We start from the raw sequence: 144,179 nt of genomic DNA on the forward strand, positions 1-144,179 counted from the left end.
GGGAGTGTGTGTGAGATAGGGGACTGAGAGAGGCAGTGAAGCATTTGTATAGTTTTTTAATAATGGGTGCCTCCACTTAGAGAATCAGCACCCTCATTTGGCCTGATTGGAAGTTTTGGGAACCAAAAAGAATTGAGAATTTCTCGAAAGGTCAAAAGAGGCTTTACATAGAAATGTTGTATGTCATCTAATAATAGGTACTGATATTATATTTTGTCATTTTTTTTATCGCATATTCCACCGAACAGCAGTCTAAGCAACTTCACGAGGAAGGTTTAAAAGTAAGGAGACAAAATCATAATGATAAAAAACGTATCTATACTATATCGTTAAAAAAAAGATTAGTGTATCTACTACTGCACTAACCCGCAGCTTCTACATTACTGTTTTTGATATTAGGACATGCCTTCTTTCTGACTGTTAGACCTGTCCGCCTTGGAGTGGTCTTCCCCTAAGTACTTTCCTACTTACCTCCCTTTTATGTGCTAACATTTGTTTTTGTTTGCCTTAGCACTCTGCACTTTACCGCTGGAAACCAGTTCTATAGCGCTTCTGCTCACTTGCCTAAACATAGTTTGATTGGCTTACACCTGTTTGGCATATTTATTTTACTTGTAAGACCCTTGTAGCAGTGGCAGCTGGTGACATTTGAAAGTGGTGAGGCGTAAAATTATTGTCGTATTGCACTATGGCGCGCAAGCATAGCGTGCGTCCGAACAGCCTTCGGGGGGTTCGGGGTGGTTCTCCCCCCGAGAAAGTGGAGTGAAAAGAGAATGACAGACTGAATAAAGGGTTGCTGTAGAGAAAGAGGTAGCAACAGAGGAGGAAGGTAGTGAGAGGCAAGATAGGAGGAACCAACAAGGAGAAAGAAGGGAGGTGGAGAGTTGAGGCCGTGAATAAATGTTAGGCAAATTGAGAGGTTAGCTTGTGAGTGGGGTGGGGTACAAAGATGAGAGTGAGTGAAGTGAGGAAGAGAGATTAATGAGATGGAGGTGGTGAGTGAAAGCGTGGGGAATGAAGGGTGGTGAGAGGTGAGATAAAATGAGATGAAAAGAGGAGAGTTAAAGGAAAAGATGAGGGTGAGAGAGAGGTGAGGCAGTGAGATGGGAACAGTGCGCTGAGGTGCAAAGAAAATAGTGACACTGTGAGGTCATGATAGTGAGTAACAGAGAGGTCAGGTACATAGAAGTGTACCTGCGAGAGGTGAGGGTTGCTGTAGAGATGTGAGACAGACAGAGGTGAGCTAGAAGTGGGAACATCAAGATGTAGAGGGCGTGGGTTAGAATACATGAGGCAAAGTAAGGACAGAGGCGTGAGACAGAGATTGGTGAGGGCATTCCTTAAATAAGCCCCTAAGTCTCTATGGGCAAAAGTCAGTGAAATATCCCATGTGCATAAAACATATTTTGTGGATTTCTAGTGTTTGAAAATAACTCATATGATGGGCTAAATAAACCATGTTTTATGTATTTGAATGACTGCCCTTCTTGAAGCCCACTTACCTAAATTTATCCAATTCAGATTACTGTGCCCTTCATCAAGAGCTGTAAACATTTAACATTTTCAATTTAGTTACTGTGTATTCCAGATAAACAATGAAAAGCTTGAAATATCACAGGGCTTCACACGTGCAAAACTCGGGCTAATTTGAGCAAGCGCACACAGATGTGTTTCTTCATAAATTACAAAATAGTCCTCACATGGCATTTATAAAGGTGCGCCTGTCATCCTGTTATTGGACACCTGCTTATATCTTTTCCTTCTCTTGAAGGAAGCTATTGACCTCCAGTTTGAAAATTATTATTTTTCGGGCAATAGCATTTCTTGCTGGCAAGTTTACTCGAGTGTTTTGAGTAACTGAAAACAAAACAAAACGGCCTCTGCAAGTAAGGGGTCACACATCAGCATAGAGAATCTCTCCCCACCCCCATTGAGCTAAGGCTCTCTGTTTCTGGGGTAGCCAAGAGGTGAAATCGGGCTGACTAAAGAGAGTCCAGTTCCCGCCGCCATGTTATGCAGAACTGGGAATTCGCCCATTCACACCTACTCTTCAGTCACAGGTGGGAAATAGAAACGCTCACCTCACACTTCCAAAGGATGGGGTTCTTACATGGAGGATGGGGCACTGATAGGGCCGTTTCGTCTTAAAGAAGATAACTAACTAAGTTTACACCAGTGTAACAAACATTCACTCAGGTTTATTGCCAAGTCTGACAGCATCAATATACATGTTGATGAGCGCACAGTCCTGTGTTTAAAAAATAATTTCTAAAAATTAAACTCATAATCTGCTGGTTTTTGTGCCATAAATCATGTAATATCACCTCCACCGAGCTCTGATTTTTCCTGCCAATATCGGTAGATACACTTGCATATATTTGTTTTGCAAAAGGAGCTATCCGGCTTGGCACAGCAGGTCCCCGGGCTGGGGAGCAGGAAGCAGGAGCTTCGTGGCACGAAGGGGCGCGCTTTGATGCATGGCCTAAACAAGCCTTGGCTGCACCTTGGCAAAGGCGCGGTAGATGGCTGACAGTGGTGACGCTCTCAAGAGCACGCTCTGTTTGCTTTAAGGGAACATGAAGCAGGTTTGGGCTAATGAGCTGGCCACTGAGGGGGAGGGTTGCGCGGAGGTTATTCGAGCGAGGGGTACCGCGGGGGGGGGGGGGGTTTGAAAAAATGGAAAACTTACCTGATAGCCCTGCGCTGCCGGTTCCAGGCCGCCTCTGGTCCTGAGCAGTAAGAGGCATGCTCCCTCCCCTCCTGTAGCCAATCACAACGCTGCAATGGCAGCATTGTGATTGGTGCAGAGTCCAGGGCAGCGCCCAGCCGGGCACCATTAGGGACGCCATTTTCTCTATGTAGCGGTACAAAAGGGGGTGGTGATGGACGGAGCATCAGAACCAATCAAACACTCACACCCAGTCAACAGATCTGGGTTTGATCCATCACCGTTCTTTAGCCCACTCTGCCACCCCAGTTCAGACATGGCCATATGCAAATCAGTCTGACCCTGTGCCTCATGGGAACAGTCCAGCCCGAACTGCTAAGCCATGCCTTCCCTGGACCGGAAACAAGCTTCCTAGGACCGGTTTCTGGCATTTCAGCCGTCCTCAGCCAGGCTTGCTTGAATCCAGTGGCAAAGTGAGCAAGGGACTCACGTCTGAGCATACCCTGCCAACTTATGGCGAACAAAGCGGTACAAAAGGGGGTGGTGATGGACGGAGCATCAGAACCAATCAAACACTCACACCCAGTCAACAGATCTGGGTTTGATCCATCACCGTTCTTTAGCCCACTCTGCCACCCCAGTTCAGACATGGCCATATGCAAATCAGTCTGACCCTGTGCCTCATGGGAACAGTCCAGCCCAAACTGCTAAGCCATGCCTTCCCTGGACCGGAAACAAGCTTCCTAGGACCGGTTTCTGGCATTTCAGCCGTCCTCAGTCAGGCTTGCTTGAATCCAGTGGCAAAGTGAGCAAGGGACTCACGTCTGAGCATACCCTGCCAACTTATGGCGAACAAAGCGGTACAAAAGGGGGTGGTGATGGACGGAGCATCAGAACCAATCAAACACTCACACCCAGTCAACAGATCTGGGTTTGATCCATCACCGTTCTTTAGCCCACTCTGCCACCCCAGTTCAGACATGGCCATATGCAAATCAGTCTGACCCTGTGCCTCATGGGAACAGTCCAGCCCGAACTGCTAAGCCATGCCTTCCCTGGACCGGAAACAAGCTTCCTAGGACCGGTTTCTGGCATTTCAGCCGTCCTCAGCCAGGCTTGCTTGAATCCAGTGGCAAAGTGAGCAAGGGACTCACGTCTGAGCATACCCTGCCAACTTATGGCGAACAAAGCGGTACAAAAGGGGGTGGTGATGGGGAAGGCATGGCTTGGCAGTTCGGGCTGTACTGTTCCCATGAGGCACAGGGTCAGACTGATTTGCATATGGCCATGTCTGAACTGGGGTGGCAGAGTGGGCTAAAGAACGGTGATGGATCAAACCCAGATCTGTTGACTGGTTGTGAGTGTTTGATTGGTTCTGATGCTCCGTCCATCACCACCCCCCTTTTGTAACGCTTTGTTCGCCATAAGTTGGCAGGGTATGCTCAGACGTGAGTCCCTTGCTCACTTTGCCACTGGATACAAGCAAGCCTGGCTGAAGACGGCTGAAATGCCAGAAACCGGTCCTAGGAAGCTTGTTCCCGGTCCAGGGAAGGCATGGCTTGGCAGCTCGGGCTGGACTGTTCCCATGAGGCACAGGGTCAGACTGATTTGCATATGGCCATGTCTGAACTGGGGTGGCAGAGTTGGCTAAAGAACGGTGATGGATCAAACCCAGATCTGTTGACTGGGTGTGAGTGTTTGATTGGTTCTGATGCTCCGTCCATCACCACCCCCCTTTTGTACCGCTATTTTCTCTATGTAGGCTGCATGCAGCCTACATAGAGAAAATGTAGAATGGGCTTGACTGCTTTGGTCGGCCCCAGGGTCGACCAAGCAGTCTGGGCACTTAGAGTGGTGTAAGCCACTCCTACCTGACCCGCCCACCCACCCGCCCCCAACTAGGCAATCCCTCCCACCCGCCCCTAACCAGGCATACCCCTGATGTCTGCTTTCTCGCAGCGCGAGAAGCAGAAAAAAATGGTATTTAAAATACCATTTTATTTTCTGCTTCTTGCGCTGCACGAAAGCAGTGGGGCGGCGCTCCGACGCCCTAATGGGGGAGCCGCCGCTGCCTTGTAGAGTGGTATACCATATAAACAGGGTCTGTAAATTAAATGCTATCAGTGGGCCTGCAGCACTTATTGTGCCACCCACTTAAGTAGCACCTTAAAACATGTCTCAGGTCTACCACTGTAGCCTGAATGTAGTTTTAAACTGCAATGTCAACTTGGCATTAAAATCCCCTTGCCAAGCCTTACACTTCCCTTTTAGTACATTTAAGCCACCCTCAAGGTAGGCCCTAGGTAGCCTATTGAGCTTTTAAGTTTTATATGTCCTGGTAGTGAAAAACGCCTGCTTCGTTTTTCACTGCTGTGTGATCTACCTCTCCCATAGGATAGCATTGGAGATTTATTATTACATTTGATAAGCTGCATTTTCCAGTTGGGAGCAGGTAGCTATGTCATATTTCATATCTATAAAATCGTAATGATACCTTGACCTTAATGGGAAAGTTGAGTTTTTCATGACAATGTTCAAAATGCCAGTTTTAGAGATTTGGCATTATCCTGCCTTTGTGCCTGCAGCCTGTCTTGTGTTACATGACTGGACATAGCTCTCAGACTTTGTGAATACCTCACAGGCAGTGACACAATGGAGGGATTAGGTGTGCCTCATACTGTCATCTGATGACAGGATGAGGTGGTGGAGCTGAGAACATCCCCACTTGCAACTGAATAGAGTGTTCTCTGCCTTTCCACAAAAAGCATTATGACCCCACATTGTCACTGCAGCCAGCTTGTAGCCAGAGAAGGGGAGGCAGGAAATTCCATGCTCTATAAAGAACCTTTCGAAAAGCTTCTTTCACCTTCCAGAAGAAGGGCAGCAGGGTATGAAAATAGGACCTTTCAGACCCACTCTTCAGTTCACTCGTGATCATGGGGAGGGCTCTGAGGATTTCCTGCTGCTTTGACCAGCTATGCACTCTGCAAGACGGCATTGCTGTACCTGGAAGGACTGCTTTGCTGCCTGGAGCCTGCCTTCTTGGACCCGCAGAGGCCAAAGTTGCTGTTGAGCCCTGCATCTTCATCTGAACCCAAGACTACCAAATTCACTTCAAGGGCTAGTTTTCTGGCCTCCTGTTCAGAGCCACATGGACACAAAAGGCTTCTACCATCTTAAACCTGCCCTTGGACTCAGCATGAGTGCGCTCTAAACCTCCAAAAGGTGTTCCACTAGTCCTGGAGCCTTGGCTGTAGTGCTAAAGTCCCCTCGATGGGCAAATCTCCAAACTGAGGACTGCTATGAGAACCAAAAGGAGACCGGGACCAACCTGCTTGCCTATGTGCCCGAGGTGCATCGCCAGTCAAATTGACTTTGCAGCTCCCCCTGCTACTTTCCTCTCCACAGCAGCAAATCCTTTTCAGCAGTCCTTTGCCAATGAAGTATATGGCATCTTGGAATTGTCTTCGGCCACAACCCTCTGCCTCATCCAGCTGAAGATTTTTTACTTAAATCTCAGAGACTAAGTCCGAACCTAGAAATCTTTACTGCAGCTTTGACCCCAGGCTATCCGATGAGGACACTCCCTCCTTGGACACCCCCTGCAGCCTTGCCCCACTGAACTTTGCCTTCTCAGACATCTTTTTTCTTAGAATTTCTGCTAAGTCCGAAAGCAAGCGCTCACCAGGCCCAATCCTCTTCTTGTATCCAAACCCTGCTCCATCACGGTTGGACATATTTTTCGACTTTGACCCATTGTTGTGGTTGGCGCTTTGATCTTTTAGGTGCTGGTTTTTACTACAAAAAATCACAACTCCAGTTCTACTGGTTAGATGTATTTCATTTTGGTGTCAAATAATTTATTAAAAATTGCTCTATTTTTCTGAATTGGTTTGGGATTTTTCTTGTGTTATATTTTCACTTTATTACTGTTTGTGTGCTGCATTAAACCTTAGACATAGCCTCTAAGATAAGAATGACTGCTTTTTGAGTAAGCTACTCAAGGCTCAACAAAGGCTAATTTAGTGACTTTTTGTGGTTCACCCTGCAAGGGATTGTGGCTTTTGCTTCACCAGGATTCATACCCCATTCCAACCACCGACCCAATATTTCACACCATACCTTTTTTTTCATTTCTTCCAGACAGTGTTGGATTAGAACAGAAAACAGGCCAGGGCAACATAATAAAAGTGATCCCATTCAGGGAATCAGGTAGCTAAAAAGTGGCCCATATTTTTAAATAGGTGCATTTTTGCATTTGAAAAGAAACACTGTTTAAGTGTTTTGTAGGGTATGGCAATGTTTGTTTTAGTATCAGGGAAATCAAAAGTAAAAGCATGCCCAACAGACCATAAAACAGACAGACAAACAACCAGAAAAAATGGCTCTTACATCGACCTATCAGGCCAGCTCTTCAGGCACTGTCTGATCACCCTATAGGCGTGTTCAACCCTGCAAAAGAAGATCATCAACCCCAGCCAGAGAGGCCACAAATCAGGTGTGTTCAAAGGAACGCTTGCAAAATTAACTTTTTAACTCTCACCTGACACAATATTCTAAAGTCAAGTGCAGAACATATATCCGAATTCAACAAATAGCAGTTGGTAGCTGAAGTGACATTACAAACTCCCTTCATTAAAGTCACAAGTAGTATGTTTACTTTCTACTCCTGCCACTTTCTTCATGACCCTTGAGACTAGAGGTAGCAAAGGCAATGCTATGGCTACTAAACAGCGAGCTTAGAATAGCATAGGTTACCAGTGGTTACCCCTAAAAGAGAATACAAGATGGAGATCCCAGGTTTCATTAAGGACCATTTTCACCTTGGATCCTCAGTTTACCAGGCTGAAAAAGTGGACATTTACTGTGGACAGAACACATTCAGGAGCAGCCAACATATGCTACAGTAGACTAGAAATGTGAAAAATGCTGCCCAAACAAAAACTATTCTCTTAAAGCTTGACAATGTGGAATACATTGTCAACTATCATATATATATGTAATATTCCTGACGTGGTCAAGGATTGCTGCTCAAGAAGAAATCCTAGAGCTTTTCCAGTGTTCTATGGACTTGCAATCATAATCAAGGATCAAAGACTGGCCAGAGAAATCAATTGGACCAACTCAACCTTATCCACAGTCTTCTGGATGTGACAAAGTGATGAGTTAAATGACGAGCTAGCAAGGGTGACCAGACTCCCAACTCTTCAAGAACTTATCTAGTTGGTCCTCGAGATTGATCGTAGCCTTCATGAAAGACATAAAGAAAGAAGAATTAAATCTCCAAAGACCTCTTTTAGAACACGTTTCAAACCATCACCCAAGGTCACTGATGCAGAAGTAGAACCTATACAGGTTGGGGTTAAAAATGTCCTTTCATTGGAGGAAGAGAAGGCAAGAAGATGAAAATGTTTTTTGTGCATGTATTGTGGTCAGGAGGGGCACCTTCTTATCTCCTGTCCTGTAAGACCAGCCTGTACATAACAGAAATCAGCTAACTAAAAAGCTCATCCCTAGTGCAGAGGATAGGGCGAGTGAGGAACAACAAACCCTGACTTCATCATTTTTTGCACAGTTTTGTGCTGCTTCAAGGCGAACTTACCATCCAGCCTGGTCCAATTACAGTTTCAAACCTTATTGATTGTAGGTTCTTGAATGTATATCTGGACATTCAATGGGCCTTTCATAATCAGATTTCATCCTTAAAAAGAAGCATCCAGTGGCAGCAAAAGCAGTTGATGGATCTCTGGTAGTTGAAGAAAGTCAGCCATTGCCCTTGAAGGTATCCGTTCATTATGAGCTTATTACCTTTGATCTAATTGCTTCTCCTCGCTGCCCAATAACACTGGGAATCAATTGGTTGGTACAACACAATCCATATATTAATTGGGTTTCCAAGATGCTCTTTTTTGGATCCGAGTTCTGTGTCCCCCATTGCCATTGCAGCAGAGACCATTCCATTCTACAAACACCTGAACTTCCTTCTGAAATTCCTCTTTCCTCCGTGGCTCATCTCGTGGAAATTCCAGATGTTTATTATGAGTTCTTGGATGTATTTCAAGAATCCACAACTAAAAAGTTACCACCTCATTGCCCCTTTGCCTGTGCCATTGAAAACTTACTGGATGCAATTGTTCCCTAGAGGAGGATTTTCGCTTTATCTCCCTCCAAAAGACAATCTTTAATGGATAACCTGACTAATGGTCTCATTCTTTGCAAATCACCAGCTGGAGCCTCCCTGTTCTTTGTATCTAAGAAAGAAACATCTGAACTCTGTCCCTGTATTGATTGTTGAGGTTTAAATAAATTAGCAGTAATGGATGTGTACCTTTTATCTTTAATATCAGATATCTTGGAGTCCGTTCAAGGATCCAAACTAGACTTAAGGGGCGCATATCATTTGATTTGGATACGTTCCTGATATGAGTAGAAAACTGCTTTCAGAACATCCTTCAGATATTCAGACTATCAAGTGATGCAATTTGGTCTATGCAATACTCCAGCTACTTTCCAACTCTTTATGAATGTGGTTTTCTCTGGTCTTATCCTTCAGACCATGGTTGTTCATCTGGAGGATATTTTAATTTTCTTCAAAAATCCAGCTAAACACATCAACCATGTAAATCATGGAGTAACAGCCGGACCTCCCTACTTTGGAGCTGGTATTTCATAAGCAATGGGGTGACCCTGTGTCCCTCAGAACCTGGGTATAAGTTATATGAAAAACAGTGGTTCTGTCGGGTGAGATCATACAATTACTTTGTTTGACAAATACTTTCAACAGAAAAAAACATATATAAATTTGACGAAAAAATAAATTACATTTGGACAGAACAAGTACTAAACAAACAAAACCGCATAAACTTGTGTGGAGTCAAATATAACAGGTGGTGAGATATTCTTTATATATAAATTACATCATTCATATTCACACCCATATATTTCTTTTTTAGCAAAAGAAGGTTGCCAAAGTTGTGAACATTATAGTGAATTCGTGAAAAAGTGACATAGTGACATATGTGATAAGGATAGTGCGTAATATATACAGTGATTAGAAACAGTATATATACATAATAAAACAGGCAAGTATAAGAATAGACAAATGACAGTGTTTCCTAGGATCAATTCAAGGCGTTGTAAAACAAAGTCTTAGCCTGGGCCTTAAGAATGTCGAAGTTTCAACCCTATAAAAGCGATCCTAGATCATCATGCGGGTCTTCATCAGGACTAATGATACACAATGGCAACCTAACGGGCAGTTTAGGTCAACTTTAGAGTGGTGCAGTGCGGGGGAAACCGCTCGTCCGATCCAATTCTTGAAGGTAAATGTCAAAGACTGGCTAAAAAGCTCAGTTAGAAGTGAAGTCAGCGTCAATCTGGAATTTATCGGGGACTCCTCTTGTGGACGTCTTGATTTATGGCCGCCATACATCGGCGTTAGGCTTAATCCAAATGTAATTTATTTTTTCGTCAAATTTATATATGTTTTTTTCTGTTGAAAGTATTTGTCAAACAAAGTAATTGTATGATCTCACCCGACAGAACCACTGTTTTTCATATACTTTGGAGCTGGGGCGCCAGATTTGATTCTCGGCGTTGGCTCAACATTCTGTGATTCTGAGCAACACACTTAGGTGCCGATCAGGATCCTGGAGAAACCGGGTACGAACCGTCGGTCGGAGCGTATTCTCCGTCCGACTCGTACCCGGTTGCAAAACTTTACAAACATGCAAGTACGATTCGCACGGAAACACTATTTCCGTACGATTCGTACAAAACACCAACCGAGGAGAATAAACATACAAATGACATCCGGAAAAGCGCCGACGTGGCGTCATCCCGCGCGGAGAATATTTTCCGGCAGCCAAAAACTGCCGGGAAATCAGGACGACGCGCACAAGGAGCTCCTGTACGCGACGGACAGACATGGACCCGAACCTACGTGTCATTCCGGCCCTCATAGCAGTCGACCTCCTCTACAGGTACCGACGCAGACGCCGCAGAACACCCAGGGGCAAAGGGGGGGGGCGGCAGGGGCAGGACACAAAACCCCCACCCAAGTCACACAGCACACATGCCCTGGACATACCTGACCTCCAGGCCCTGGTCACTTCGAGGGGGTGGGGGCGTGTCCAGCAACGCCAGCGTCCGCCACAACGGAAGTGAGCGACGACGCGAACCGGCAACACAACAATACCGGTACGTACCGTACCCACGCCTTAGGAGCGTGGGTATGAGTCGTACCATGCCCACACACACGTCACCCCAACAATGGCGGTACGGCCCATACCCATGTGCCAAAGGCCTGGGTACGGGCCGCACAAGCACTCCACAGCGTGGGCACGGGTACGTACGGACCGTACCCTCACCCGCGTATGTATGGAGCGTACCCCCACCCCAACAGTGTACATATGGAGCGTACCCCCACCCGTGTATGTACGGACCGTACCCCCACCCGCGTATGTATGGAGCGTACCCCCACCCCAACAGTGTATGCATGGACCGTACCCCCACTCGCGTATGTATGGAGCGTACCCCCACCCCAACAGTGTATGTACAGACCGTACCCCCACCCGCGTATGTATGGAGCGTACCCCCACCCCAACAGTGGATGTACGGACCGTACCCCCACCCGCGTATGTATGGAGTGTACCCCCACCCCAACAGTGGATGTACGGACCGTACCCCCACCCGCGTATGTATGGAGCGTACCCCCACCCCAACAGTGTACATATGGAGCGTACCCCCATCTGTGTATGTACGGACCGTACCCCCACCCGCATATGTATGGTGCGTACCCCCACCCCAACAGTGTATGTACGGAGCGTACCCCCACCTGTGTATGAATGGACCGTACCTTCACCCGCGTATGTATGGAGCGTACCCCCACCCCAACAGTGTATGTACGGACCGTACCCCCACCCGTGTATGAATGGACCGTACCTTCACCTGCGTATGTATGGAGCGTACCCCCACCCCAACAGTGTATGTACGGACCGTACCCCCACCCGCGTATGTATGGAGCGTACCCCCACCCCAACAGTGGATGTACGGACCCTACCCCCACCCGCATATGTATGGAGCGTACCCCCACCCCAACAGTGTATGTACGGACCGTACCCTCACCCGCGTATGTATGGAGCGTACCCCCACCCCAACAGTGGATGTACGGACCGTACCCTCACCCGCGTATGCATGGAGCGTACCCCCACCCCAACAGTGTATGTACGGACCGTACCCCCACCCGTGTATGAATGGATCGTACCCACACCCACGAATGTATGGAGCGTACCCCGACCCCAACAGTGTATGTACGGACCGTACCCACACCCGCGTATGGATGGAGCGTACCCCCATCCCAACAGTGTATGTACGGGCCGTACCCCCACCCGTGTATGAATGGACCGTACCCACACCCGCATATGTATGGAGCATACCCCCACCCCAACAGTGTATGCATGGAGCGTACATGCCCAGACACAGGAGGGGTGGGTGTAGAGTCCTCCCAGCAGTGCACAGACGCAGGAGGGGTGGGGGCCCATCACTCCCAGCAGTGCCCAGACGCAGGAGGGGTGGGTGTAGAGTCCTCCCAGCAGTGCCCAGACGCAGGAGGCGTGGGTGCCTATCACTCCCAGCAGTGCCCAGACATAGGAGGGGTGGGTGCCTATCACTCCCAGCAGTGCCCAGACACAGGAGGGGTGTGTGCAGAGTCCTCCCAGCAGTGCCCAGACGCAGGAGGTGTGGGTGTAGAGTCCTCCCAGCAGTGCCCAGACGCAGGAGGGGTGTGTGCAGAGTCCTCCCAGCAGTGCCCAGACACAGGAGGGGTGGGGCCCTATCACTCCCAGCAGTGCCCAGACGCAGGAGGGGTGGGTGTAGAGTCCTCCCAGCAGTGCCCAGACGCAGGAGGGGTGGGTGTAGAGTCCTCCCAGCAGTGCCCAGACGCAGGAGGGGTGGGTGTAGAGTCCTCCCAGCAGTGCCCAGACACAGGAGGGGTGGGGGCCTATCACTCCCAGCAGTGCCCAGACGCAGGAGGGGTGGGTGTAGAATCCTCCCAGCAGTGCCCAGACACAGGAGGGGTGGGTGCAGAGTCCTCCCAGCAGTGCCCAGACACAGGAGGGGTGGGTGTAGAGTCCTCCCAGCAGTGCCCAGACACAGGAGGGGTGTGTGCAGAGTCCTCCCAGCAGTGCCCAGACACAGGAGGGGTGGGGGCCTATCACTCCCAGCAGTGCCCAGACGCAGGAGGGGTGGGTGTAGAGTCCTCCGAGCAGTGCCCAGACGCAGGAGGGGTGGGGGCCTATCACTCCCAGCAGTGCCCAGCCACAGGAGGGGTGGGTGTAGAGTCCTCCCAGCAGTGCCCAGCCACAGGAGGGGTGGGTGTAGAGTCCTCCCAGCAGTGCCCATGGAACGCAAATGGTGGAGTACCCACAGATACAATGCCCACAAATGTCAGTCAGGTGCACAAAGACCCTGCAGTACATGTACCACATGTGTGCGAGGCTGGGAGTACACACATGCATAGCGCCTAAAAGAGAACATGTCCACATGAAGTCATGTCAACAGTCTACATACACAAGTACAGTGACCAGCAAGGATGCCACGAATGATGCAGGTGGAGACATCTCTCAGCATGCATGTGCAAAGTTGAAGGAGTCCGTCACACCCCCAGCTGATGTAGACACAGCTCAGCACCACATAGTGGAAACACCCTGCAGGGAAGATGTCAGGTTACACAGAGGAAGGAACACACCTTGGGACGATGTCACCATGCAGTATCTGTTCACATGAACAAAGTAATTTAGCCAACAGCTTGTGATGGCAAACAGATACCAGGGTCCACCCTATGACCAGCACAAGACTACGTTTCCCACACACCCAACACATTATCACCACCCAAAATCAGGGAGCAGGTCCACCAACAGCAATACCAGATGAACAGTAGTGTGCAAAGGAAAAAGAAAAGTGCTTTATTCAGCAGGATGTAAGTTATAAGCATCATAAATGTCAATATATACAAGCCCCATAGGGCAGTCCATGACTCCAATCCGGATGGGGGACACAGTGGGACGCGTGTGCCCTAGCTTGCCTGCACAGTCAGACTCCTTTGTCTTCCACAGGGGGGGGGCATCAAGGTGGGGGGAAGGACCAGGCACCGCAGGGACAGGAGGGGCAAGGGGAGGTGGTGTGGGTGCAGGGACGGACAACTCCAACACAGGGGGTGGGGCAGCACCAAAGGTGGATTCGAGCACGGCGCTGCACACTACTGCCAGGTCGCCCAGCATCTCCCCTGCACCTGAAGGAACCACAGGCCCCAAGGAGGGGGGGGTCACAGGGATGGGTCGCAGTGCTACCCGGGGAGGGTGTGGACGGGGGGGGACTCAACCACCCTGACCGGGGACTCCTTTGACCGCTTGCGGGGTGGTGTCACTGTGGGGCTCAGGGACAGAGCGGCCATGAAGGAGTCCTTGCTGGATTTGTAGCCAGGAGAGCTGAGGGGAGTGGATTTGGAGGGAGTGGACTTTGCAGAATGTGGACTCCCACTCTGGCTGCGTGTCTTACGTTTGCCCCCCGACCCAGTGGGTGTGCCTACTTCACCCTGTGTGTGCGTGCCAGGAGGTGTGCGCTTGTCCTTCCCTGCTGGTGTGGTGCCTGTGTCTGGTGGGGTGTGTGCATGCTGACGTCTGGATGTACGTGGGACAGACATGGGAGTGGGAAGTGTGGATGGGGCATGGGTTGGGGGTGGGACGAAGTGCTGCAGGAGACCCACTGCTGCAGTCAGTGTCGAGTCAATAGACCGCAGCAAGTTGCGTTTATGACTGCGATGCTGAAATGCCCTCCAAGTATGCCTCCATGTTGGTGAGCACTCGGCTGTGGCCATGGAGGACATTAAGCATCGCAGCCTGACCAACCTGCAACTGCCGCAGGATGTCCACAGACTCGGCATTGGCGGCAGCAGTGGAGACAGATGCAGGGGGTGCGGTGCCTGGCAGGAAGGAGACACGTGGTGACCTAGCACGCCAGGAAGGGACACGAGCAAGTGGGAGGCCGGCGATGGCAATGGAGGGGGCGGGGAGAGATGTTGTGCTGCTGTCAGCTGTTGGAGCAGCCCCCGCCCCTCGAAGTGCTCAGCCTCGGACCCGTCAGCTTCATAATCTGTGGTGGCAGTGGACAGGTCCTCCGGCTCACTCCCCTCGGCCTCTGTTCCACTCGATGTGCCAGCTAAGGTGTCACTGCTGGCACTGGTGCCCGGTCCCTCCGCACGGTCCGTGCCGGTGTCTCCATCCATGTCCCCCGACGATGCTGTGGGCAAGGTGAATAAACAGGAATTAATCAGACACCTGTATACATATGTCACATGAGTCAAATCTACATAGGTTACAGTGCATAGCCTGACAAGAAAGATGAGTAACATCTACAATACAAGGTACATATATAGGCCCTGCAACACACAGTTGGTTCACCCACCATGCCACTGAGAAACTATGGAGAGCATGACACATTTGCAAATGACATGATATGGATTTGGACAGAGGAGCCAGGCTCTGGGGACAATCCAGCACTGCATCTGCACAACACAGCGTTGCCGTAACTAGGGATGAGCAGGGACCATCTCCATGAACTTGAGGCACATGCTGCAAAGGTGAGACTTAAAGACATGCCCAACATGAATGGGACACTGCACCTTGAGTGTATGTCCAGACAAACATCACACACTGGTCAGACTGAGCAATGAGATTTCAGGTGTCGACATGTAGGCCTTGCCCGCACCAACCACCCCCTACATGAGACAATTTGATGAGACACAGGAAGCACTTGCATCTCTTAGTCTGGGAGAAATACACATAGGCTGCCAGAAACCCATATTGGAACCAAAATACCCCATGTGCGCCTGTACAACGATCTCATTTACAAATGGCCATCATCAGTAATTGTAACAAGACCCACAGGCACTGGCCACCGTGAGTATGAACGAGGAAAAATAGGTCAGGCTGTACAGTGGACACTTGTAGAACACGTTACGTAAATATACATGGTGCCAGGGGACAATGGCACAGAGCACATCCTATGCTGTAGACACTGAGAGTGTCCACATATTGTGATGACACACATGATACCTAGCAAAATATGCCCCAGGGGACAGTAGTGGCCACAATATTCCATGGTCCTGAATGGTAATGACTGCAACACAGGCCACCATCCCTGCACTCTGCGTATCGCACACTCATGCACATCATGTCACAGGCCACAACATAGGACCTGCTTGCTGTAAGGCATTACACTTCAGAGACATACTCCTATGTCTGGACTCAGCATCATTGCCAATTGACATGGACCCCACAAGTACTGAACTGGACAGGGCACAGGCAAGGTCACAAAACCTGTTACACACCACCCCCACACATGATGCTGCAAGCATTGGTCACGTGGATAAACTGCCAGTCCAGATGACCTTGTGAAAGAGTGACTACACACAGACCAGGGAACACATGGCAAGGAGGGGAAGTTAGGAAGGACAGCACCGCTATACTGTAGATGACAGTACCTGCACCGCACATTTAAACACTGGCAGTGTATCCATGCAACTGCGCACTTACAAATGCTGGTCACACACAACAAACACACATGTACCTACCCCCTTCCTGCTGCTGCTTCTCCCGTAAGCGCCTGTCCATGTCTGGAAAGACCACCGCCAGCACACGCTTGTGGATGTGGGTCAGACGGCGACGCCCATGGTTCTTAGGGCCCACAGGTGAGTCCCCCAGCAGGACCCGTGCGACCCTCCGCGTCCAGCACCGGATATCCTGCCAGTGTTTTCTCACCTGGGCCAGGCGCCGCTTGCGACCCTCCGTCCTCCTCACGGCACTGATGGCGTCCCTCCAGATCTGCTCCTTGGCAGCGGCGCCTACCTGTGGGGTTGAAAAAGTGAGACTACATCAATACACCTGCCACATGTCACGGAGACACACATTAGTACAATTTTGCTGGTTTCAACAAGGCATAGTATGCAGAAAAAGCATTGCACCTTTGTCATAGGGACATTTTTCTCTGTGTAATGGCAAATGCACCACATGCCATTGAAAGTACACAGGTGGCATGAGGGGTACGACACAATAGATGATCCAGACTCACACTGTGCATCAGAAGGTACACCAGGATTATGTGCAGCACCTCAAAGCAGTCACATGCCACAGGCCACTGACACTACCTCAGCAGAGTACACAGACACACACAGGCACAGGACATTCACCTGCCATTGCCAAATGCAGCTACAAACCTCACTCTGCACATGTGCCACTAGACTGGGGGGGGCTCACAGGTGTGGGGCTGGCTCTGCACGTCAGACACACAGCACTGCTCCCTGCTCGCATCAGATGGGCAGGGTATATCCATCCCTCATGCAGCTTGGGCGCTACACTCCACATATGCACCCACCCACATGACAGGGGACTTACACACACACCGATGTCCAGGGTACAAGCACATCATGTGGACACTCTCAGCACAGGTACACTGAACTAACACACATCTGTGGGTACAGTCACCTGTCACACTGGGCTGACCACATAATCACATGAGGACTGTAGAAGCAACATTCCCAGGAGGCTTAGACAGGCAGAATGTGGCATGCACCATGCAGTGATTGTCACAGTAAACACAATGCAAGTGAGGACGGCAGACATGCACCACAGCATGCTCTGGCTGGGAGACATCAGGCATTCCCCCCCCTGGGACCCACTCTACAGTACAATGCATGTGTGACACACCTGGACACAATGCCAGAAGTCACAGTCACAAAAAAGGGACACAGTCTGTGCTAGTGGACTCTGCACTCACCTGAAACCCTGGTCGCCCATACAGCATGGGGTACTGTGGGAGGATCACATCCAGCAATGCCAGATTCTCCTCCAGGGTGAATGGCTGGGCCATCTCCACAGACCTTGACATGGTGCCAGGGAATCACAAGCAGCAGCAGTGTAGTAGGATCAAGAGATGTGCAGGCAAGTGCTCTCTCATTGGACCTGGCTGCCTTATATCTGCCTTGCTGGCCTGTTTCATGCACAGGAGTACAGATTGATTGGTCACTCACATTTGCATCCTATGTTTCCTCCAATCCATTTAAACCTAGCACAGTCAGTGGCTTTGCAATTTTTTTTTCTTGAGCATGATGTAAACTCCACAACCACATTGCAACAAAGTAGATGCATTCAAACCAACTTTTGCTGTGCACCTGATGAAAAAAGTTCAAACTTTAAACTTGGTCTCCATGACAACCAGCATGCATGTAGGGCCCTATACTTGTCCCTCATGTGTCCCCTATGTAATTTGGAGATTCACACACGGGTACGGTGTGTTCCGGGGCCCTAGGGCACCCCAAATGCATGGCAACGGCCCGTACACGCGTGTGTACGGTCCGTATCACTATGGGTACGCATACGCGAGCACACCCATAGTGATATTGAGCGTACAGGCGTGTGTACGGTCCGTATCACTATGGGTACGCATACGCGAGCACACCCATAGTGATAGTGAGCGTACAGGCGTGTGTACGGTCCGTATCACTATGGGTGTGCTCGCGTATGCGTACCCATAGTGATACGGACCGTACACACGCCTGTACGCTCACTATCACTATGGGTGTGCTCGCGTATGCGTACCCATAGTGATACGGACCGTACACACGCCTGTACGCTCACTATCACTATGGGTGTGCTCGCGCATGCGTACCCATAGTGATACGGACCGTACACACGCCTGTACGCTCACTATCACTATGGGTGTGCTCGCGTATGCGTACCCATAGTGATACGGACCGTACACACGCCTGTATGCTCACTATCACTATGGGTAGGCCTACGGCAGCACTCCCATAGTGATAGGGAACGTACACACGCCCTCAGAGCGAATGTACGGTGCCTTACACACATAACAGTGGTGACAGGCACCACACAGAAAGCAATAGAGCTGACATACTTGTCCATGGATGGACATCAAGGCATTGTCTGTGTAGTACTACATGTGTGGGTGTGCTCGCGTATGCGTACCCATAGTGATACGGACCGTACACACGCCTGTACGCTCACTATCACTATGGGTGTGCTCGCGTATGCGTACCCATAGTGATACGGACCGTACACACGCTTGTACGTTCACTATCACTATGGGTGTGCTCGCGCATGCGTACCCATAGTGATACGGACCGTACACACGCCTGTACGCTCACTATCACTATGGGTGTGCTCGCGTATGCGTACCCATAGTGATACGGACCGCATAGTGAACAGCAGCACTTCCATAGTGATAGGGAACGTACACACGCCCTCAGAGCGAATGTACGGTGCCTTACACACATAACAGTGGTGACAGGCACCACACAGAAAGCAATAGAGCTGACATACTTGTCCATGGATGGACATCAAGGCATTGTCTGTGCAGTACTACATGTGTGGGGCACATGTGTGAAAGGCTGTGATGTGGCACATTACTCCTGAGTTGTGAAGGCAATAGATGTATGATGAGATGTGTACAGATGTTATGTGTGACGGTGTACTATGTGCCAGACATGCCCTTCACTCCTTTGACATGTGTGCATGTCATACAGCACACTTGAGATGAGCGTCACTGGCATGGCACAGTCAACAACACACGCAAGTGTCCCCTGATGCCCGCTACAGGGGTTGCCACAGCTGACATGTGACTACCCACGTTGCACGATGTGACTATGTCATGTATGTGTGGTGTGTTCACATTAGCTTGATGTTGGTGTTCCCTCACAAGCATCTGCTGTTGCTGCAACCAACATGTGTCTGTGTGTAGATGGCCATGGCACACTGTTACACACACCAGGCCACATGTGGTATCTGATGTAAGGTGTGTATGTATGCATGGGACACGGAGTAGCGTGACAAGGACCTGTCTGCATCCTCTCAATGTATGTGTGGTCAGTCATGACATGTACACCTTCATGGCAAGGTGTGTAGGCTGTCCTAGTGTAATGTCATGTGACCTGTGGCTCTAGTGTTCCGCTACCTGTCTCCGCAATCAACATCCAACTTCTGCTGATATGTTGATGTATGTCACTCCTGTATTGCGTCTGGCTGTTCACTTACACTGGGACACAGCTAGTCCCATGCCATGGGATGTGGATGTTCACAATCTCCGTGTGTAGCTGGGTCTTGGTAGGAGTGTCACCTGGCAGCCATACATGTCCTGGGCATGGAGCACATACCTGACTCCGTATGTAGCATATGTGTATTGACAGATTAACATGTGCTCAGTACATATAAATTGTTGTTGTAGTGCACCCACTCTTCCTTGTCACTTCCAAATTACTGCAGAGCGCCGCCTCTTCCCCGAGCAATTCCGGACTTGGCTGACATGCGGGAGAATGACTGTATACGCTGCTACCGCTTCCCCCAACCGTTGATTGAGGAGTTGACGGCAAGGCTGGCACCACACCTGCAACCGCTGCACAGGTATCCTACGGCACTGACACGCAAGCTGAAGGTAATGGCAGCCCTACATTTTCTTGCCACCGGTACCTTTCAATATACCATAGCTCATGTTGGTGGCATGTCCCAGAGCATGTTCAGCCGTGTGCTGCATGATTTTTTAGAGGCCATGTTGCTTCACCTGGATGAGTTCATCCATTTCCCAACTCCTGAACAGTTGACTGGTGTCAAGCGTGGATTCTATGCCCTGGGAGGGATGCCCCATGTCATTGGGTCCATAGATGGGACACATGTGGCTTTGGTACCACCACAGGCACAGGAGGTAGCGTACAGGAATCGCAAGCACTACCACTCCATCAATGCCCTTGTGGTGTGTCTGTCCAACATGGTGATTTCACATGTCTGTGCTCGTTTTCCAGGATCAGCACACGATGCCTACATCATGAGGCGTAGCAGGGTGCCTGAAATGATGACGCAGCTGCGCAACGAACGAGCATGTGTTGTTGGTGGGTACACTCTGTCTGTCCTGTATTTTGCGTAGACTTCCAGCCCGACCGCTCCTCCTGTCCCACTCATGTCCATGTGGTTTCCATGTAGGGGACGCTGGCTATCCCAACATGCCATGGCTGATCACACCTCTCCGCAACCCCAGCACGCCGGCCCAGCTCCGCTACAACACCGCCCATGGCCGGACACGACGAGTGATAGAGAGGACATTTGGCCTCCTGAAGAGCCGATTCAGGTGCCTACGCAAGACTGGCGGCGCCCTCCCATATGCCCCGGCGAAGGTCTGCAAAATCTTCATGGTCTGCTGCATGCTGCACAACATGGCAGTTGAGAAAGCTGTGCCACTCATCCTGGATCAAGATGATCAGGACCATCCACCCGTGAAGGACGAAGGGCTTGGCAATGGGGCTAGTGATGTGGAGGATGTGGTTCCGCAAGAGGACATCCGGAGTCGGCTCATACGCGACTTCTTTGCTTAGTGGTGAGTACCAGTGTCTGAGTGTGCACGCATTGGTCCCCGTGTGGCATGTGTTGCGATGTGTGTGTCCATCTGCATGTATGCCACGTGAGTCAGAGGTGTGTGTGGATGTGTCACTCGAGTGATGGTGCCAGTGATGAGTGTATTTCCACAGTCATAATTGTGACCTAGCATGTTGTCATCCTTACATGTGTCGAGTACATGCACATGCAAGTGGATGTGCTTTTTGTGGCTGACTTCTTGTGTGTCTCTCATCCCCAGGTACTTGCGCATGCCGTCTGCTGGTTGCATTGTTGTGGCACTGCTATTCCTCATGGACACGTCATCGTGTGCTGACTCAGCGTTACACGCACGGAAAAGTTTGGAAGTCTCCTTAGGGTAAGGGATGCATCAGGGGTGTATTGGGTGTGGCAGTTGTTTACGATGTGTGCACACTGCCCCTGTCGAAGTTTGGTTCCTCTGCAGACATGTCGCTGGATACACCTGAATAGATGGTCAGACTTGTTGACAGTCATCTGTAATGGGATAGTGGATTGTGATGATGGCCTCAATGTGTGTAACACTGCCCTCGGACACATACGGTTTGCATTGGCTTGACATGGTGTGGGACTTCCACATCAGAGGATCAATGGTGTATGGCAGGCTCTCCGTGAGCAGCAGGGGGTGTTTAGCTGTTACCCGACACTTGTGTGCCAGTTCCATGGATATCAAGCATTTGTGGTGCAGAAGGGGGGTGCCAGTGTTGGACCCACATGTCTCTCCACATGACCTGTGTATGTGTACTCCGAGTTGCCTCTGCATTCCGGAATACATGACTAATAAAGGTGTCCCTATGCCTCCAAGGTGCCTCTTCTCAGTCAATGCTGGTGTGTTGCCACGGTGCATACGGCATGTCTGGCATGGTTCTCAGTGATAGTGGCTATGTGTCTATGTGTAGAGTAGCAAGATGCAAGCTGTTTGTCTGGGATTAGACTCTGTATTGTGCACGATGTCCATGACTGTGTGGGTATTGTGACATGTGCCATCCCCATGCATCCAACGTTGGCCAGGCCACCATTCTCTGCATCCACCTGACTCAAGCTTGCAGGACATGGTTCTGCCACCTGTCTACACATACCTGGGTGCCCCCCAGGACACTCCACATGATCCCTGACCTCTGCGCATGACTGTTGCTGTACTCAATATGTCTGTCGGCACGGTTGTGCGGCCACCCCCTCAGCTGGTTGGGCCCATCACGGGTGTGTATGGTGCTCCATGTCTGTCTTGCCTTATACATTGTGACCCATGTGTGTCCTGTGCCAGACTCAGGCCCAAGGGTATGGATGGTTGAAGTCATATGAGAACTCAGGCATGGTTAGACTTTACAAAACACATGAAAGGTAATAATGCAAAATGTAGGCATCATCTCTTGATCGTGTAAGTTTTTATTTGTGTTGGGGTACGTGTTGGGGGGGGGTATGACAAGAGGGGCTTTCCGGGTGTGTGGAATCCAAAGTTCACTGGGGGAGTTGGTGTCCTTGCCAATGGAAATCATAAGAGTCCATGCCTCAGTCTTTGTCAACATTGGTCAGACAGTGACCAGCAAGTCCATGTGTAAGAGAATGTCATTTGCTGATGTGCTGCTGTTGGGCCAGTGGGCCAGGTGCCAGGCCAGGTGTCCTGGGAGATGGTGCTGTGGAGCCGACCCTCACGGTCTTTTCCGTGGACGACCCGCCCTCCTGCGGGAACCCTCAGAAGCAGGCCGTGACGATGTTTGGGATGCTCCGTCAGATGTCTCCTCCTCCTCCTGCTCCCTCCCTGTGGGTGGTGATGTTCTTCGCCTGGTGGCACAGGGAGGGTTGCCCATGTTCTCGGCTATCCGACGGAGTGAACGGTTAATTCCCGTGAGCACCGTCACGAGCTCAGCCTGTCTGTCCTCCATCCGTCCTTGGTGTCGCAGTTGACAGGCATGTTGATCCGCATGTTGCTGGGCCTGCTGGGTCTTGATCTCCTCGAGGGTCCCCTTCATCTCGTTGAGGGTGGACACAACCTGGCTCATGCTCGTGGTGTCCTGCCGGTATGTGTCCAGGTTGTTTCTTACATGGGAATATACAGGTTCCGCAGCCAACTGGTCAGGCTCGTGCCTCCGCCATCCTCCACTCCCACCACCCCTGCCCACTTGCACCTGGCCTGCCCTTGTGGGCACATCGGGTCTCCGGGACCCCTGAGGGGTGGCATTTGCGTTGTCGCCTGCCTCCTCCTGGGTGCCCGGTACACCGTGTTCCTCCTGGTCAGCCTGGCTGAGTTTTGTTGGTGGGGCAGGGATCCTGGGTGTCTCCTGGGATGTGACAGGAGTGGGGGTGGTGGTTGGCCCAGTTGTACCTGACGCAGGTGCTACAGGTGGTTGGACACCAGAGGGGCCAGGTTGGTCGGGGTCGTCCACAGAGTGGTGAGAGTCGCCGCTGCCGGTGGGATCATCCTCCCGCAGAGCCAGGTCCTGTGAGTCTTCCCCCCCAGTGTTGGGGGGGTGATCCACGACGTTGACCTGTGTGTGAGAGAGACAATGTTCTTTTTGTTCCATGCAACATCCATGTTTCATTAGTTTCAAAGTTGGCACATTTCCTCTGGGTATTTGGATATGTCTTGCATTCCACTCCCAGTGCACTTGTGCATGGGTATGTCCCTTGACCACAGATTTTGAGACTTTACCTATGTGTGACACAGTCTTACTTGCTGCGTCAATTGTGACTGCAGTCAGCAGTGGAGTGAGCAGGTGTGGCGAGCCATGCATTGGCGCCTTCCGTGTTGCACTGTACGTGGGCACATGGAGTTGTTCCACACACTTATATAATGCAGGTAGCTGGCGTTGTGCTCGTGCACAGGTTGAGACATGGCCCAGTGTTTTGCCATGGAGGAGAGAGGGGGATTCAGGCACTGGCCACCCTTGTCTACATGCACGCAGTCCACCTGCTGACGAGCAGACATTCCCACACCACCCAAGGCTGAATTGCTCTCCCTGTGTCTCCCTTTCTCACTCCCTCTCTGTCCCCCTCTCCCTCCCTCCCTGTATCAGCCTCCTCCCTCTGTGTCAAGATCTACAACAGAGGAATTCTTACCATGTACTTGCACAGGAACAGAGATGCTAGTTCCCAATGCCCCCTCCAGGATCCTCCAGAGACCGAATTAGATCACGTCTCTAAACAACCCCAAAGGGGGAAGGGGGAGTGGATAAAATAATAAAAGAACAAAGAGACTGGTTCAGGATTCTTCGGAGTTCTTCCGCAGCACCCTTCTTCTTGTCAGTTCGTTCTGTGGACCTTCTCTTGAACGATGCCTAATGGAACTAATAGAGCACAATACTTAGCACCCTAGTCTACTCTACTCTTGTCTACCAACTCTACTAATCTTTAATTGTACCTTTGGAAAGAACGTACCCCTTAATCCTCCTGAACTAGCCCCTCTTCGTGTGGTGGTAGTTGACTGTCTGGAATGTCTTTTCTCTCATTGGTTCTGTACAGTTCTACCTAAGATACATAAACATTTAATGGTTAATGCCTGTCCTTTAATCTAATTCTAATTATTATTTATTCTATTTATCTGCTCACCTACCAGTATCTTTTTAATGTAGCGTTCACTATTCTTCTCTGTATTATTGTGGTAGATTTCGTCGTCTTTTCCTTCACTAGGATTTATGTTCTGCGTAGTTGTTTTCTTGTTATTGCATTTATTCTGTTATTTTACCTTGTATTCATCCTTGCTTTTATCTTGATACTTTAGCAGGTATCTCTCTCTATATTTAGATAAGTTTTACTCTTCTTATACAGTTACAATGTCTTTTATATGTCTTTCTTTTCTTTTTACAAGCAATGCCTTTTTCGTAATACTCCTTCCACAATGAACAACATATAACTTAGCTTTCGAAGTCGGCTCCGTGTTCTTCTTCCTTCGAGCCGCTAGAGTTAACTCCTGTCAAGAGTTGCTGAGGTGAAGTGGTTACGTCAGGAAACGTTCCTCACTCGAGTCTTGGAATCTCCTGACTTGGGGAACACCTCGGGAAAGAACTAGATAACAGGGTCTTGGCTCTCCAAACCCTTACTGTAAACTGAAATTAACACTATTCTTGAAATTCTAAGATTTTCCTGATACGCGTAAGTTCAGCTCCGACCTCGGGCGACGCTTCAGTGAAGTGCGCTCTCGTGAGGGAGAGCGCGTTCCACCAAGGCTCCACACAGGTGTGAAGACAAAGACTAGACCGCTACCGCGATTGTACCGCGGCGGCCATCTTGGAATGTCTTCTTTGCAGCAAGACACTCCAAGCGCGATCTTTTGTGCTTTTTCCACTTCTCCTGTTCCCGCTTATTTTCGGATATGTGTTAATCGCATTAACTACTCGTGTCGAAGGACCAGTGGTTCTGACAGTACCCCCCAACAACGGAGGTTCTTCCACCCTTGGTTTCGTAGGAAATCTTAGATGAAAGGTTCTCACAAGTCTAGGAGCGTGAACATCAGATGCAAGTTCCCAGGACCGCTCCTCTGGCCCATAACCTCTCCAATCAACTAGATAGTACAGTCTTCCTTTAACCTTTTTTGAGTCCAGGATTTCTTTTACTTCAAACTCCATTCCCGACTCCAGTTGAATAGGTTTCGGGGGCAGTTCTTTCCTCAAGTTTGGAGAAGCTAGTTTTAATAAAGAGACGTGGAAGACTGGATGAATTTTAAGCTTGGGTGGCAATTTCAACTTGTAGGTTACGGGGTTCACCTTTTTCACAATTGGATAGGGACCAATAAACCTAGGTTGGAATTGTCGATTTCCTTTTAATCTGAGGTTCTTTGTATTCAACCAAACTTCATCTCCTTCTACTAAGGGAGGGCCCTCCCTTCTTTTCTTGTCTGCATAGATTTTATATTTTTCTTTGGCTTGTTCCAAATTCTTTGATGCTGTTTGGTGAACTTGACTAAGATGAGAGACTAAGTCTTTAACTGCTGGGACTGAGATTTCAACTTCTTGGACTGTGGAATTAGGATGCCTCCCATAATTTAGGTAAAACGGAGAATAACCAGTGGATACATTTTTTGCATTATTATGAGCAAACTCTGCTGCCCATAGGTAATCTGGCCAATCCTTGTCTTGTTTTAACAGGAAAAGTCTTAAGTATTGCTCTAACTCTTGGTTCACCCTCTCTGTCTGACCGTCTGTTTCTGGGTGATAGCTGGTTGAGAACCTAGTCTCAATTCCCAGACCTTCTACAAAAGCTCTCCAGAAATGAGACAGGAATTGTGAACCCCGATCCGAAATGATGACCCTCGGAATCCCATGTAGTTTCACTATTTGTGTGCTAAAATGAGTAGCTAACTGTTTTGCTGTAGGAAACCCTTTTAATGCTAGGAAATGAGTCATTTTTGAAAATGCATCTACCACCACTAAAACTGTATTAACCCCCTGCCAGGAAGGCAAGTCAGTTATTAAGTCTAGGGTGATTGTGTGCCATGGAAAAGGGGGGGTTGGCATAGGTTGCAATAAACCCTTTGGAGCCTGCCGTTCCGATTTTCCCTGAGCGCAAATCTCACATGTCTTGACATATTGTTCAATGTCTTTATTCATTTGAGGCCACCAGTATTTTCTCTTCACCAGGTCTGCAGTCTTGAGCTCTCCTTTGTGGCCTGCCAAGAGATCATCGTGGCATTCATACAGTGCTTGAGTTTGCAGTTCACGCGTAGGCAAGTATAGTGCTCCCTTATGGTAAGGTAAATGGTTTAGGACTTCTCTTCCTTCCTCTTGTTGGGCCCATTTCTGCATGTCTTCTGGTTTTAAGACCTGAGTGATCAGTTCCTTCAAATTAATTAGAGTGGTGGCACAAATTATTTTGGAATCTGGAATTATTGTTTGATTTTTGGGCACCCCTTTTTCTTCTTCAGTTCCAATTCGAGATAAGGCATCTGCTTTCCCATTTTGGGCTCCTGGTCTGTAGGTAATCACAAAGTCGTAGTCAGCAAAATACAAGGACCATCGAAGTTGTCGAGGCGTGAGGGTTCTGGCTGACTTCAAAAACTTCAAATTACGGTGGTCAGTGAAGACTGTTACCACATGGTTAGCTCCCATGAGATAATGTCTCCACTCCTTGAAGGCGTCTTTAATAGCTAACAGCTCTTTTTCGGTTATGGTGTAATTAGTTTCAGCAGATGTCAATTTTCGAGATCTATAAGCAACAGGATGCAGCTGACCCGTTTGCTTGTGCCTTTGGGATAGAACTCCTCCCACAGCCAGATCAGAGGCGTCAGTCTCTACATAAAATGGCTCAGTTGGGTCAGCGTGCAACAGGATGGGCGCCGAAGTGAAGTCTTTCTTTAAGGATTCAAAGGCTTCCTCAGCTTCATTCGACCACTCAAAATGTACTCCTTTCTTGAGCAGGCGTGTAAGTGGGAGTATTTTTCGTGAGAATTCACTGATAAATCTTCGATAAAAATTTGCGAACCCAATAAATCCCTGAACCTCCTTGACACTTGTTGGAGACTTCCAATCAATTACTGCTTGGATTTTTCGCTTATCCATGTTGATTCCAGATGGTGAAATCACAAAACCCAAAAATTCCACTTGTAACACGTTGAAGGCGCACTTCTCCAATTTCACAAACAGTCGATTCTCTCTGAGTTTTTGTAACACCTTTCTAACTTGGTCCCGATGCTGGCTCTGATCGACTGAATAAATCAAAATGTCGTCAATGTACACGATTACACATTGATCGATAAATTCGCTAAGAGCATCGTTGATAAAGTGCTGAAAGGCAGCTGGAGCGTTGCACAGTCCGTACGGCATAACTTGGTATTCGAATAATCCAAACCTTGTTCTGAATGCCGTCTTCCATTCATCGCCTTCTCTCACTCTGATTAGATGGTAGGCTCCCCTCAAATCTAACTTTGTATAGATCTGTGCCCCTTTCTCCATGACGGAAGTCCAGTTCTAAAACCAGGTCTATTAGGGCTGAGATCTCTGTGGGTCTATTTGGAATTTGCGCCAGAACGTCCTTTAATTCATCTCTTAAGCCTCGATAAAATATTGCTGCTCTTTTGCTTTCTGGCCAGTCTGTTTCCATTACTAATTTATTAAACTGAGCCAAATAAGCCACGAGGTCTCTATTCCCTTGACGTAATTCTAGCAGTTCATTATCTACAGCCTGAGAAATTCTTCGTCTATCAAAGATTCGAAGGAATTCTTGTTTGAATTGGTCATAATCTTGCAAAAGTGGGTCGTCTCGTGAAACCAAGGGCATGGACCACGACGCTGCATCACCACTTAAATATGACAAAACAAAAGCCACTCTAGATTGCGCATCAGGGAAAATTGAAGGGCGACACATAAAGTGTAGAGAACATTGAGTAATGAAAACCTGGGCCTTCTGGGGGTCTCCACTAACTCTTTCTGGGGGTGCCAAAGGAATGACAGGGGATAAAGAGTGTATGACTTGTGTGGTTACTTTATTAGGGTCTCCAATGGATGGGTTTATACTCTCTCTCCCTGGGCCTAATGGTTGTTTAACTCTCTGGGCCAGTTCTGCTGTCTCCTTCCTTGAATTTATGACTTCTTGTCGTAAACTCTGATTGTCCTCTCTAACTGCGACTAACTCCTTTTGTATAGCTTCTAAAACGGATCCCAAGGTTTGCAAGTTTATTCCTTCAGCCATTCTGTCCGGGTGAAAGTTTTAAAACGTGTGCACTTCACACTGTCAAGATCTACAACAGAGGAATTCTTACCATGTGCTTGCACAGGAACAGAGATGCTAGTTCCCAATGCCCCCTCCAGGATCCTCCAGAGACCGAATTAGATCACGTCTCTAAACAACCCCAAAGGGGGAAGGGGGAGTGGATAAAATAATAAAAGAACAAAGAGACTGGTTCAGGATTCTTCGGAGTTCCTCCGCAGCACCCTTCTTCTTGTCAGTTCGTTCTGTGGACCTTCTCTTGAACGATGCCTAAGGGAACTAATAGAGCACAATACTTAGCACCCTAGTCTACTCTACTCTTGTCTACCAACTCTACTAATCTTTAATTGTACCTTTGGAAAGAACGTACCCCTTAATCCTCCTGAACTAGCCCCTCTTCATGTGGTGGTAGTTGACTGTCTGGAATGTCTTTTCTCTCATTGGTTCTGTACAGTTCTACCTAAGATACATAAACATTTAATGGTTAATGCCTGTCCTTTAATCTAATTCTAATTATTATTTATTCTATTTATCTGCTCACCTACCAGTATCTTTTTAATGTAGCGTTCACTATTCTTCTCTGTATTATTGTGGTAGATTTCGTCGTCTTTTCCTTCACTAGGATTTATGTTCTGCGTAGTTGTTTTCTTGTTATTGCATTTATTCTGTTATTTTACCTTGTATTCATCCTTGCTTTTAGCTTGATACTTTAGCAGGTATCTCTCTCTATATTTAGATAAGTTTTACTCTTCTTATACAGTTACAATGTCTTTAATATTTCTTTCTTTTCTTTTTACAAGCAATGCCTTTTTCGTAATACTCCTTCCACAATGAACAACATATAACTTAGCTTTCGAAGTCGGCTCCGTGTTCTTCTTCCTTCGAGCCGCTAGAGTTAACTCCTGTCAAGAGTTGCTGAGGTGAAGTGGTTACGTCAGGAAACGTTCCTCACTCGAGTCTTGGAATCTCCTGACTTGGGGAACACCTCGGGAAAGAACTAGATAACAGGGTCTTGGCTCTCCAAACCCTTACTGTAAACTGAAATTAACACTATTCTTGAAATTCTAAGATTTTCCTGAGACGCGTAAGTTCAGCTCCGACCTCGGGCGACGCTTCAGTGAAGTGCGCTCTCGTGAGGGAGAGCGCGTTCCACCAAGGCTCCACACAGGTGTGAAGACAAAGACTAGACCGCTACCGCGATTGTACCACGGCGGCCATCTTGGAATGTCTTCTTTGCAGCAAGACACCCCAAGCGCGATCTTTTGTGCTTTTTCCACTTCTCCTGTTCCCGCTTATTTTCGGATATGTGTTAATCGCATTAACTACTCGTGTCGAAGGACCAGTGGTTCTGACACTCTGTCTATCTCCCTGTGTCTCCCTCCCTCTCTCTCCCCCTCTCCCTCCCTCTGTGTGTCACCCTCTGTCACCTCAGCCCAGCTTCCTAGGCACACACTTTTTGCAGATCTTTGAATGGCCCTTGGCTTGTTCATGTGAGTTTGTTTCTGATCTCCAGGCACCCATTGGGTGTAGTGTCTGTGTCTGCGCTGCTGCTGTGGTGGTGTGTGCTGCCACTCTTTCACAGTGTTGGCTGTTCATTGGCTGCTGTCATGTGCAAAAAGTGCCTTCACCCCCATTTCTTCATGCAAGGCGTCCGCCATTTGCAGGCAAGTCTTTCCTGTGTGGGGACACACTGTTTGTCTGGCTGTGACCTAGGCCATATGGGCAGAGGGCATTGTTGTCTGCTTCTGAGTTGCACTATGTGATTTTTGAGGCCCACACTCCCGCCATCCGGGTTACCGTGTCTTGTGTTGGTGTTTTCTGTGGCCTGTGACTTGGCATTGTCCAGCTGGGTGCATGGGGCATGGTGGTGCTAGTGGCATGTGCGTGTTTATGGAGTGTGGTTGAGTCATGCGATAGCTTTGGGGTGGTTGCGTGCATGATTGTGAGTTTGGTTGTGGATGACGTTCCCCCCATGTGAGGTGAGTTGTTTGTGTACTCACCAGGCTCTCGGAGTCCTTCTACTCCCTCCACTGACACCACCGGCAGTATGGCCATCACCTTCTCCTCCCAGGGATGGTATTGTACGCGTCTGCGTGCCGGCCCTCCTCCAGTGATGTTGGCCTGGTTGTGGTCGTCGGTCATTTTGCGGCAGACCGTCCTCCGCAGATCGTACCACCTGGCTTGGCATTCATGCCTGGTCCTTCTGGTGGACGCAACAGCATTCACAGCATCGACAATCGTCTGCCACATGGCTGTTTTTTCGGAAATGCTGGTCTGTCTGTCCAATGTTCCAAAGAGGTGTGGCTCGACTCTGAGGATTTCATCGACAAGGACCTCCAACTCTTGGCTAGTGAACTTTGGATTCTTGTTAGTGGGCATGGTGAGGGGTGTGGGTGTGGATGGTTGTGGGGGGTGTGGGTGTGGATGGTTGTGGGTGTGTGGGTGTGGTTGTGCAGGTGTGTGTGTGAATGTGATGAGGGGGTGTTTGTGAAGGTGGTTGTGTGAAGGTGTGCAGGTGTAAGGTGTAGTGGAGGTTGTAGTATGGTGCAGTTGTTTCTCTGTGTGGTCTGGCAGCAGTGGGTCTGTTGCAAAGGATCATGGTTTGTGTGTGTTGGGCCTTTTTATTGGTCCATTGGTGGGTGTGGCTGTGTTTGAACTTTGGGTGGGTGTGTTATAAGGAGTGGTTGTGTTTTGGGCCTCTGTTTGGGGGTTTGGCAGTTGCAGGTCAGGGAATAGGTTGTATTTGTGTGAACACAAGTTTGTCGCACACTGCTCGTCACACCAGCAAGTTGCCCCAAAGGACTGTGGTGAATGTAGTGGCGACGGCGGGTACACCTATGCCACGATGTGTAAAAAGAAAACAGTATGTGTTGCATTTAGCCATCCCTGGACACGTGTTTCGAGGTAGTTGCCTCTCGTCAGCAGGGAGCAGGACAATGTGAAGGGGTGCCGAGTGGACTGCCAAAATGTAATTAAAACAGGTCAAATACCTCTCATGGCGCGCAGATGCAGAACCAGGGCTCGTCAGCCCGTTAGCTCACAGGAGCCGTAATCATTTGAACACAAGTTGGTCGCACACTGCTCGTCACACCAGCAAGTTGCCCCAAAGGACTGTGGTGAATGTAGTGGCGACGGCGGGTACGCCTATGCCACGATGTGTAAAAAGAAAACAGTATGTGTTGCATTTAGCCATCCCTGGACACGTGTTTCGAGGTAGTTGCCTCTCGTCAGCAGGGAGCAGGACAATGTGAAGGGGTGCCGAGTGGACTGCCAAAATGTAATTAAAACAGGTCAAATACCTCTCATGGCGCGCAGGTGCAGAACCAGCGCTCGTCAGCCCGTTAGCTCACGGGAGCCGTAATCATTTGAACACAAGTTGGTCGCACACTGCTCGTCACACCAGCAAGTTGCCCCAAAGGACTGTGGTGAATGTAGTGGCGACGGCGGGTACGCCTATGCCACGATGTGTAAAAAGAAAACAGTATGTGTTGCATTTAGCCATCCCTGGACACGTGTTTCGAGGTAGTTGCCTCTCGTCAGCAGGGAGCAGGACAATGTGAAGGGGTGCCGAGTGGACTGCCAAAATGTAATTAAAACAGGTCAAATACCTCTCATGGCGCGCAGGTGCAGAACCAGGGCTCGTCAGCCCGTTAGCTCACGGGAGCCGTAATAATTTGAACACAAGTTGGTCGCAAACTGCTCGTCACACCAGCAAGTTGCCCCAAAGGACTGTGGTGAATGTAGTGGCGACGGCGGGTACGCCTATGCCACGATGTGTAAAAAGAAAACAGTATGTGTTGCATTTAGCCATCCCTGGACACGTGTTTCGAGGTAGTTGCCTCTCGTCAGCAGGGAGCAGGACAATGTGAAGGGGTGCCGAGTGGACTGCCAAAATGTAATTAAAACAGGTCAAATACCTCTCATGGCGCGCAGGTGCAGAACCAGGGCTCGTCAGCCCGTTAGCTCACGGGAGCCGTAATCATTTGAACACAAGTTGGTCGCACCTCTCATGGCGCGCAGGTGCAGAACCAGGGCTCGTCAGCCCGTTAGCTCAAGTGTCCAGGGATGGCTAAATGCAACACATACTGTTTTCTTTTTACACATCGTGGCATAGGCGTACCCGCCGTCACCACTACATTCACCACAATCCTTTGGGGCAACTTGCTGGTGTGACGAGCAGTGTGCGACCAACTTGTGTTCAAATGATTACGGCTCCCGTGAGCTAACGGGCTGACGAGCCCTGATTCTGCACCTGCGCGCCATGAGAGGTATTTGACCTGTTTTAATTACATTTTGGCAGTCCACTCGGCACCCCTTCAGATTGTCCTGCTCCCTGCTGACGAGAGGCAACTACCTCGAAACACGTGTCCAGGGATGGCTAAATGCAACACATACTGTTTTCTTTTTACACATCGTGGCATAGGCGTACCTGCCGTCGCCACTACATTCACCACAGTCCTTTGGGGCAACTTGCTGGTGTGACGAGCAGTGTGTGACCAACTTGTGTTCAAATGATTACGGCTCCCGTGAGCTAACGGGCTGACGAGCCCTGGTTCTGCACCTGCGCGCCATGAGAGGTATTTGACCTGTTTTAATTACATTTTGGCAGCCCACTCGGCACCCCTTCACATTGTCCTGCTCCCTGCTGACGAGAGGCAACTACCTCGAAACACGTGTCCAGGGATGGCTAAATGCAACACATACTGTTTTCTTTTTACACATCGTGGCATAGGCGTACCCGCCGTCGCCACTACATTCACCACAGTCCTTTGGGGCAACTTGCTGGTGTGACGAGCAGTGTGCGACCAACTTGTGTTCAAATGATTACGGCTCCCGTGAGCTAACGGACTGACGAGCCCTGGTTCTGAACCTGCGCGCCATGAGAGGTATTTGACCTGTTTTAATTACATTTTGGCAGTCCACTCGGCACCCCTTCACATTGTCCTGCTCCCTGCTGACGAAAGGCAACTACCTCGAAACACGTGTCCAGGGATGGCTAAATGCAACACATACTGTTTTCTTTTTACACATCGTGGCATAGGCGTACCTGCCGTCGCCACTACATTCACCACAGTCCTTTGGGGCAACTTGCTGGTGTGACGAGAAGTGTGCGACCAACTTGTATTCAAATGATTACGGCTCCCGTGAGCTAACGGGCTGACGAGCCCTGGTTCTGCACCTGCGCGCCATGAGAGGTATTTGACCTGTTTTAATTACATTTTGGCAGTCCACTCGGCACCCCTTCATATTGTCCTGCTCCCTGCTGACGAGAGGCAACTACCTCGAAACACGTGTCCAGGGATGGCTAAATGCAACACTTACTGTTTTCTTTTTACACATCGTGGCACAGGCGTACCCGCCGTCGCCACTACATTCACCACAGTCCTTTGGGGCAACTTGCTGGTGTGACGAGCAGTGTGCGACCAACTTGTGTTCAAAAGGTTGTATTTGTGCTTGTTGGACATGTTTTGTGGCTTTGTGCGATTCGAATGGAGTCTTCTTGTGTTGTTTTGCTTTGTCCTGGTTGTGTACGTGTGTTTTTAGCGTCTGTACGGTGTGTACATTGGCCATTTTGTTGTACAGTGCTGTCCTTGTCTCTGGCTTGGTACGACTCATACATGCGCAATGTTGGGTGAGGGTGCTGGTGTTGGGGCCTGGGGTGCGCTCCGTACTTAGACTGGTGGGGTGTGTGTTCGCTCCGTACATACACGGGTGGGGGTACGGTCCGTACATACACTGTTGGGGTGGGGGTACGCTCCATACATACGCGGGTGAAGGTACGGTCCATTCATACACGGGTGGGGGTACGGTCCGTACATACACTGTTGGGGTGGGGGTACGCTCCATACATACGCGGGTGTGGGTACGGTCCGTACATACACTGTTGGAGTGGGGGTACGCTCCATACATACGCGGGTGGGGGTAGGGGCCGTACGTACACGGGTGTATATACACGGGTGGGTGTATGGTCCGTACGTACGGGGGTGTACATGCACGGGTGGGGGTTGGGCACGTACATACGAGGGCTGGGGGGGTGGTTGGGCGCGTACATACGGGGGCTGGGGGGGTGGTTAGGTGCGTACATACGGGGGCTGGGGGGGTGGTTGGGTGCGTACATACGGGGGTTGGGGGGGTGGCTGGGCGCATACATACGGGGGCTAGGGGGTGGTTGGGCACGTACATACGGGGGCTGGGGGGAGTGTTGGGCGCGTATGCGGGCACATGTCTCCATGGTTGCTATGGAAGTTCGGTGCGGACGGTGTTTTTTCCATCCGGTTGTACCATCGAACGCACGGGATGGATCGGACTTCACTTTTCACATTTGTAGGGTAAATCATCCGGGGACATGTCGGACACATTTTCCGACCCGAGGACGTGTGGGGAATTATTCCCAATGCGATTCGTATGGACTTTTTCCCATGCGAATCGTACTTGGCAGTTTGTACGGCACTTGTACGATTCGTACGGTAAAAAGACCGGAAACGAGTCGTACGGGGAATTTTTTTCCAGGATCCTAATCGGCACCTAAGTATCAGAAAAGATCATCAATCCTCGAGCCTTTGTTTCCTCTGTGACTTCTACAATTCTCGAAACAATCTATTTGGAATCCAGACATTTAAATCTACAAAAGTTTAAAGAATTATATCCACATTATCAAATTAGAGAACTCAATAGGCTAATCTTTGTAACAGTAGCAACCAGTGTGTGGATACAGTGGTGGGGTGGTGGGGGGAGTGCGGATGGATGGGACACATAAAAACAAATAGTAAACCACCTGCATCACCGTATCACGCCCGTCTCTTCTGCAGGCACAGGCTCCCTGAGTGCACTGTGCCCAATCCTGACGCTGCTTTCATGCTGCTGAAAGTAACTTATGGATTTGGCCTGAGAGACAAGGATTTGTGCTCCCAGTTAGACTGGGAACCTGTGCCTGCTCTCTCAAATCTGACAATGCAGCTCGAGTTGGAGAGAGCTTCAGTATGCATGATGGTTTGGCTGGCCTGAGACAGCCAGCCAGACTGTCAAGTGCTCTGAATAGCGCTGCGAACACTCCTCCACAAGCCTGTCATCACCCTGGCCCCGTGCCCAAGCCTCAGCTCTGAGAGAAATAAATGGAACAATAATAAACAAGGGTTTATTATCATTTTATTTTTAATGTTTTTGTGACTGCTGGCAGATGAGGCGACACTCCTCCGCCATAGTGCAGGATCCGCAGCTGCTTTGTACATAAGAAATTTTTTATTCTTACAGAACAATAATACAGATTTATAATGCAATTCTGTCATGACACATTAATTTCTGGTTATAGTGGACAATGTGTGACAGAAGATCTCATTAGAAGGAAATTCTGGTGGCCTTCCCTGTATCAGCACTTTTGTTAAGACCTGCACAGTGCACACCCAGAACAAACCTGAAGCAAAAAAGAAAACAGGGTTATTATTAACTCTAGATATTTCTTTCAAACCTTGGGAAATGCTTTCTACTGATTTCATTGTAGATTTACCAGTCTCTGAGGGTTGAATAACCATCATTGTTATTATAGATTAATTTACTAAATTTACATAAACTTCTAATTGTTCTGCCCTCTTAAAGTAACACACACCTTTAGAAATTGCAAATGTCTTCTACTTAGATATATTTAGACTTCATGGGCTACCTTCAAAAATCATCTCTGATCAAGTTCCACAGTAAATCTCCCAATTTAGGGAGCCTTTATGCCAAACCTGCTGTATTAAAGGAACTGTGACCTCAGGATTTCACCTACAGCCCAAAGGACAAACTGAAAGATTCAATAAAATGAGTGCAGAATTTTAAAGATGTTGCATTTCCACCACTCAAGATAATTGGGAATCCTTTTTACCAGCACCAGAGTTTGCTTACAATTATTCTACTCATATCTCCACTGGCTTTATGCCTTGAATGTATATCAGCCTCAACCATTTCTAGAGTTCTTAGAAACCAAAGATTCTGTTCTACCAGTCCACTAGTCCTTGGATGCTTTAAGGAACGTAAGAGAAAAATTATTTCTTAATGTACAAAAGGCAAAAGACATACAAAGATTTCAGACAAATAAACATGGACAACCAGCCTCCGTGAACAAAATAGGTGACAAAGTTGTGTTGTCATCCACTAAGCTTCCACGTACCATTTGTTGGTCAAACCTTTCTCCAAGACATTTTGGGCCTTTTGAAATCTCCAAAAAAATGAATCCACTTAGAGTCCATTTGAAACTTACTCCTTCTTAGAGGGTTCATCCTGCAATGAGGCAGGCGTAAGGATTAGACGCAACGGCATCCTAGAAGTGGCACACTGAAATCTTATAGATTTTACTGCACCACTTCTACGAGGATTGGATGCAAGGGGAACACCCACCCGGTATGAATCACACCTGACGCAGGTATACTGTAGCGCAGGGGTTAACAAAGAGACCCAGCTGCCTAGATACGTCGCTTTGTAAATAGGGCGCAACATGGTGCATTTGTTACGCCACAGGTGCATCACAAAAAGTGATGCAGGGGCTCATAAATAAGCCCCCAGCTGGTAAACAACCTTTACAACGCAACTTTTACAACGCACTACCATTACAACGGAACTTTTACAACGCAAGTGGATTTACAACGCATGCTTTTACAACGCCTGCTTTTACAACGCAAGTACCTTTACAACGCAAATACATTTACAACGCAAGTATTATGTTATTATATATATTATTAAATTATATTTCAGATTTATTATATTTATTGTATTAAAAAATATTTTAATTTAGTGAAGTTGTTTTATTAACATATAAAATTATTAAATGGTAAAAATACTCCAGTATTGAGAAATAATACTTTAGTATTAATAATTTAAAAAATAGTATTAATATTGACAAGTAAATTGAAAGTGTTATTAATTGAAACAAATAGTATTAACAGTGAGCAAATATATAAAAAGTAACGTTTTAAAACTCAGGTATTAAATATAATTATATAGATTAAATTTGGGAATTAATATTTTAGTATTTTTAAAAAAAAATATACTGAGTAAATTTAATTTTAATGTGGGAATAACTATTTATTATATTTAAAGATAAAAAAAGTAGTGTAAAGGTAATATTTTTATACTTAGATATTAAAATTAATATATATAAAAAAAATACAATTGTAAAATAATTATTAAAATGTATTAAAAGAGAAATGTTAAATATATATATATTTTTCCAAAATTAACTAGTTGTAAAATTATTTTAAACTATTATTATAAAATAAGGTCCCAAACTTTTGCATTGTTTTCAATGGGAAAATTGTCCTTCATTTATTTCCATATATGAAGCTGTTTCTCCCGCGGAACTGAAAAGGAAGGTGTTAAAAAAGAAGAAAGGGGATCTTTTGAAAGGAAATGGAATAAGCATCCAGGTAAGGATAAAATTACGTTATTTTACAAGTAATAACATACAAATATGATGTATAGATAAAATAAATACATTAATAAAAATAAAGTTCACATACTTTCGTTAATTTTTTTTTTATTTCAAAAATATAGTAAAAAAGCTTTTTTTATTTTGATATTTTCACATATTTTCAAATTTATTTAAAAGTAATATATTTTTTAAGTAAATAAAAAAAGTAATTCTAAAAATAATATAAATAAATAGTCCGTTAACAATCTTTGCAGCTTCAGATGACGTAAGCACGTAAACGTGAACGGCCATTTTGAAGATCATCGATGGAGGAAGCAGCAGGAAGCTGATCTACGTCCAGGTAGGAAACAATTTAAACTTTATTTATACATGTTAAGTTAAAAAAGGATACATATATTGTAAAGAAAGGATAAGGAGAGGTTGCGGTTTAAGAATGTAATGTAAAACTGGTAAAAAAGCATGTCGCCGATCGTGTTATTAAAGTATGCCTATGTCGGGTCTCAAAGAGTTAAAGTGAAAAGTTATTTGTGTTTACAATTAGTTGCAAAAAAAAGAACAATAATTGTAATATAAATGTTTTATACAACGTATTTGTTTACAAAAAGCTGAATTTAAAAATGTATTTTAAAGAAATTATCATGCTGTTTTTGCTCTAAAAAAACAGTCTGAAATGTGGTTAATCTAGTATGGAAAAAAGCTTCTTTGATTTATTAGTGATATTTTGGATAGAAAAACTTTAAAGATAAAAATGTTAAATTGTTTGCGTTGTTTTGTAAAAGTATTATGGCAGACATAGTGAGAGTATGGTTTGGTAGGAGGTAGTAATTGTTTAATTTTGAATTGGTTGGTCAGAAGAAATACGAAATTATTTCTGGTGCAAAAAGGAAACTAGCAGAGGTTGACATAGGGAGAATATGCTTTCGTAGGAGGTAGATTTGGATCTATTTTTAAATAATGGAAGCACATTTCTGCATCAAATTGGTAAATAGCAAAGGTGACATAGTGAGAAAATGTTTTGCAAGGAGTTAGTACTTTATTTAGGATGCTATTATAGTACTGTCATATTTTTGCACTATGGGCCCGATTCACAGAACTAACTTAAGACAAAATCCTAAACTTACTACCATTTTGGTATTCACAGAAGGCACTTACTCATTTTGGTATTCACAGAAGACACTTACTCACTTCGGTATTCACAGAAGTTAGGAGTCCTAACTTTAGGACTCCTAAATGTCTTCTGTGAATACCGAAAGTCTTAAAATTAAGATTTTTCTCAGTTTAGTAGTAGTATAGTTAGGACTCCTAACTTTTAGAATACTTTGGATTGCTTGGGGTTTTTGGATGTTGCAAAAATTGGATTTATTATGGAGGAAAAAGGAGCAGAAAAAGAAAGAAGACAACAAAAGGTAGGCTGACCCAACGTATATTTTGGAAAAATGTTTTGGAAAAATGTTATTGCCAATTGTAATTAGTGTTTGATTAAATTTAGGGCAAAGCAGGAAAGTAAGGTGAAAAAGTTATTTAGAAGTTTAGAATGTTAGCAACATTTTCAAGGTAGTCTAGAGCCACACACAACGAAAACTGTTGCATAATACCCAATAGTCTCTCAGACATTTTCTTTGTTTTTTGTGTAACTCGTGGGTTTAGACTACCAGTTAATGTTTGTGAAAGTCTCATTTCCTGAAAACTTTGCTCCTTCTTCAAAGTTTCCAAAAAAGAGTAGAAATTAGGGTGTGGTTTGCCAATTGTATGGTTGAAGGAGTTATGCCATCCCTCAATGGCATTATTTGTTTTTGCTTCTCCCTCTAAACAGCTCGTGTAACAGTTCCACCACTCCACATGGAAACATGGCTTCCTCCTGCGACCCGATCTGCTTAGGTGCCCAATCCATGTGTCTTCAAAATAATTTAGGATGGGTGCCAATTTGTCTTCATTTACATTGTAATAATCTGATTCTGTAATACACCGGCGTACCTAGGGGGGTGCGGTGGGGGCGGTCCGCCCCAGGCGGCACTATTTTGGTGGCGGCAAGGCGGCGGCTGCGCTGCACACGTGTATGAACTGCAAGCGCGAATGCTTGCAAATGTTGCTGCACGCACGTTTCCAGGCCGGCCTGGTGTCTCCTGGAGAGTCGAGGCGAGTTGCTTCCAGCAGGCTTGGGGGTTGGGCGAAACTCGGAGTCGTACTTCTGATTGCGGCCACAAGCGCCCTTTACCGAATTGCCGCGCTCGCAAGCTTTAAATTGCAGCAAAAAGTAAGTAGAGCAGGGTATTCTCCGCTTTTGTTTTCAAAGTCATCATTTAAATAGGCAGCTGCCGGCCCGGTAACTGTTAGGATATAAATAAATAATTCTTGTTTATTGTCAGGGCACTGAGGGCAGGCTCTCACGGTGTGAATCCGATCACAGGGGGCGAAGCAGTGGAAGTTGTGAGAGGGTGGGTGTCCTGTTATGTGTGGTTCCTTCTCGCCAATGCCCCACCCACCGCCGGCGGCAGAAGCACACTCAGTATTCCTTCATTAATCTACTGCGCCCAGCAATAAGTTTCTTTTCTCCGCTGCTCACCGTCTGTTTCGTTTCACTGGTCCGTTGGAGGCTTGTTTATTTCTGTTCCTCTTGGACCTTCACCTATGAGGCTAGCAGGAGCAAGGCTAGTGCTAGAGGCAATAATGGTAAATCAGGGGCAGCAGCTGCTAGGCCCGGCTACCCTTCATTGACATAGATGAGTGTTGTATTATGGGTCCTATTTAGTTTCGCTTTAGTTAGCTCTAGGCCACATTATAAAAGAGTGCGGGTCTATTTTTCTGTGAATGAGCTGAGCACGTTCATGTTTTATTTGGCTTTCAGAAAAACTCAGCTGAATTGTAAATTCAGCTGCAAACCAAGTTCTCATGTAATAAAATAATGTTTCGCTAGCATCCCTGGGTCAGGATGTTCTGGTGTTGCAACATTGTATGGCAGTTTTGCTGAGCCTCCGTTAACAGTCAGTTATTTTCTTTTAAGAAACATATTTTATTTTGTCAATTAATACATACCATACGATGCTCCCCATCTCAGGAAACCTTCGATATATATCCGGCCACAATATATTGATATTGACATTTCGTTTACAATATTGGTAAATGAAACAAATATAAAAGCAATAACCGTTTCCCATTGTAACCTCCCCCTCCCCCCCCCCGTTGTGTGGCAACCGATTCATGCCCCAAATCTATTAAGCTACCCAACCACTACTTAAGAACCACATAGTGTCTCTTCACACCACACACTGTCCCGCATCATCCGGTATCTACGCTAATGCATCATTTCACCCTTGATCCCTTGGCTCCAAGCAGCTTCTTTCAATGCCCTCATGCATGCCTCCACAGCCTGGCTGGCTCTGTCAGTGGATGGCGCGTGACTAACTCCGGACAGGTATTTTTTACAAGTCCTGCCAGGGCCCCAGGAAGAAATTGCTGCGACCCTGGTAGGGCCTTGGCAAAAGAAAGTACTCCACTTGTTTCCCGTTACGTTATGGTGAGCGTTGTTTTTAAAAGACACCCACCGCGCACACTGCAGTTCAGTGCTGAGAGCATTTGCCCTTTCTGCCCCGGTCAGAGCACCGTGGTGTATGGACTGCCCAACAGACTCGAGCACAGCACTGTCTGTGAACAGCTGAGCAGAGCAGCTGTCAGCAGTGAGCTTGCCACTGCAGCTCAGACACTACAGCCCCAGGCAGGATTTTCCCATTGGTAAGTGGCCCTACGGCGCAAGCACTAGAATCAGTGCAGTGATGTTTGTGTTTAGGAAGAGAGCACGCAATAAGGTTCAGATTGCAATAAGAACACGAGTTGAGTTGCTGAACTAAGTGTGATAAGGTGTTCCGTAGCCAGACATGATCTGGCAATTTTAGACTGTCAAGTGCAATTTGTCTGTGGCTTTGCAAGAAGCAGTAATGATTACAAGTGTAAAATCATGTAAGATGTCAGTCGTTTGTGGGTATATCATCGTTTTACAGTAGGATCAGGTGTTTTGCAGCAGTTTCAAGTTCTTTTCATAACTTGCCCTTGCTCAAATGAGTGTAATTTCTTAATGTTTATCTGTTTCCATGTACTTAATTTGTTGATTTTGCTCGAAACATAGTGTCATGCATTTAGTACTTGAATGTCATTCATAGGTGTCCTGAAACCTTGAAAATGTCCCACATAAGCACTTTTGAAACGTGGCAGCTGTGCAGTCTGTGTTTCATGTCAGACAGTGACCTTCCATTTCTGGTGCTTTGCAATAGTTTTAAGATCTTTGTAGAGTTTTTCACTGCTGAAATGGCTGTAATTTCTGAATATATATGTTTCCCTCGTCTTCATTGCTTGATTTTTCCTGGAAAGAAAGTGTCACTCATAGTTGTTGAATGTCACTCATAATTAATTACATTGAAAATATGAAAATATCACACATAAGCAATCTGAAACCTTGGCAGCTATGAAGTCCGTGCTGGAGGTGGGACTGGAGCGCCGACTGTTGCTCCCTGTAACAGTCCGGTGAGAGACGAGCCGGGGCTGTCCGATCTGCAGGCGGATGGCAGCCCTGAGCCCTACCCGCGGCATCATGCAGTAGGGCATCGCTGACTTTTGAACCCTTAAGTAATATACAAACACACCCTGAGCTCTGCACCACCATTGGAGGGTGTTTCGCAGCAACCCATAGCAACCCCCTGGTCCGGGATCAATGTGTGAGGCTCCCGGGGAGGCCGGGGGTGAGAAATAGCGATACATCCTGAGACTCAGGGCCGTTTGTGACATTTGTGGCACCCTAACACATCCCTTTTTCCCCTTTCTATAGCGCACTGCGTCATTCATAAAGCACGCGGTGGAACTTTCAAGCCCACCACCACCCCATGTCTAAATTATTGCTAGAGCTCCTATTGCTTCCGCCCAACACCCATTTTGGTAGCCTTTAGGCAAACAACCTTTAACAAACGAGCCCCCGTCCGAGGTTAGAAAAGAGTAGTTCTCGCAGTTTTGACTGTTTAGTCACTGACCTCTGTTACTTCAGCAATACTGGAAGTTATATACTTCTTTTACCAGGAGTGCAGGCTTTTGGAAGGCATGTGGATGAGAGAGCATGAAACTGCCTGCGCCTTGGGCAAAAATAGGTACATTGTATTTTTTTTTACTCTTGAAAGTAAAGGGGGGTAATTTTGGGGAAAAATTGGCAAAGCAGGTTTTGTTTTTGGGTAAAATTATTCCTTCCTAAAATGGAATGCCTTGAAGCTGTGGACTTTCTTGCAGCTCCAGCACATGGGTGGGGACTAACCTAGTTAGTCAGTATGCAAGTGACATCATGGTGTGTGCCATCACAGTCAGTGATGTCACAATGCATGACATCACACATGGCATCACAGTAAGTGACAGCACAAGAAGTAACATCAGATATTATGATCTCACACATTTGTTTTTATTAGGTATATCATAAGTGCATTTAAGCACATTATGAGATTTAACAAATTAGATTTTGCTTTGGGGTTGTGCTAAAAAAAAGTGGTGCAATCCCGATGCAAAATCTGCATCTCAACTAATTTTACAAATTGTTTATAACCCTGCCACAAAGAAATTGGCAACAAGGAGAAGCATGTTAGTAGATCTTTTATAATTAATTTGCTTAAAAAAGTCTGCGTTTTCTAATATTTTTATAGGGTTAAGACATCTGCTGCAGAGGTGTATTTGGTGAGATAACCCTGGAGGTTAAAATATTTTGGGAGAGATTTCCGTTTGTGTAGTCCCAGATCTGACTCAAAGTAGTATAGAAGGTTAATGTGCCTGCAAAGCACATCATGTAATATGCAGATGGCAGAATGTATTTTTTTTTTGATGTAGCTAGGTAAGTGGGTTACTGCTTTCAACACAGATCCTTTTGTTACTTGCAGTTCCTAAATACTAACAGGCAAATGCATCAATGTAAAAACCGGTCGCAAACGGGCAGATTCTCAGAATCTGCCCCTTTGCGACCTGTATTTTTGCATTTGGGATGCATCATCCCAAATGCAAAAATCGCAATTTAAAGAATCTCTAAATTGCGATTCCTTAAATTGCGATTGCATTTAAGGAATCCCAAATTGAGATTCCTTAAATGCAATGCATGAAAGTGAAAAAATTAGCGATTTCGCTAATAGGGGGAGCAAATTAGCATGAAGTTGAACTTCATGGTAATTGCAAAAACTTTGAAAAATGCACTTTTGTGCATTTTTCAAAGTTTCATGTTGCGCACACACATGCCCTTAGAGCATGTGTGTGTGCAACATATGTTCACAGATCAATTTCAGGGGTGCAATAGGGTGTCATTTTGACACCCTTGCACCCTTGAAATTGCATGAGCAATTTGCGAGTACCTACTGGTACTCGCAAATTGCTCATGCAATCTCCAATTCATTCCTATGGGCCTCCAGGCCCATAGGAATGAATGGGACGGCATTCCTTAATTGCGAGTCGCAATTTGCGAGTCGCAATTAAGGAATTTGTAGGAATCGCTATTTTTATAGCGATTCCTACATGCATAGGCTTTTGCAATTCCTTAATTGCGATTCCTTAAAAATCGCAATTAAGGAATCGCAAAAGTCTTTGTTGATGCATGTGCCAGTAAGCCTTTTAATATAGCACAGTGAGGTATGTAGGATATGTGACTGCTACACCTTTTAAACCTCACTGACTCATGCAACACATCTTGTACACTGATTTACACGCTTCCGTGATTTATTGTCAATCTGTATGTTAAGTAAATCTCTCTGACATCCTGCATTGGGATGCGAGGTTAGTGTTGGGCACGCTGCACCTCCGCTCCGACCTTTGCTTTCACCTCCAGTGGAGTAGAGAGTGGCATAACTTAAACACTGTCAATCCACCCCCGCTGCTCCCGTCCTTTTTCCCCCCTAACCCCCCCCCCTTCCCGCTACCTGCCATGGGCGGCAATCTGGGGGATAGCCCCGGGCGCCAGAAGCTCTAGCTACGCCACTGCTGTAATGGCAGTGTAGTACTCGTCAACACTTACGGGAGGAACAAAACAAAGAACTGTTAATTTTTTTAACTCAAATTGTAGTTTGCTATCTGTTGAGTATTCTGCAACCAGGGATGTTTTCTGTAACTTACACCAGAATGCCTGGGAAAAGTGGAAAAAACAGCCCTGAATTTGGGTATCAGTGTACGTTTTACTGATCACATTGATCATGCTCAATTCAAAATCGACAATTATTTTCCTTGGACTTTTGGATGTTTTATTTTTAATGAAAGTTCAGTGTAGGTTGCAGAAGTCTTATCAGGCAGCAAACTATATACTAAGGGGATCACATTATGGTTAATTTTAGCGTGTATAGTGTAAATTTGAGTGAAAGGATGGGGTGTACTTTTAAACGTACCATCCATCATCCAAATTTCACTATTTTCTAACTTAACAAGGTTGCGGGGTGTACTAAAAATTAGAATACGTTTTTGAGGGTTTTTGTTGTCAAGGAGAAGGAAGGGTTCATCAGCAGAAGAAATAGTAAGTTCATGTGGAATAACAATGTCAGAAAAGGTATGAGGTGTTGTGGTTTGTGTGTTACTTGCCTGCTTTTGTCTTTGTATAATTCACCTCAAATTAGGAATTATAGGCATATTACTAGCAACATGACTGGGGAGATGCTGTGCAACCTCTCTTAAAACGGATCCAGTAGAATCATTGGAGGTGCTTGCAAGTTGTTTCATCTCATTTAAGGTTTCCCTTACATCAATCTCCATTGCAGAGGCAGAGTGGTTATGATCTGTTGTTTTAATAATGATATCATCATGTGTAACCGCTCTTCCGCTGCAATGGGATGAGTAGTATTGCACACACCTCCAATGATTTCTTGGAAAACTTATCCTTTCTTTACAATATATGTATCCAGCATGCTTAAGTAATCTGTTTCCTTTTCTGGATTTTATGTAGGAAGCTGTTTCCTGAGTAGACATTATCTGTGAAGAAAAAAGGTTTGATTTTACTATGTGGAATAAAAAGACAAATAAGAGAGAACAATATCCGACATTTTCCCTAATGCTGCACTTTCCTGGAGTTAGAATAGTAAATCCTGCCCTTACACTATCCTCCAATTTCCCTATTGTTCCACCTCCTTGGAGCTAGAATAGTAAATCCTGCCTCTACACTATCCCACAATTTCCCTATGGCTTTACCTTCCAGGAGTTAGAATAGTAATTGTTACCCCTACACTATCCCACACATTCCCTACTGCTGCACCTTACTGGAGTTAGAATAGTAATTGGTTCCCTCTACACCATCCCACACTTTCCCTGTTGCTGCACCTTTCTGGAGTTAGAATAGTAATTGATACCTCTATACCATCCTACACTTTTCCTACTGCTGCACCAACCTGGAGTTAGAATAGTAATTGTTACCCCTACACTATCCCACACTTTCTGTATTGTTGCAGCTTTCTTGAATATGTTTTTTCAAGTTTTGACAATTGAATGGTTTCCTAGTTTGGAGTGTTCATTTTAAATACCTTTTGAATTAGGTGTTTTCTTCTTGGTCTGGTTTCTGGTCTGGTTTCTCGTTTTTTGCTGGTCTTTTTTGTTGTCTGGTCTTGTGGGATTCAACTTTTGATTTGGTGTTGAGAGGATTTATGTAAGTATCTGAAAAAATGAGTAAGTAATGGAAATGTAATATATTCATTGCAATGTTTGTGATACAGTCAAAAATATAAACATTTCTGTGCATAAGTGACATTTCACTTTATTGTACCTACATACTATACTACACTTTTCCTACTGCTGCACCAACCTGGAGTTAGAATAGTAATTGTTATCCCTACACCATCCCACACTTTCCCTACTGCTGCACCTTCCTGGAGTTAGAATAGTAATTGTTACCCCTACAGTATCCCACACATTCCCTACTGCTGCACCTTCCTGGAGTTAGAATAGTAATTGATACCACTACACAATCCTACACTTTTCCTGCGGTTGCATCTTCCTGGAGTTAGAATAGTAATTGATACCACTACACAATCATACACTTTCCCTACTGTTGCACCTTCCTGGAGTTAGAATAGTAATTGGTACCCCTACACTATCCCATACTTTCCCTACTGCTATACCTTCCTGGAGTTAGAATAGTAATTGTTAGCCCTACAGTATCCCACATTTTCCCTGCTGCTGCACCTTCCTGGAGTTAGAATAGTAATTGTTACCCCTACAGTATCCCACACTTTCCCTGCTGCTGCATCTTCCTGGAGTTAGAATAGTAATTGATACCCCTACACCATCCCACACTTTCCCTGCTGCTGCTCCTTCCTGGAGTTAGAATAGTAATTGTTACCCCTAGAGTATCCTACACTTTCCCTGCTGCTGCACCTTCCTGGAGTAAGAATAGTAATTGTTACCCTTACACCATCTTACAATTTCCCTACTGCTGCACCTTCCTGGAGTTAGAATAGTAATTGTTCCCCCTACAGTATCCCACACTTTCCCTACTGCTGCACCTTTCTGGAGTTAGAATAGTTATTGATACCCCTACACCATCCCACATTTTCCCTACTGCTGCACTTTCATGGAGTTACCTGAATTATTTTAACCTCTACACTTTCTTACACTTTCACAATCTTTTTTTCATTAATGAAGACAGAAAAAAAAATGCAGTTATTTTATGTTAAAAATATTTACCTTCTTTAAAACTCGACGTTTGAATTTTCAAAGATGAAAGTATTTTTTTTTTTTCGTTATTGAATTTCTGTGTGAAAAACAGATTAAATATGTGTGGATTAGAAAATGTTTTTTCGTTTTACTAATTTAGAATTGTGTTTACAAAAATTTAGAAAAATACCTTCAAATTATTCTTGATGAGGAGTGTGGCTCCTTTTGCAAAACGCTATGTTTTTTAAAGTTGTCTTTTTCGTCACACTTTATAGAAGTTCTATTTTAGAAATCAATAAATCATTTTGTGATGTTTGAAAAATAATATATCTTTTAATTTGTTTGACAATCCTTTTCTTAAATAAACAATTTACTTTAGATCTTAGTCATTTTAAAATATTTTGTGGCTTTTTTTTAATGATATATGTTTCCATAACTATAGTAATAGCTTGGTGCTATTTTTTTATTTAAAAATGCAAACTCAAACTTATTAGGTGCAGCGTTTTAAATATTTCAAGTAAACATTTCTGTTATTCGTTTTAGAAACTTACTTGTATTTCGACAAATAATGCTTTTTAAATGGATTCGGGTCTTATCTCGGTGAAGAGGTCAGAGGGTCAGCTTTTTGCGTCTGGTCACTCTGGGAGTTGATAATCAACTGATTTTAAAATGGTGTGTTGCTCGTATTTATAAGTTTTAGCCAGTGTCATTGTTAATTTTAAGAAATACAGTGTTGGTTATATTTTTTAAAATTCTTTTAATTACTGTGGAAACTTATAATTTTAAAAAGCATGTTAAGATGTGTTCTTTTCACTTTTTAGTTCCGTTTTGGCATCCATTTTGAAAGTAGTGTTGTGGTATTACTTTCATGGAAAGTGTTGTAGGACAATTTTTGGAACTACAATGTTTAAAATGGCGACTATGGTGCCGATTCCAATCCTGGAAAAATCGGGTACGAATGGTCAGACGGAGCGTTTTTCCCGTCCGAATGGTACCCGGGAAAAACACCTTACAAACTCGCAAGTACCATTCGCACAGAAACACCATCACCGTCCGGGTCGGAAAAAACACCGACCGGCAAAAATTTTACAAACGATTCACTGTCAGAACGGCGCACATGCGACGTCCGGACGGAGTCAGGCAGCTTTTCTCGGACCAGCAAGTACGAATCGTGCCGACGTCACTCCGCACGCTGCAGTTTTTACGGGAGCCAAAAACTGCCGGGAAAGTGAGGACGCCGCCAACAAGGAGCCACGGCACGCCAGGGACAGCGATGGACCCCAACCTACGCGTCGTCCCGGCCCTCATAGCCTACCACCTCGTGTACAGGATCCGACGCAGACGCCGCAGAAGGTCAGAACAACCCCCAGGGGCAAAGGGGGGGTGTGTGTGTGCAAGGGCCAGGAATCATAACCCACACCCCACAGATAACTACAACAGCATGCACAGCAATTGCCACCATGGACTGGTCACTTCGGGGGGCGGGTCCACCAATCCCACGTCCCGCCACAACGGAAGTGGACGTGGACGCGTACCCGTCACCACCACAATGGTGGCACGGCACATACCATGCCCACCCCTACGTCACACGAACCACGCCGGTACGGCCGCACTCACGTCCCAAAGGCATGTGTACGGGCCGCACCCCCAAAGATGGGGCGCCCTAGGGGCACGGGCCCCACCCAGGCCATCGGCACGTGGTCACGGCACATACCACGCCCACCCCTACGTCACACGAACCACTCCGGTACGGCTGCACCCACGTCCCAAAGGCATGTGTATGGGCCGCACCCCCAAAGTTGGGGCACCCTAGGGGCACGGGCCCCACCCAGGCCATCGGCGCGTGGACACGGCACATACCATGCCCACCCCTACGTCACACGAACCACGCCGGTACGGCCGCACCCACGTCCCAAAGGCACGTGTACGGGCCGCACCCCCAAAGTTGGGGCACCCTAGGGACACGGGCCCCACCCAGGCCATCGGCGCGTGGACACGGCACATACCACGCCCACCCCTACATCACACGAACCACGCCGGTACGGCCGCACCCACGTCCCAAAGGCACGTGTACGGGCCGCACCCCCAAAGTTGGGGCACCCTAGGGGCACGGGCCCCACCCAGGCCATCGGCGCGTGGACATGGCACATACCACGCCCACCCCTACGTCACACGAACCACGCCGGTATGGCCGCACCCACGTCCCAAAGGCACGTGTACGAGCCGCACCCCCAAAGTTGGGGCGCCCTAGGGGCACGGGCCCCACCCAGGCCATTGGCGCGTGGACACGGCACATACCACGCCCACCCCTACGTCACACGAACCACGCCGGTACGGCCGCACCCACATCCCAAAGGCATGTGTACGGGCCGCACCCCCAAAGTTGGGGCGCCCTAGGGGCACGGGCCCCACCCAGGCCATCAGCGCGTGGATACGGCACATACCACGACAGTGGACAGATACATAGGGGTGTGTGCCTATCACTCCCAGCAGTGCCCAGACATATGAGGGGTTGGTGCCGAGGAGCCCCAGCAGTGGACAGAGACATGGGGGGGCCAACATAATTATCAGATGACCACAGCTCCATGGGTGAATGTACGTATCCCCAACTCAGGACAATGACGATAGTGCCATAACAACACATCACTGACAGCAGTGTCCCACTCCCAGGAGGATAGTCGGCCTACCCCCACTGCATGACACACCACATGTGGGTGTGAGGACAAATTACACATGCATACCCACCCCTGGCGGAGGCAGCACAATACACACACAGAGATTTGGCCACAAGACTGCACCCTCATGTCAAACACCACTAAACAATGCGAGCCAAAGGGAACACACACTGTCACGCACAGTCCACGAATGAGAGGAATGCACAGGTACCGGGGCAACCAACAAGCAGTTGGCCCCCATGGAAGTGAAAGGGTGGAGTACACACAGATACAATGCCCACACATATCAGGCAGGTGCCCAAATACACTGCAGAACACGCAACACATGTGTGTGAGGCAGGGAGTACACACATGCAAAGTGCGGAAAACGGAAAATGTACACATGAAGTCATGTCAACATACGCCATACACAAGTACAGTGACCAGCAAGGATGCCACAAACTATGCAGGTGGAGACATTGCAGAGCATGCATGGCCAAAGTCGAAGGGATGTGTCACACACCGAGGCAATGTTGACACAGCTCAGCACAACAATTGGGAAACACCATGCAGGGAAGCTTACAGGTGCCACAGAGGAAGGAACACACCTTGAGACAATGTCACCATGCAGTAAGAGCCAACGTGACCCACGAATACATGCAGACACCATGTGACGGCATGCAGATACCAGGATCCACCCCGTGAGCAGGACACAACAACATTTACCAGACACCCAACACATCATCACCACCCCAACCCAGGGAGCAGCAGCACCAGCAGCAACAGCAGAATAGAAATAGTGTGCAAACGAGAAAATAACAACCACATGCAGCATCTCGAAGGAAAGTAGCCACAGTACACCATTCCACAAGCCCATAGGCCACACCAGATGCGAAGCACCGTGGGGGGGACACGTAGGGACGCGTCTCCCCATGCTCGCCTGCACAGTACACTGTACCATATTATCCACAGAAGTGGGGGCATCATGTGGGGGGAAGAACCAGACACCGCAGGGACAGGAGGGGCACGGGTAGGTGTCGTGGCTGCAGGGACGGACGACCCCACCACAGGGGGTGCGGTGCCTGGCACGAAGGAGACATGTTTGGCGTACCACAAACTCCCCTCAGAACCCAGAACCCCACATCCGACAAGCTAACTGTCCCATTCGATATCCGAGGTTGGGCCCGGCAGTCCCAATGTATAGACAAGCCAGAACAAGCGACTTACAACATCCCCATGAATGGTGTGAATCAGACATAGCTGTGCGTCATGCTTCACAGATCAGTCCACAACAGAATAGACACAGACAAGGTAAAGTTTAATGAGTGCACTCAATGAACCTCGCGTCCTAAGATGCAGGACTGTGGCCAACATAAGCAGACAAATGGTCAAGGCCAGTAACATCAGCATTGTTGCAAGATCAGAGACATTGAAAGGACCAATCTTAAGAAACTGACAGTGGAAACAGCAATCTTCCTGTCGGCAGTAAACTAATAGTAGTATCATTGGACTAATAGCAGGTCCCTAAGCTAGAAGGGGGGACCCCCCACCGCACAGATCAGCTCAGTGGTATCACATCACAGGATCATCTAGTCCCATCTCCTGCAAAAGTCATCCATCCATTAGGGGCGCAAATTCGAGAACGCAGAGTTCAAGTGTGATAGAACGGAACCAAGGGCATGAACTGGAAGTCCATAGAAGGGAAGCGAAAAAGTCAGAAAAGAAATGTCAATTATGAACGATGTTGAAGGGCAAGTAACCATGTAAAAGGGGAGGAAAATATCACATCGACGGATGCACCATGAAATGAGCAGGGCTAAAGTCAATCCATCAAGGCATAGGCACTATAAGTTGCAACAGCTTCCAAGAGGAAATCATCTGCACGTTCCGAAAAATTGCCTGCCATCCAGTTCAGCAGGGGGAAAGAACACATGTGTTCCTCAACAATCGGGGCATCCAGCACCATTTGTGGACAACAGGTGGGGACATCAAGATAACTCCTGGTTAAGAACTTATTTGCTGCTGTTTGGATGTCCCAATTCCCCAGGACTCCATGTGCAGCAGCACAGGCCATGACACTGACGCCAGAACAGTCCAACTCATGAGCCACTAAGGGGCACATCAGTCGATCAAAATCCGGCTCAGGAGCCACCGAGTTAGACAGGCACAAATCCAGAGCCCATTCGAATGGACAATCTAGGCAATGGAAGACAGGTTGCACGCAGGTAAAGAAGGGAAACCGGAAGGACAATCCATAGGCACTGCTTAAGGTCGCCAGCGGCAGAGTGCCGTAGAATTCAAGCATCATGTTCCGAAGATGGAGCAGCCGGTGCATGCTGTCTTGCAACGCAAGTTGTGAAGCCACAGCGTAGTACGCAGATCTATGGCACCCCAGCTACGAGGGCGAGAAGCAAAGGGACACCTCCGAAGACGGTAGCCAAAATTGAATGATGAAATGCGGGGATCACACCAAACAGAGTTTGGAAGGAGGTCACGAGGCCGGAGCCCACAATGTTGAAAAAAACAGCCAGCCCACTTGTTGATGAGGCATGAAAGATAGTCTGAATCCGAGTCCCAAATATGTAGTGGGAGATCAGTGTTAAAAAGCGCAAGCACCTGTGCGCGTGTGATCTACGTGAAGGCCAAATGTTTCTCGGGATGAAGTCAACACGACTTGTTTTTGAGACAATGGAGCCCTTACACTGCTCATCTTGTTGTACTCCGCTTTCAAGGTCGGAATGGAGGCCAGATGGATACATCCAGCCGGCCATGCGGGGGTGGGAAAAGGTCGTAATGACAGAAAAGTACTCGTAGTGAAACAGTCACGATGTCAGGAATTGCCGGAAGCATCCCACAGCAAGCAACTGCATTGAATAGCACATAATTACCGTTAGCAAGCAGCGCACAAGAAGGGGTCATGACTGGCACACGAATCCCTTACAGAATACAAGCTACATCATGAGCGTGCATGTAACATGCACCATGCACTTGAATGTGCCTACACACCACAGAATGATCCGGAGTGGAAGTGCACCCTTCAACCTTTGAATACACCTCCTTGCCGTCACTCACGCACCTGTTGTCGCCTAGCACGGACACAAGGGACCCGAGCAACTGGGGGGGCGGTGATGAGAATGGAGGGTGCGCCGAGGGTTGGAGTGCTGCCTTCAGCACTGGTGGCAGCCCCCGTCCCCTCTGGGGGCTCAGCCCCGGCGCGGTCAGCGTCATAGTCGGTGTTGGGACTGGACGGGTCTTCCGCCTGACTCCCCTCTGACGCCGTGCCACATGCTGCGACAGACTCCCCAGCACTGGTGGCCCCGGTGCTGGCTACCTCCCCCATGTCCATGCCAGGGTCTCCCTCTGTTACCCCCGACTATGCTGTGGCCAAGGTGAAGAGACAGGAAATGACCAGACACCTGTATACACATGACACATGAGTCCAATCTACATAGGACACAGCGCATTGCATTAACGCCAACATGGGTGACATCTACAAAACTACCAACATAAGTAGGCCCTGCACCACACAGTCGGTTTACCCACCATGCCACTGGGAAACAATGGGGAGCATGACACAACAGAAATGTACTTGTCCGCAATCGATACAGAGGTGCTACTCACTGGGGACAGTCGAGCACTGCATCACTGGCATGCCACGGCCACCTACACCCGCAACTGTCCACCGATGCCAGGGACACGGTTAATTACACCTCAAATGTTACTACCGGCGTTGCACGTTGTGACCATGTCATGTGAGTGTCATGTGATCCTATGAGCCAGCTGTATGAGTTCCGTGACATGCACCTGCATTTCCTGCATCCAACAGGTGTGTGCGTGTCGATGGGCATGGCACACTATTACGCACACCAGGCCACATGTGGAATCAGCCGTAACGTGTGCATGTGTGCATCGCACTTGGGAGGGATGCCCCATGTCATTGGGTCCATAGATGGGACACATGTGGCTTTGGTACCACCACACGCACAGGAGGTAGCCTTCCATAACCGCAAGCATTACCACTCCATCAATGCCCTTGTGGTATGTCTTGCCAACATGATGATATCCCATGTCTGTTCACGTTTTCCAGGATCAGCACATGATGCCTACATCATGAGGCGTAGCAGGGTGCCCGAAATGATGCTGCAGCTGCGCAACGAACGTGCATGTCTTGTTGGTGGGTATGATCTGTTAGTCCTGTATTTAGCCGTTTCTTCATGTCTTACTGCTTCTTCTGACCCACTTCTGTCCATGATGTTTCCATGTAGGGGACGCTGGCTATCCCAACATGCCATGGCTGATGACGCCTCTCCGCCACCCCAGAACAGCCGCTGAACACCGGTACAACGACACCCATGGGCAGACGAGGCGCGTGATTGAAAGGACGTTTGGACTCCTGAAGAGCAGATTTAGGTGCCTCCACAAGACCGGCGGCGCACTTCCATATGCCCCGGTGAAGGTCTGCAAAATCTTCCTTGTGTGCTGCATGCTGCACAACATGGCAGTGGAGAAGGCCGTGCCACTCATCCTGGATCCTGATGAGCAAGATCATCCACCCGTGGAGGATGAAGGGCTCGGGCACGGGGCAAGTGAGGATGAGGATGAGGATGAGGACATCCGGAGTCAGCTGATCCGCAACTTCTTCTCATAATGGTGAGTTCCGGTGTCTGAGTGTGCACGCCTAGTGCCTTGTGTGGCATGTGTTGCAATGTGTGTGTCGAGCTGACTGTGTGTCAAGTAACTTGGAGGTGTGTTCTGATGTGTCATACAAGTGCAAATGTCATTCCCCATATTTGTGCAGGTGCACATAAATCATTATTCCCATGGTGACAACATCAATCCTGTAGGGTGCATGTACATGTGTGCGGATTACTAGCGCCTCGCTGACTTGTTGTGTGTCTGTCCTCCCCAGGTTCCTGCGGCTGTCGTCTGCTCATGTCATCATTGCACTCCTGCTATTCCTCATGATTTTTCAAATGTGTGCTGGATCAGAGTTACATGCAAAGAGATGGAGAGAAGTCTGTTTTTGGTAAGGAGTGCAGCAAGGCCTTTTGTGGGTGGTACGAGTTTGTGATATGTGGGTACTGCTCCAGTGCATGTTGCATCTTCAGATACCGAGACCCAGATTTGCTTATAAGAGAACAAGTAGCCTTCGAGACATGCTAATCCACACCAGACCTAAGAAAAAGACTACCCCAACACAGACCACCCTGTGGGGTCTACCCCCAGTCCATGGCCATTTTCCATGCGGCACGTGCACAGTCTGTGATCTAACCACAATCACAAAGGAGGTCATGTTACTCCCTAATTTTAAATGGCACATTAAAAAGCATACCAACTGCAACACCAAACAATGCATCTATTTGATTACATGTCCATGTGGGTTGAAATACGTAGGTATGACAATGCGAACAGTCAAAACACGTATAATAGAACACAGGAGCAACATACGTTGCCAACGTACAACAACCAAACTCTATAGACATTTTGTGGAATCACACCATTCCCCCGATTCAATACATTGGATTATTCTAGAATCCCACACCAACATTTCCAAAAATGCCTTATTTAGAGTAGAACAAAGATGGGTGCATAGACTGTCGTGTGACTCCACCGGACTCAATGATGATATCCCTTGGAGTGTTCTTCCATAAACTAGCCACTCTAGGTCGTGGCCCATGACTAGTCGAGATTTTTCTGAAAGTGAACTGCTAAGAATGATGATCACACTAACGATTAGACACTGACAACCCTCTATCCATGGGTACCCACTCCAAAACGTCCCATTTTCCGTGAGGTATGAAACCCCTCTGAATAACGATCTATTTAATATCTGGACGCTCACTTATGGGGTTGAAAAAAGACATATATATCATCCCGATTTGTCACCAAGCACTCTCTCCACCACTGTCGCTACGACAACCACGGGACACTAACTACTAGACACTGTAGCAACATGCTTTAGCGTCGATATTGGGCTCCTAGTAACCAGTGAGGTATATATAAATTAATAAACCCCTCGAAATAACGACCTATATAATATCTGGATGCTCACTTATGGGGTCGAAATAGACAAATATATCTTCCTGATATGTCACCCCGCCCTCTCCCTACTACTATCGATACAACAACCACGGGACACTAGTGAGTACATACCCAGCAACCAATAAGATTCAACTACCAGACGCTGTAGTAACACGCATTAGCGTCGATATTGGGCTCCTAGCAACCAGTGGAGTCATCACGCGACGTGAACCGTGATGACGTCAGGCTCACACCCACTTTTTGCCGGATATCTTTACGATGGCGGCTTCAGTCCATTACCACCCCGGACTCTGGCGGCTTGGGTAGGTCTGTATGCGAAGCGCTCGTTAGCGCTGGTAAGTACAGCTCATGCCTTATTCATTTACTAAATGCTGTTTTTATGTGGTCGCGCTACTTTTGGTGTTCGAAATCAATTGATTGGCTACGGACTATTTCTGAATTGATCTGGCCAGCCATTAGACTAGACTACTCCGGTCAACTGACAATTGTGATATATTTTGACTCCTAGTTTTATCATTTTAACGGTACTAATACCATAACTTGCCTAGAGGTAACGACTTCGTTTTCCTTGCCTTTTATACCTTGATTGTTAGTAGTTGTCCTTTCTCTTTCCCCCCTCCCCGCCCCTGCTCCCTCTTTTTACCGTAGGACCCAATTGGTGTCCTTTAAAGCCGCCAGCTCCGTTGCGAGCGCATTTAGTTAATAAATTAGGTGAGTGGACCCTTTTTTTCGTCACAGCTCTAGCGTGTTAATAATTCTAGCACACCAAACACCCTTCTCACTCACAGTGCACTGTTCTTCCTTATAGTGCACCTTGAAGCAGATTGCTATCATCACGTTCTACACGGTGCGTTGTGCACACCATTGCTGACATTATGTGTTCAAGATAGAGATGCAATTGTTTGTACCATTGATGTTGTCACTTCATATTCACAGGTCGCAGCATCGGACGTGGTATGTAGAGTACACATCACCATTTTTAAATGTAGACAGCTATTGATCCTGAAGAATTGCCTTAGATCCTCCTGACTAACATGGCGAGAAACATGTCGATCAATTTAGAGTAGAGCTTCACGCCTAGACACCTTATTTCTAGCATTTAGCCTCTCTACACATTTTAATAGGGTGGTCTACCTTATGAATAAAGTACTATTAGGACTGACCAACCCTTTTTATTACACACTTCTGCTACATTTTCCTTATTAGGCCCCTCACACCCATGCAAATATCGGCAGGAACAAAAGATCCCCGACAAAGAGCCCCGGTTTCGGGTGCCCGTCAAGGATTGCAGCGCCGCCTTGACGAGGGGCAATGCTCATATGATGAAGCATGACACCTAGCTTGCTGGGTGTGTGAGAGCATTAGTTCCACCTCAAGGAATTGCCCTGGTTTCTTTACCTTCTATCAACTACCTTGGTAAATGAGCTTGCCATTTACTGATCGCATCTCTTCCTTCTAACAATTGAGGAACTCTGTACCCCATTTTTGGATATAGTCTGTTGGGGCTCGTACATTGGACCTCCTTAAATATAGCCCCTCTGTCCCCCTCTTTTGAATTACTGTAGATAGTTGGCTCTGATCAAGCGCGCAACACCCATTGGTCTAACCGGGTTTGTGCCCCCCCGTCATGTGTGTCAGCCCGGCTGAGACGGCCTCGCGGGCTGGCGTCCGTCTACTTGCATCCGGACGCGAGAACTTCACAGGTGTATGGTAGACCATTTACTCGAACATTCGGCTTCTGTTGTGTTTTCACCCATTCTTACAGCCACTCTGCCTAGGGCTGGTTGATTTGCCCCCCCAATCTTTTACTGCCCCCCCTGGAAGTTGGCTGTAGTTGCCCGCCTGGCTCTGATGCTTACTTGGCTCCGGATTGGTCTTGTTGTGTCACATGTCCATTGTGGGAGTGGGTGTATCCGTTGCCTGCCCCGGGGGTGTGTGCTTGTGGGGGGGGGGTGACCTGGCGTGCTGTGGTGTGTTGTGGGAGTCGTCATTGGGTCTCCTAGGTGATGTGTGTGTCCCCTCATGGTGTGTGGTGGCATGACAGTGTGTGTGGGTTCCTGTGCTGGATGCCTGTGCTTGTGGATTTGGTGTTTGAGTGTACAGTGGTCCCAGGAGGGCCTTGTGCTGCATACAGCAGGGCCCAGTGTCAGCGACCTTGTTAGTAGTTTGCCAGTCCCTGTGCATTGTGCATGGGTTTGTCCCTATGCCATATGGGCTGGGACATTGGTGTCTGCGTCTCATTTTCACGATGTGTTGTGTGGGGCCCACCCTCCCAGCCTCCCGGACATCCTGTCTTGTGTTTGTGGTTGTTGTGGCCTTGGACATGGCCTTGCCTTGATTTGTGAAGGGTGAATGGTGACGTTCGTGGCATGGCCATGGTTATTGAGTGTGGTTGTGTGCGGTGAGTGCTTGGGGGTGGGTGCGTGCATTTGTTGTGGTTGGCAGGCGCGCAACACCTATTGGACTCACAGGGCTTCAGCCCCACCCCCGTCGTGTGTGGCAGCTCGGGATGAGACAGCTTCCCGGTGCACTCACAGCCACACCCGAACACTTCACAGGTCTTTCAGAGGCCATTTGCATGTTAATGAGGCCTCACGGTTGTTTCACCCCTTTGACAGCCCCTGCAGCTCCACTCTGCCTATGGCTTACAAGATTCATCCCCCCACGGCAATTTTTCTTAGCCTCCCCAAAATTTTGCTATAGTTGCGCCTCTGGTGGTTGGGGTGTGGATGCCATTCCCCCAAGTTACATGAGTTGTTTGTGTACTCACCAGGCTCTGCGACTCCGTCCACTCCATGTACTCCCACCGGCGGTAGCATGGCCATCACCCTCTCCTCCCAGGGATGGTACTGTACGCGTCTGCGGGGCGGCCCACCTCCAGTGATGTTGGCCTGGGCATGTTCTTCGGTCATCTTCCTCTTGACCTCCCTGCGCAGATCGTACCACCTGGCTTGGCATTCATGCCTGGTCTTTCGAGCGGGCGCAACAGCATTCACCTTGTCGACGATCCTCTGCCACATGGCAGATTTTTCCGATATGCTGGTCTGTCTGACCATTGTTCCAAACAGCTGTGGCTCGACTCTGATGACTTCATCGACGAGGAGCTCCAGCTCCGCCGTAGTGAACTTTGGATTCTTGTCTGTGGGCATGGTGTGGGGTGTGGGCGGTTGTGGGTGTGTGGGTGTGAATGTGTGTGTGTGTGACTGTGAAGAGGGGGATGTTTGTGGGGGAGGTTGTGTGAAGGTGTGTGAGTGGCGGGGTAGCAAAGGTATGAGTTCTGTGGGCTGGTTTGTGTGTGAGCTCTGTCCGCAGTAGGTCTGTTGCAAGGGCTCATGGTTTGTGTGTGTGGGCCCTTTTTATTGGTCCATTGTTGGGTGTGGCTGTGTTTGAATTTTGGTGGGTGTGTTATAAGAGGTGGTTGTGTTTGGGGCCTCTGTTGGGCAGTTTGGATGTGGCAGGTCAGTCATTGAGTTGTGTTTTTTAGTGTGAACGTGTTTTGTGTGTTTGTGCGAGTCGCTTTGGACCTCCTTGTGCTGTTTTCCACTGTCCTGGCTCTGTATGTGTGATTTTCGCGTTGGTAGGCACAGTACATTCGCGATGGTGTGTGAGGGTGCTGGGTTCGGGGTTGGTGTACGGCAAGTTAATGCGGTGGGGGGGCTGGGGGTACAGTGCGGACAGGGTGGTGTAAGGTGCAGACATATTGGGGGGGCTGTGCGGCTCGTACACGGGCATGGATGTACCCGTGTACTTGTGTGCTTCAGCGTTGGCTCCGTACGGGCCTTTTTCCGTGCGATTGGGTTTTCGGACGGGCGGTCGGTATCGTACTTGCGCGCTCGGACTCGTGTTTTACGATTTGTACGTGAAACTGTCCGGATCACTTTCGTACACTTTTCCAGTGGATATTCAGACGTGGTCACTTTCCGACGCACGCTCGTAACCTTTTCCCAACACTATTCGTAGTTATTTTTCACGTCCCATTCGTACTTGCCAGTTTGCACGGTACTTGTGCGACTTGTACGTAAAAAAGTACGGATGCAAGTCGTACGGTATTTTTTTTTACCGGATCGGAATCGGCACCTATGTGTATGTCAAATGTTTGTTTTTATGAATACTTATTTAGTGAATTAGTAATATATTGTAAGTTTATTATATTTAATAATTTGTTGCCTGTGTAAAATTTTCAAAAATTAAAAATAATTGAGTATTTTTTTTAATACTCGCGTATTAATTTTCATACTCGAGTATTAATTTTGCATATCATTAAATTACCGTTCAGTTTTTCTCTACATTTTAAAACACTTCCCCACCCAAAAACCTCTAATCTCCCTGCATCCCGTGCCGGGTTTTATTTACAAAAAATAAATAAATATTTATGTGTTGTAAAGGTATGCGTTATATTTGAATTCGTTGTAATAGCACTTTACAACTAATAACACTATATCGCGTTGTAACAGTATTCGTTGTAAAAACATGCGTTGTAAAGGTATTTGCGTTGTTAAAAATGCGTTGTAAAGGCATGCGTTGTAATAGTATGCGTTGTAACGTCATACATCCCCCCCAGCTATCAAAAGGGTAGACTACAATATTTAGTCGACTGGAAAGGATATAATCTATGTGATTGTTCTTGGGAACAAGCTGAACAGGTCCATGCTTTGAGTCTGATTAAACAATTTTTCCTAATAAGTTCCCATAAACCCGTAGCTTCCAAGACAGGACAGAGTCTTGAGGAGCGCTATTGTCGGATAGGACGTGAATGCATTCTCGCCTGCAGCAATGTTGTTTCTTGTGTGTCATCGTGAGCAAGAGATCCTGTGGTGATTCCTGCATGCAAGCTCCTGACATATGCCGCATGTGGAAAGAAAACTGAGAATTGTACCATATTTTTACGTATGATTAGCATGGTATACAGCTATACAATTGTTGTATATATTATTATTTATTCTAACTACTAATTTCTTCATTCCAATCTAAGATGGGCGAACTTGAAATTTAGTCACTTCCTGTTATCTACTATAAAAGAGAGTATATTGAGAAGTCCAGTTGTGTATCAATTATTTCTTCATTGATCACAATCCTATTGGCAAAGTAGTGTGAAGTGTTAAGGTTGAGGATGTTGCACTGTGTTGTACCGAGTTGGTGTGTTTGAGAGGGAAGCTTGCATTATTATGCCTACACATGTGAGTGTGCTGCTATGTTGTTACATGCCTGTGTTTGGGTTGCTGCTGATTTTTCTGTGCCTTTTCTGCAAACAATAAAGCACCTGGTGTTGCCTCTGGCACTTCTGTAAAAGTTCTGGTGTGTGCGCAAAGACTGCACTGCAACTGCCAGTCTTGTACCTCTCCTGAAGCCTGCAGTTCATCCGTCTGTTTCGTACCCATTATGTTCAAAAGAGGTTTGCCTTACTGCATTGTTTTCTGTATTCAAAAATTCTCCAGTACACAAAAGAATACTTGAAAGTCACTACTCCATAAATGCAATGCTTCAAACACTGCCGCCATCTCATCCAGAATTAGATAAACATCATCTAATGAAGCTCAGCCTCCCCAAGGCAGAAGTCCTACTAATCACCAAGAACAGCATGCAACATCTAGTCCAAAAATGGTTGAGTGGTTTCAAAACCCAACTTTCACCGAAATGCCATCATTCAGATTCATCATCAACACCAAACTCACCCTCAAGGAACACATTGCGAAGATAACCATAACAGCCGGTCATCAAATAGCTCTACTTAAGAAAGTTAAACCATTTTCCCCAGAAAACGGCCTTAGAACTGCTGTTTGTTGGGGTGGTAATGTCCACTCCATGGTGCACAGTACTATTCCACTGCCAATTTTTGACACAAGAACACATTGCACTCTAAAAACAGTGCAAAAAAGCACAGCACCTCAAGTTCTGTTTCCCTGCAGTGGCAGTAAATATTTACAGTGAATCGCGCATTCACTGTTAATTTTAATCATGAACGGCACATACTTGCATGAATTGAGTGCAATGGCATTATTTTGTAAATTTCACATAATAAGCGTAACAGGAAATACCCCAAACTATGCAAATTACGCTGACATAATTTACATTTCACCCAGGCCAAGTAATTCTCAGCTTCTTTGTGTGAACTCAGAACCAAGCTAGAACATCTGGAGTGTATGTTGTGTGTGTTTGTATATATAGCCTGCTTTGTGCATGCATGGTGTGTATGTGTGAAGCAGAGTAATTTAGGCCACTGGGCTTCATTGTGGATACCCCACGCCTGCCTTGTGCATAAGATGCAAGTGAGTATGTTTTCCGAGATAGTGAAAGAGTACTGCTTATATTCCTGAAACTAGAGAGAGGATGCCTAAACAGTGAACAAGGGAAACAGGAGAGAAGGCTGCCTTAAACAGTTGATTAGTCCTTTTGCTGACTGGAGCTGCTGATTAGTCTTCCTGAAGTACCACTGCATGGTAAATAGTGGGGTGAATGTGGGACTGCAGTCTCTTTACTTCAATTTGAAAGCGACCCCTAAGGTGTGGCCATCTTTTGTCTTTGCTCCAATCTCTTCTAAGATGCAGAAAAATTCCAATTATATGTGCCTCTTTTTTGGGTGATACATTCTGGAGACTAACCTACTGTGAGGATCATTACTCTACATCCGTACTTCTCAAATTGTTTAGAACCACAACCCATTTTTTGGTGCGACAAACTTTTCTGACCTACCTAGCTTTCATGGATATGGGGTGGGCGATTTTTTTATTTAACCTAAACATCGCGTAGTAGCATATTGTGATTTACAGACAGCACATTTTCCATTGAAATGGTCACAAAATGTGCACACACATCCAGTTTTACTGACAAAACTATATTGGACACAAATCATAATGTGTGGTAATCATGTTTCAGTGAATATTTATTTTGTGTGCATCACTATGAAAATTGTCTCGATTGTTCTGATCCTATTAAAATCTTTGTTTCCATCACACTTCAGAATTACTAAAAAAACGTGCTTCATTTTTGCTTTCCTAACTGCTGAATGTGTACAGTTCATTTACAGGTATTTACATTTTGTTGTGTGTTATGAAAAAAGGACATACTACAGTCTTCCCGTTCACACTTCACGTACACCAGCAAGGTTGTTCTATAGTTGACTTTACTTTTCTATGATTGCAAAGTGAAAGTAGCTTGTAAATACCAGTCCCCATGTTAAAAACATGAGCAGCAATTTGTCAATTTTGTATATTGTTCAATGTCCCTGTGTATCACTTCCTTAAAAGCAGAATCTAGGAGGGCATTTGGGGCCAATCTCCAATTGAACATCTTTAGTGGAGTGTCAGAGATTGTCAATTGTAGCAAGGAAGGAGCATGATCTGAAAGTGCTCTAGGGAGATGTGAGCTGTCTGAGGTCCAGGGTGCAATGTCCTGCAAGACCAACCAATAATCTAACCGGGACCAAACTCCATGATAAGCTGATATGCATGTACCCTTCATTTCCCCTGGGTGCCTCTGCCTCCAGATGTCTACCAACCCTCCGTCCCGCATTATCGCATTCAAAGCATCGCAGGAGTTAGGGTGCATTATTCGGGAGGTGCCCTTATTGTCCAAAGTGTCATTTAGCACGACGTTAAAATTGCCCCCCCACTCCATATTATTGTGTCGCAACCCATGATTTGAGCTTTAGCCCATATATTTCGAAAAATTCAGGACAGTCCGTATTCGGCCCATAGACTGCAACAAGCGCTATTTTATCTCCTCCCAACAGGCCACAAAGTATCACAAATCTGCCTTCAGGGTCTTGCTCTGAGTCTATCGTTTTCCAGTCTAGTCCTTGTCGGATCAAGATTGCAACTCTCTTGCATAATTAGAATATATAGAGGAGAAAATGTAGCCCCAACGCTTGTGTTGCCGTTTTGAATGAGATGAGCTGTTTAAGTCGGTCTCCTGAATCAGACATATATCTATATGATGCCTACTTAAATAAGACTGAACAAGTCTAAACTTTCTACAGTTGTTCCGACCACGGCTGTTCCAAGTTAAAAATCTAAAGGTGGTCATGCCCTCCTGATGACTATATATATATACCGAATAGGACTGGCTAGAATAGTAATTGTGTGATTCCTACCGCGTGTGACCCCTTTCGGAGCATTGGCCCCCCGGCAGGCCCCGACTAGGACTGCCTGGAGTATGACAGATAACATCAATGCGTGTATGCGTACATAGTGCTCTCCTGTCTAACGTCCGAACTGTGTCGTTCCCTTCCTGCCCCCCACCAACACCAACACCCCAATTAGGTTGTGTGATGAATTCCCCCTCACAAAACAAACTCAACAGTGTGCTCCAGGTCTGGTCCTGGTAGCAGAACTTGGGAGCTCTCACCGAAGCCGTGGGGTCACCGGCACACAGCCCTGCCAAGAGACGGGGTGGCTGAGAGAGATGCAGGGTACCAGCTGCAAGTGATTAACATCAGGCCTCAGTGTCAATGACATGAATAAGTAAGTACTTCTTTAACATTGACATGCAACTAAATTCGCTGTCGCTCTGGGTCCATGTAAATTCAATGTCTTTCGGCTTGGAAGTAGAGAGTGACCGCTGGCGACAAAAAGCATTCAGTCATTATCGCTTAAGATTTAATGAGGACTCTGGTGGTCCTTGGATTTAGCAGTACGCCTCTTCCTGCCCACATATTTGGCAAACTTCATTGCTAACTTTGCATCGGTGAACAAGTGGGCAGTGCCGTCATGTGTGACCTTCAGTTTATCAGGGTATAGTAGAACCTACGGGACCTCGCCTGTAGGAGCAGGTGTTTGGCTGTCACAAATTCACACCGCGCTGCCTGAACCGCGGGGGTGAAGTCTGGAAAGAATGATATAGTGTTACCTTTGTACTGTATGGTCCCACGTTCCCTGGTCATGCACAGAACAACATCACAGTCCCAGTAATTCAACAGCCGGGCCAGGTTCGGATGAGAAGTCGATCCCACAGTAGGATTAGGCCCCAGAGTGCGGTGTGCCCGCTCAACAATGAAAACTGTCGATAGGTCGGACCCAAACAAATCGCGCAGCAGTTCTTCCACATATGTCTCCATTTTGGGAATGTCCGTCGTCTCCAAAATGCCCATTATGCGAATGTTGTTGCGCCTTGACATGGCCTCCAGATCGTCGTTTTTAGCTCTGATCAGGGTCAAGACTTTGTCCATTTGCAACAGCTGCTCTTTGGCCTCTACCTGGAAGTCGTGTCCATCCGAGGCTTGATTTTTGAGTTGGCCCAGCCTTAATTCATGCGTATCTACCCATTTCCGGACCTGGTCAAATTGGGAGGTAAGGACCTCTAGTTTGTTGTCGATAGTCTTGAGACTGGACCTCATTTCCAGCAAGAGTGCACGGAGGTCCTCTCCGCGGTCGTCCGTTGGTGCTGTGGAGGGGTTGTAACCCTCCCCCTCAGTCCCAGAGTCTGTTTGCCTTGTAAGTCTTTTATTGTCAAAGGATAATTATGATTGTTTGGTGTCGGTCTCACCCAGGACTATGGTTGGTTGCTGCACCTGTTGCCCTCAGGGATGCAGGAGTGCACCCCCCACGGTCCGCACAGAGCAGAGCGTAGGGCACAAAGCGACCAGTCGACACATCCCCAAGCTGAGCAGATATCAGCAACCCCAGTCGCAAGACTTTAAGTCTGCCCCAGCTCAGCCATATCACCAGTGTCCGGTAGCTGTAAAGGCAGTGAAATGGCATGTATGGGAATGTAATTGTCGAGTAGCTGTTCAGAGATCCGCTCCTCCTGCTGCTTGATGCGCACAGCGGCTCTAGCGGCATCCGCCAGATCCTGTGGCATCTTCCCAACCAGCGAGTGCTTAAGTACGAGCAGCCAAATTAGTAAATTCAGCTGTGGCAGTTCTGTTACCGCGGGCTGCTTGGTGTGCCTTATCACATTGGGAGTACCAGTCCCAGTGGGGCTGTATCATCTCAGGCTCTCCACCTGAGGCTCCGTCAGCCTTCCTGCCACATAATGTGCCCAAACTGATGCGGGATAGGGGAAACCAGACATGTACCATCAATATCCCACCTGCAGCCCTCACGGTGCACACTACTGGAGTCGGCTAAAGGGAGAGGCCCGTGCCTGCTAAGAAGTGCAGAGTGGGAGAGTCCAGCCCTCCCAAGCCCCCGTTACCTCATCTGGGCGTGTGGTCCGGGTCTCTATCCAGGGCACGCCGGCCATTGCCGGTTGTATCCACATCTGGGTCTTCTGCCGCACCTCCCTTAACCAGCACGATCTTCGTCGTGATGCCGCTGATGTTTCGACGCTGCCTCCCCTCACTTCAAGATGGCAGCTTCCATTCCCACGGGTGCTGGGCATACGAGGCCACACCTGGAAAATGAATACAGCTTCAGGTGCTAGCGTTGGATTCTTCCACGGGGCCCTGCACCGCTGATCGCCACGCACCACAGGTCGCCGCCCCAGGAGAAAGCAACAACTTGGCCTGCTACAGGTAAGGTCATGGACCTCTATTATCCCAGTAGTTGGTGGCTGATTTCCCAGTAAAATGGTTCCGCTATGCTCACCGCACCATCAGGAACAGGTTTCTCACCTTTTCAAGTGCTGTTGGTTACAATTAAACACCGATTATGTCTCGGCTGGCAGAGCACACTCGAAGAGCGGCCATCTTGCTGCACAGCGAGACCACGCTTCCCCTGATAAGCCAGCTTGATACATGACACTATCCACCTGGCGATGTAATGCTTAGAGGCTTGGAAACCTGTTCTGATGGAACCATAGTTTACAAACAATTGATCAGATTTCCTAATAGCTTTAGACTTGTTTAAGTAGAATTTTAATACCCTTTTCAGGGCTGCAGAATGAAGAGACCTCTCAGCTGGCGTAGCGGAATTAGAAAAAAAGGTAGGTAGTGAGATGATTGGTCAACATGAAAGTCTGACACCTCCTTCGGAAGGAAGGAGGGAGGGGTTCTCAGAACTACTCTGTTGTGGTGATCAACAGTGTACAGTTCATTAGAACAGAGCTCTTGGATCTCGCTGACCCTGCAAGCGGAAGTGATCGCTAACAAAAAAGCAGCCTTCCACGTAAGGTTTTGGAGGGATGCTTTGTGGATAGGCTCAAAGGGGGGACCCATGAGCTTGGAAAGGACCAGATTCAGCTCCCAGGGAGGTGAAGGATTCCGGATTTATTGGAAAAACCTTTTTTAACCCTTGCAGGAAGTCCTTGACCACCTGAAGTTGAAAGAAAGAAGGTTGAGAAGCTGTGTTTTGTGAGTGCTGAGCTTGAGAGCCCACACACTACCTGCCTGAGGAGGCAGTTACAGTTCACTATCACTACTACTTAGAGTCAAATGTTGAAGAGGTATTATTTGGCCCAGTTTGAAAAGTCATGGTAGGATGGGCGCGTTGATGTCAGAGGCAAACAACATCAACTCCCATGGTTGAGGCCCAGTAGCCCCTTATTACCCCTTAACCCTCCGAACATGATGTGACACTGTTCAAATCCTCATCCTTTTGCATGAGCATCGTGGCATTGCTCTGATTAAGGTCATCCCAGACTCCATATTGGCCTCCCATAAGAGCTACCTACACGCTACTGCGTGATTCATCAAGGGCATGAAGTAATATGGATAAGTTTCTTACCTGTAATCCTAGTTCTGCTCCAGGGGCATCCTCAGTAAAGTCATAAGCACTGAATTTGCCCGCCAATGCGCGGGGACCCTGTACTCTATAAAAAAAATGATATATGAAAAATATATATACAGCTCTATATATATACATATATCATTTTTCACATACAAATGCAGCCTCCCAGAATAAACCAAAGGCTAATCAATGTTACGAAAATCATAGATTGGAGAAAATCAAAAACAGGAGGACAAGAATCATTTGAACTCTCTTTAATGACGAGAAAAAATTAATCTGCAAAACAAGAAGCATTGTTAGCCCATAGGCTGCATTGAAAACTCAATAACATAGAAGATGAAAGCCATTGCTAGCACAAACTGGCACCGTGCCTTTAAGGCAGCCATGTCCCCAGATTCCCATCATGCCTCAGGCGTATGACAGTTAGGTCAGTTGTTCTTTGCGGAGGCACAAGGGTCAGGGCACAAAGATATGACTTAAAAATGCTTCATTTGCCTGGGGAGGTGGGTAGGTTGCTTATGACCTTGATGAGGATACCCCTGGAAGAGAACTAGGATTACAGGTAAGTAACTTATCGTTCTCTTCCAGGGGATCCTCATCAATAGTCATAAGCACTGAATCGAATAGCAAGCCCCTTCCTCCACCTGAAGACAAATTAGTAGCAACCAGAAACTATCATTGCTGATTTCAGCATTGAAATACATTTCTCAAGGAGGCCTGGCCCACTTGAGTGTCTGCTCTGGTATCCAAGTCGAGACAATAGTGTCTCATGAATGTCTGTATCAATTTCCAAGTGGCTGCCTTGCAGATCTCAGCAATCAGTACATTGTGCAGAAAGATCTCAGCAATCAGTACATTGTGCAGAAAAGCTACCGTAGCTGCCTTCCATCTAGTGGAATGAGCCTTGGGAGTCGAAAAGAAAGGCTTATTCGGCAACTGATAAGCCAGCTTGATACATGGCACTATCCATCTGGAGATGGAACACTTAGAGGCTGGAAAACCTGCTCTGATGGAACTATAGTTTACAAACTATTGATATCCTTATATCTTTAGACTTGTCTAAGTTGAATTTTAATACCCTTTTCAGGTCTGGAGAATATAGAGACCTCTCAGGTGGCATAGAGGGATTATGAAAAAAGCTAGGCAGTGAGATGGATTGGTTAACATGAAAGTCTGACACTACCTTCGGAAGGAAGGAGGGGTGGTTTCTCAGAACTAATCTGTTGTGGTGAAAAACAGTGTACTGTTCATTAGAACAGAGCGCTTGGATCACAGTGGTAGCAGAAGTGATTGCTACCAAAAAAGCGGACTTCCACATAAGGTGTTGGAGGGATGCTTTGTGGATAGGCTCAAAGGGGGGACCCATGAGCTTGGAAAGGACCATATTTAGCTCCCACGGTGGTGAGGGAAGCCGGATTGCGGAAACCCCTTTTTTAATCCTTGCAGGAAATACTTCACCACTTGATGTTGAAAGAAAGAGGGTTGAAAAGGTGACTTTCTGTATGATGTGATGGCAGCAAGGTGTACCTTTAAGGAAGTCAATTTTAAACCTGACTTGGCTAAGTGGAGGAGATAAGGTAAAATTACCTCATCTTGCCCCTTGGTAGGATGGAAACCATTCTGCACAAACCACAAATAGAAATATTTCCATTAAATAAGAGTGCCTTGTAGAAGGCCTTCTAAACTCTTTCAAAATTCTCATGCAGTCCTGAGGAAGACCTAGGTGTCCATACTGGTGGACTTCAGGAGCCATGCTGCCAAGTTCATAGAGGGAAGGTTGGGGTGATGAATCCTCCCGTTCATTTGGAACAGCATGTCCGGCCTGCACGGCAATGTCCTGTGTGGGCACTCTGAGAGATGCCGAAGGTCCTGGTACCACCACTTTCGTGGCCAGTCTGGTGTGATCAGAATCATTCTCGCTCTGGAGTGGGAGAACTTGGTTATGACCTTCGGGATAAGAGGAAGAACATACACAAAGCCTCCTGACCAGCTGATCAAAAGGGCATCCTCTTTCTACCCTGGCTTGTAAAACCTTGACGCAAAGTCATGGCATTTTTTGCTTTTATCTTCCGCTTAGAGGTTGATGCTTGGACGACCACATTCTCGGAAAATTCCTTCCACCACCTCGTCCTGTAGAACACAGTCTTGTTGATCGTCGAAGTGACGACTGTGGGAATCTGCTTGAGAATTCTTCTCCCCTGGCAGGTGTAGTGCTGTAATCGACAGATTACTTGCCAGGAGCCAATGCCAGAGTGCCTGAGCCTCCAATGACAGAGAACTAGATCGAGTCCCTCCCTGTTTGTTTAGATAGTACATGGTGGTTGTGTTGTCCGTCTAGACTAGTATGGAGCCGGCCTGAATGGAGGGAAGAAAATCCTCGAAGGCTAGTTGCAAAGCCCGTAGCTCCAACATGTTGATGTGATAAGTATGTTCTTTGGCCGACCACCGACTTTGAGTCTGGAGGGACCCCATGTGCCCTCCCTAACCCTGGAGGGAAGCATCCTGGATTAGAGATTGCGTCGGGGGAGACTGATGAAACGGAACTCCCACCAAGAGGTTTTTCTGTCGCGTCCACCATGGGATAGAGGATTTGGCCACTTATGATAAATTAATCTTGTCGTCCCATCGAGCAGTCCGTTGATTCCACTTGTCCTCCAGTTCCTGCTGTAAGGGATGCATCCTCAGCTCGGTGATGGGGACAAAGAAGATGCAGGATGCCATCAACCCTTGGAAACAGGCAACTTGTCGGACCGAAGGAAAGGGAGTGCGAAGAATCTTCTTGCACTTCTGAGTGATAGATGATAGTCTCTCTTCCGAAGGATACACTTTTCCTACTGCAGAGTCTATTGTCGCACCCAGATCATGCATTCTTTGAGTAGGTTGTTGAACTGACTTCTCAAAATTGACATGAAGGCCCAGCCTTTGGCAACGGGCTAGACAATGCTGGTAGTGGCTCCTCACACACTGGGGGGATGGACTTTTTAGAAGCCAGTCATCCAGGCAAGGGTGAGAAAACAGTCCTTGGCGCCATAGAGCAGCTGCCACTACTGCCATGCCATTTGGTAAACACTCGAGGGGCTGACTTCAACCCGAAGGGAAGAACCCTGAACTGGTAATGCTTGGATCCTACCGTGAAACACAGGAACTTCCGGTAATGTTGGGTGATTGGATCATGAAAATATGCATCATGCCGATCTATCGAACATATCCAGCACCCTTGTTGGAGATGAGGATATATTTGATGAAGAGCCAACATGCGAAAAGTTTCCCCCAGGATGGATTTGTTGAGAGTGCGCAGATCCAACATAGGTGTGAATTCTGTCTTTTAACCTTTCTTTTTCACTAGAACATACCTTGAGTATACTCCTTGTCCTCGTTGAGAGGCAGGAACTTCTTCTATGGCCGATTTTCGTAGGAGAGTGGATACTTCCTGCTGAAGTACATGCAGCTGGTGGCACACGGCTTTCACTGGTGCGATAGCCGGAGATGGATGTCGAAAATGTAGAGAGTACCCATTCTGCAATGTACTTAACACCCATTGATCTTTTGTGATGTTGCGTCACTCTTGCAGGTGGTTAGCTATACTTCCCCCCACCAGAGTGGGAAACGGCGATGGGGGAAGTGAGTGTTCATTGTTTTAATGGGGTTTCTGCCAAAGTGGTGGATTGGCGTGGGGCCCCTCTCCCATGGGAAATGCGACTTCCCTGATAGTGAGTTCTGGATTGATGTTTCCGTTGTTGACGCCTCTGACACTGAGGGGTTTGAACCCTCTGATGGAATGGCCTGTGGTTGTATGGCCTGTATCTGCGGCGGAACTCCTTTTTCTTTTCAAGGCCTACTGCCTTCAAGGTATCTAGCTCCATTTTCATTCTGGCCATTTCATCATCTGTGTGTGCCAAATAGGGAACTTCCTGAGAAAGGGAGGTTCAGGATTCGTTGTTGCACTTCGGGCTTTAGTGCAATGAGCCAAAGCCAGGATGAACATCAGGCATGCATCCTATGCACATAAGAATGAGCAGACAGGGTTGCTCCATCAGCTGCAGCGCTAATGATCTGGTTAGCTACCGAACCCCTTTCTTGTAAAACTTCCTAAAAATCCCTGCAATTTTCTCTGGGAAGTTTGTCTTTAAATTTCTCTAAAGAGTCCCACAGGGCCCTATCATAGCCCCCTAAGGGATCTGAGGCACTACAAACCTTTAACATTTAAGCTGAAGTACCACATACTTTTCTTCCCCAAGAGTCCTGCGCTCTGCTTTCTTTATCCAGAGGCTCTGTTGAGGAGGAGGCCACTGCAAGCATCTTTTCCGCCGCTTCAATGATTACAGAATCCAGAAGTGGAACTGCTCTAAGGAATAGTGGATCCTCTTCTGGAGGCCTGTACTTTTTTAAGATCCTTGCTGGAGCAGTCTTAACTGTTGCCGGTGTGAGAAACACATCCATAACCGGCTGAAGAAGCCCAGTTACCAAAGGCAGTGAAGGCCTAGTCGCACATCTTTGGTGCAAAGTTTTAAAAATCACAGAAGATGAGGTTTGAGGGGTAGGCATGTCAATATTCAATTTTGCTGTCCCCCTGGTAAGTATGTCTCAAATAGTACTAACATCATCTACTGGAGAGACTCTGGAAGGTGGACTGTCTGTTAAGGTAGGTGATTAGTCCCTTTTTGAAGAATGAGTTGAGGATGATGACCATGTAGGTGATCTGTGTCTTCTCCGATGACTACGTGTTGCGGACCTCCTTCTCGTGGATGGAGTCGCTGTTCAAGAATGATCTCGACCCCTCGGGGGAGTGGTTAGAGAGAGGTCTACTGTTTGCACCAACCGAGCCAGTGGTGACCTGTGCAAGGGGCAGAGTAGTCCAGTGGTTCTCGTACATGCCACGTTGAAGATTTCTGCCAATGATGCTGTCGTAACATTCATCTATGAGAAAGATGCACCGAGGGTGATATCTGCCCTCTTTTATCTTGTTGTACAGGAGGTTCTGTTAACTGTAGACAAGAACACTCAGGAGATGAAACTGAGCTATCCGACATCGATACAATAACCTCCGGTGATCTCGAACTTGACAACGCCGTGTGTCTTGATGTTGACCGATCAGACTGTCTTACTGATCGATGAGTCGACGACGACTGGGGAGATTGCTCTGACGCTGTGCATTGAATCACGGATATGTCTTGAACCACAGATTGTAATTTGTACTCTCGACGTAGGGAGAGATGTTGCAGACGGAAAGTGGTGCTCCAACGCCGGCTGTGCCTTAGCCCTCGATGTCGATCATGTTGAGGGCAAATGTTGCTTTGACGTCGGTTGTGAAGTCACCGACTGAGACCGATGTCTCGACGTCGTACGGTTAGTCTACGATGGTGAACATCTTCCGGATCTTGACCGTCGTCGAGAAGGTGTCATTGTGGATTGAGGCCTCGACATCGACCGTCGCCAGGTTGACGTCGACTGAAGGGTTCGTCTCGGAGTCGAACGTCTTTGGAATGCCACCAATAAAAACCTATGCCTCGACGTTGAGTGTTGAGTCGACGCCAACGGAAACAGATTTCTCTACGTTGAATGCCACAGAGTTGACATCAACGGAGGAGGCTGATGTGACACCTGCATATGACGGCGATGGGTGTAGTCTTTGATGCCACGTGGTGCTCTGATACTGTCGACGGGGGTGGTCTCTTTGACGGGGACACTCGTTTCTTCATCGCTGGAGGCAACTTCGATGCTGAGCTCGATGCTGAAGGAGAACAGATAGGGACCTTACTTCTCCAATTTGGATCTCCTCTTCTTATGCCTAACTGGTAATCTTCCTCTTGAGATAGATTTTTGCTTCTCGGAGAGACCATAGAGACAAATTCTTTCTCTCTCTATGAGAATATGCCTAGAAAGATTTTTACAGTGTTGGCAGGTCTCAGAGGAATGAGACTCAGGAAGACAGATTATAAACTCACAGAATGCATTTACTCATACTAACTTTATGTTCTCACTCGGGCCGGAGATTCCGGCCCGGTGGTGGAGATTCCGGTCCGGAGGTGGAGATTCCGGCCCGATGGTGGTGATTCCAGCCCGATGGTGGGGATTCTGGCCCGATGGTGGAGATTCCGTCCCAGTGGCGGAGATTTCGGCCGGTGGCAAAATCTTCACCTCCGGGCCGGAATCTCCACCACCGGGCCGGAATCTCCGGCTGGAGTTCGGACATAAAGTTAGTATGAGTAAGTGCATTCTGTGAACACCAAAATGAGTAAGTGCATTCTGTGAATACCAAAATGAGTAAGTGCCTTCTGTGAATACCAAAATGGTAGTAAGTTTAGGATTTTGTAGTAAGTTAGTTCTGTGAATCGGGCCCAGAGTGTGTATCAGTTTTGGCCTTCTTATTGCTACAGGACGGGACAAGAGTCAAAAAGAGAAGGCATGGTGTGACAGAGAAAATCACGTTTTCTGTCAGAAAAATGGTAGTATCTTACTCTACAGGATGAAAGGCGTCGAGTGAAATGGTAATACCAGGATTTAAAGATGAAATTATTAACAAAAAGTCAAAAAAGAGTCAGAGCTGAAAACTCCAGGGTCCGGCCTGAAGGAGCCGGAAAGAACAACTGACCTAACTGTCACCGCTGAGGCATGATGGGAAGCTGGGGGTCATGGCTGCCTTAAACCTTAAAGAAACGGTGCCTAGTTTGTGCTAGCAATTGCTGTCATTTTCTATGTCATTGAGTTTTCAATGCAGCCTATGGGCTAACAATGCCTGCTGTTTTGCAGATTAATTTTCTTCTGGTCATTAAAGAGAGTTTTAGTGATACTTGTCTTCCTGGTTTCTATTTCCTCCAATCTATGGTTTCAAAAAGAGATTTTCAGAACATTGATTAGCCTTTGGTTTATTCAGGGAGGCTGCATTGGTTTGTGAAAAAATAATATCTGTATATATATATATATATATCTTAAGGGGAGGGAGCAGAGATTGGGAAGAACTTTCAGGAAGGCATTTTCCCAATCAATCAATCAGGGTACTTGTAAAGCGCGCTACTTACCCGTGAGGGTCTCAAGGCGCTGAGGGGGGTAGGGGTGCCGGTACTGCTCGAAGAGCCAGGTCTGAAGGCGAGTAGGTCTTGGGTCTGTCGTAGGTGGGTTGGGGGGGTGTTCCAGGCCTTGGCGGCGAGGTAGGAGAAGGATCTGCCACCGGCGGTCGTACGTTGGATGCGGGGGACAGCTGCGAGGGCGAGGCTGGCGGAGCGGAGCTGGCGGGTGAGGGTGTAGAAGCTGAGTCTGCTGTTCAGGTAGGCTGGTCCGACATTGTGGAGTGCTTTGTGTGCATGGGTGAGGAGCTTGAAGGTGATCCTCTTATCCATGGGGAGCCAGTGCAGGTCTCTCAGGAGGGGGGGTGATGTGGATGCGGCGGGGGGCGTTGACGATCAGTCGGGCGGAGTCGTTTTGGATGCGCTGTAGCCGCCGTTGGTGTTTGGCTGGGATTCCTGCGTAGAGTGCGTTGCCATAGTCCAGTCTGCTGCTGACGAGGGCCTGTGTCACTGTTCTTATTGTTTTGGTCAGGATCCACTTGTAGATCTGGCGGAGCGTGCGTAGGGTGTTGTAGCAGGAGGAGGAGACGACGTTGACCTGCTTGGACATGGAGAGGGAGGAGTTGAGGATGAATTCTAGGTTGCGTGCGTGGTCGGTGGGTGTCGGTGCTGTCCCCAGAGCGGTCGGCCACCAGGAGTCGTCCCAGGCTGAGGGGGTGGGTCCGAGGATGAGGACCTCCGTCTTGTCCGAGTTCAGTTTCAGACGGCTGCTCCTCATCCATTCGCGATGGCCTTCATACCCTCGTGGATGTTGGTTTTGGCGGTGTGAGGTTCCTTAGTGAGGGAGAGGATGAGCTGGGTGTCGTCGGCGTAGGAGATGATGTTGAGGTTGTGGTGGCGGGCCACTTGTGCGAGGGGGGCCATGTGGATGTTGAACATCGTCGGGCTGAGGGATGAGCCCTGGGGGACGCCGCAGATGATGTCGGTGGCTTCTGACCGGAAAGGTGGGAGGCGGCCGCTCTGGGTTCTGCTGGAGAGGAAGGACGTGGTCCAGTCAAGGGCCTTCTCTTGGATTCCGGCTTCTTGGAGGCGTGTCTTTAGGGTGCGGTGGCAGACCGTGTCGAATGCGGCTGACAGGTCCAGGAGGATGAGGGCTGATGTTTCGCCGTTGTCCAGTTGGTGTCTGATGTTGTCTGTGGCGGCGATGAGGGCTGTCTCGGTGCTGTGGTTTCGTCTGAATCCGGATTGCGATGGGTCCAGGATGTTGTTGTCTTCCAGGTGGCGGGCCAGTTGAATGTTGACGATTTTCTCGATGACCTTTGCCGGGAACGGGAGCAGGGAGATGGGTCGGAAGTTCCTGAGGTCCTTGGGGTCCGCCTTGGGCTTTTTGAGGAGGGCGTTGATATCGGCGTGCTTCCAGATTTCCGGAAATGTCGCTGTTTCGAAGGAGATGTTGATGACCTTCCGTAGTTGGGGTGCGATGGCCGCGTCTGCTTTGTTGAATACGTGGTGTGGGTATGGGTCTGACAGAGATCCTGAGTGGATGGAGTTCATGGTCTTGCGTGTTTCGTCGTCGTTGGTGTTGGCCCAGGAGGAGGTCAGGCGGTTGGCGCTGTTGGTGTTCGCGGGGGGGGGTGGTGTCATGCATCGTCGGTGCGGTCGTGGTGTTGAAGCTGTCGTGGATGTCAGCGATCTTGCGGTGGAAGAAGAAGGCCAGTGAGTCGCACAGTTCTTGTGAGGACGGGATGTCGTTGGCGTTGGCGTTGGGATTGGAGAGTTCTTTTACGATGCGGAAGAGCTCTTTGCTGTTGTGTGCGTTGTTATCCAGGCGGTCTTTGAAGGAGGATCTCTTGGCTAGTTGATGAGGTGGTAATGTCTGCGGGTGGCGTCCTTGTGGACTGTGTGGTCCATTTGTATTGTTTTTCAGTAGTCATTGTTCGTATTGCACATTGTTATCATGATTTCCACATGGATTTTAAGGTGGATTATGCTGTCATGTATGTTTTCCAGTCATTTTTGCATGATCAGAAGTAGTCCCTCCCAACATAAGGATGTCCTTATGATAGGTACTATGTTCTTTTAGAGCACGGGTACTCATAGTACGGCCCGCGGGCCGCCAGCGGCCCGGCAAGCCTTCCTTGGTGGCCCGCGGGCGCGGACCTTGCAGACATAGTGCCCGTGCTTGTCAGCGAACACCGCCGGTTACAGCAGCGCGGAGCTGTGAGGCCGGGCGATTCTTTTAAAGGCCATTTACTTGTTATTGAGGCTTTGTTGTATTTCACCACTTCTTAGCGCCCCTGCATCTCCCCTCTGACTGAGTGGAGATGCAGGGGCGCTAAGAAGAGGTGAAATAAAACAAAGTCTGATTAACAAATGAATGGTCTTTAAAAGACCTGTGAAGTACTTGGGTGCGGCGGCCCTGTGCGTTCCCTGTAAGAGAGGACAGCAGGGTGAGGTGATCGAGGGCAGCAGGGAGTGAGAGCAGGGGATGAGGTGACAGCGGGAGGAAGACAGAGACAGGGAGAGGAGGAAGACAGGGAGAGGAAGAAGACAGGGAGAGGAGGAAGACAGGGAGAGGGGGGAAGACAGAGAGAGAGGGAGACAGAGGGAGGGAGGGAGAGGGAGGGAGACAGAGGGAGAACGGAGGAGGGAGGGAGGGAGACAGAGGGAGAGAGAGAGCAATAGAGAGAGGGAGGGAGACGGAGAGAGGGAGGGAGACGGAGAGAGAGAGGGAGGGGAACAGAAAGAAAGGGAGACAAACAGTGAGTGAGACAGAGGGAGAGAGAGAGGGAGGGAGACGGAGAGGAAGGGAGGGAGAGAGGGAGACAGAGAGAGGGAGGGAGAGAGAGGCAGGGAGACAGAGGGAGGAAGGGAGGACAAAGGGAGGGAGGAAGGGAGGGAGACAGAGGGAGGGAGGGAGACAGAGGGAGGGAGACAGAGGGAGGGAGGGAGACAGAGGGAGGGATAGGGAGGGAGGGAGACAGAGAGGGAGAGGGAGGGAGACGGAGAGAGAGAGGGAGGGGACAGAGAGAAAGGAAGACAAACAGTGAGTGAGACAGAGGGAGCGAGAGGCAGAGAGGGAGGGAGACGGAGTGAGAGGGAGACAGAGAGGGAGGGAGACAGAGAGAAAGGGAGACAAACAGTGAGTGAGACAAAGGGAGCGAGAGGGAGACACAGAATGAGTGAGACAGAGTGAGTGAGACAGAGAGGGAGGGAGACAGAGAGAAAGGGAGACAAACAGTGATGGAGGGAGAGAGAGATAGAGAGAGGGAGGGAGACAGAGCGAGAGAGAGGGAGAGTAATAGAGAGAGGGAGAGAGAGAGGGAAACAGAGTGAGAGATAGATAGATAGATAGATAGATAGATAGATAGATAGATAGATAGATAGATAGATAGATAGATAGATAGATAGATAGATAGATAGATAGATAGATAGATAGATAGATAGATAGATAGATAGATAGATAGATAGATAGATAGATAGATAGATAGATAGATAGATAGATAGATAGATAGATAGATAGATAGATATGTGTGCATACCGGGTCTGGTGGCTCAGTGGATGAAGGCGTCCGCTGCAGGGGCCTGTGTTCAACCACATGGTCATAGGTTTTTTTTCTCTAGCCCCGCCCCCTCCCCCACTGGCCCCACCCCCACCGGTGCGGCCCTCAGCCAGAAACCACACTGTAAATTTGGCCCCCGAGAGAAAGTTTGTGAGTACCCATGTTTTAGAGAGTAGGAGAAAGGAATCAGGTTTTGGAAGCAAAGATTCAAGTGAGAAGTAGAAATGCCTTCTTCCAATGTCCTTCCAATCAGGAGAGAGTAGGCTTCCTTTCTGCAAAACACATGGGAAACAACTGTAAAGAGGTTAACTGGTTCATAAGGTAATCCAAAAGAGCACACTCAGAATAACTCCCCTGAATATTCTACCCACAAATTGACTTTCAGAGCTGAATGCGCATTGTGCAGCAAGAACATCCTCCACCTTAAAACTCCCAGCTTAAAGAATGAGCCAACCTTTTACCAGTTGACGGAACCCACGATGTGGAACATATTTCCCATATTCCTAAGTCAGGAAATACCAGTTCTCACTTTCAAAAGGGATTAAAAGGCCCTTTCGTTAAATGGTAATTTCACAGAGAAGATTTAACTTTGCTCCTACAATTCCATCCCTTTCGAATTCTGCCCTTCCGCACTCACTATATGTTCATAATATCCTTCACTGTATGCAAACCCTTCTGCAAATACTATATTGTATCATACTAACCGGGTACTTCCTCTAGGCCAGTCCTAAAATAATTTTAATGACCAATCTGCACCCCCCCTTTTGTTTCATTATAATGATTGTCTTACAATACCTATGTGCCTTATGGCCATCTTTTCCCACAGCCCTTTCTTGGGAGAAATCCAGTATGGATACATGTTTTTATTTTACCCACCATTTTTCCAGAGCCCTTTTATAAGGTCAACATCCAGTATTACATCAGAGCTTTTTTCATAGATACTTTTCCTCCTTCCCTCCGGGCTAGGTTTTCTAGCTTGTTAACTCATTGAGGGCTGTACGATGTTCCGGCTTTCGAATTTGAAGCGTTATCGAGCAATGGGAAACAAATGTTTCCAAACGGACCAGAAGTTGTTGTTCATGAACTTTAGATTTCATCTTACTCTGGTTGCTAGTTTCCTTTTATGAACACAGTTTTAACGAACCTTACCCAATAACTGCATTTGTAAACTAACTCAACATATATCTTTACAAGGTTACTTTCAAACCATAAACGCCTACATCTGAATCATAAAATCTGAACATAGCATAAAAGAAAAACTTGTAAAAATTAGCATCATGATTAATCTTCCCGTAAACTCCTGAGTTTCATGATAGCTTTTAAAGAACATGCAACAGTAGAAAGAGTAAGCTCCTAGGGTAACATCTGTAAAAACAAAACAGCAGGTCGAACTTGTGAAAAAGCCTCTATCTTTGAGTAATGGAACAATGAAAGTTCTCCTGGGCACAGTATAAGATCTGCAAAACTTAATTAAACGCATCGTGTCCTGCAGAGACATATTGTCTCAGCCGCAGGGACCCAAGGTCAAAGCGTCCTCTTGAATAGGATAATGACAGATGTAGTAGATTGAATCTAAAGCTAGTGAGCAAAACTCTTTCCCTACAGTTTTTCTTTTTGTTTCCTTTTTTATTGAGATTGCTTGTTTCTTAAGTGAAATGCAATATTACCACAATCCAGAATCATAGCTTCAATGGAAAATAAGTATCGACACAAAACATGAGAGATGTAGCTGGATGGACCAACAAGAAGAGGCACAATTGAGAAAGAAAAAGTATAAAAGAAAAAAGATAGCTATGGTGGAAGGTGGTCATGACCAGACTAAAAATCCACCCAAATTCCTCTCAATGGACCCCATATCTTCCTGAACATAGCGCGTCGCTCATCGTTGTCGATAAGCAAGCACTTGAGGAGGCCGTATTGATTAATTCAAGCCAGCAAATCATAGGATTGGGAGTCTGAATCAATAACCAATGACGGACCAGAACCAATCGAGCTAATATGATTGCAAAAAAATAGATACCGCCCAGACGACCAGGAATTTGAGGTGAGTGACCTAGCATGATTAGTTTAGGGTCCCACCTCAAAGTGTTCCCTATTGTTTTTCACCATTGTTAAAGAAGGCTCCATATCCTGGGTTATAGTCAGCATAACATACTTTCAGGCGGGGGGTTTCAGCAGTCCAGTCTCCTCTCTAAGCAGTGTTTTCCGTTCCAGGAAGTGGTCCCTCACCCATTTATAATCAGACTTGAGTACACCCATTTTTGTAAGTTTATTCACAACTGCCATGCTAGATTACAAAAGTATGGAAATGATAAGTACACTGTAGCCAGGGCCACTGGAATCATGCAGCAATGGAGGACCAAATTATGCAGCACGTTTGACGCAATTATGCAGCGCAAAAACTCAAATTATAAGGCAAATTCTATAGAAGCATGATTTCAATATATTGTCATTTAAACACAGTAATACTGTGTTAACATCCGAACATAAACATTTAGCAAATGTATGACGTTACATCGCGGTCTTTACACCGCGATACGTCTAAAATGCAGTCATTACAACGCAAGTCGTTACAACGACTTGCTCTGGAGGGCGCTGGACTTAGGAATAGTATGATTTACTATTCTAACTTCAGCCTACGTTACAGTAGGGAAGGTGTTGGAATAGTAAATCATACTATTCCTTAGTGTATAGCGCCATCCAGCGGAAGTCGTTGTAACGACTTGCGCTGTAATGGCCAAGTTGTAAACTTATTGCGGTGTAAAGACCGGGTTGTAACGGATGTCTCCCACATTTAGCAACTGAAAGTTGACCAGTTAACCTTTGCAAGGGCTCTGCCACTGTGCAGCACCACGTTCCACTATTCATTTAGTACATTTAGATTGTTTAAGCTAGAATTTTTTTTTTAATGAATTTAGACGATGGTGGCAAATCTATAATTATGCTGCAAATCCTACAACTGCTGAATTGAATCTCAAAATTCTAGTGACCCTGATTCTAGCTTCTCTATCACCTAGAATATAACCAACAGCTTCTACATTTCCTGTTTTTTATCGATACCCATGATCACCTAGAAAGTCTTGTTATATTTTATATTTATTGCAGTTTTCATATAGTGTGGACTTTTGCCCAAAGGCATTAGAGCGCTTTACAAGAGAGCAGAAATTAGGTGCTGGATAACAAACCTGACAGTCGTTAGGAAGGGACAACGTTTATAACCTTTGTGATCATATTTCTTGTTTTTAACAAGCCTTAGAGTTAGGACTGAGTTAGTCGAGCCACCTAATAGTAATGATTAAGAAATATGCAGAACATCTCCATTGAAAGGCGTTATGTGCTAAATGTCCTCATAAACATGCATTGTGAAAATCCTGGGGCCCTTACTGGATTGTATTTCTTGATTGCTTAAGTAGCCAACCCCAGAACCAGGAAAGGATTTTCAGTACTCATGCCAAAATAGAATTGCCTTGTGGGGCTAGTGCCTTTAAACATATGCAAGGGGTATTCTGCAGTAATTTGCCACCACCAGAGGGTGGAGCCCTCTGACTGCTTTCTTACCTTGCCTTAAGGAAGCACAGGTGCTGCCCACAGTTAACATGCCTACAATATCTGGCTATTGTTTGTTACGGACAAAGTTCATAACAGAAGGGTAAGAAATATACAAAGTCAAACAATATCAGAATCCAATTTTGCTATAACCGTGCCCCATTGAGTTTCATGGCGGCATTGCATACAGTTCAGGAAGTGCCTGCGACAAGAAATCCACCAGTCAGACAATCAAATCAAATGTGCCTGCTTACAAAAAATCCCTTTGCTTTCAACAAAGAAAATGAAACAACATGAACAAAAATAAACAAAGATGGATGTATGCTTCAAGTTTAATTAAAGTATATCAATACCACAGGAAGCAGAATGAATGCAACATACACGCATCTGCTGTTCATTCAATCCTCCTTAATGATCCTAGTCTTTAAATTTCCGTTTGTGAAGGATTTTTAGATTTTCAACTCAATGGTTCTTGGTGGTATACAGGCAAGCGGACAATCAATAAAGTAAACACGCTTAATCAAGCATGTGCTCAATTGTTTTTCTATTTATGAAAAAAGGGACTTTGAACTGCTAGCTCACGAATCACCATAAACTTTTAGACACAAGTTATAGGCATCGAAAATATTGTGGTTAATTTCCTAGATTTCATTGCCTTGTATATCTGTTAATTTTTTTTTCTTCAAAATTGCAGTTCATTGGAAGTGGTTCCAAGCTATTGATGGCTTCTGGTTCTGCCAAACTCTGGAGCAACAACATTTTATCAATTAGTATTTGAGCAGGCCCCGGCAAGTGCAAAGTTTTGGGAATAGACTGGTGGTAGGACATACATGTTTTTGACTAGTCGTGCCTCATGGAGATCCTAGCAGGCTGGATCCATGTCAGAGCTTCAGGGTATTCTCACATGATACATTTACATAGCATTCATATAAAGGGTTATTTTGTTCCTAGTAAGGGGCTATATTGACAATATGGTTTGAATCTGGCTCTCTTCTGCCTGTGTTAGACACCCCTTATATAAACAGATGCAGCCATTTGCCTCTATATGGAAGTTGAAGTGAGAGATGCTGTATAGCAGTCATGCCAATCAGAAGGAGGTGACACTTGAGGATGCACGATCCGTGGTGGCTCATTAGGTGGTGACTGAGGATGCATGACCCTTGGGTCACTCAGAAGGAACTGACACTGAGGATGTGAGACTCTTAGGTGGCTCAGAAGGAGGTGGCACTGAAGCTATGTGACTCTTGGCTTCAGCAGAAAATTGGAGCTGAGATCGAGGAGCTTATGGGACTACAGGGGTCAGACACATAAAGTAAGCACTGAAAGTGCCAATTTAAGACAGGTCCTAAATAGTTCAAGAGCTCGAGCAGTGGTATTTTGCCGTCTTAGACAGTGGTAAATGGTTGTTTGTCTCTGTACCTTTAAAGGACTGCGCAATTTTTGGCTGAAAATTTAGTAGCCTTTGTTGACATATTTTAAATAAACACGAGAACACAACACAATACCCTAACACAAAGCCAACTAACAAAATGTAAACAACAGGGCACAAGAAGTCAAAACAGGTAAAAGACAGCCCAAAATGCAGAGCACAAGGCAGTGTTGCTGCATATAAACACAACGGGCCCGATTCACAGAATTAACTTAAGACAAAATCCTAAACTTATTACCATTTTGGTATTCACAGAAGGCACTTACTCATTTTGGTATTCACAGAAGACACTTACTCACTTCGGTATTCACAGAAGTTAGGAGTCCTAACTTTAGGACTCCTAAATGCCTTCTGTGAATACCGAAAGTCTTAAAATTAGGATTTTTCTCAGTTTAGGAGTCCTAAAGTTAGGACCCCTAACTTTACTACTACTAAACTGAGAAAAATCCTAATTTTAAGGCTTTCGGTATTCACAGAAGGCATTTAGGAGTCCTAAAGTTAGGAGTCCTAACTTTACTACTACTAAATTGAGAAAAACACTAATTTTTTAAGACTTTCGGTATTCACAGAAGGCATTTAGGAGTCCTAAAGTTAGGACTCCTAACTTCTGTGAATACCGAAATGAGTAAGTGCCTTCTGTGAATACCAAAATGAGTAAGTGCCTTCTGTGAATACCAAAATGGTAGTACGTTTAGGATTTTGTCTTAAGTTAGTTCTGTGAATCGGGCCCAACCTTACTTCAGTATAGCAAACTCCATCACAACAAATATGTACTCATATTCTTGTCACACATTACTAGATCTGGACAGAGTCCACGCAGCCACGCTATGCGGAACCCTGGGAAGTGAAAAAAACACTCCACAGTGTTACGCGGAGTTCAGCTAGTGGGTGGAGTACCGGCTCCTCCTAAAGCATGCACTGAGGTAAGGAAACCACTTTCGAGCATAGAGGAAACTGCTAATCCAGAGACACTAATATGGGCCGCTTCTGTGTGTCCTGCTCAGGGTCACAGGCACTGCTGAGGGAAGAATGCTTGCCCATTCCAGATCTGTTAGGACTCCAGTGTGGGGACTCAGAGGAGTCAGCCATAGGCTTGGGATCCTCCTTAACTTTTCTGGCCATCAACAATGCGAGAGGGGCCTTCGGGTCAGGCTCTGACATTCGCAGCCGCAGGAGGAGGCTTGGTCACGTGTCTGCCCACCGGCAGCACTCACATTTTCTTCTCGCTGCTCTGCTCCACTCCAGCGGCAGCTGCTGACCCTTCCTCAGCCCTGCACCAGAGATGACATGAGTCACATGACCTAGTGGAACCGGAAGTGGTTGTCTGCCGCCGGTGCCCGGTTTCCTTGGCAACGGCGAGAAGTCAACATTGAGGCCTACAGCGCAATCAAGCCTGGCCAGAACTTGGTGGGTGGTGGTGGTGAAGAACTCCGCTACGTGGCAGGTTCGGAGTTTTGCCAAACTCTACACCATAAACAAAGACGTGAAGTGGTAAAACTCCGCTAACTCTGTGGAGCAGAGTTTGCCGCTCACTCTTACATATTACCACTTTCACAAATCTGCTCTCAGAATATGGTGATAAAATGTGTTTGCACCAAGCACTGCCTTGCTTACCACAAAGAACATGTAATAGTGCCAGCCAAAATGTTTTGTGATCAAGCTCCAGGACATCTTCACTGTTGTTCTAGGACATTTGTGTGGGTGTGAAGGAAGAGGAAAGGATCTATGGAATAGCACAAACGCCGTTCTAAATGACTACAAAAGCAATCCCTTTCTCGTTCAGCAGAGAATCAAAATTCTGTCCCTCATCACTAGTGCTAGAAGTTGGACACTGCACTGCCATGTGACAGAGAAACAACTGCAGTCACATTGCAGTGGTGACACTCAATATTTAGAACAGCAGCACCACGCTGACATCTTGTAGCACATCTGGTCATGCTTTGAATGTTCAGGCATTGGATGGAGTGGATCCCATGGGCCATCTTAGTAATAGCAATGCCCAGATTAATTCCTGATAATATTAATGACACAGACATTTAGCAGAGAGATGAGAAGAATTCTTAATAATTTTACAAACCAATGAAGCCAGTACCTCCTGACAAGTAAAAGGGAATATACATTCATAATCCACTATGCATGCCATCATGTACCTTTACCCAAGAAGTAATATCCATTCAGATAAAAGTAGCATGAGGAAGGGAAAGGTTGAAGAACTGGAATGAGGCTGAAAGGACTTTCTGCATTGAAAATGATCAGTCGGTAATCTGCATCCTCCCTCTTCCTCATCCTTTACCATAGAGGATATGGCCAAGCAGCAGATCCAGCATTGACACCAAGGCATTGTCATTGCCACACATCAATGTTTAATCAAAGAGGAAGAATTTAGACACAATGCCAAATGTTAGCACCACACAGACACTGAGCTGAGAACTGACCTGTTGAAATGCTTATCATCTAAACTCATTAACCTCAACCTGTAATGCATCAAGAGGGTGTGAGGGGAGGTGAGTGTTAATTTTTTTATTTTTTTTGTAAAGCGCATGGTTACACTAACTAGTGTGTCCCCGTGCTGCGGCACGGACGCGTCAACAAAGCAATGGTAGAAACAACGCCCAGAAGAACCCTATATACGGAAGAGCAAGTTTTTCAGTTTCTTCCGAAAGAGTGATCCCAATGGTTTATTACGAAGAAAGAGAGGGAGTGCATTCCAATGCTTAGAGGCCAGGTAGCTGAAAGAGTGAGCTCCCATTCTCGCTCTTTTAGCTCTGGGAATCTTGACCCGACCGGTCCCAGATGATCTCAGTTGCCGGGTCGGAATGTAGGGGGTAAGTAGATTGTGGAGGTAACTAGGCCCCTTCCCCTGCAGTCATTTTTGCTATTGATACCTCTCTGAAATCTGCCCTACTTCCCCCATAAGACTGTTATCCCCAAGTGGCATGAGGTGGAAGTATCCATTTTCATAAGGCAGGATTATGGTGTGTTTGAACTAACAGTTTAGCATTGCTAATAATGGCATTGTGCTTCTATGGTCCATACTGGATGTCAAAAACAAAGAGAAGTATTGCTGTACAGAAAAGTATGCAAAAGAACAATTGATGGACAGAATGCAGAACAGTGTCATACATTCATCCCAGTACAGAGATCTGGGCCTAAATCCATCGTTGTTTTGCTCACCATGCCATTCCAGTTTGGAACCATCCATATGCAAATCAGTCTTGACCCTGTGCCCAATGGGAACAGTCCAGCCCGAACTGCCAGGCCAGGTCCTCCCTGGACTGGAAACAAGCATCCTAGGACTGGTTTCGGGGTTTCACCCCTCTTCAGCCAGGATAGCTTGATTCCAGTGGCATGGAGAGCACGGTACTCACGTCTGAGCATACCCGTCCCACTCGGGGTGACAAATGCAAAAAGAACAATTGATGGACAGAATGCAGAACAATGTCATGCATTCACCCCAGTAAAGAAATCTGGGCCTAAATCCATTGTTTATTTGCGCACCATGCAGTTCCAGTTTGGACCCAGCCATATGCAAATCTGTCTTGGCCCTGTGCTCAATGCGATCAATCCAGCCTGAACTGCCAGGCCAGGTCCTCCCTGGACTGGAAACAAGCATCCTAGGTCCGGTTTTGGGGTTTCACTCCTCTTCAGCCAGGATAGCTTGATTACAGTGGCATGGAGAGCACGGGACTCACGTCTGAGCATACCCGTCCCACTCGTTGTGACAAATGCAAAAAGAACAATTGATGGACAGAATGCAGAACAATGTCATGCATTCACCCCAGTAAAGAAATCTGGGCCTAAATCCATTGTTTATTTGCGCACCATGCAGTTCCAGTTTGGACCCAGCCATATGCAAATCTGTCTTGGCCCTGTGCTCAATGCGATCAATCCAGCCCGAACTGCCAGGCCAGGTCCTCCCTGGACTGGAAACAAGCATCCTAGGTCCGGTTTTGGGGTTTCACTCCTCTTCAGCCAGGATAGCTTGATTCCAGTGGCATGGAGAGCACGGGACTCATGTCGGAGCATACCCGTCCCACTCAGGGTGAAAAATGCAAAAAGAACAATTGATGGACAGAATGCAGAACAATGTCATACATGCACCCCAGTACAGAGATCTGGGCCTAAATCCATCGTTTTTTTGCTCACCATGCCATTCCAGTTTGGACTCAGCCATATGCAAATCAGTCTTGACCCTGTGCCCAATGGGAACAGTCCAGCCCGAACTGCCAGGCCAGGTCCTCCCTGGATTGGAAACGAGCATCCTAGGATTGGTTTCGGGGTTTCACCCCTCTTCAGCCAGGATAGCTTGATTCCAGTGGCATGGAGAGCACGGGACTCACGTCTGAGCATACCCGTCCCACTCGTGACAAATGCAAAAAGAACAATTGATGGACAGAATGCAGAACAATGTCATGCATTCACCCCAGTAAAGAAATTAGAGCCTAAATCCATCGTTTATTTGCTCACCATGCCATTCCAGTTTGGACCCAGCCATATGCAAATCTGTCTTGACCCTGTGCTCAATGCGATCAATCCAGCCCGAACTGCCAGTCCAGGTCCTCCCTGTACTGGAAACAAGCATCCTAGGTCCGGTTTTGGGGTTTCACTCCTCTTCAGCCAGGATAGCTTGATTCCAGTGGCATGGAGAGCACGGGACTCACGTCTGAGCATACCCGGGACTCACGTCTGAGCATACCCGTCCCACTCAGGGTGACAAATGCAAAAAGAACAATTGATGGACAGAATGCAGAACAATGTCATACATGCACCCCAGTACAGAGATCTGGGCCTAAATCCATCGTTTTTTTGCTCACCATGCCGTTCCAGTTTGGACTCAGCCATATGCAAATCAGTCTTGACCCTGTGCCCAATGGGAACAGTCTAGCCCGAACTGCCAGGCCAGGTCCTCCCTGGACTGGAAACAAGCATCCTAGGACCGGTTTCGGGGTTTCACCCCACTTCAACCAGGAATGCTTGATTCCAGTGGCATGGAGAGCACAGGACTCACGTCTGAGCATACCCGTCCCACTCGGGGTGATAAATGAAAAAAAAAACAATTGATGGACAGAATGAAGAACAATGTCATACATTCAATCCAGTAAAGAGATCTGGGCCTAAATCCATAGTTTTTCCTCACCATGCCATTCCAGTTTGGACCCAGCCATATGCAAATCAGTCTTGGCCCTGTGCCCAATGGGAACAGTCCAGCCCGAACTGCAAGGCCAGCTCCTCCCTGGACTGGAAACAAGCATCCTAGGGCCGGTTTCTGGGTTTGAAACTGGTCCTAGGATGCCTGTTTCCGGTCCAGTGAGGACCTGGCTTGGTAGTTCGGGCTGGACTGTTCCCATGGGGCACAGGTCAAGACTGATTTACATATGGGCAGGTCTAAACTGGGGTGTCATGGTGAGCAAAAGAATGATGGGTTTAAACCAGATCTCTTGACTGGGGGTCAATGTTTTGATTTATTCTGCATTCCGTCCATCAATTGTGTGACTTTTGCTTTCTCGCCCTAAGTGTGCCAGGTATGCCCAGACGTGGGTCATGGGCGCACTGTGCCACTGGAATCAATCTATCTTGGCTGAAGAGGGGTGAAACCCCGAAACCGGTCCTAGGATGCTTGTTTCCGGTCCAGTGAGGACTTGGCTTGGCAGTTCAGGCTGGACTGTTCCCATGAGGCAGAGGTCAAGACTAATTTGCATATGGCCAGGTCTAAACTGGGGTGGCATAGTGAGCAAAAGAATGATGGATTTAACCCAGATCTTTTGACTGGGGGTGAATGTTTTGATTTGTTCTGGATTCCGTCCATCAATTGTGTGACTTGTACAGAGAAGTATGGCTGAATTAGATGTGCACTTCATAAGCTGAAAACCGGAGCGCTGAGAAAGACCTGCTCCTGGGCCGGGAGGAAAAGGGATCTATTGCTGTTGGTTAGAAAGAGGATGCTTAGCAAGATGCCTACCTAATTGAAGAAGCTTAAAGGCAAGTGTATCTGAGTTTATGGTGATGCTTCTTCTGCTTCTGTTTCTGCAGCAGAGGCAAAGAGCCCCATTACCCACGACTGCTAGGATCAGCTATTATACCATCAGCATGGGACGACTCATGGTGGCCCGCATCACTGGGGACCCCCCCGACCCCTACCGACCACGCACGCAACCTGGGAGTCATCCTCGACTCAAAACTCACCATGACCAAACAAGTCAACGCAGTCTCCTCCACCTGCTTCAACACCCTCCGCAAGATCTACAGATGGATCCCGACAAACAAGAGGAAAACAGTCACCCAGGCCCTAGTCAGCAGCAGACTGGACTACGGAAACGCCCACTACGCCGGAGCCTCGTCCAAGCTCATCAACAGATTACAAAGAATCCAGAACACCTCTGCACGCCTGATCCTCGACGTCCCGCGCCGCGACCACATCATCCCCCACCTGAGGAACCTGCACTGGCTCCCCGTCGACAGAAGAATCTCCTTCAAGCTCCTGATCCACGCACACAAGGCACTCCACAAAAGCGGCCCAGCCTATCTCAACAGTCGACTCTCCTTCTACGTACCCAACAGGAAACTCCGCTCCGCTGACCACGCCCTGGACACGGTCCCGTGCATCCGTAGAACCACTTCCGGAGGCAGGTCCTTCTCCCACCGTGCCGCCAAGACCTAGAACACCCTCCCCCTGTACCTACGACAAACCGAAGACTTGCTGACCTTCAGGAGACAAACTCAAGACCTGGCTTTTCGACCAGTAGCAGTGCGCTTTACAAATTAACTGATTGATTGATTGATTGATTGATTGATTGATTGATTGATTGACAGTGCCACGCCTCCCTGTGCAAGTTATGTGGCAATGAAAACAAGGAGCGACATCAGATGAAGCCCTACAAACAATTGAGCCTTTTCAGGGTCCCAATGAACATACTCCATCGGGCACCCTACCTATATATATGTGAGTAGACATGTCACATTGTACTAGTTAATAAGCATTATGCCGAGCATGGGCTCTCTCCACCATTGCCCCATTCCAGTGCAGCAACTTGCAACCATTATTAGGATCTGCTGGCATTCTTCACTTTGCGTCTCAGGTGCTGCTCTGAACCAACTATAACATTCCCACACTTCAGCAAGGGCAGTACCTACGACAACAACAAACAAAATGAACACAACACGCCTCTCAAAATCCTGTAAATGAAATGTCTGGTTACCAGTAGAAGATAAACAAATGGTTCTGTCGGGTGTAGATTATCTCTTTAAACCATTAGGGCAATCATTGGTTTATTTATATGGAAAACAATTTAATCATAAGCAACACACATGGAGACCATAAAGGGTATTGCAAAAGTTTTATAAATTACGTCATTTATAAATACCCACATTCATTTGCATGGCTGTCAAAATATAAAAGGCGCTGTGATTCGTGACAAGGTGAATCAGGTGCTCAGTGCTGTGGTGAAGGTGCGCAATATATACAAAGTGAGATTTCATAAAATTGTCTTTTTTCAAGAGGCCAGTGAGGAACAGATGTTTGAATAGCACTGTAAAATAAATGAATTGGACTTGACACAGAGTCTTTCAACTGGTCCAGCGAATATGTCGACGTTTCAACCCACGGAGCATTACTATATTAGTCAATGCGGGTCTTCATCAGGACAGGGACAGTAGGGACAGCCTACGGGATAGTAAAGGTATAGGTCAAGTGTGTTGTAATGTTGTAAGCTAAAAAATGTCATAGCTGGAAAGGCGGGACACTCACCTAAGAAAGCCCATACAACTCAAAGGGGCGTGTATCTCTTTAAGGAATTCGGACAGTAACCAAAGTGTACTGTGCAGCAAGGATTCTTCCAAACGGGGGACCCTATTAATAAATTAAGCATAATAAGGAACCAGAAAGCTAACAAATAGATAGGGGTATGCAAGCGCTTAGTCAAAAAGCTAAACAAGACTCACCCCGTGAAGGAAATCAATTCTGATCATCCACGGTTTCTATCGGTAATGAATAGCAGGGAGGTGGTGAACAGACAAAACGTCCTGTCTCCAGAAGTCGTGTGGATCTAAACGAGAAGTTAAGTAAGAGTTAGTGTTTTACGTAAAACGCATTGAAGCTTGGAATGCAAACTACCTGGTTGGCATGCTCACCTCAAAAGGGAAGAAAACCGGGAGGAAAATGTCAAGCGGAGCAGGCAAGCGTCCTGTCTCTTCCGTTGGGATCACAGGTATGCCGATTGACTGCCGGTTATGAAGTCAGTGCACGTGTACGTTACGGGGCCGGTTGCTAGGTAACGCGTAACGTGTGGCGTGCTCCGTCATAGCGGCGTCCATGTGTCGTTGCTAAGCAACACATAGAGCGCCAATACATGAAGTAAAACACGAATGTCTGCAAAATCCAGCGTGGGACAAGCAAGTTCCCGTGAGTGTGGAAAGGTACCTGCTTTAGTCAAGATTATGTAGTGAGCCGGGGGCATTAGGAAACGGCTCTGATGCGTGATGTCGAGAGGAGATCTAAGGGTCTCGTCTATCTAATTGGGTCGTGCGTAACTAGATGGGACAAATAGAAATTTCTGAGAATAACTTAGCGTCACAGGAACATTTAGAAACATTGGCCTTAGTTAAGGATTCCGGGAACAAATTCGCATCAAATGAACATGTTGGAACATACAATTTAGGTAAGGAAACACAAAATTAACAAATACTTTACAAAGTTAACATCACATTGTATGAGAAACATATGCAATATCTTAATACATGAAATCATCATAATATTAGATTATTAGATAGTTGCGTGCCCTAAGTTAGGGATCATGGTTTCCTGGAAATCTCCAAATTGGTTGAGAGTTGGGGTCATGTTAGTCTCAACGTGGAGTAAGGACATAATACTCAGTAGGCCCCAATTGTCTCAATGGTAGTCAATGTGAGTGTAAAGTAGGCATGAGTGTCTTGGATGGTTCATTGGCATCCTGGAAAATGCTAAAAGGATTAGGACCCAACTGGTTGAGTGTGGGACCATGGTCGCTGACTAGCGAGTAGTGTTGTTGTCATTAACAATGAGGTTGGGTCTTTTCTGTGTCTTGGTGTTGTTATAATTGACCATCCGGATTTTTACCATCTGTAGGTTTGCCTCCGGGTTGAGATCTCGCCATGCGTTTCCGGTTGGTAGAAATGCACCCGCGATGTTCCCTGTTGTGTATTCCTGCCTCTGTTCCAACCCCTTGGTCCCTCCCAATTCTGTGACCTTCCTCCTCCCCTGTTGGTCTGTCGGTAACCTTCCCCTAAAAAATGGGGGCCCTGATTACCCTGGTAACTAGTGGAAGGTCTTTCGGAGTCAGAGTCTGAACCACTCCCTGCCGAGGAATCTGAGAATGTTTTGAACCTCCTTGGACCCTGTCTGCTTTTATTGGAGAAGAAACCTTGACTATCCTGTTGATAAGAGTCATCAGACAAGTAGGGATAGGTTACATTCTTGTCATAGCTCCTTATGTCCTTTGCAAGTTTGTCTAATTTCCGATTTAGTGTGACTGTGTTGAAATCGGCAAGTGTTTTTTCTGCTCGCTCTAGGGCTTCTCTCGCATTAGAGAGGGCTCTATCTTCAAGGATCTCCTTCTTAAGGTCAGTGATTTCTTGCGTGAGTTTTTTAACGTACTCAATCGCAGTTTCAACCCCAAGGACCATCCAGTGTCGGGAGCAGTTGTTTGCCACGAAACTAAACCCCTCTCTGAACTTTGGAACGTCTATGAATATAGCTGGTTCATTACGCACTTGCAGCCCTTTAGGAATTATGTTAGATTGCAAGTATTTGGTTAGTACATGCCCGTGAAGGCGTGATCTGGGGCCCTTAACTATAAGGAATGCAGATGGATCCATTCGCTCAACTCAGTGCAGAACGGGCTGAACGAGATAGAAGAGACTGCAAGACAAATGGGGCAACTCTAACCATTCTAGACACTCAGGCCTACCTTTCCACTCACATTTACTACCTTGTGATAAGATTGGGGCTCATGTAGGGGGTTCCTCACTCAACTATGAGACTATTTTTGACACCATTCGCTAGTCAGCGACCATGGTCCCACACTCAACCAGTTGGGTCCTAATCCTTTTAGCATTTTCCAGGATGCCAATGAACCATCCAAGACACTCATGCCTACTTTAAACTCACATTGACTACCATTGAGACAAGTGGGGCCTACTGAGTATTATTTCCTTACTCCACGTTGAGACTAACATGACCCCAACTCTCAACCAATTTGGGGATTTCCAGGCAACCATGATCCCTAACTTAGGGCACGCAACTATCTAATAATCTAATTTTATGATGATTTCACGTATTAAGATATTGTATATGTTTCTCATACAATGTGATGTTAACTTTGTAAAGTATTTGTTAATTTTGTGTTTCCTATACCTAAATTGTATGTTCCAACATGTTCATTTGATGCGAATTTGTTCCCGGAATCCTTAACTAAGGCCAATGTTTCTAAATGTTCCTGTGACGCTAAGTTATTCTCAGAAATTTCTATTTGTCCCATCTAGTTACGCACGACCCAATTAGATAGACGAGACCCTTAGATCTCCTCTCGACATCACGCATCAGAGCCGTTTCCTAATGCCCCCGGCTCACTACATAATCTTGACTAAAGCAGGTACCTTTCCATACTCACGGGAACTTGCTTGTCCCACGCTGGATTTTGCAGACATTCGTGTTTTACTTCATGTATTGGCGTTCTATGTGTTGCTTAGCAACGACACATGGACGCCGCTATGACGGAGCACGCCACACGTTACGCGTTACCTAGCAACCGGCCCCGTAACGTACACGTGCACTGACTTCATAACCGGCAGTCAATCGGCATACCCGTGATCCCAACGGAAGAGACAGGACGCTTGCCTGCTCCGCTTGACATTTTCCTCCCGGTTTTCTTCCCTTTTGAGGTGAGCATGCCAACCAGGTAGTTTGCATTCCAAGCTTCAATGCGTTTTACGTAAAACGCTAACTCTTACTTAACTTCTCGTTTAGATCCACACGACTTCTGGAGACAGGACGTTTTGTCTGTTCACCACTTCCCTGCTATTCATTACCGATAGAAACCGTGGATGATCAGAATTGATTTCCTTCACGGGGTGAGTCTTGTTTAGCATTTTGACTAAGCGCTTGCATACCCCTATCTATTTGTTAGCTTTCTGGTTCCTTATTATGCTTAATTTATTAATAGGGTCCCCCGTTTGGAAGAATCCTTGCTGCACAGTACACTTTGGTTACTGTCCGAATTCCTTAAAGAGATACACGCCCCTTTGAGTTGTATGGGCTTTCTTAGGTGAGTGTACCGCCTTTCCAGCTATGACATTTTTTAGCTTACAACATTACAACACACTTGACCTATACCTTTACTATCCCGTAGGCTGTCCCTACTGTCCCTGTCCTGATGAAGACCCGCATTGACTAATATAGTAATACTCCCTGGGTTGAAACGTCGACATATTCGCTGGACCAGTTGAAAGACTCTGTGTCAAGTCCAATTTATTTATTTTACAGAGCTATTCAAACATCTGTTCCTCACTGGCCTCTTGAAAAAAGACAATTTTATGAAATCTCACTTTGTATATATTGCGCACCTTCACCACAGCACTGAGCACCTGATTCACCTTGTCACGAATCACAGCGCCTTTTATATTTTGACAGCCATGCAAATGAATGTGGGTATTTATAAATGACGTAATTTATAAAACTTTTGCAATACCCTTTATGGTCTCCATGTGTGTTGCTTATGATTAAATTGTTTTCCATATAAATAAACCAATGATTGCCCTAATGGTTTAAAGAGATAATCTACACCCGACAGAACCATTTGTTTATCTTATACATGATTGCCCAGGTTCTGAGGGATACTGGGTTACCCCATTGTTACTATAATTGGTTACCAGTAGAAGCAGAAAACATTCTGGACATGATATATGGACTAGCTGAGATATTTACCAGTGCCTCTATAGGGAGGGGCTTAGTTTGTTGGTTTATGAACTAACAAAGAAATCTGTCACATGATAGACCACATCAGAATTAAAAGACTGGGGTGAGGAAGAGTGGTAATGGGGTAAAATGTGTCTCTGACTTGGATATATTTATTTGGTAGCTTACTGGAATGCACCGGCTTACAATTACAAGCTACATTCTTAATGTGTTACGGTTTAAGCACTTGCTGCAAAGATGTTTTCTGTGGGGTTTTGTGCTGATAAGATTGCAACTCTCAGGTTGTTAAATGTACTTACTGCAGAGATATGTGTATATCATGCTGATCACACATTTGACTCATCATAAGATGTTACAGGGTTCACTTTCCTGCTGCAGTGCTTGCCATGTAAGCTCACAATCAGGGCCCGTATTATGCAAATAGCGTATTTTCATTGTTTGCGCAGAGCGCACCTATTAAATGGTGCACTCAGCGAAAACTATGAAAATGCACCGCATTATGGTGAATGCGCTGCCCCTGGGTAGCCGCAAACTCAAATGCCCTGAGGTCTGCGCATTCCTGTGAAAAACGGAGCAGCTATGATGCAGCCGCTCTGTGTTTTCACAGTGCAGGTGGCAACCAGCCTGCATATTGAAGGAGGACTAGAGATCCCCTTTCAGGCAGGTGCAGTGATTGAGGCTAGCCGCCTGTAAGGAAATGTCTGGGGGGCCCTTTGGACCCCCGTTCCCCCCCTTCAGAGGGCTGCCATGGGGGCACACTGATAGAGCGCCACCTTTTAGGTGGCATACTGTCGGTGCGCCCCCTGCCAGCTTCTTTGCCTCTGCGCCCGCGTCTGTAATACGGTGCAGGCACTGAGGCAAAGGGATTCCCTCATTTGCTTGATGCACCTGCAAGAAGTTATTCTGAATCCTTGTAGCGCTTCGCTCAGTCTTTCATTTGATTCAGGCTATATTGTGAACGATTACACACACAAACCAACATAAAGTGCATTTAATTTAGATAACACGCATTGTACATACATGCCATTTTCGTGACCGATCTAAAACCAGACCCATCATAACTTGCTGGCCTTTAGTGCTCTACAAGTGTCTCAAACATATTTAATGAACATTTCATTTGAAAGCTTTCTGTTTTTCTCAGCTGTATAAGGCAAAAAACACTCCCATTTCTCCATGGCCCGGTGACTTTACACTTTGTTCCCAGCCAGAAGATCACTGACAAAAACGGCATTAGGAGACAGGCATTGGGGGGCCAAAGATGAGCCCCTGTGCAGGTTTCGACCAGCGCCTTCGCAGGTTGCAGCTTTGCTCACCACAGGCTTAAATGCGCGGCTGTGCAAGAATGATTTTCAGCTGAATAGCCTCAGTTCACAGTGAGAATAGGGGGGAAGGCAGAGCAGTGGCAACACGTGTGCCAATGCTCCAATGGGAAACCCGCTAGTGTTTGCTGGGACTTTTGCTCCCTGGAGCTGGGGAACAGCAGGCCGCCATTTTGGCCTGAGATCTCAGCCATATTGCAGCACCCTTTCTGGACTAAGCCCATTCTTACTTTGGCGGGCCTGGTAGACAGGAGGTTCCTGATTGGCAGTATCCCACTTACAGACAAGTGAGTTACTGCAATGCAGAAATGAGATTGCTTTACCTTGAGGAAGCCATCCCTGTCCAATCCAAGCTGTTCCACAGTAAATGTGCAAATATGTTTACTTGGCCTACATCTTTGACAGCAGAAGGTAAATGAATAGCAGCAACTGCATGTGGGCATTTTCAGGATTAAATGTAGGTTTGTCGGGGGCGGAGCTTGCTCGCGACCAAGATGGCCACTTGAGCCTTCTGCTCCGAATCGCCGATGTCCTCTCCTTAAATTATCCTACAGCCCACTTCCTATCAGTGTCCCGCAGGCAGTGAAATAAAAACGGGAAGATATCAGCGTTGTGGTGAAGTGCTCCTGAGGGCCGGCGCTTCTGCAGAACCCGAGATATCATCGCTGGCAGTGGAGGCCTCCCCGGGCCCGAGATCGCCGACCCTCTGCCGAGAAAAAGGCGGAGCGACATCGCTTTACGTGCCGCGAAAGGCGGAGAGAAGCGACCGGCACTCGCGTCTGGTAACTTTTGATCTATATGGATGCGGGTAGTGAAAGCCCGTGTCAGCGTGAGCGTTGTTGAAGTGCCAGAACTTGGGCGAGAGCGCAGTAACGCTACGCGGCGCCCCCCGCAGCGAGCCCTGGTGGCAGCGCGATGATCCTGAGCTCGCGCACGGAAGATAGCGCGCAGCTCAGAGCGGTGTTGAAGCTGAATCCACGTAGAGCCGCACGCTGGAGGAGAGACCGGTGAGGAGGATCTGAGCCTGGGTGCAGAGGCGGCGGGGGAAAGAGCAGGGGGCGACTGGTCAGTCTAGGAGTGTTCAGTACTGGCAGAGGAGTCGAACTCACCGCAAGGGAAGCACGTGGAGGCTATAGACCGGAAGACACAATCTGGAGCCAGGGGCTGACCTGGACTGAGAGCACAGTGCCGCATAGAGCAAGTGACAGCATTGGGGAGCTGTATCCCTCTACCCAGAGCCCATGAAATAACCGGTGGGTCGCAAAATTTACTAAAAGGCTGCTGTTTGATGATCCCAGCGTTGGAGGCTACCTTCTGACCCGTTTAGGCGCATAGCAAGGCAGAGCCGGAATAAAGTAGAGCATGAGGCACCTGGAGTGGCTGCAGTGAAGATTTGCTGAGTGCAGCAAGTGACGAGTGCTGTGGTGGGGGACTCTTTGGCCGGACTGGACAGGCTTTTTAGCCCCACTGGTGATACGGTGACCTGAGTAGATCTGACAAGGGTCTGAGGGGATATTGACCTGCTGGGTCTGTTGAGCCAATTGCCAAAGCGGATATCCACATAAGCCTAAGGCCTAGGGCCTACTGCTACACAGGAAGTGTAAGAAGAGCGCAGCCCCATTCATACCTGCAGAGGAGGGCAACAGGAGGTGACGGCAGCATAAACATTCACGGAATAGAGTGACTTAGAAGTAACAATGGGCCGCTCGGATAGGTCACAACCGAAGCTCTCGTTCGAACGAACATGCTCGATATCACAGGACACCGTGCCTGCAGACTCCCCCAGGTGGCCTGCTTCCACGGAGGGCGATCCAGACATCAGGAGTATGCTGGTCTCAATGTAAAGGAGTTTGCAAAGCGGCATCAACTCGCTAGGTTCGAAAATGGATGCCCTATCCTACCGTATGGACAGAATGACGGAACGTCTGGATAAGCACGCAGAAAGGCTGGATATGTCTGAGCAGAGGCTTACGGAAGTGGAAGAAGCACATACTACAATAGACTCGGATCATAAACAACTTGGGAGGGTCATACAACTCCTACAGGACAAGACGGAAGATTTGGAGGCGCGTTCGCGACGGTGTAATTTATGATTTACTGGCCTTCCAGAGTCTACCTCTACTGGAAACATGGAACTCTTTGTAGAGAAGCTTCTGGTCACCCTTTTAGGAGAAAACACCTTCTCGAATATGTTTGTAGTAGAGAGGGCGTATCGTTCACTGGGCCCACGCCCACCGCCAGGAGCCCCCCCCCCCCGCATCCAATCATTGCAAAATGCTTAACTACCGGGACAGAGATACTGCTTTGCGAATTGCGAAGGAAAAACAAGAGTTGGCATACGAAGGTTCTACAATTTCACTCTTCCCGGATTTCACGGCTCGAGCGCAGGATGCTCGTAAACAATTTGCACCAATGAAAAAACAGCTCCGGGATCTGAGCCTAGACTATGCAATGCTGTATCCGGCCAAATTACGTGTGAATAGACAAGGCAGATTTCATATTTTTACAGACCCGAAGGCACTACAGAAGGCACTTAATGGTTGGACCACAGAACAACGCCGGAGTCTGAATAGCCACATCCCGGATGAGACGACGGGAGGATCGTTGGAGGAACAGGACTGAATATTCCTCACACCCTACCTATGGATAAGTACAATGAGGGCTTTTGTAGCGGGGGAGGGGACAGAGATAGTTAGTGCATAAGGGACTGTTGCTGTCAAGCCATGCATGAGATGGGGGTTATACATTAGAGGCGTCAGCGGAGATGTGATTAATTAGCGAATTGTGTTCTGGCGAGAAGGCCACTCGAGAGCTGAGAAATGCTTCGGGCTGCAGGGCAGTCAAAAGTATCCTATGCCGCCTGTGACAGAGGGTCTTGAGTTGGGGGAGGGCACTTGGGCACTTAAAAGAAGAACCAAAGACAACCATTCCACACGCAAAACAAAGGCCGGGGGGACAAGATAGACTCAGTAACCAAGTCCTAGTCCGCTTGGACCGGGAGTATTTGACTGTGTGGGCTGTGTGCATACTACTTGGCGAGCTGGGGCTGAGGCGAGAGATCATTGATTATTGACTGTTCATCACTTCTAGAGTGACCTCTGCCCACGAGTGTATCACACTAGTGTTATAAGCGCACAGTAGGGGGGAGGGGGGGAAGGGGCGGGAGGGTTATTTTGGGGGATGACGCGCGACCGAGTTAGGGGAGGTCTGCTGTGGGTGGGGGAAGGGGGAGGCAAGAAGACTCCCTCCGTGCATTGACATGGAACGTAAGAGGGCTTAATGATCACCGCAAATTACGGAAGGTATTGAATTATATCACACGGCATAATATTGATGTAGCCTTACTGCAGGAGACTCATCTCCCAATACACAGTGCGATGTTACGCCACAGAGGACTGATGGGGAATGTTAATGTTTCGGGTTTCACTACACATGCTTGAGGGGTAATGACCTGGGTTAACCCTAAATCAGATTACAAGATTGACTTACTGAAAGCTGATACGGATGGTCGATATGTGATATCTAGATGCAGAGGCAGGGGCTTAGACCTACTTGTGGTGAACGTATATGGCCCGAATTATGACTGCCCGGAGTTCTTTGCCGCATTAGCTCAAGTGATACACGATAAAGAGCATACACAAATACTCTGGGGCGGCGATCTGAACCTGGTTAGAAACCCTGAATTAGATAGGTCTGGTGGCCCGGTGAGGAGTCCAGCAGCAGCTGCAAGAACTCTAGAGAGTGCAATGATTAAAGAAGACCTAAGGGATGTATGGAGAGAACTGTACCCGTTGAAGGGAGGTTTCACGCACTACTCTGCATACCACAATTTACACACATCCATAGACTATTGGCTTGCCTCGACGTCTTTACAGGGTCAGATCCGATCCTGCCAGATACTACATCGTACATTATCGGACCACTCTCCACTTCTGCTAGTGCTGGTAACACCCAAGCACACAATCCCACCATTCACATGGCACTTCCCCCCTTATTCACTGCTCGACCCTCTCTTTAAGGAGGAGTTGTCGGAAGCAATAAATACATACTTTGACACGAATATAGGCTCAGTAGAGAATTTAAAAAAAATATGGGAGGCATTTAAGGTGAATATTCCTGGAATAGCAATGGCCAAGCATTCGGGGGTCCTGCGCTCTATTCGTCAGAGGTTGGTGGCTCTGCAACAACAGTTTGGGGATCTAGACGTTCGCCAGTCAACCGGGGGGACTGAAGACAATATAGGGGAAATGAAGGACCTGCTAGCAGAATACCACGAAGTGGCCGATAGCGCAGTGAAACACATGGGAAAGTATGCGACCGCACGAGTTTATGGAGAGGGAGAAAGGCCGGGAGCGGAGCTTGTGAATCTATTAAAAGCTAGGTGCTGCAAAACCCAAATAACTGAAATTAGATCGGAAGAGGGAGTACTGCTGACTGAAGAGGCGGAAATAGCGGACAGGTTCAAAAGATATTATTCAGAATTGTATGCCTCCAGATCATCAGGCATGGATGATGAAATCCTAGATTATTTGGAGCACATTAAATTACCTTTCTTACCTGATAACTATAGAGAATTCCTGATGCAACCTATTGAAAAGGATGAAATATTAGAGGCCTTGGCGAGCATGAGAGCGTCTAGTGCTCCAGGCACAGATGGACTTACTGTGAGCTTTTATAAGACCTTTATTGAACAGTTGATTCCCCACATCTCTTCTTTATTTTTTGACCTATGTGTTATGTTATGTTATGTTATGTTAAAAAGATTTCTATAGCGCTCCGTTACCCAGAGGTGTCCTGGCGCTGTACACTACTCACCTGAGATTAACCAGTGATTATGCTGAAGGAGGAGATTATATGAATAGCCAGGTTTTTAATTATTTCCTAAAGGAGAAAAGCTCTGTGATATTTCTAAGCTGGAAAGGCAAACCATTCCATGCCTTAGCAGCACAATGGCAAAAACTCCTACCTCCCCAGTTAGCTTTATTAAGGCGGGGGAGGGTAACTAATTTGGCCTGAGCCGAGCGTAGATCTCTTCCGGGGACATCCCACTGAAAGGCATGTTTCAGAAAATCAGGACCAGCTCCACTGAGTGCCTTAAAGACAATACACAGTGCTTTGAACTGAATTCGTTGTTTAACGTGCAGCCAGTGGAGTGTCCTGAGACCCAACCTTACAGAGACAAATCTAGGTGTCCCTGTAATCAGCCTGGCTGCCGCATTCTGCACGATCTGGAGTCTGACCAGGTGTCTCTCCTGGATGTTAATATAGAGACTGTTACAGTAGTCCAGTAGTCCAGTCGAGACAGAATGAGTGCTGTGACTACTGTCTTCAGGCTGTCTTCAGGGAGGAGGAATTTGATTTTCCTAAGGGTTCTTAGAATGAAGAAGCAGGAGGAAACAACCCTGCTAATTTGATCACCGAAGTTTTGAGTCAATAATTACTCCCAAATTCTTAGCCCGAGCCACAGGTGCTGGGGGTGAGCCCATTTCTGTTGGCCACCAATCTGGAGTCCAGAGGTTAACGATATTCCCAAAGACAATCACCTCTGTTTTGTCAGCATTAAGCTTTAGGCAGTTAGATGCCATCCAGGCTGAAATCTCCTGCATACAGTTATGGCAGCTGGATCCAATCTCAGCCCCAGACCCCTTTTTAATAGACAACACAATTTGTGTGTCGTCCGCATATGAAGTCAACTGGAATCCAAATGATCTAATCAGGACGGCCAGCGGTGCCACATACACATTAAACAGTGTGGGGCTGAGCGAGGACCCCTGCGGAACACCACAGGGAAGAGAAAAAGGTCTTGATCTAGCTCTGCCAAGATCTACTGTCTGGGTTCTGTTGGTCAAAAACGACCTGAGAAGATCCCAAGCCTTGCCTGTAACCCCAGCCGCAGATAAACGGTCCATCAGAACCACATGATGGACCGTATCAAATGCGGCAGAAAGGTCCAATAAAATGAGATTAGTAGATTTGATCACTGCCAGCTCAGTGCTGTGTTCAGCACAAAAGCCGAACTGTGTCTTGTCAAGCAAAGAGTTGGTTTGGAGGAAAGAACTGAGTTGACCATTCATAGCCTTCTCGATCATTTTCCCAGGGAAAGGGAGCCGAGAAATGGGCCTATAGTTACACGGATCAAGTGGATCTAGGTTGGGCTTCTTTAAAAGGGGGAGGATGGAGGCTATTTTCCAAGCGCTCGGAAAGTGACCATTATCACAAATAGATGCAAACAGTGGAGTGAGAACTTCCACAATCACTTCCAGAACCTGTTGCAAAATAGAAACTGGACAAGGGTCCTAGGGGGAGCCAGATCGAATGTCAAGTAAAATTTTAAAAACATCAGGTAAGTTTAGTGAAGTAAAACGATCTGGTATTGGAATGTGCTTGTTACCATCAAGTGGTTGTGTTGAAGCGGCCTCCGTGGCATCAGAGGGCGTGAAGGAAAAGGAAGAGAAGATCTTTTCTACCTTTTGTAGGAAAAAAGCAGCCAGAGTCTCACACAATTCTGGACCACTTTCGGTTTTGGGGCTAGCGGGAGTAGTGAGTCTAGAAATTGTGTTAAACAGGACCTTAGATGAGGCTCCTGCCTTCCTAATTTGATCTCCAAAATATATTTTCTTTGTTTCAAAAAGCAATTTTTTATATTTGGAGAGACATAATTTATAGATCTCTTTGTCATAAATATCATACCTTTTCCTCCACTTACGTTCAAGCTTTTTACATTCAAGTTTCTGTTTTTTTTAGATTTTCAGAATACCAAGGGGCAGATGGCACTGTCCGTTTAAGGATACATTGTTTGCCTGGCGCTAGTTTCCGACTTGCAGAATCTATTCATTCCGTATAAAAGTTTGTATCTAACTCAACATTAAATGATGGAGCAGGCCGTGAAACTTTCAGCAAGTTCCCCAGTTCTAATCTATCAATGTTTTTCCAGGCCCTAATGGTTGTGGCCACCTTAGTGGAGGATCTGAAAGAATGACGATTAGTTAGTTTAGAATCAAAAAGAATCGCCGTGTGATCCGTCCATGTGAGTGGAACTGTTTTGGTATAGGTCAGGCAGGGATTGTTTGAGAAGATCCCATCGAGAATAAGTCCTGCAGAGTGAGTGAGATCTGTCACTGATTGCTCGAGATCCCCACCACTAGATATCTGCTGCAGTTTGATATTATCAGTGTCGGTAAGATCTTCAAGATGAAAGTTGAAGTCTCCCATCACCGTAAGAGACTTATTACACAACCCTTCCTCCAATAGTGTACCAATCGAATCTATGAACCTGCCCTTGGACCCTGGGGGTCGATAGAGAAGAATGGCATTAAATGTGTCATGATCTGATATTTGCATGTTAATAGACACTACCTCACAAGCCAGATTGGAGGCCTTAGTAAAGGTGGGCTTCAGAGTTTCATGATATATCACTGCCAGTCCACCTCCTCTTTTGGTAGGTCTGTCAAGTGTATAACATAGAAAACCGGAGGGAATGGCATTAACAAGATCAGGGCCTGACGTTTCATTAGTTCAGGATTCCGTTATGAGGGCTAATTTGATGTTATAGTTTTCCATGAATAAAGCGCATTCTATACTATGCTTAATTAAAGACCTAGCGTTAAGAAGAAGACATTTCAGGGGCTCATGATCAAATAAACCAATCCTGCCACTGAGAATGTTGCCCTCTATACTGCCAGAATTCTCCACAGTCCATGTGTTGTGACATTTGTGGCATTGCTCAACCCGCAATCCTCTGATACTGTCAGGGTTAACCCGAGTGCAGCTGGCCTTGCCCCCTTTCGGGTCCCAGCTCAGCAGTTCCTCCCTGTGTAATGGGAAAGATGCCACAAACAATGAGGGAAGCAATGATAGTGGTAATCCCCAAACCAGACAAGCCCCTGGATGAATGTGGCTCTTATCGGCCTCTCTCGCTACTGAACGTAGACACTAAGATATTCGCCAAGGTTCTGGCCAATCGTTTAAATCTACTGACCTCTGAACTGGTGGCCCCGGAACAGGCAGGGTTTATACCAGATAGGAATCTCACATACATTATACGGACAGTGTTAGGCACTATACAACACGTCAAACAAGACACAAAAGCTGTTGCTGTTTTCTTGGACATGGAGAAGGCCTTTGACTCGGTGGAGTGGCCCTTCCTGAGACAGGTGCTGACTCGAATGGGGCTTGGCTCGGTCTTCATTCAGTTGATTGGTGTGCTGTATAACACCCCTACGGCGCGCATATGACTTGGGAACTTGATTACTGACCCCATAGCTATCACCAGGAGTACTAGGCAAGGGTGCCCTCTATTGCCAACTTTATACGCCTTAGTGGCTGAACCATTGGCATGTGCGCTCAGGGAATATCACAGACATAGAGGAGTACAGTTTCCCACGTACAAAATAGTGGTATCTACATACGCGGACGATACGTTGCTGTATGTTACAGACCCTGAAAACAACCTCTCCCCGGTACAATGGGAGGTGGCGCATTTTGGAGCACTTTTTGCCTTAAAAGTTAATTGGACAAAATCTTTCGTCCTCTCGCTTACTCTGAACATGGTAAGATTCGAGATGGATTATGCATTGCAATGGTCAGTAGATTCTATCTGGTATCTCGGGATAAAAATGCATACAGACTCAGACGTTGTGCTGTTAGAGAATTACGGCCCAGTGGTAGCAAAATTGGAAGATGATATAGAAACATGGATTAAGCTGCCACTGTCTCTGATGGGCAGGGTGTCTGTAATGAAAATGGTAATATTGCCCAGATTCCTGTTTTTGTTCACGAATATTCCCATTGTGCTGCCACGTTAGTTTTTTGTTAGAGTTAACAAGTCACTGATACGCTTAGCGTGGGCGGGCAAACATGCGCGGGTACAGTGGAAGACACTCACCTTACGATATCATTTGGGGGGGCTGGGCGCACCAGACTTAGAATTATATTACAGAGCAGCGTAAGGCATGCATGCTCACAATTGGATTCATGGAGCTGTAGACGTGCCGTTCCTCCGCATGGAAAGACTATTTACTGCACCCCTCCCCCTTCCGGCTGCAATTTTCAAACCAATGGATCGAAGAACTGGGTTTCTGGACTCAATCAACTCAACGCAACATGCTTGGCACTGTCTGTTACAGCAGCAAGCGGGAGCTCTTTTATCCTCCCCTGAGTTTCCAATAGAATGGATGATCTGGTTGGCACCCTGCCGTGATGCAGAGGTCATACAAGCGCTACACAAATTAAACATTCTCAAAGCAGGAGACCTATTTGAGGATGGAATAGCGAAGACATGGGATAAGGTTGTGAGTACAGTGGAAACGTCTACCATGCTACAAAGTTTTCAATTCCACCGAGTACGCAGGGCACTGCATAAACTGATGGGAGACGACATGAATGAACCCCCAGAGGCGAAGGAACTAACGTATGTTATTAAAACTAAGACGCCCCATAAGATAGTCTCACATATATATAAACGGGCGATGACATACCGCTCCAACCACTACTCCAAAGCCAGATTAGCTTGGCAGAGGGATTTAGAAATAACGATTGAAGATGATATGTGGCATTACTGTTGTGCGAATACGAGAAGCATCTCGCTACACGGTAGGCAGAGGCTTATACATTTTAAATATATTAACAGAATGTACTATACACCAGAACGGTTGCACAGATATGGGTTGAGGAATGATGCGGTATGCGAAAGATGCCTCTTCCCGACAGAAGATTTTATACATTTAGCGTGGAGGTGCCCGGGGGTAAACAGCTACTGGGAAAAAGTCTTTAGCGAGCTTAGCACCATAGCTGTCACAGAGATCACCCCAGACCCAGCTTTGGCGCTGTTGGGCTACTCCAAACCACTGCCCAAAGCCCTCCGCAGATTAGTCGACATGGGACTTCTTCTGGCAAAACGCAGAGTGGCAATGTGTCGGATGAGGGGCCCCTCCCTATGATTAAACAATGGTCGCATGATGTACTATATTGCTGCACACAATCAGAAACATTTAGCGAACTGCTCCCACCACGGAGTAGGCCGAAGAATTTTTGGGGGCTGTACGCCACCTATCTGCATAATAAGGGAAATGATTCGCCTGGCGGGACGGCGACAGAAACAGGCGATAATGCGGCCCTCCCTGCACAGCAGACGAAAGTTTAGGGCACACAGGAGTTGACAGATAACTTTTCACAGACACTGGTGAATACTTGAACTCATAATTTGCGGAGTATAACTAGGTTGGAGACATGGTGTTCCTTATTACACACAGCAAGAGGGAGAATATATATGGTGGTCAATGGTATTGGCCAAAGCTGAGATAGGCGTTCTTGACGGTAGCACTTTATGTTAAAATGTTTTTTGTGTTTTTTGACCAAATTTAAGGATCAGATTGCTGATACACAAAATTATAAAGGGCTGCGTGGCTAGTGCAGTTAATTAGTAATTGTAACGCCGTCTTCCCCACTGGGTTGTTGGCTATAAGGCTGTGTAAATCTTCTGTAATATGGTGCCGCCGGCCTCAGGGTTGTAGGCGAATGGCTGTGTATTGCTGTGATAACTTCCCACAATAAAATGTTATAAAAAAAGGAAAAATGTAGGTTTGTCAGTAGGTTTGTCATTAGAAACAGGAGTTACAGTGGGAAACCCAGAGTTTTTTTTTATTATTCTTGTGTAGTGTGCGTGGAATCTAGGATGTGTTTGGGAATTCAATCATATACCTATACATTCTCTACATACCTTGAGATCACACCAACCTCAGAGAGAATAGCATTAGGAATGTAGCACAGATGTCAATCAATCAATCAGGGAATTTCAAAGCGCACTACTCACCTGTGAGGGTATCAAGGAGCGGGGGGTGCAGCTCCGAGTCAGCCGAAAAACCAGGTCTTGAGGCTCTTCCTGAAGGTGAGCAAAGTAGGGGAGCATCTGATGTTGACCGGGAGCTTGTTCCAGGCCTTGGCTTAACATAGGAGAAGGCTCTTCCACCCGCTCTGGTTCTGTGGATGTGCGGAGTTTCTGCTAGGGCGAGGTCGGTGGAGCAGGGGTTTCTTTTGGAGACTCTTTTGCTGAGGTATATGAGTCCAGTGTTGTGCAGGGATTTATAGGCGTGGGTGAGTAGCTTGAAGGTTACTCCCTTCTCAGCGGGGAGCCAGTGGAAGTCTTGCAGGTGTTGTGTGATGTGCTCATGTCATGGGATGCCGATGACGAGTCTGGCCACGGTATTCTGGATAGTCTGGAGTTTGCCTAGCAGGGATTTGTTGATTCCAGCACAGAGGGCATTTCTGTAGTCCAGTCTGCTAGTTATGAGTGCGTGGGTGATAGTTTTTCTCACTTCTGGGGGATCCATTTGAAGGTTTTGCGTAGGATGCGGCGGGAGTTGAAACAGGTAGAAGAGATGCCGCGGATCTGGTGAGTCATAGTGAGGGAGGAGTCAAGTATGATGCCGAGGTTCCGAGCATGGTCTGTAGAGGTGGGGGGGTTGCCAAGGGCAGTGTACCACCAGCTGTTGTCCCAAGCTGAGGGGGTGGGTCCGAGGACGAGGACTTCTGTCTTCTCCGAGTTGAGCTTCAGACAGCTGCTGCTCATCCAGGGTGCAACGTCTTTCATTCCTTCCTGGAAGTTGAGTCTGGTGGTTTTGGGGTCCTTTGTGAGGGAGAGGGTGAGCTGGGTGTTGTCGGCGTAGGATACTATGCTGGGTCCGCGATGTCTGACGATGGCTGTGAGGGGGGCCATGTAGATGTTGAAGGGCGTGGGACTGAGCGATGATCCTTGGGGTGCTCCACAGTTGATCTCAGTGGGTTCAGAGAGGAACGGCAGGAGTCTGATCCTTTGGATTCTGCCAGCGAGAAAGGAGCGGAACCAGTCAAGGTCGGTTTCCTGTATGCCGGCGTCATGAAGTCTGGCTGCGGGAGTGCGGTGGGAGACGGTGTTGAAGGCTGCAGAGAGGTCTAGCAGGATGAGGGCCGCGGTGTGGCTTTGGTCGAGGAGCGTGCGGATGTCGTCTGTGGCGGCAAGGAGGGCGGTCTCAGTGCTGTGGTTACTGCGGAATGCGGACTGGGAAGAGTCGAGGATGGTGTTCTCTTTGTTGAAGTTTGTCAGCTGGGCGTTGTTGATCTTCTCGGTGACTTTGGCTGTGAAGGGAAGGAGAGAAATGGGTCAGTAGTTTTTCAGGTCTGTCGGGTCTGCAGAGGGTTTCTTGAGGAGGGGCTTGACCTCTGCGCGTTAAGAGTCATCGGGGAAAGTGTTGGATTCGAAGGTGGCATTGATGGTGCGTCGTAGCTCGGGCGCTATGGTGGCGGCGGCTCTCTGGAAGATGTGGGGCGGGCAGGGGTCCGTGGGGCCTCCTGAGTGAATGCTCTTCATGGTTGTGGTGGTATCTTTGGTGGTGACAGGGGTCCAGGCAGAGTTGGTGGGCTGGCTGTCGTCACTGGAGGGAAGGGTGGTTTCTGGAGTCTGTTCGCTGAAGTTGTCCAAAAGGGCCTTGATTTTCAGATGGAAGTAGGAGCCGAGCTTGTTGCAGACGTCCTGGGAGTGTGTGACGTCCATGATTTCACTGGGGGATTTGCTGAATTGCTGAATGATGCTGAAGAGTTCCTTTGAGTTCCTGGAGTTGGTGAGGATTTTGTTCTGGATGAAGGTCCTTGGTGGATCTTATGAGTTGGTGGTATTCTGTCATGGCGTTCTTGTAGGTGGTCTGGTCTTCAGCGGTTTTGCTGTTTCTCCAACGTTATTTGAGATGTCTGCAGGAGCGTCTGGCTTCATGGAAGTCTGTGGTGAACAAGGTGGCCTTCAAGGGGCGTTGTCTGTCTTGGTTGCGTGGGGTGTGAGCTTGTCTGCGCAGTCAGTGATCCAGTGGTATAGTTCCTTGGCAGCAGAGTTGGTGTTGGTCGAGGTGGGGGGGTTGTGGATGGGGATGGAGTTGAAGTGCTCCTCTGTGACCTTGCTCCAGTTCCTTTGTGGTGGGCACGGAGTCGGTTTGTGAGCGGTGGCGACGTTGAAAGAGAAGTGAATACGGATGTAGGACACCTGAGGCTTGAGCCGGGTGCATAGTTAGAGCGCGAGATCCATAGCGAGATATATAGCGTTTTAAAGAGTTGTTTTTAAAACTGTTTTACCTTAATTACTGCCACGAATTTGTCACTGCCATTTGCACATGAAGATTGTTTTTGCATCTTTGCACAGCTCGATCTTACCTGCCTAAACGTAGCCGCCATTTTGGGTGCCCTGAAGTTAGCGCTCTAGGCTTCTTCTTCTGCCCCTATTTAGGTCGATGCTCTCGCGACCGTGCTGAGGACACCTGAGTGTTGTAAATTAAGGCAGAATGTGATTAAGCATTTACTGAAAACATTAGTGTTTCCCTTTTATCGTGTTTTCCTCATTATGTTGGCCGAAGTCCGGACTCCATTTTGTATTGACATGCTGCCACGTGTTCACCACGAGGAGAGTCCGACCTCTGTGTTAGTTGCTCTTGTAATCTGCCTAGCAACAGTTATAAATAGCTCCCTCTTGTCCGTCTGGCGCATGCCCAGACTTGACCACATCTGTTATAATTAGCTTTGCTTGACCATGTGTTTTCGCGGGCCCAAGGAGTGTGTTAGCTCCGCCCATGTATTGATTTGGTATCGAGAATGACCCTAAATGGTAATGTTCTTCAACTCTGTGGTATCCACCCACTCATGAGCCCCTCTGTTGTGTATAAAAGGGGACAATGTACGCAAGTTCTTTGTGCTACTCCTTGCAATACTGAAGAGTGTTGTGTGGATTGTAGGACCACCTTTAAGGGTTAATAAACGTTGTTTTTGTACTTTGCAGTTTCCGTGCCAACTTCCTTATAGATTTCGTTACAGAAGAGCGAACCCTTGTCTCTTGCGGGCCTAGCTGGGGCTTGTATTCATCAATTGGCGCCCGTCACGTGGGGCTCATCGGCGACTCGGATGCCCGAAGGACTGGTCGCGACGAAGGTGAGGAGTTTGGCCGGGGACGTGATCACTGCCAGCGGCGTCTTAGCCTTGGCATCCCGAGGTTTTTCTTCCTTCCCTTCCGAGCTGACCATCTGGGTGGCGCCGGTCATCGACTGAGACCTCTTCTGTCGGTCCTGCCGTGAGAGCCGTTTGGGCGATTGTGGAGCTTGGCAGTTGGAACCTGGACTCTTGATTGGTAAGAACCGTTGTACGGTACTTGCTCCGAGTTTTGAAGCCTGGTCTGGCTATTTGAGTTTGATTGATGGTGACTAGTCATATTTTGAATTTGTCTTTGTGAAAATATATGCGTTGCAACACATATAGGCAGGTAATGTGGAGAAATTTCTCCGGAGCTGTGTAAACTTTGAACGGCGCAACGATTAAGTGCCATTTTTCTTGATAATACTGCATATTTTGCATTATTCCTAGCATGCCTGCTTTTAGCGCACTTCGTAAGTGGTGCTGCTGTCTTGGGAACCGGTTGAACCTCGAGGAATCTGCTCCAGCTCCCCCAGAGGGGACTCCTAATAGGGATATGTACGTGAAGCATGGTCTTTCTTCCATAATGTACAGCACGTTATGGAGGAAATATACTAGGAAGGATCCTGAGTTGCGATGGCCTTTGTATGGATAGTTTGATATACGTAAGATTGAGTATGTGGAACAGTGTATGTGTAAGCGACGTGCTCGTCAGGATATGTTTGAGTGTGTGCGATTATGGGTGAAGGAAGTGCGTGAGCAAGAGAAACGTGAGAAAGCGCTGTTTGATAAGGAGCAACGAAAGAATGATCATATGCGAGCGCAGGAAGCGAAGCGTCGGGAGGACAAAGAGCAAACGGACAGACAAGAGAAAGAGCGTAGGCTACAAGTTTCGGGTCAATATGTTGTTCGTCAGCCGCTTTATCCTGTCCTTAATAATCTTGATGACGATTTTTATTTACTAGATCGCTCTCCGCCCCCTTATGTTGGCGCATCTGCTCCACGGCTGCAAGATTCTGGCCCGGCTCCGGGTAAGGTCGACACACGGTCCATGTTATCGGCCGAGTATATGGCTGAGCTTCGGAAACTTTCCCTTCGTGCACTTAAGGGCAAGATGTCTATGGATGAGTTGTTCCATGCTTGGGGGTCGTGGCAAGATAGAGAGAGGGTGTATTTTCTGTCTCATTTTTCAGAAGAAGTAATTGCTGCTTTCCGAAAATATTCTAGTGTCCTTGAGCCTGCCGACGTGTCTTCGGATGCCGGAGCATTACGTAATGGTGTTTTTTCTCCCCCTAAGGCTTCTGAGGCGGCTCGGCGGCTGTTCGCTTTGCGGGACGAAGTGCTGGCCCTTAGAGAGAAAGCACGTCAACAAACGGAGGAGGAGAAGCAGTCGGATTCGTCTGCAGCAGGGGGCCACCCATCCGCCTCCCAGTCAGATAAGGATGACATAGTGCATGCTAAACCAATGCGAGAGGCGGCGCCTTTGTATGTTCCTCCTAAGGGAGCAGGGACTAGCTCGGATGTTAACTCCGCCGATGCAAGGGGATATTTTGTATATAATTGGGTTTATACTCCATGGCATAGGGCCGATGTTATGGCATTAAAAAATGCGCTGCCCGACCCCCGCAAGAATCCAGCGGCCTTCTATGAAGAAGTCGAGGGGGCCTTGAATTCTTGCATTATGACCTTAGCGGATATAGACCTATTCTTTGGCCTTATCCTACCGCCGGATACGTGGCGCTCTGTTCGGAAGGTAGATGATGCGGTTGCCTTCAAGGCCCGGTGGTCTGACCTTGAGGATGAGGATAGGGAACGGAAGCCCGCACAGAAACCACCCCAGAATATTTTAGATCTCCCTGCGGCTATTGTGGCTAAGTTGAAGACGATTATCCCCCCTAAAAAGATTGACTGGAATATGTTAGCTGCATGTAAACAGAAAGTTGACGAGTCAGTCGCGGACTTCTTTACGCGTTTTGAGGAAACGTTCCATGATTTTAGTGGCCAGTCGCTTACTGACGACACGGGCCGCCACCTTTTTGCGGACAAATATGTGGCTAATCTGCTGCCGGCAGTTGCGGCCCGGTTAAAAGCGAGTGAGAGTTCTTGGTCCTCCGCGACTCCGACGGCCCTTCTGACCATTGCCCAGTATTATGAGCGTCAGGAGCACGAGGCGAAGGGCCAGGAGGAGAAGAAATCGAAAGATCTTAAAACTAAAGTGATGTTAGCACAAGTATATGGCCCGCCCCGCCGGGGTAATAATAATAGGGGAAGGGGCGGATCTTATGGTCCCCCTTCGGGCCGATCGGATTTGAATAGGAACCAGTGTGCGTATTGCAAGCAGTTGGGCCATTGGGCCAGGGATTGCCCAGCGTTGCGTGCTTCGCGTCAGGGGCACACTCCGGGTGGCCCGAGAGGTAGAGGGGGCTTCTCGAACTTTAGAGGGAATTCCAACGATAATGTCCGTTTTGATACCGCTGGACAGCACCGAGATAGCTCAAATGTTTTTGATCGCCAGCACCAGTATCATGTATCGGACATCGATCGCTCAGGATATCATGATTCTCAGCATGCATAGGAATGCGTAGGATGGGGGTCCGAATCAGTTGAGGTGCCGGTCGATCAGACGGGTCCTTATGTATCGGCTGAGGTTTTAGGTTCTACTGATCAGTTCCTAGTGGATACAGGAGCGACACGTAGTGCATTGTCTAGGTACTTGGTTCCGGGGGCTCCCCCATCCGGCTCAATAGTTACATCGGTAGGGTTTGACGGTACACTCTCCCGAAGCCCTCTTTCACAGCCCCTTGCATTTAAAGTTGATTGTTTTTCTGCGCCTTGTCCGTTTCTGCTTGCTCCGTACACACCGGATAACATTATGGGCCTTGATATGTTAAAGTACTTTCGGGCTACAATTCGTTGTTCCCCTGAGGGTGTGAGGGTGATTTTAAATGACAACTACCCCCGATCTGGGCGGATGTGTACGATCTCAGAGGATGCGTTGTTGGCTACCCTCCCCCAAGCTTTATGGGCGACTTCGGACACAGATGTCGGACAAATGGTGATTCCTCCGGTCCACATTAGTGTCCAGGAGGGGGCGGTACTACCACGCCTCCCACAGTATCGTATTTCCCAGGAGGGCGAGGAGGCTCTCATACAGATTGTGCAAGACCTGATCGCAGTGGGGGTAGTGGAAGAAGTTCCCTATAATATCTGTAACAGTCCGATTCTCCCAATTTTGAAAAAGGACACGGATGCAAAAGTCTATCGGTTTATAATTGATTTGAGGGAGGTAAACAAGATCGTGATACCTCAGTACCCGGTGGTTTCCGATATCACGACGTTGCTTACCTTGGTCCCGCCTACGGCGACCATGTTCTCAGTGATTGATTTGAAAAATGCCTTCTTTTCTATCCCCATTCACCCTGATAGCCGATTTCTTTTTGGGTTTACATTAAACAATAGATCTTATCGTTTTTGTAGAATTCCCCAAGGCTATACAGAAAGCCCTAGTATTTATAGTCAGGCTTTGAAGCGACAGTTGGATTCCTTTGTTTTACTTGAGGGGGTCGCCCTCATTCAATATGTCGATGACATCCTGTTGGCGGCTGACACCCTGGAGTTGTGCGAGAAAAGCACGATAGCCTTACTTTCCTTTTTAGCATCCCGCAATCACAAGGTCTCTAGGAAGAAATTGCAATTCTGTAGACCAAAGGTGACTTATTTGGGTCACCTTTTGTCTAAGGAGGGGCGTGCACTCACACCAGATCGTATCCAAGTAATTTTGGACACACCAAGGCCATCCACGCAGAAGGACGTGCGTGCATTTTTGGGTCTTGTTTCTTTTTGTAGACAGTGGATATTGGGGTTTTCACACATAGCTAAGCCATTACTAGCTCTCTTGACAAAAGACACGCCCATCCCGATCCCCTGGTCAGATGAGTGTGACGCTGCTTTTCAGCAATTGAGACAGGCCCTTTGTTCAGCACCAGTGTTAGGGACCCCTGATTATGCAAAACCCTTTTCGTTGTATGTGCATGAGAAAGATGGATGTGCATTATCAGTCTTAGTGCAGATGCACGGCGATAAGCAGCGCCCTTGTGCATACTTTTCGGCTGTACTTGATCCTGTCGCCCGAGCATTGCCGGGGTGTTTTCGCTCGGTTGCGGCGACAGCTGTGTCAATACGGCAGAGTGAAGGAATTGTATTGTCCCATAAACTGTTGGTGTTAGTTCCCCACGCTGTTGATGCCCTGCTTAATCAAACAAAGACGCAGCATTTGACCAGTGCCCGTTTAACGGGATATGAGTTGACGCTTTTAGCTCCTCACATTACGTTAAAAAGGTGCGTGACATTAAACCCGGCCACATTGTTGCCATACCCCGAGACCCAGCCTGAGGCACAGAAAGCGCATGATTGTATTCTTGTGACTGAGGAACAAACAAAGGGTCGTATTGATCTCCAGGATACGCCCTTTTCAGATGTAGATGGAGAGTTGTGGGTAGATGGATCATGCCTGAAGCTACCAGATGGTACGACTTCAGCAGCATATGCAATTACCACATTACACACGATAGTGGAGACAGCACGCATACCACAGAAATCGGCTCAAGCAGCGGAACTGATAGCGTTAACACGAGCGTGTGAGCTCAGTACAGGATTGTGCGTGAATGTTTACACAGACAGCCACTATGCCTTCGGAGTAGCGCACGATTTCGGCCTACTCTGGAAGGAGAGAGGGTTTCTAACGTCACATGGGGTACAGATAATGCATGGGGAGTTAGTCCACAATCTTTTAACTGCATTGACATACCCAAAGAAAATTGCCATTGTTAAGTGTAGTGCCCATAGGAAAGTAGTTGATAAGGTTGGAGAAGGGAATGCGTTAGCGGATCGAGTAGCACGGGAGACTGCGATGCAGCCCGGTACTACTGCCATGTATGTAGTGAAGTCACAGGTGGAGAGATGGCATGATGCGAAGGAGGAAGTGCGAGAAATACAAAAGACCGCTTCTGACAAAGAGCGGGAACAATGGGCTAGCGAAGGAGAACTGGATGACGAGGGTTGCTGGAGAAATAAGCAGATGGATAGATGGAAATTACCCACGGCTTTTGTACAACCTATGGTCCAGATGGCACATGGGCTAGCACATGTTGGAGCTTCCGCAATTGTGAAATTGCTTACCCAAGTCTGGGAGCATCCAGAGATTGCTAGCACGGCAAAGAGGGTGGTGCAGACCTGTATGATCTGTCTGAAGTATAACCCAGGGAAAGGCACACGAACTCCAGCAGGAGGATTTGCGACACCCACTGCACCCTTTGAGGTTCTGCAGATGGATTACATCCAGCTTGAGCGCTGTAACAATTTGAAGTATGTTCTAGTAGTGGTTTGCGCCTTCAGTAAATGGGTCGAGGCGTACCCTGCGAAAGACAATACTGCAATGACTACAGCGAAGCTATTGCTGAAAGAGTTTTTCCCCCGATACGGCGTCTGTAGACTTCTGTGGAGTGATAATGGCCCTCACTTTGTAGCAGATGTTATAAAGTATGTCTTGAAGGGCCTAGGCATCACCCAGAAGTTCCACGCCGTGTTCCACCCTCAGTCTGCAGGACTAGTCGAGAAATATAATGGTACACTGAAGCTTAAGATCGCCAAAATTCAAGCTTCAACGTCTTTGACTTGGCCAGACGCTTTGCCACTGGCGTTATTGTCAATTAGGTCGGTGCCACACTCTCGAACCGGCCTTACACCCTATGAGATTGTATTTGGACGCCCAATGAATATTTGGGGTCCACCAAGGCCTAAGGCTGTGTATGATGTACCTTGTGTGATGATGAGTGATTATCTGGCACAGTTAACGGATAACTTGGTTTCTATTCATCAACAGGTCCGAGAGGCGCTCCCTGATCGGTCTACCGGCGAAGGACATGGTCTCCGGCCTGGGGATCATGTCATGGTGAAGATCTTTGACAGAACGAACAGTTTGGAGCCGAGATGGGTCGGACCTGAGCAAGTCCTTCTTGCAACGAGGACGGCAGTGCGAGTCTCGAACAGGAAGAATTGGATTCATTCCCTGCACTGTCGAAAGGTACCGCCCGGATTGGTGGAGTCTGCCGTGCTGACCGATCAACGAGACATCCTAGCAGCAGAGACAGGCCGTGCTGCAGAGCCAAACGACACGGAGGAGCTCTTTCCGGACCATACGACTTCTGGAGGAAGGCGATATCATCTGCGACCAAGGAAGTGAGGTTTCCAGTACCGGGACATACTGTCAGAACGGCCCTTGGGTTAGTGAAACGGAGAGCCAATGAGGCAAGGGGGGGGGATCAGCCCTGCATTAGTGTAGCGACACCCGTCTTGGCCCGCTGGTGAAGAAATCAACCGCTGCCCAAGGGGAAGAGTTCTGACAGACTTTTAGTTTCAGGAAGATATCAGGGTATTGTTTCCTTTGACATGGAGAAGAAGAAAATTCTTTGTGCGTTGGGGTTCATGCTAACAGTAGCTATCATTGGTATAACCACATGGTTTGTGGAGGAGGCAACTCCAGCCCGAGAGACACTTGTGTTGACGACTCCAGTGCCTGCGGAGCACTACTTTTATACATTGCCATATCAAGAGTTGAAGCATCGACAATCCTATCTGAATAACACTTTCATTCAGATGCTGCATCACACCCACGTTGCTACAAATGCTACGAACTGTTGGATATGTGGGATGATGCCAGCCCATCAGAAGAAAGGAGGCACGCCATTCATACCACTTCCTTTCTCTCACAATGGCTCTTGTAGAGCATGGTACACTCTGTTGTTTGCCACTCGAAAACCGACAGTGGGACGATTGCTTTTCAGACTTAATAAAGAATGCCATCAGGACAAGAATGGATATCCACAAGCGAATGGGACAATTTGGGAATGGTAAGAGTACCGACCAGACAATGAATTCATCCCCTATATCTTCACGAACACCAGAGACACTGTGGGGAAGGATAAATTTGTAATCCAAGTAGCACAAGCCCAAGCGGACCTGTGCGTCCAGAGTGTGGGTTTTATCCCTGTCGGTGTCAGTGATTGTATAACTGTGTTAAACATTGATGGGTTAAATAACAGCACCTTCCTAGCATCCCATAATACCTATTTTGTATGTGGAAATAAAGGTTATTACCGTTTGCCGGCTGGGTGGTCTGGGGTATGCTATGTATCATTCCTATTACCTCCTGTATTCTTAGCACCTGCGTCATATCATAAGGATTTGAAATTGCTGAATAATGTGACTGTAAATAGATATAAACGTACTCTATCTATTGATGAGGTGGATCAAACAGATACCAGCTTGCAACAGTATATTGATTTTAATTTAGGACTGTTTTTCTTTGTTGGAGCCGCTCTGAATAGTAGGAAGATCCGAAGATTAACAAGAGTGGTAGAAGCTGTGACTAATCAGACTGCTGCTGCTCTTGGGAATCTTACGGAAGAATTACAGATTACCAGGATTGTTGCATTACAGAATCGTATGGTATTGGATGTGATGCTAGCTGATCGAGGAGGAGCCTGTAAAATTATTGGAAGTAGCTGCTGTGTGTTCATCCCTGATCATACGCCATCCGTTTATAACGCCATTAATAAGCTGCATAAAATAGCAGCTGAAATCCACACGGAAAACGGCACTTGGTCCTTTTCTGGATGGTTTTGGGCGTTGGTTACTGCCTGGGGTTGGAAGGTTCTAACTGGTCTCTGTATTATTGTAGCAATTCTGTTCCTTTTCTGTATGTGTATTCAATGTGGACCATTGTGCTGTTCCGTATGCATTTCATTCTGCATTCCAGACAAGAAAGCTATTGCCGATGTTGCCCGCCAGAAGGGTCTAGCTAAAGAGGTTAAAGGAATGATGATAATTGACATATACGATGATTATTCTTGGAAGCCAGATGTCTTCAGTAAATGCTGAAAGGGTCGTCTGTTGTAAATTAAGGCAGAATGTGATTAAGCATTTACTGAAAACATTAGTGTTTCCCTTTTATCGTGTTTTCCTCATTATGTTGGCCGAAGTCCGGACTCCATTTTGTATTGACATGCTGCCACGTGTTCACCACGAGGAGAGTCCGACCTCTGTGTTAGTTGCTCTTGTAATCTGCCTAGCAACAGTTATAAATAGCTCCATCTTGTCCGTCTGGCGCATGCCCAGACTTGACCACATCTGTTATAATTAGCTTTGCTTGACCATGTGTTTTCGCGGGCCCAAGGAGTGTGTTAGCTCCGCCCATGTATTGATTTGGTATCGAGAATGACCCTAAATGGTAATGTTCTTCAACTCTGTGGTATCCACCCACTCATGAGCCCCTCTGTTGTGTATAAAAGGGGACAATGTACGCAAGTTCTTTGTGCTACTCCTTGCAATACTGAAGAGTGTTGTGTGGATTGTAGGACCACCTTTAAGGGTTAATAAACGTTGTTTTTGTACTTTGCAGTTTCCGTGCCAACTTCCTTATAGATTTCGTTACAGAAGAGCGAACCCTTGTCTCTTGCGGGCCTAGCTGGGGCTTGTATTCATCATGAGGCTTGAGCCGGGTGCATAGTTAGAGCGCGAGATCCATAGCGAGATATATAGCGTTTTAAAGAGTTGTTTTTAAAACTGTTTTACCTTAATTACTGCCACGAATTTGTCACTGCCATTTGCACATGAAGATTGTTTTTGCATCTTTGCACAGCTCGATCTTACCTGCCTAAACGTAGCCGCCATTTTGGGTGCCCTGAAGTTAGCGCTCTAGGCTTCTTCTTCTGCCCCTATTTAGGTCGATGCTCTCGCGACCGTGCTGAGGACACCTGAGGCTTGAGCCGGGTGCATAGTTAGAGCGCGAGATCCATAGCGAGATATATAGCGTTTTAAAGAGTTGTTTTTAAAACTGTTTTACCTTAATTACTGCCACGAATTTGTCACTGCCATTTGCACATGAAGATTGTTTTTGCATCTTTGCACAGCTCGATCTTACCTGCCTAAACGTAGCCGCCATTTTGGGTGCCCTGAAGTTAGCGCTCTAGGCTTCTTCTTCTGCCCCTATTTAGGTCGATGCTCTCGCGACCGTGCTGAGGACACCTGAGGCTTGAGCCGGGTGCATAGTTAGAGCGCGAGATCCATAGCGAGATATATAGCGTTTTAAAGAGTTGTTTTTAAAACTGTTTTACCTTAATTACTGCCACGAATTTGTCACTGCCATTTGCACATGAAGATTGTTTTTGCATCTTTGCACAGCTCGATCTTACCTGCCTAAACGTAGCCGCCATTTTGGGTGCCCTGAAGTTAGCGCTCTAGGCTTCTTCTTCTGCCCCTATTTAGGTCGATGCTCTCGCGACCGCGCTGAGGACACCTGAGGCTTGAGCCGGGTGCATAGTTAGAGCACGAGATCCATAGCGAGATATATAGCGTTTTAAAGAGTTGTTTTTAAAACTGTTTTACCTTAATTACTGCCACGAATTTGTCACTGCCATTTGCACATGAAGATTGTTTTTGCATCTTTGCACAGCTCGATCTTACCTGCCTAAACGTAGCCGCCATTTTGGGTGCCCTGAAGTTAGCGCTCTAGGCTTCTTCTTCTGCCCCTATTTAGGTCGATGCTCTCGCGACCGCGCCGCTGGCGCGCCGAAGGCGCGCCTAAGGCAAGCCCGTCTGCGCCCGTCCGCGGCCGGCCGGGGCAAGGGGCCACAACCCCTGACCAAAGAGGGCTTGCAATCCGTTGGAGTGCTCGACAACCTCGAGCTCTCTGCCCACCTCTCTCTAAAGCTTGTTTACACAGTCTGAAGGCAGAGGAGTCTGGTAATTGCACAGAATGTCAATACAACTGGCGCATTGAGCCCGTGCAGAAAACCAAGAACAGCAAGCTATTATGCGGCTTGCTCAATACTAGATCCATGCGGAAGCATAGCCTTGACATCTACGAGCTGCTTACAGATCTGAAACTGGATTTATTATTTCTCACGGAGACCTGGCTCGACTCTGATTCTGAGCCTGATATAATAGCCTCTCTCCCTACTGGTTACGTGTTGGCTCGCTTGGATAGGATGGTGGGCAGAGGTGGTGGAATAGCCATTGCTTACAAACAGCCACTATACTGCCAGCTCGAACCTCTTGCTATTGCGGACAGTGAGACGGGTGCCTTTTCCATCAAGGTCAACGAGGGAAACATACTGAAGGGCTTTCTGATCTATCGCCCTCCGGGTCCTTTTGTTCAGTTCTCCAATAGCCTCATTGATGGCCTGACTGAGACCGCCTTACGCAGAGATAAATTATTGCTTTTAGGCGATCTCAACATCCATTGGGATGACCCGCTGGACAAAGGAGCAACTGACCTCTGTCAACAGTTACACTCCCTCCAACTAGAAATTAAATCCAAAGCCCCCACCCATCAAAAGGGACATTTACTGGATCCTATCTTTGTGAATTGGGAAGGTATTGAAATTAAGGCTCCTGTTCCTGTTTCATGGTCTGATCACTTCCTTGTTCCATTTACATTAACCATCCCTCTGAGCAATAGTCATAAGAGGACCAACTCTAAATTTATGAGTCGTAAATGGACCGCATTCTCCAAAGCTAAGTTCGACATTGCCTTGTCCATTGGCGGTAAACCAGGAGGTGAGGATGCTACATCTGCTTCTGAAAGATTAGATGCTCGCATAAATAAAGCTCTCGATGACACTGCCCCTCTTTGCCATAACAACTCGCACAGAAGGCATCAGAAATCCGCCCCTTGGTATAGTAAAGAACTCCGTGTATTGAAAGCAGAATGTAAACAATATGAAAGACAATGGAGATTGGCCTACATTGATCAAGATAAACAAAGATATAAAGATAAACGCAGGAAATACCATACCGAAATTAGGCGGGCCAAAACTAAGTACTTCTCTGGCAGGATAGACGAAGCGAATAATTCTACCAAGGAGCTTTTTAAAATTTACAAGGAAATTGCTGTCTGCGGTGCCTCGATGGACCCGTCATTGGTCTCTGAAGATACCTGCAATCGTATCGCTGCCTTCTTTTCGGACAAAGTAGCTACCATCTACTCTTCGTTCTCGGGAAGGACAGAAATGGGAGCAGCTCTCTTTGAGAGCAAATTAGCAGACATAGATACGAACAGTCTAACCAATTTCCTTGTCCCTCCCTCGAATGAGCTCCAGCGGATCTGTCGCTCGATTACATCAGGGTCCCCACGAGACCCTGCATCTCCTAAACTTCTAGCAGAGAGCATAGAGATCCTTGAACCTTATATTAGTGATGTTCTAGATCTCTCTTTTAGCTCCGGAAGTGTACCTCAGAGTTGGAAACAGGCGGTAGTTCTTCCACTCCAAAAGAAGCCTAACCTCAGTTGGGACAGGATGGACAATCTCCGACCCATCTCTCTCCTCCCCTACATGGCTAAAGTGGCAGAAAAGGTAGCCAATCTTCAACTGATGGCATTTGTGGAGAAAGCCAACCTGCTCCACACTACACAGTTTGGCTTCCGGGCCCACCACTCTACGGAGCTTGCGTTACTCTTGGCCACTGAAACCGTTAGGAAAGGTGTTGATGAGGGACATACTATGGCCCTCGTCTTACTGGACCTTAGTGCAGCCTTTGACACTGTAGCACATTCCATCTTGCTACAGTGTCTCAACAAAGGTGGAGTTACGGGTTCTGCACTTAGGTGGATCCAATCCTTTCTCACTGACAGGAGCTTTCAGGTTAGACAGGGAGAACATTACTCTTGCATGTTCCCTCTTAATCAAGGGGTTCCACAGGGCTCTGCCCTGAGCCCCACCTTGTTTAACCTGTATGTCTCTCCGATTGCCACCATAGTGGAAAGCCACGACCTCCAGTTAGTGACCTATGCCGACGACATACAGCTCGTCATCTCGCTGTCACCAGCACGAGATGTTTCGTCATCCAGCTTCAGAGCATGCATGCAGGAGCTTGCCTCCTGGATGTCTACTAATTGCCTGAAGCTGAATGGGTCGAAAACTGAAGTGCTCGTGGTGGGGGGTGTACCGAGTGTATGGTTGTCCGCATGGTGGCCAGACTGCCTGGGACCCACCCCTGTGCCGTGTCAACAGGCAAAAAATCTGGGAGTGGTATGTGATTCTGATCTCGCCTTTACTGCCCAGATTAATCGGGTGGTTGGAACCTGCTTTGGCATGCTTAAAAGTTTAAGGAAAACTCTCGATCTGCTTCCAGTCAGCGCCAGGAAGACTCTTGTTCATGCCCTAGTCACGTCTAGACTTGACTACTCTAATCTTTTATACTTAGGCGTGACAGCAAAGTGCCTCAATCGTCTCCAAGTTCTTCAAAACGCTACAGCTCGATTGGTACTGCGACTGCCTAGACGCACGCCATCTAAAGCCACCCTGAAGACTCTCCACTGGCTGCCCGTTAGGGAGAGGATCATCTTTAAGGCACTATGTCTATGCCATCGTATTATGATGAGCAGGGCACCTACTCCCCTCTGCAATCTTATCACCCCCTACAGACCGGAGCGGTCGCTTCGCTCCTCGGGCACTGGACTAGTTGTCATCCCCAAATTTCGGATAGCTCGAATGGGAGGGAGATCTTTTAGATTTCTCGCGGCCAAAAACTGGAATCTTCTCCCGGCAGAGCTTCGCCTCGAACCCTCTGAGAATAAATTTCGCAAAGCACTAAAAACCCACCTTTACCGCTCAGCACTGCTATGACCTTCTTCCTGATTCGCCTCTATTTCCTCTCAGCGCGGGGACACGCCGAGGTGCGTAACCATGCGCTTTATAAAATTCCATAATAATAATAATAATAAAAACCTATGAAAGCACATACCCTTTGGCTAGACCGAGTGAATGACTATGAAGCACTAACACTTTGCAGTGTCAAATTAAACATGACAATCAAGTATGGGATACCCTCAGTGTATTGAGGGGTATATTCACATCCAAATGGTACAGGGAAGCACTGCATCAAAGTTTGCAACACTGCGCTGAGTCATTTAAAAATACAGGGATGCACTGTATTCACCAGAATACGGTGCACCCCTGTGTTTTCCCTTGAGCTGGGTCTAAAAATAGTTGCCTAGCCCCAACACAGTCAGATTAATAGGGATGATTCCCTGCACAAGGGTGTCTGTGTTGTAAGAAATGATTGTTTATGTGCAGGAAAGGATACCTGCCATCTTTAAAGACGAATTGCTCTTTTTATGGTGCTGATTTTGATGTATGTATTAATGTGGAGTAAAATCCATTTTTGGAGGCTGAAGTATTTCCTCCAGAATCGGTATTTGCATGCTATTTTGTTAATCAGAAAAGGGTCTTTAACCAGCCCATTACTCCAAAAATATTGAAAGTAATTACATTTCATCCACCGACAGTCTATCTCCAAAAATCTGGAGATCATTCCATGGTTACCACTGCTGTTGGTTTTTACCCTAAATTAGTCACTACGAAGCTAATTTTGATCCCACTTACCTACAGTTTTCTAGCATCATTTTTGGAGGTATTTTCCTCCAGGGAGAAGCTGGAGTTAGCAACTTCATTTTACTTCACTGGCAAGGATTGTGGTAATTTCATTTTAAGAAACTAGTTATTTCGTTGTCATTTGTGTATTTTATTGTAGAATATAAGTCTGTCAAAAAGTCAGCAAGAGGCGCAGCTTTGTGGAACAAAGGTTTACATCTTGTGCAGAGACAAGTGCCTGTTCAGTCTGCTGACACTTTATTATAGCTAGAGCCACTGGAATTAGACTGCAGGAGAGGAACAAATTATGCTGCAGGGTTAAGTAAATTAAGCGGTCAGAATGGGCCAATTATGCACACATAATGCTGCACATTTTGTAATAGTATTGCTTCATTATTTTGTCATTTTTAAACTTGGTAACACTCTCTGGGCATTGGTTGCACCTCATTAATACCAGTTTAACATCCAAATATAGCAATAGGCAACAGAAAGGTGACCAGTCGGGATTTACAAAGGGCCTTCCATTGTGCAGCAACAGGTGTTGTCGCATTTTCAGTAACTTTTGAACCATTTGAGCTAGAAACAATTTGTTTTGTTCAAATCTGCAGACTATGCGGAAGAGAAGGAGTTATATGGCAAATGCTGCAAATCTACAATTATGCAAAAATTGCATAATTCCAGTGGCCCTGAATATAGCACAAATTGTGTGCTTGAATTAATTTTTGATGAGATGATGCATTGCTCGCTAAATACATAGTGCAAAAAACAGAAGAACCGCAAACAGCAGCCACTAGAGTTCTGGTCATTCGTATTGTTCTCTGCTACATATTTGCTGTGTATGATGCTTAATTATGCGACATGGGAAAAACATTTATTTTGGAAATGTTGCTAAACAAGCGTAATGTAAAAATTACCTAAATGATGCGAGGTTACGCTCTTGTAAAGGACATTTCATTAGGGCCTAAATTTATTTTAACAAAAGGGGAAGGGAAAATGCTTACCTGTCTATTCATTTACTGTACATTCTAGGGTTGTATCTATTCCATCTAGCAGGATTCATACTCTCCAAGGGGCATATCAACAACAACCGGCGATAATTATCTCTAAGCGCACTTAGCGCTAGGATAATTATCGCCGGCTAGCGTGAATTTTTATCGCTGAGATAGCGTGCTATTAGCAACGCTTATCTCAATAGCGATAAAAATCCTCACGCTAACAGGCTAACGTGAGATTATCTCTGGAAACCCAGTGATAATCTCACGTTGCCTTGTTGATAGGGACAGGCAAACTTAGCCATGATATCCTCCTTCCATAGCATATCATGGCTAACTCAGAGAAATACCAGATGTAAAAAAGCAGCGTTAACCGCGGTTAGCGCTGCTTTTTTTGTCTCTAACAGGGTTAGCGACATTCTTGATAATAGGAGAAATGTCGCTTAGCGACATTTCTCCTATTATTTTACTCTGGAACGCCCCCTTTGCATCTCATTAGAGATGCAAGGGGAAGCGTAGAGTAAAAGGGTGCTAACATGCAAATTTGCATGTTAGCACCCTGTTGTTGATAGGGCGCTAGTTTTATCTCTCCTTTTTTGGCTTTTAAAGCCAAAAAAGCAGAGATAAACCCCTTGTTGATATGCCCCATACTCTTTTAACTCAACGCTACTAAGGTTAAGCTCTAAGGGCCACCTGCCATCTGTCTCTTTAGGGCTGCTTTGCCGTGCTATAATCTTCGTGCCCTTTTTTGCGCAGATCATGCTACCTCTTTTTAATATCAATTACAAGGTGTTTGGTAGTGAAAATAGCATTTAACCTTTGCAGAATAATGTCCCAGATACAATTTTTCAAGTGTAGAGATGTACAATGGGACTGCGCACCAAACAAAACATCCTAGATTCCAGGACAGAGTCAAAAAGCAGTCCACAGAATGTTCGAAAAATGTAGCCTTCCTTTTTCTACATAGATTTGCATTGGCCATGTTTGCAAGTAGATTAACTTCAGCCCAGTAGCCTTTATTCCTATGACTGATCTGCCAAACAATCCTCTGAACAGAAAAATGTTTCTTCTTTCTTCCTGAACTGGGCTTTTCCTGCAGCAGCTCTAAGAATGATAAATTGGCAGCAAAGTTCAAAAGCCAGATTATCTGTTAGCATACACAAATTTAAACACCCCTAACATGCTTTGCTTTTGCTTTTAACTCCACAAATCCGACTCCCACACATTTCCAACAATATGCTAAACAGTCGAAACAGAAATGGAGATAATTAATTGCACTTCTCTTTGAACAAAATCGACACCTATGTGTGCTGCAGAATGCAGCACCCATAAAAAGAGAAAAAACTAAAAGTATTTCTCCTCATTGTGCCAATCTAATGGCTGCTTGTGCATGGAGTTAGTTTTTGGCACTTTCTCAGATTTGCACATCCTTGTAAATCTGAGGAAGCGTCAAAAAGCAACGGGTGTTAAGGTGGAACGTCCACAGCAACACCCACTTCATGCAGAAATATGGTGCAGGGCATTGCGCCACCTGAACGTTAGAAAACGTGATGTTCTGGTGGCACAATTCCCTTGTAAATATGCCCCTGAATGTCACCACATTTTGTAAAGAAGAAGCCAGATCAGGATTGATAACAAAAGTTGACTCTCCATACCCACAGTGTGCATGTCTTCTGAACCTCATCCAACATCTGGCAATGCTAGAGGAAACAAGACACAACAAGGCTCACAATCACACCAGGAGCTCCACTGAATGTCTGGGTAGAGGTTTGAAGTTTAGAATCTAGTGTCAGCACACGTGTGGAGGTGCATTACTTTACTGCCCATCATATGACAGTACTTGTCATGGGCACTCCTGGGCACTACTCTCTCCCAGTCCATCTGCACATTTTGTGAGCACGAGAGGAACACTGAATACTAACTGCCACTGTAGAGCATGTTCAGAATGGACAGTTGAAATACATGAACTTGTGATTTTGAGATCACCTCTTTACGTCTTCCATTTTCCCTAAATGTATTCATATCTAGCCTTCATCTGACCCACAATTAAGACTGGAAACTGTGAAGCATCTATGAACTCTTGCTACAAGATAATGATGGGCATCCAGACTAATTTTAATGTGGTCCATCCCTGTTGGTTCCTGTAAAATCCCTCACCTGCTTCACCAAATTCCATTGGTAAATGAACAGCTTGCATCAGTGGGACCAGAGATGCCCAGGGGTGTCTCTCGCTCCACTCCTTTCTCCTTCTCCTTGCTAGAAGCACCAAAGAAATTTCAGAGATTATTTATCCTGGAGAGCACATATGTTGATGGCTCCACGGTGAGTACAAAATAAAAACAAACATTGATTATGCAAGTAGGTCTGGAGTTGAATGACAGCCTTTTTGGTTTTGTCAGTGCATGTTGTGTCATGAATTTTACAAAGCTTTAATGTTAGGGAAGATGCTGGGCACTCGTCAATCTTAACAAAAACATTTACTAAAAGCAAAAATTATTTTTAGTCTTTAAAAGTACACATTGCCATAGTAGAACTGAAGGGAACTACTTTGTTGTGGATGTCCTTCTCGTGAAAGGGAAGAATATTGTCACAGTAAAGTTAGTCAATGGCTGAAGTCGACTGACTGATTGTCTCATACTGTATCCTGTAGTGGGTGGACGGATAACGTGAATGACACAAAAACTGACCAATGGATGAAAAGGACTGGTTGAAAGCACCTTTAATTAAGTAAATTATTATAATTTTTGTTAAAGTTCAAAGATATTGGCTAATGCCAGACCTAAAAAAAATTCCACATGGGTTCTGTAAAAGGAATGTTAGTGGGCAATTTATGTAATCTATGCTATCTTTAACATATTCTTATTTCCCACATAGCCCTCACTGCAAATGCACCACGCTTTCAACGAGGTACTGCATCAAAGTGCTGCATGCTACATGTCAGAGAATGTGTTTTAGCAGCTCGAAAAAGGGCTATATAAATGCAGTTACAATTGCAAAGTGCATTGCAAATTAGAATGCACACATTGAAAACCCTTGGAAGTCACAAGGGAATGGGAACTGTATATATTCCTATATGCATTCTCCTCTCAATGTGACTCACACGGAAAGGTGTCATTGCTTTACGATTGCTCTTGATTTAGATATTTGAAGGGTTAATGACAGTTGAGATCAGACCTGCACCAGTCACAAAGAGGAAGCAATCCATGGAACACAGAATTACATTTGCCAGTGCCAGATGCCAGGTTTGGGAGTGGGGGGAGGTGCGGAGAGTGGTCCAGCGAAGTTCTGTCTTCTGCAGGCCTCTAAGCCTGCTTCGTAGCTGTGCTCATGAAACACACCTCTGAATCCATTTTTATGAATATTAGTGAAATGGGCCCTGTGCATCTATTTACGCTCATCTTACTCGCCCTGCGTTCCATTATTGCACTCAGTGCAACGACCACCATTTTCGTAGCTTTACGCCATGCAAAATTAGTGAAGCGCAGTGAGAATATCCTTTCAGCTGTTGGGCTCAAAATTAGGGGTGGGTGGAATTTGCGTAGTTGCCCTATGCAAATTATCGCGAAATTGCTCTAAATCTCTGCGAGCATGCGGAACTTTCGCGAAGACGTGGAAATTGCTTTTCCTGTCCGTTGGCGATGTGTTTTTGCATGCTTGCGGGAAAATATATCTCTAACTTGCCCATCTTGCTCGCGATGCTTATTTCCTGTTCCTGGGTCGAATTACATGCTCGCGATCGCAAACTATTGCGGGATAGCGCGACCGGCTATCAACAATCCAACACCTCATGGCGCACGCGAACGGATAGGAAAACGTGTCGGTGAACGCAGGGATCCGGTAAGTTGCTACCGTGAACAAGAAAATGGTTCCGCTTTCACAGCAGATCGCGGAAGTTTCGACATCTCCGCGTTCTCCGCGGAACGCGAAAAAATGCCCAAACTTCGCAACTTCCATGAACGGAAAGGAAATTTTCGCCCAGGCCTACTCAAAATATCTGTGCTACTCAACCTCAGATGCGGGTACAGTCGTTTGCTCAGCACAAATCGTTTTGCTAATTTGGGCCTTTCCCTGTCGGTTGTTCCTTCGTGGGGCTGTTTTTAGTCTCCAACACCTGAGGTAGGAACTCCAATTAGGAACCTTCTGTGTAAAATGGCCACCAATAAGGGTGGGCTCTTAGGTTCTTGCTAGTGTATTCGTTTGGTTGTCAATGGTACTTTTTCAATGGGTTTACATTCTAGCAGTGAATATACTGTTCTCTGTTTTTCAGTGCCGTCTCTGCCAGTGGGTTCTACTGTTGGTGACATTAGCTTTCATACTGTAAGTGGCATATACCTTGCCAGTCACCTATGTAGCTAGAACATACATCATGCATTATGGATTTTTCACCATCTGGAGTGTTTCTCTGCGTGTATTAGATATTTCTGCTGTTGTGTTATTGCACTATTTTTACGCAGTGGGAGCTTACGTATCTAAACAATACCTGAATATCAATCCTCCTGGTGAGACCAGGGGCCATTTCACATGCTGTGAGCACTGCAAGTGTTTAAGTAAGACAGAGTTTTTGCCACTGTTTGGTGCTGACAGGTATCCAAATTAGTTGATGAGCAAGGGCAGCAGTATTTTGTCAACTTAATAAGTGGTAAATGGTCACTCATCACATTAAAGGCATGTGCTGCTTTTAGCTGCAAATGTATCAGCATTTCTTGATATATTTAAATTAAACAATGTAACATAACGCAATAACAAACACAAAGTCACAGAACAAAACAAAACATGACAGGGCAAAATACAACAAAACTGAATGCAACACACCAACAGCAAACCAACAACATCCCATTGCAATAATACAGCACAGAAAACATTAATGCAAAAGCATTCAACTTAGCACCACATCTACAAAATGCCACACTACAAATATGTGCCAACATTTAAGTTGCACCTTACTGGACGGCATTAGGGAGATGTCAGTGGTCGCAGCTGTAACCTCTAGCCTGCTCTCTGCTCAATGATTAATTTTTGAAAAAGTAGGAGCCGGGGCTTTCGTCAGGAGGTAGCTTCCACTGGATCTTTGATCCTATTAGTGCCACCTATAACAGAACTAACCAAAATCCTACAAGTGGGGAGAGGATGTGGCATAAGGGCTACAGCTGCCCTCTTTGGAGCTGTGGAGCCAGGTTCGAGTCTTGGCATAGGCTCAATATCCTGTTATTCTGGGCAAATCACTTAATCAGCCCGGGGCTACCACACAGGAATGTGTCTTTAACTGGTGCCAATAAAAAGCACACATTTGGGTCGAGTTTGTGCCATAAGCACCATTGTTGACGATTAAGTGCCATTGCTGAGCACCAAATACCTCCGGCTCGGCTCAAATTAAGCATAGTCCCTGCTACTCCTGGCACTTTCTTTGTGACCCATGGCCTCAGAGGGGGCAAAAAAACTTTTGCCTCCTCTGAGGCCAGGGGTCACAAAGGAAGTGCCAGGAGTAGCAGGGCGCAAGCTAGAGGTCACAGCTGCAACTCATGACTACGCCCAAATGCAGGGCCGGACTGGCCATAGCAGGCCCTGGGCATTTACCCGGTGGACCGCTAGGGTGGGGGCCGATATTGGTCCCCTGGGGGGCCGCTTTTGTCACCGGGGGTCGGCAATATCGGCCCCCTGTAACAAGATCGGCCGAAAACGGCCCTCACAAACTGCTCGGCTGCACCCCACCTCACCCCAGGGGGGGCGGCCAAGCACTTTGCCAGGGCCAGTTTCGGTTCCCAGTCCGGCAACCATGCGCCCTCTTCCAGAAACCTATTTTATAATTCAGTTGTGAAAAGTGTTTCCACCAATCACTGCCTTAATCTACCACCAACGACATAACTTAGTGCAAGTCAGAAATGTTTTCTGATCCAGCCCCATAGTCTTTAGAGTTCTGTCATGTAAAGAGAGCTTTATCACATGTCGGTACTGTACACTGCGAATAAAGACCAGTGGAGTTGTGGAAACTGGAGAACCGTCTATACTTAAAATGCATCTAAAATCTTAATGGCTCCACATCTTCCGTCAAAACATTTACTATTGACAAAGGAAACAGCGACAAGGGTCTGTGGTTCTAATAACAAAGCAGAGTGGCTACAAAAGCAACTGGGTGGCATTGGGTTGCAATGCTAATGATCTTGTTTGGTATTTGTAATTGTAGCCTATGTACATTCGTGACATGTGTCTTTTTTACACGGAGATCTGAACAAACAAACTATTGTGCATATGCATGCATCCGAAAAGCAAGCGGATACCACGAGTTAAGGGGCTTGATTACAACATGTCCGTATCCTTGTAAAACACAATTGAAAAATGGTTATTTCAGATGCTCTGAGTTCTTGATTTATTGTCCCATTTGATGTGTTTTGCATTTTCTGCCAGCAAATGTTGTTTGAGTTTTAAACTGTAGGGTATTTTCAGATGTTCAGTCCAAGTTTTAAAATGTATTTCAGCTGTATGTTCTTGTTAATGCCAGATTCGCCTATAAATGATGTAACGACATGAGATACATATTGAAAATTGCATTTTCCGATACAGCCTAAAGAATTAGGGCTATACCTTCAGTACAATTACAAATATTTTCAATACGAATGGAGAGCCATAAAGAATGTATGTCATGGAGCTTTATTTTGCACGCGTGAAGAACAGTTTGCTTACCTCTTGGAGAGTTAAAAACTGCAAAACAATGAAATGATAATATATGTATTAAGTTAATGCATCTTTTTTGTTAATAACTATGCTTTTATCTTTTGCAGTTTTATAGAGCGCGAACTTGGCCCAAGGGCTGCGCATTAGAACTGTTCACATGGGCGCCAATTTATATTGCATGAGGGCGGGGCGGAGCTTGCTGCGCTTGGTAATGGCCGTGATGTAAGCGAGCTCTCCTGACTACGCCGCAATCCTGCATTTATCCTGGATACCACACTGAGATCTCTCCCAAAAAACGGAGGAATCGTGTTGCTGAAGTACCTGCCGTGGTATATGGGCGCTCTGACTTCATCTGCGGTGCACTGGGTCGGACCGAGAGGGACTGCGGACCCGGCCGGGTGGTGACGCCACGCTTGAGACTGCCTGCATCGTGCCACATCCTGCACGCAAGCCCGGGGCGCCGCTGTCTGGGGCAGGCCTTCTGACGCGGCCGGAGCAGGGACCAACGTGCAGTGAGCAGACAGTGCCGAGCTGTGGGTACTGATGGCCGCGGACGACGGACTACTGTTCGCCTCGCTGCACAGGCCTTGTGGTGCTCGAGAGAGCGTGAGCGCCGCGCTGGAGGTGGAGTGAGGCCGTGGCGCGAGATCGGAAGATTAAAGATCCTAGGAGGCCCGACGTCGCGACACACGGTAAGAGACTCCCGCCGGGACTCAGCCCCCCTTGTCCTGTAGCACCCTACCTGTGCCGTCTAGCAAATGAGGGTAATATTGACTGGGGCTGGCATACATTGTGAGCGGCAGTCCCAAGGCGCATGGTGGCTTTGAATCTGCCTGACACCAGCATCGCTTCTGGGAGAGGTCCATCCGGAAAATACTGGGAGGTGGAGATGTGGTTTTGCGACGGAGCGGTCCCAACGGAGCACACAGCAGTGCGCAGCGCATGCTAGTTACATAGGACGGCGCAAAAAGTGTGAAGCATTCCACTGATGGCGAGAGGGATCTATTAAGTGGCCACGTAGCGGGTGCTGTATTGGACGCGCACCTGCAGGGCCTGCTGCACGGGGTCCTGCACGTCCTCTCCAAAGTGCATGACGAGTTGCGCCCTGACTGCTGTTCCACCCGGGGGATCACCATGTGATATCAGGAAGAAGCCAATTCTGAAGTGCCTTCCCTGACGAGATCGTGCCTGCACCGGACCAGCTGCGCGCCTTTCTAAAGTCAACGGACCGAGCTGCGGAGCCACCTCCTACCTCCACCGCTGATGCTGGGAATGTGCTGAGGTGCTGGACTAAAGTCGGTCCACCCCTGAACCCGCACTTGGGCACGGCCTCTAGCCTGTACGCGGTGGCTTGTCCTTCTGTGTCTACAGCTAGCTGGAGGCCCATACCGCTGCAATTGAGCCATTTCATTAATGCTCTACACAGAGTAAGTGGCTGAGATGGGCAAACCGGATGAAAATCAGTCTAAGCTAAACTTTGAACAGCGCCGGACGACGGAGGATGTGGGTGCTGCGGTGCCGAACCCGAACCCCGCAAATGCTACTGCGTCAGGATCTGCCTCTACAGTGGATTTCCAGGCAATGTTCACCACAATACAGGCAACCCTGTCCAACATTGACGGGAAAATAGACTCCTTGACCTATCGGGTTGACTGTATGTCAGAAAGGCTGGACAAACATACAGAGCAAATAGATGTGGCGGAACGCCAAATATCTGAGGCAGAAGACTCGCAACATCAAATCGAACTGAAACAAACCAAAGCTGACAAGGCAATACAATCTCTGCTGGCGAAGACCGATGACTTAGAGGCCCGCTCGCGCCGCTGAGACGACACGGACAGGAAACATGGAGAGGTACATTGAAACACTCCTAACCACTCTCCTGGGCAGAGAGGTCTTCTCTGAGGTCTTCATTGTAGAACGAGCTCATAGATCTCTTGCACCTCCACCGATACCTGGAACACGACCTTGTCCCATAATCGCAAAGATACTAAATTATAGGGATGGAGATGCGGCCCTTCGTAAAGCTCGTGAGATAGGAACGCTAAATTATGAGGGAATGAATATCTCCATCTACCCGGACTTCAACTCACAAGTACAAGAAGCACACAAGAAATTTCTGGAAGTAAAGAAAAAATTAAGAGATATGAACATCCCCTATGCTATGCTGTATCCTGCTCGTCGGAAAATCACGGAAGATGACAAAAGCACAATTTGCAACAACCCTAAGGAAGTACTAAAATACTTGCCGCTAAAACACCCTCAGACCCTGCATCGTAAGTCTCCAAGGGGTATGAGCGCTGAACAGGATCCCACCTCGGACGTAGAATGACAGCGTATGCCAAATTGACAAGGTGCTTATTATGCGGTGGTGAATATAACGAACTCACAGAACTCATAGACTTTTTGTAAGTTATCCTGAGATCTTCCATGTTCTGCAAGATATGTAAGTGTGGTTATATGATTCCTTATGTAATATCTCAATGTTTCATTATTCTGTTTTTACAACTTCTGAGACACGTTTACTTAATTTTCAGATCTCGGATGTTATATGATATCCCACGATGTTTAAATTACTATGGGGTTGCGGCGTGGTCCCCCAGCCTTTTACTGGGTGGGGTAGTCAGCCGGTGGTAACTGTCCCCCATGTGCATAACACAACCTTTATTTTTGGATCGTGTTTGAATTGGGGAAAGAACTGAGGGAAGGGACCTTTGATAGCAGTTCTGGGGACTTGTCTTCGCCATGTTTGGGATGGCAAAGTGGGTGGGGGGACACGGGGTGGGCATTTGTTATGTTGACGGTCGTAAACATACCAGGACACCATATTCACACGCACAAATGCGTTGCACAACCCAGGATGACACACACGTGCGCCTACTGATTATGGTCAACGCACGCAATGTTAGTTCCATAAGAACCAAATGGTAATATCAAGCACATATACGAAGACTAAAGCAACACCCTTGCAAATCATAACGTGGAATGTGAGGGACCTAAACAATCCTAAGAAGATTAGACAAGTCTTTGCCTATCTTGACAGGCACCATGTCGATATCGCGCTGCTTCAAGAAACACATCTACTTAAGCGTAAGGCAGATACACTAGGCAATAGGTGGGCAGAAGTAGCAGTATCTGACACATATTCCTCATATGCTCGGGGGGTCACTACAATTATACGTAAAGGAACGAACTTTCTTCTGCACCAATCACTTATTGATCCACATGGTAGATATGTCATTGTCATAGGTGTCCTCAGAGGAACCAAGGATAGGCATTGTTAATGTATATGGTCCGAAAACTGATGATCCTGCCTCCTTTCTGCACCTCTGGACACAGATCCGTGCACTACCAGATATGGAACTCATATGGGGAGGGGACATGAATGTAGTGCTGGATGACACGCTGGACAGATTCCAGAATATCACAGAACGACACACGCGTGCAGCCTCCATTATTCTCAATGGCATGACGGAATTCCGCATTCTAGATGTGTGGTGAACACGCAACCCGACAACTCGGGATAGCACTCATTCCTCTACAGTAAATAATAGCTGGTCGAGATTGGACTATTGGCTTCTCACAAGTCACGCTTCTACGTGGGCTATAGACATAACACATCTTCCCAAAACACTCTCTGATCATAAACCCATCCTACTAGCATTAAGAATTCCGACTTACATACCTCCTCCATTTGTGTGGCGATTCAATGCAGCGGCGCACCATGATCCCATATATAAAGACACAATACAAAAAGCAATAAAAGATTACTTCGCTAACAATGCAACATCAATAGACAGTGCAGGTACCTTGTGGGAAGCCTTTAAAGCTACGCTGAGGGGAGTCTGTATAACCACGAGTGCGGGTATCCTGAAGGATATCAGAACACAACTGAAGATAAGTGAGGATCGCATAAGATGCCTAGAAGCTGAATATGACACATCTGATAGTGCACTCACCCTTAATGACATACGGGAAGAACTGAATAGATACAATGTGTTGGCAGATGATGAAATAAAATACACCTCCCGACGCCAGGTAGCACGCAGATTGGGGTGGGTGGAAGACCAGGCAGGGTGCTAGCCCAAAAGGTACGCGCAGAACGCAAACAGCAAACGGTTACCCAGATAGAGGACGACAGCAGATAATTACAGTATGACACTCAGGGTATACTTAACACATTTGTAGAAACATATCGGGATTTTTATAGGTCACAGTTCACGGCACAAACGGCTGACATCTTAGAATATATTGAAGATATTGCCTTGGTATGGCTTCTGACACACATCGGGAATACCTCGCCCAACCTATATCGGAGGAGGAGGTACTGACAGCAATCAAATCGCTACCTAATGGTAAATCACCTGGTCTTGATGGATATACTGCTGAATTTTATAAAGCATTTCCAGACCTACTCATTCCACCATTGCTGGAGATGTATGATGAAGCCTATCATACCAAACTTCTCCCCCCTACGCTACGTGAAGCGCTTATCGTGGCCATTTTAAAGCCAGACAAAAACCCAGACAAGGCGGAATCATATAGACCTCTCTCATTGATAAACACCGACGTGAAGATACTAGCCACGATTCTCGCCATGAGACTGCTGCCACTCATGCCCACAATAGTTTTACCTGACCAATCCGGCTTTATACCAGCGTGCTCAACAGCACATAATCTACGCACTATATTTGCCCTACTACATCAGTTGAATCCGGAGCTGCAGGCTGTGGCAGTATTTCTGGATGCAGCTAAGGCCTTTGACTCTGTCGAGTGGCCTTATCTGTTTGCGATACTACGAGCAATAGGCTTACCGCCCAGGCTCATCAACTGGATCGCCCTATTATATTACAAACCCACCGCCTGTGTCAAGGTAAATATGCATATATCGGATACACTGGAAATACAGCGTGGTACCAGACAGGGCTGCCCGCTGTCCCCAATACTGTTCTCCATCGCATTGGAACCGCTGGCTTTTAAAATATGTCAGGACTATGCGCATGCGGCATTGCGGTTCAGTCAGCGACCTATTATCATATAATTATACGCAGATGATATGGTACTATACCTGCGTAACCCGGAAGAGAATCTCTCACCAATACTGCGGGAGTATATAAAATATGGGCGCATCTCGGGACTACTAATTAACTGGAGTAAATCGGGTGTAATGCCACTAACGGCAAACACTAAAGCGCCGCAAATGGAATTTCCCCTTGTTTGGCATGACGATCCAGTTAGGTACCTAGGAATCTGGGTGCACCGAGATGCGGAATTAGTATTGAGGTATAATTATGGAGCTACAATAGACCGCATAGAAACACAAATAACCAGGTGGATTGCACTGCCTCTATCACTAGCTGACAGAATATCATTAATAAAGATGGTACTGTTGCCCAAACTATTATATCTTTTCATTAACTTACCAATAAAACCACCAGCTCCAATTTTTAAACGAATACGATCCAATTTCAGCAGGCTGATATGGGCCGGGAAGCAAGCTCGCATCAGTCTTTGCACCATGTCTCTTCCGTATGAATCGGGAGGTTTTGCAGTCCCGGATATCCATTTATACTATTTATGCGCACAGGCACAATACGCACATTATTGGTATCACCCGGTGAGATATTTGCCACTCTTAGCAGTGGAAGATGGTAATGCAGATCCAATACCACTATCCAGCATAGTTACACACATTCGACATCACCTATCGCTGCGAGAAATAAATGCAGTGCGGACGACATCGGAAGCCTGGCACAGCATTAGCCAAAAAGCGGGCAAAACCCCGATATATGCCCCAAATCTGCCACTGGCTCATCACCCTGCGCTATCAGTCACACAACAAAAAAATAGCATGAAGATCCTAGAACAAATAGGAATAACACGGATGGGTGATCTGTACCCAGACGGCACTTTCATCTCATTAGATGACCTGTCCTACATTAGTAATCAGACTTTGCTATTCAGATTTATTTATCACAGATTGAGGGCAGCCATAAGGGAACTGTACCCCACATTCCCAGCGGAGCCGCCAACGCTACTGCCATTACAGACGTTGATAGCCACGCCTACTCAAACTAACAGTATATCAAGGATATATAAGCTTGTTCAAGCGGAAATTGGGACACAAACGCATAAGGCCCGGGACAGCTGGAACAAACTTTTAGACTCACCCCTGACGGATGACGACTGGGCATCATGCTGTGCACTAATTATGCTTCTCACACCTAGTGGTAATCTCCGCATTATTCACTATAAGTATATTCATCAAGCCTACCACACTCCAGCCAAATTACATAAATATGGGCTACGGGACGATGCGCGATGTAAGAGATGTGGCGCTGACCAGGCAGACTTCGCACACCTAGCGTGGAATTGTGATAAGATAAAAAAATATTGGGAACTTGTGACTCATCATTTGGGTATGTTGATCTCATGTACATTATTATGCACACCACAGTTATGTTTATTGGGATTGAATATACCTGTGAAATCGACGAAAAAGAAATTAACTGCCATACTGCTGCTCTTGGCAAAACGTAGGGTAGCAATGAACTGGGACAGTAAACTAACCCCTACCTTGACGAATTGGATACAAGACGCTGTATACTGCAGAGACAATTTTGTATTATATGCTGCGGAACTGCCAACTATGTCGAAACCATCAGATATTTGGGAGCCACTTACAGTATACCTGCGTGACCACCCTAACTTACTCCACGATAATCGCTGACTTGACTCTTGCATTGTATATATGATGTTACTGTGCTGATGACCGTTCAATTGTGTGTTATTGGGAAATGTGATTTATAGAGCCTCACAATGTATTATCCCTGCAAAATTGTCCTGGATGTGACGACTGTTATGTACGTTTATCAGAAAATTCAATTAAAAAAAATAATAATAATTATATTGCACGAGACCAGATTTAATTTTTAGGCAAGGAGAGATAAGGTGATGTGCCAAGAAGCATAGGATGGTCAACCGACGCCTGGCTCGAACCTGGTTCCACAGTTATAAAGTCGGCAACTCTGACAATTAGGCCACATCCAATCCTACACATCACCACACGGGTCTTTTCTTCAGAAAAAGAAGGTACAAACCAACACATGTTAACAAAATATCATCTTTGTATGATCGTATGTTTTATTCTTGCTTTTTCATTCAGAACATTTACTTTTTGACTTCTTCTTGGTATGACCCCTGCATGCTTACTTCCTCACCTTACTGTAACAATGTTTTTACTATGATCCTTTTTAATGTTTGTTGTCACAGTGGAAGTGAAGACTGGTTATTGAGCAAATATAATTAAACACAATGTTGAAATTTTGGTGTTATTCTTCTGTTGTTACACTATGGTTACCAATACGTCATGAATAGCAATTGATTCTCTTTCTGACCATATGCAATATATATGATTGTGGAGATCCGTGTATCTGCTGGCACTCAGATCCTCCACAAGCTTCTCCCTGGAGAGAATGGTGGGCTAGATCTCTGGTTACAAAGATATGCAATATAGGGATGTCCAGGTTTCCCCAATGAATTCAAAATAAACGTAAGACGTTTATGGGATAGCAGTGTACCACAGTAATGTTTTCTATTGCAATTTCAGTTGAAATATATTTTGTGTATGATTTTTTGAAGGACTACGGATTTTAAGAATTGCGCTCTACGTCATGAATGGATTGTTGTTATGCATTGCCTTGAATAGGAGACACCGACATATGTAAGTTAATAGATTTACAGTTATTAGGTGTGGGTAGGAGCACGGGAATTGATTTCTTTTAGATATGATACAAACTTGTTTAGGGCTATATGGAGCAATTGTGAATGTATTTGTGAAGGTGCGTGGATGTTCGAAGATTACCTACTAACTGATTAAATGCAGGCTTGTTTAGAATAAATTGAAATGTTCAAACAAATATTTATGATTATATTTGATTCCTGGGCCAGGACGAGTGGCAGGTCCTTCTCCTACATCGCGGCCAAGGCCTGGAACGAACTCCCCCTCAGCATCAGATGAAGCCCGACACTGCACCTATTCAGAAAGGACTTCAAAACCTGGCTCTTCGGATGACCACGGAGCTGCCCGCACCCCCTCCCCCTCAGCACCTCGTGACACTCACGGGTGAGTAGTGCACTTTATAAACCCCTGATTGATTGATTGATTGATTCCTCGGAACATGCTGGAGTTGTGTGTGTGTGAAAATTTTGAACCTTAAAAAGTTTGAAAATTAGGAAAAATCTGTAACTGTTAAATGGTTTGTGTCTTCTTATATCCCTTCTAATTTCTGTGTTGTGAAATCAAAATTTTTAAGTATCGTGAACATATTCACTAGTCTCAGATTATGCTGAATAATTTATTACTAACATGTTGATAGGTTATGTCTTTGTATAGCTGTCTAATTCATGTGCTGTGATACCTGCATTTGGGAATATGGAGGATATATATTCACCGTTCTCGGCTTATACATAATCGATTACAATGATTATATACTGTTCTCTTCTGATATGGGAAACTCATATAAATTTTGGTGCAAGGCTCACCCTATATCATTTAATAACCCAGTATCTTGCATCAAAATTAATTTATTAGATTGGAATGTGCTAAGAGTGATGCAAAGTGCACTTTAATATTTGAGTTTCAAATGTCTGTTTTTTAGTAGTGTGTTTTTTATTTATTGTAGTGAATAATAAAATTATTTAATCTATAAGATCCCTGAAGAAGGGCAGGAAGCTGGGAAACACGTGTTGACTCAGGCGCGATTATGGAATGGGCTCAATCATGACTATAGAATGATGAAAGTTTGTAACAAATACAAATAAGTGTGTTTCCTTTGCTTCAGCATATGAAAATTGTAAAATTCTGTGAATTAATTACTTTTTTTAGGCAGATGTTTTTTAATACTAATGGGTGAATTAAAGAGACATTGAGAATACATTATTGAAGTCTTTTTATTCAGACAAATGAATTCTGTTTAGAAACTGTGAGGTGGGCCTATATGTAAATTGTACCACTGTAATTACTCCCTTTCTTCTAAATCAATACACAGGACTGTTCACTCTGCAAGAGAGCTCAATGACAGTTCCTGACCTGGCCGCAAGGCAAGCTCTGTGAGGAGTGATCTCAGAACAAGTTAACTTACATTAACAAATACATTTACTTAAGTCAACCATCTTTTCCTTCATGGCCTGAACCAACTGGCTCCTACCTATGGCGGTTAAGTTGTGATCTCTCAAATGAAGCATTCAAATGTGGGTGAACATGGGCTCACTGTAAAGTTTCTGGTGAAACTTGTTTATGAGGTTAGGTTAGCTTAACGTCTGCTAGGGTAAGCAAGTCATATTATAATGGTGCTGAAAAGCCACGGTTTCAGTTCCTAGCCTTTGTCTGTATTGACACTCTTGTGATGATTGAATGGCCAATGACCCCCAATCTGCCCTTTGACAGAAATGAAGCACAAATGAGCCTAAGTTCTTTTGTTTTCAAGCAAGCTATTATTTAATACAATATCTACATACTACTAGCCCCCATTCATCAAAAGCTCAAGTTAGAGCTGGAGGCCCATGGTCAAGGCATGTCAAGGAACCAATGAATTGCTCCTAGAACTGGGATCACATGTACAGTCCCTCTTTCATGCCCTTACTGATCCTGGTGTTTTAGAGTTACAAAAGCAAAAATCCTCTCTACCGGCATCACCCTGGCTAGAAAATTAAACTTCCCAGCACACTTTGGATGACCTTCTCATCTGCTATTCTGGGGATACCACTCATCTTGTCCAATTCAATGCCTAGAAAGGTCATCACCTGTGACAAGCCAAGTCCTTGATCTTGTCAGGGGTCAGTTGGATACCTTGGTCAACTAAATTCTACAATGTGTGTAGGGCCATTTCACAGTCTTGTGTGCCTGCCTTGCCTATAAATAAGAAGTCAATCAAGTACAGTTTGGCCCAACCCTTGGGGTTGTGACCTTGCAAATACCTACACCAGAAAGGTGTTGAATGTATGAAACCAGCAGCCAGTGAGCATGCCTTTGATGACGTAGAAACTGTCTGACCACCGGGAATCCAAAAGGTGAACGCTGTCAGGTTGTACGGGAAGGAACCGGAAGGCTGACTCAATGTCAGCCTTGGCAAGTATGGCCACCATATTGGCCCGCCGTACAATGTCTGCTGGTACATCAAAAAAGTGAAATGTGTCAGTGCAGACTTCTCGGTCAGGCCAACCACTGATAGAACTGCGTTTTGGACATGAAAGGTGGTGAATGAGGTGGTACTTGCTAGCCTCCTTCTTGAGGACCACCCCAAGGACAATAATATAAAGTCTAGTGATAGGAGAGATTCAAAAGGACCAGCCACCCGCAACAATCTTCCCTCTTTGAGTAAACTTTTGCCAACCAACTCAAGAATTGAGATTATTTGACCATCTACTAACCAACGGGCCAGAGAAAGGGATTCTGAAACTGGCCAAGGAACCCTTCACCAACAGTTGACCCTTCTTTGGCTTGGCATAGCTTCTGAGCACCAGAGAGAGGGCATGGATTTGAATGGGTGACGAGCCTTTGGACCTTAATGTTGGGACCAAAAGGTTGTTCTTGGTCAAGGTGTGTTGTCAGGCTGCTAGCTGTTTATGATGCACTAGTTACTGGCATACCACCAAAGAGGAAGAGGCCTGAAGGCAACAGCTCTGTACCAACAGGTCGACCCCGTCAATCAGGAACCAACATCCTAGCCCCTGTTTATAACAGACATGCCCTCACTCTTGTTTCCTTGCATTGGGCAGCTACATTCCCTCAAAAAAACCTCACAGACCATCAGCTGGAAATCAAACACACACCATATTAGCCTCCAGAGAATACTGAAAAATCTTCTCTATTGGCTTTTATCAACTAGAATTAAAAACAACCTCTATTGACACTCAAACCTTCTGCTTAACCTCATATATGCCCAAAGCACTTCTGTTAGTCCTCAGCCACTAGTTTTGAGGCAAAAGAGACCCTCAATACTCAGCTAAAGAGGACATATGTGTCCCCAAGCACCCAAATTTACTATGCACTAGTTGCACTAGGCACCTCATTATATATATATATATATATATATATATATATATATATATATTCAGTGAAAAAACCATAGGTTTCACACATGTTATAGTTAGCTGGACATTTTACTCGTAAAAAACCAATGAAATTCCCCCGTTATAGTTAGTTCAGCTAACTATAACTCGCGCGCCCGCAATGCACTGCTGATGACGTCACATATTACATCACTCATGACATGGTCAGTGACATCACTCATGACATCACTGATGACATCTCAAATGACATCACTGATGACCTCACTGATGACATCATCCAGTGAATGTGTGTTTTTCTGAAAATTAAATATGTTTTATATATGTATATCTCAAGGTCGATGGAAGAATAAATGGGTATATTACTGTCTAAATGGATGATTTCTTTTTGAAAAATTGATTGTGTAACTGACTGATTAAGTGTATCATAGTGAATACATGGCTTAGTGAGTAATGTTTAAATATATAAATATCTGTATCATTTTTTCACTTTGTGTATAAGTGGCTGCATGGGTTGGTGAGTAGCTACATGGGTGTCTATATAGGTTATTAGTTGGTTTTTTGAGTATCAGTATGACTGTCTGCATGGTTTGGTGGGGGGTATTACGTAGTGCATAGGTGCATGAATGAGTGACTCACTGTTTGTATGTGTTGAACAGAGCATGTGTGCAGGACTGCATGGGTGGATGTGTGTGTGTATGGGTATGTTAGTGAGTGAATGACTGTCTCAATAGTGTCTTTATGAGTAACTACATATGTTTAAAACTAGTATATGTGACTATTGGTTTATATATGTGAGTATATGTGAGAGTGAGAGATTGAAAGAGTTCCTGTATGAATAAGTATGTATTTCTATAAGTGATTGTTTAAAAGACTAAGTATGTGTAAGTTTCCGTAGAAGTAAGTGTGGTGGTGTGTGTATAACTGTATACGCAAGTAAATGTATGTTTGATTCTTTATTAGCATGAGTGACTATGTGTGTGAGTAGCTCTATGGATGAGTGGCATTGTGTAACAGGATGTATAGGTGTATGAGTACATATGATAAGTGAGTACATGTATGAGTGACTGTATTGGACTGTTGGTGAATGAGTGGATGTGTATGTGGATCTTAGAATTACTGAAGAGGTTGTTGTAACTGTTATTGGTATGTCCATTGTTTTGTAAATTTTAGTCTC

This window comes from Triturus cristatus, chromosome 2_2 (genome assembly GCF_964204655.1).
Source record: "Triturus cristatus chromosome 2_2, aTriCri1.1, whole genome shotgun sequence".
Taxonomy (NCBI): Eukaryota; Metazoa; Chordata; class Amphibia; order Caudata; family Salamandridae; genus Triturus; species Triturus cristatus.